The 144,179-nt window shown below is 45.2% G+C and overlaps 1 protein-coding gene across 2 annotated transcripts; it reads left to right on the forward strand.

Moving 5' to 3' along the window:
* The first annotated feature begins 501 nt into the window (after positions 1-501).
* fam133b (family with sequence similarity 133 member B) lies at positions 502-68,905 on the forward strand. Of its 2 annotated transcripts, none has more exons than XM_070880917.1 (11): positions 502-635; positions 14,980-15,077; positions 22,532-22,610; positions 37,336-37,407; positions 47,471-47,500; positions 47,640-47,708; positions 55,166-55,264; positions 55,350-55,403; positions 56,066-56,143; positions 63,681-63,728; positions 68,212-68,905. In XM_070880917.1, the coding sequence occupies exons 1-11, from the start codon at positions 612-614 to the stop codon at positions 68,293-68,295; spliced, it is 735 nt and encodes a 244-aa protein (XP_070737018.1). In that variant the 5' UTR covers positions 502-611; the 3' UTR covers positions 68,296-68,905. The 2 variants fall into 2 exon arrangements, with proteins under 2 accessions (XP_070737018.1, XP_070737019.1); XM_070880918.1 differs by having other exon boundaries at positions 68,215-68,904.
* Positions 68,906-144,179: the final 75,274 nt, after the last annotated feature.

Raw genomic sequence — 144,179 nt, forward strand, 5'->3', positions numbered from 1 at the left:
CTCGGTGCCCAGTCCCCTCTCCCCCTCTCTCACTCGGTGCTCAGTCCCCTCTTCCCCCCCCCCTCACTCGGTGCCCAGTCCCCTCTTCCCCCCCCCTCCCTCACTCCTTGCCCAGTTCCCTCTCCACTCCCTCCTCACTCAGTGCCCAGTCCCCTCTCCCCCCTTCACTCAGTGCCCAGTCCCCTCTCTTCCCCCTCACTCAGTGCCCAGTCCCCTCTCCCCTCTCCCCCCTCACTCGGTGCCTAGTCTCCTCTCCCCCCTCAGTGCCCAGTTCCCTCTCCCCCACCTCCTCAATCGGTGCCCATTCCCCTCTCCCCCCACTCCTCATTCGGTGCCGAGTTCCCTCTCCCCCTCACTCGGTGCCCAGTCCTCTCTCCCCCCCGGGTCTCACAACGCGCCGCGCCGCGCCGCGCCGCGCCACAGAGGGTTTTAGAATTACAGGTTCGTCATTGGACGGCCGGGGCGCAAGCGCGTATTGGGGGCGGGCACTGCGCAGGCGCGGATTGGGGCGGGTGGTTCCCCTTTAAGGAGATGCGGCCAGTACGCGCACGCGCGGGAGAGGAAGCAGAGCTGGTTGTAAACGGAAGGGATCAGTTTGTGGGGGAGAAACCATGGGGAAACGGGACAACAGAGTGGTGAGTATCGGCCCGGAATCCAGGGACTCAGTCTTCCGGTCTGGCCTTTTGGGGCCTAAACCCGAACCTCGGATCAACGAGCTGGAGCCGGCCTCCGCGCTGTATTCTCAAAGGCCGGTGAAGGGAGTGCTGACCGACGGATAGTGTGGGCCCGGGAGGAGCCGTTCCTGCTGGAACCCGCCAGAGTAGTCAAGGGTAATGTGAGCCCTTTAAAGATAGATGTAGTAATACTGCAAATGCAAATAAGGAAATTGCAGACTTGTTGAATAATTACTTTGTTTCAGTCTGCAGTGTCTGGATTGTCCAATTAAAAGAGATTGAGTAGATTGGGCCTATACTGTCTGGAGTTTAGAAGAATAAGAGGTGAATTCGTTGAAACATGTATGATTCTGAGGGGGATTGACAGGGTAGATGCTGAGAGGTTGTTTCCCCAGGCTGGAGAGTCGAGAACTAGGGGCATAGTGTCAGGATAAGAGGTTGGCCATTTAAGACTGAGGGTCGTGAATCTTTAGAATTCTCTGTCCCAGAAGGCTGTGGAGGCTCAGTCATTGAGTATATTCAAGACAGATAGATTTTTGGATACTAAGGGAACCAAGGTATATAGGAATAGTGCGGGAAGGTGGAGTTGAGGTAGAAGACTCAAAGGACTGAATGGCCTACTCCTATTACTTATGTTCTTGCATTCACATTGGAGGAAGAGAATAATATACCTGACATTACAGGGAAACTAATAATGAATCAAGGACTGGCACTCAATAAAGTTAACATAAGAAAGAAAACTGCATTAGAAAAAATAATGGTGTTAAAGATTGAATTATTTGAGGAACTAACTAAATAGTGGACTGGGAAATGTCTATGGATGTAATTTATATGGACTACTAGAAGGCATATGATAAAGTTCCACATAAGAGACTGTTAAAATTAAGCTCATGGAATTGAAGGCAAATTGTTGACCGGCTTAGGGGATAATGGGTATGCACTCCATTTGGAAGGAAGTGACGAGGAGTGTTCCACAAGGCTCTGTGCTGGGGCCTCAATTATTCACTACATTAATAACTTCTATAATGCAATAGAGATTCATATGTCCAACTGTGGCAGATGGTTTTCAATGCAGTTAAGTGTGAGATCATTCATTTTGAACCAAAAAATGCATCAATCTGAGTATTATTTAAATGGTGAAAAGCTAGGAATAGTGGAGGTCCAAAGAGATTTGGGGGTCCATGTACACATCATTAAAAGGTAGTGGTCAGGTACAAAAAAAGAGTCAAAAGGCGAATACTGTAGAATGTTAGCCTTTATAACTAGAGGGTTAGAAAATAAATGGGAGGAAGTTTGGGACAGCTATATAAAGATCACATCTGGAGTACTTTATACAGTTCTGGGCACGGCAGTTTAGAAAGGATACGTTGGCCTTGGAAGGAGTGCAGCGCAGATTCAACAGGGCTGCAAGGGTTAGATTATGAGGCGAGATTGCATAAACTAGATTTGTATTGCCTGGTAATTTTTAAGATTTTGGAAGGAATAGATGGGATAGATAGAGAGAAGCCTTTTCCGCAAGTGGGGGAGTCTAGGACAAGGGACCATAACCTTAAAATCAGAGACAGGCCATTCAGGAGAGAAGATAGGAAACACTTTTTCACGCAAGGGGTGATAGAAGTGTGGAGCTCTCCCATAAAAAGCAGTTGATGCTAGTTCAGTTAATCATTTAAAATCTGAGATTGATAGATTTTTGCCTAGTAGTAGACAAGGGTATGAATGTAAATAGGGCTAAGGCGGGTGGATGGAGTTAGGACACTGATCACCCATAATCTCATTGAATGGCAAAACAGGCTTGAGGGGCTGAATGGCCTACTCCTGTTCTTATGTGTCTGGGCTGAATGAGCCCAGCTGTGGTTTTTTTAAATTCTCAAAAAGCACAATACTGTGGATTCTATGAATCTGAAACACCTGAAAACGCTTGAGTGCTCAGCAGATCAGGCAGCTTGTGGCGCGAACTAAAGGATATCACAGGTGAAGAGCATTGAAAAAGGAATAGAACAGGAGAAGAGTCCCACTTTCCCCCCATTCAACTCCCGCCTCTCCCCGCCCCGCCACCACCCCCCAGTTCCGCCTGCTGTCCCCCATTCAGCCTCTTTTTAAAAATGTTGCTCATCGGTTATATCTTCCCATTCTGATGTAGTCTCCACACCTGAAATGCCAACCTTTGTTCTCTGGGAAGATGCTGCCTGACCTGCTGACAGTTTCGCGAGTTTTCTAGTTTTGTTGTGTTTTTATTACATGGGGTTCTCACTGGATATGGGTGACATGTTTCACGAGTCTGTCCATTCTAGTGAAAGCTTAAAATCAAGACCCCGGTGACACTGATGGGTTTAGAATTAGTTGAAGTTGCTCAGATCTTGGTATGTGACTGGAGCAAAGCCACTGGGCAGGCTACATATATTTTATAAAATAAGCACATTTCATTTTGAAGTTCCAGTCTAGATGAGTAATCAGTAACACCCTGTTTCTGAGCTTTAAATTGAAATCCGTGATGTGGACAGTTTGGTTTCTTTTTTTAATTTGTTCTCGGGATGTGGTCGATGCTGGCAAGCAATGTTTCTTCTCAGGTGCGCGACCGAGCAGCAATTTGTAAGGTCCCACTCACTGAAATACACAGGCCGCACACAACAATGAGCTGGAGCAGGGGTGAAGGTGGCAAGGAGGTGATTTAGGGAAGGGGGGTGGGCGCTGACTGATGTAGTTTGTGTGCGCAAGAGAAGATCTGGAGGAAGTTGCGGGAGGATGAGACAGCAGGGCAGGGAAAGAACAACATGGATCCAGGTATTGCACAGGCCCACATCGTCAGCTCAGCCTGACCGACACAGACAAGTCACTAATATCCACTATGGACACAGTTACCAGTTAATTTTTTGTGTTTTTTTTTCCCTCCTTCCCCCATCCCTTTTTAAAATACAGCATTAGGATCGGGTCAGTATGTTTGCAGTGAGGATTGTCACTGCTGATTACTAAATGTCCAGCCCCTTTAATGGTCTAGATGTTTGTTTTTCTAAATTCAGAGAAAATAAGGTTATCAGGGCCTCTATAAAAAAAAAATCTTTATTTTTTTTTATTAAAAAGGGAAAAAAAAATAAAGTAATTGGTAGAAGTAGACAGGAGTTAAAGAGAATTTTTTTCTCCCAGTGGGTGATGGGTGTCTGGAACACACTGCCTGAAAATGTGGTAGTCGTATTTAAAAAGTACTTGAAGAGCTGTAAACTACAAGGCTACGGACCAAGTACTGGTTGGTCGTTTTTGGCCAGCAGATGCGATGGACTCAATGGCCTCCTTCTGTGCTGTAAATTTAATTTACTTTTTTGGCACCAAAAAAGTGAGGGAGCTGAAAGAGATTTGCATAAAATCCAAAATTTAAATAAAACAACATTGTCCATTGTACATTTCAAAACCGCGTGCATGCCTGATTGAGAGTTACATTTCACTGGGAGATAAATGGATTTTTACAGTTGTTTATGATCTAAGCCCAGACTTTCAAGGGATGTGTATCCTCCCTGCTCTTTCGCATCTACTCTCTTGAAAGTGCGAGCTCTTGTGTTGAAAAAGAGGAGCTTAACAGTCGAGGTGTGGAGAGGTACCGGTGAGCGGAGAGGTGGAGAGGTAGAATGTGACCGGTTGAGGGGAGAGGTGGAATGGGACCGTTGAGGGGAGAGGTGGAATGGGACCGTTGAGGGGAGAGGTGGAATGGGACCGCTGAGGGGAGAGGTGGAATGGGACCGCTGAGCGGAGAGGTGGAATGGGACCGCTGAGCGGAGAGGTGGAATGGGACCGCTGAGCGGAGAGGTGGAATGGGACCGCTGAGCGGAGAGGTGGAATGGGACCGCTGAGCGGAGAGGTAGAATGGGACCGCTGAGCGGAGAGGAAGAATGGGACCGTTGAGCGGAGAGGAGAGGTAGTTCGGAACGTGCGAGACTGGAAGTATAATGTGACCTATTAGGAGAGGTGGATTGTCAACCTTGACAGAATTTTCCATCACTGGAAAACAGAAAGACAGACTGGAGATATTTCCAGCATGATGTAACTGTAATTAATGTTGAATAAGTGTCAACTTTATTTACTTTCATTGTTATATATATGGTTTAAGTTGTCGTAAAATTTGCCCATGGACAAAGAAGTTGTGCTCAGAGGAGTTCGTGGATCACTCTGTACAAATAAAAATTACAGGGGACATTGCTGGCAAGGCCACATTTTTTGCCTGTATCTATCTGTCCTGAGAACGTGGTGGTGGACCTCTTTAACCACGGCAATCCTTGTAGTACTGGTGTTCCCATTGTGTTAGGTAGGGAGTTTAAGGATTCTGACCCAGTGATGATTAGCGAATGATGACGTAAGCCAAAGTCAGAATGTATGACTTTGAGGTGATGGTGTTGCCAGGACATTGCTACTCTTGACCTCGATGGCAGGGATTGCACAGGAAGGATATGCTGTTGAAGATACCACATTAAAGTTCGGGCAGAGTACTGTCAATACACACACTGCTGCATATCATGGAGCTGTATAAGGTCTGAAAATAAATTCTCCCACAACCAAATTTAATCTTGAATCTCCAAAGTCCAGGCTGACTGACAGCATCAAAAGCTTTGGTCAAGTCAACAAATGAAATAAATAGGTCTTGATTTTGCTTCCTGCATTTCGCCTGAATTTGGCAAGCAATGAAGATCATGTCCGTGGTTGATCGATTAGCGTTTAAGCCACATTGTGATTCCAGAAGTCTCCTTCCACTATATTCAGGAGCAAATGATCAAGAAGAATCTTACTCCGAATCCATCTAACTATAGATAGAAGTGAGATGCCCCGATAGTTACCAAAGTCAGACTGCTCTCCTTTGTTCTTGTACATCTTGATGATGGTTGCCACCTATAGATCCTGTGGGACCTGCTCTCCAAATTATACAGACGCTTAATAAGGGCTAAAACATCCCATCTTATTAATCAATTCAGGAATGTCATTCTTCATAGACTTTGTGGCAGCCTCTATTTCCCTGATGATCGCTGGAGCATCTAAGATGGTAAGGCTGAATGCGGTCCAATGCTCCCTTAACAGTAAACGACTCTGTTCAGCAACTCCTCAAAGTGCTGTACCTATCGCTGGCATATTACCTCTCGATCCGTATCCGTGATCCACCATCTCTGCTCTTTACTGATGTAATGGCATGCCTCCACGCTGCTCCCTGGACCACATGCTGCTCCTTTTATGGCCCCGACCAGTAGAGACGTGTGGCCCAGGGAACAGGTGTGGAGGCATGCCACTACAAGGTCCAGCACGAGTTGGTGCAAGAGGGCGACGGCAGCAAAGAGTGATGTCAGCAAGGTCCAAGTCGGTGATGCAGCAGGAGCAGCGAGAGACTGTGGAGGGATGTGATCGGGGCCCAGGGGAGGCGTGAGTTCAGGGCCAGGGACCCAGGAGCAGCACGGGGCCAGCCCACACTGTGATATGTGTGTGCACTAGGTCCGTGTAGCAGAGCAAGTCTCCAGTTGTCTTGGGTAATCCTTGCAACTGGACCAAGACCTAGCTCTGTCAAGCCCGTGTGGTGGCTGGTGTGCAACGGCCACCACGCTTTTAAAAAAAATCCACGCACCGGCATCTTCCACCCTTGAGGATGTAGTTCGGGTTCTTCATTCAAAACACCTGTGAACTCATCCTTTTTTTGGGGCGTGGAAGCAAGTCATCCTCTTTTCGAGGGACTGCCTGATGATGATGATGATGATGATGATCTTTACTGATACCATCACATCATTAGACAGCCTTCAATTCTGCAAGAAACTGTTTTGAGTGATGCCTTTTGACATATTTCTGCAACTCTGCTGCCATAGCTTCCTGCTATTTGGCAGTGTGTGATCTGCATTTTGTGGCAGTGGTCTGTAGAAGTAGCCTTCTTGGTCAACAAATAGATTCTGAAGCACTCTCCTATTTCTATCAAACAGAGGTCCGATGGATTTGTCATTCTCATTAAACCAATTTTTGTGGCATTTAGATATGCTTGATCGCCTAATATACTAGATTCCAGAGATCAATTAATTCAATTTCTTTGGTGGTTTTCCCACTACCACTCGGCAACTTGGCACCAACTATCAGGACAACTTTGAGTATCATTTGATGATTGGTCCAGCAGTCATTTTCTTTCTTGGCAAAGGTTACATAGAAACATCGAAAATAGGTGCAGGAATAGGCCATTCGGCCCTTCGAGCCTGCACCACCATTCATAGAAACATAGAAAATAGGTGCCGAAGTAGGCCATTCAGTAAGATCATGGCTGATCGTTCACCTCAGTATCCCTTTCCTGCTTTCTCGCCATACCCCTTGATCCCTTTGGCCATAAGGGCCATATCTAACTCCCTCTTGAATATATCCAATGAACTGGCATCAACAACTCTCTGCGGTAGGGAATTCCACAGGTTAACAACTCTCTGAGTGAAGAAGTTTCTCCTATCTCATTCCTAAATGGCTTACCTCTTATCCTTAGACTGTGTCCCCTGGTTCTGGAACTCCCCAACATCGGGAACATTCTTCCTGCATCTAACCTGTCCAGTCCTGTCAATTTTATATGTTTCTATGAGATCCTCTCTCATCCTTCTAAACTCCAGTGAATACAGGCCCAGTTGATCCAGTCTCTCCTCATATGTCAGTCCTGCCATCCCGGGAATCAGTCTGGTGAACCTTCGCTGCACTTCCTCAATAGCAAGATTAGGAGACCAAAACTGAACACAATATTCCAGGTGAGGCCTCACCAAGGCCCTGTACAACTACAGTAAGACCTCCCTGCTCCTATACTCAAATCCCCTAGCTATGAAGGCCAACATACCATTTGCCGCCTTCACCGCCTGCTGTACCTGCATGCCAACTTTCAATGACTGATGTACCATGACACCCAGGTCTAGTTGCACATCCCATTTTCCTAATCTGCCGCCATTCAGATAATATTCTTTCCCCCTCCTAATTAAATCCTTAGTCCTCCTCTGCTGAATTCTAAATTTCTCCCAGTCCTCAGGTTTGCTGCTTTTTCTGGCCAATTTATATGTCTCTTCCTTGGATTTAACACTTTCCCTAATTTCCCTTGTTAGCCACGGTTGAGCCGCCCTCCCTTTTTTATTCTTACGCCACACAGAGATGTACAGTTGTTGTAGTTCATCTATGTGATATTTAAATGTCTGCCATTGCCTATCCACCGTCAACCCTTTAAGTATCATTCTCCAGTCTATCCTAGCCAATTCATGTCTCATGCTGTCGAAGTTTCCTTTCTTTAAGTTCAGGACCCTAGTTTCTGAATTAACTGAATCAAAAACCTGTAGTGATGGATGAGTGTTGAAGTGACAGGCTTGGTGAGACTGGCATTCGTAGTCATAGACCTGCATGCAGGTGGCCCAGAACACAAGTCATTCAGTGCCGGATTTGAAGACAGAAGTATTGTTTGTTGTTCCCTGGGTGATTGAGCAACCCTTCTTGCAACCACACTACTCAACCCAAATGTGGAGGAGACTAGAAAAGTTGTCCTAGATATTGCCTGCCTCCACTAACCAGGTCAGATTACCATGTCTGGTAGATTACTCATTATGTGATCCAAATCAGCAACTGAGCAAGATTTTGACTACTAATTGTGGACTGTTTGTACTTTGTTGGACAATTTGCAAGCAGCTGACATAAGCAGGGGAGGACAGCATTGGTCGCTAGAGAGCTGGTTCAATGTGGGGTAGATTGGTTGGTGGGAGGCAGCTGACTAAGGCCGGTATAGGTTTTACATTCTTCTGGCGAGGACACTCGGTGCAGAACATTGCCTTGCTGGTGTTAGGTTTGCAAATTCGTAATTACATGGTTGCCATACTGGAGAGTTTATCTATGGGCATAAACAACCAGCTAGTGTATGTGCAACTGCGTCTGTCTCATGAATGATATACTCCCGTCATAAGTATTTACACACCCACCATAAGCCCAGAGAAGGAAAAGGAAGTTCTACAATGAACTTCATCACTGCAATCCCTGTTTTCAATAAGATAATCATTAAGAGAAACTTCAATGCATGCATAGGACGGGATGCTGCGACACGTTTAACAACAACAACTTTCATTTATATAGAGCCTTTAATATAGTAAAACGTCCCAAGCCATTTCATTGGAGCATTAACAAACAAAATTTTACACTGAACCACTTAAAGGAGATGTTAGGACAAGTGACCAAAAACTTGGTCAAAGAGGTAAGTTTTCAGGAGCGTTTTCAAGAAGAGAGGTGGAGAGGTTTAGAGAGGGAATTCTGGAGCTTAGGGCCTACGCAGCTGAAGACTCATCAGCCAACGTGGGGGCAATGAAAATCTGGGATGCCCAAGAGGTCAGAATTGGAGGATCTCTGATATCTCAGGGGGTTATAGGGCTGGAGGAGGTTACAGAGATAGGGAGGGGCGAGACCATGGAGAGATTTGAAAACAGGGATGATAGGTGAACAGGACTTGCTGCAAGTTAGGATTTGGGAAACAGAGTTTTGGAGGAGCTCATCTTATGGAGGATGGAAAATAGGAGGCTGGCGAGGAGAGCATTGGAATAGTGAAGTCTCGAGGCAACAAAGGTAGGGTCGGAGACGGGCGTGTTACGGAGGTGGAAGTAGGCAGTTTTGGTGATGGAGTGACTATATGATTGGAAGCTCAGCGCAGGGTCAAATAGGACAGCAAGGCTGCGAACAGTCTGGTTTTAGGTAGCCATGGGATTGGTGGTGTAAATAGAAATAGTTCCCCACTCCTCAATTTGTAAGTTAGGAGCGAACTGGTTATCTCAAGCGCTGTGTTTTGACAGCCAGAAAAGTAATGGCATCATGGATTCACTCAAAGTCCTGACAATGGGACCAATAGGCTATATCATTGTGTGTCAGAGAGATCTTCGCGATATCAGAATAACTGGTTGGCAGACAGGAAGCAGAGAGTCGGGATAAACAGGTCCTTTTCAGAATGGCAGGCAGTGACTAGTGGGGTGCCGCTGGGACCCCAGCTATTTACAATATACATTAATGATTTAGACGAAGGAATTGAATGTAATATCTCCAAGTTTGCAGATGACACTAAGCTGGGTGGCGGTGTGAGCTGTGAGGAGGATGCTAGGAAGCTGCAGGGGGACATGGAGAGGTTACGTGAATGGGCAAATGCATGGCAGATGCAGTATAATGTGGATAATTGTGAGGTTATCCACTTTGGTGGCAAAAACAGGAAGGCAGATTATTATCTGAATGGCAACAGATTAGTAAAAAGGGAGGTGCAACGAGACCTGGTTGCCTTGGTACATCAGTCATTGAAGGTAGGCATGCAGGTACAGCAGGCTGTAAAGAAAGCAAATGGCATGCTGGCCTTCATAGCGAGGGGATTTGAGTATAGGAGCAGGGAGGTCTTACTGCAGTTGTACAGGGCCTTGGTGAGACCACACCTTGAGTATTGTGTGCAGTTTTGGTCTCCTAATCTGAGGAAGGACATTCTTATTATTGAGGGAGTGCAGCGAAGGTTCACCAGACTGATTCCCGCAGGACTGACATATGAAGAAAGACTGGATTGACTTGGCTTATATTAACTGGAATTTAGAAGAATGAGAGGGGATCTCATAGAAACATATAGAAATCTGATGGGATTGGACAGGTTAGATGCAGGAAGAATGTTCCCGATGTTGGGGAAGTCCAGAACCAGGGGTCACAGTCTAAGGATAAGGGGGTAAGCCATTTAGGACCAAGATGAGGAGAATCTTCTTCACTCAAAGAATTGTGAACCTGTGGAATTCTCTACCACAGAAAGTTGTTGAGGCCAGTTCGTTAGATATATTCAAAAGGGAGTTAGATGTGGCCCTTAAGGCTAAAGAGATCAAGGGGTATGGAGAGAAAGCAGGAATGGGGTACTGAAGGAAGGTGGCTCAACCGTGGCTATCAAGGGAAATCAAGGATGGTATTAAAGCCAAGGAAGTGGCATACAAATTGGCCAGAAATAGCAGCGAACCCAGGTGAGTGGGAGAAATTTAGAACTCAGCAGAGGAGGACAAAGGGTTTGATTAGGGCAGGGAAAATGGAGTACGAGAAGAAGCTAGCAGGGAACATTAAGACGGATTGCAAAAGTTTCTATAGATATGTAAAGAGAAAAAGGTTAGTAAAGACAAACGTAGGTCCCCTGCAGTCAGAATCAGGGGAAGTCATAACGGGGAACAAAGAAATGGCAGACCAATTGAACAAGTACTTTGGTTCGGTATTCACTAAGGAGGACACAAACAACCTTCCGGATATAAAAAGGGTCAGAGGGTCCAGTAAGGAGGAGGAACTGAGGGAAATCCTTATTAGTCGGGAAATTGTGTTGGGGAAATTGATGGGATTGAATGCCGATAAATCCCCAGGGCCTGATGGACTGCATCCCAGAGTACTTAAGGAGGTGGCCTTGGAAATAGCAGATGCATTGACAGTCATTTTCCAACATTCCATTGACTCTGGATCAGTTCCTATCAAGTGGAGGGTAGCCAATGTAACCCCACTTTTTAAAAAAGAGAGAAAACAGGGAATTATAGACCGGTCAGCCTGACCTCAGTAGTGGGTAAAATGATGGAATCAATTATTAAGGATGTCATAGCAGCGGATTTGGTAAAAGGTGACATGATAGGTCCAAGTCAGCATGGATTTGTGAAAGGGAAATCATGCTTGACAAATCTTCTGGAATTTTTTGAGGATGTTTCCAGTAGAGTGGACAAGGGAGAACCAGTTGATGTGGTATATTTGGACTTTCAGAAGGCTTTCGACAGGGTCCCACACAAGAGATTAATGTGCAAAGTTAAAGCACATGGGATTGGGGGTAGTGTGCTGACATGAATTGAGAACTGGTTGTCAGACAGGAAGCAAAGATTAGGAGTAAATGGGTACTTTTCAGAATGGCAGGCAGTGACTAGTGAGGTACTGCAAGGTTCTATGCTGGGGCCCCAGCTGTTTACACTGTACATTAATGATTTAGACGAGGGGATTAAATGTAGAATCTCCAAATTTGCGGATGACACTAAGTTGGGTGGCAGTGTGAGCTGCGAGGAGGATGCTATGAGGCTGCAGAGTGACTTGGATAGGTTAGGTGAGTGGGCAAATGCATGGCAGATGAAGTATAATGTGGATAAATGTGAGGTTATCCACTTTGGTGATAAAAACAGAGAGACAGACTATTATCTGAATGGTGACAGATTAGGAAAAGGGAAGGTGCAACGAGACCTGGGTGTCATGGTACATCAGTCATTGAAGGTTGGCATGCAGGTACAGCAGGTGGTTAAGAAAGCAAATGGCATGTTGGCCTTCTTAGCGAGGGGATTTGAGTACAGGGGCAGGGAGGTGTTGCTACAGTTGTACAGGGCCTTGGTGAGGCCACACCTGGAGTATTGTGTACAGTTTTGGTCTCCTAACTTGAGGAAGGACATTCTTGCTATTGAGGGAGTGCAGCGAAGGTTCACCAGACTGATTCCCGGGATGGCGGGACTGACCTATCAAGAAAGACTGAATCAACTGGGCTTGTATTCACTGGAGTTCAGAAGAATGAGAGGGGACCTCATTGAAACGTTTAAAATTCTGATGGGTTTAGACAGGTTAGATGCAGGAAGAATGTTCCCAATGTTGGGGAAGTCCAGAACCAGGGGTCACAGTCTAAGGATAAGGGGTAAGCCATTTAGGACCGAGATGAGGAGAAACTTCTTCACCCAGAGAGTGGTGAACCTGTGGAATTCTCTACCACAGAAAGTTGTTGAGGCCAATTCACTAAATATATTCAAAAAGGAGTTAGATGAAGTCCTTACTACTAGGGGGATCAAGGGGTATGGTGAGAAAGCGGGAATGGGGTACTGAAGTTGCATGTTCAGCCATGAACTCATTGAATAGCGGTGCAGGCTAGAAGGGCCGAATGGCCTACTCCTGCACCTATTTTCTATGTTTACCACAAAGAGGTCCTCTGCCATCTCAGGTTATGCGACATTGCTGCTGCTTATTTCTCCATGGCATCTTTACTCGTTTTGACGTTCTCGTCATTGGCTACATGTGACATTTTATAGAGACGGCTGCGCCATCAACTATCCCACCACCCCACGATAAGTAACGTCGCCAGTTGGTCTACATCTGATTTGTTTAGCAAACCTGCTTATATCGCAGCTACCCGGCATATCTACAGAGCGTTCTGCACCTGCCACCCAGCGGGCTTGGTTAATTGTCGCTCCTTGGCCACAGAGAGCAGGTATGGCCATTGGTTGACTGTCCAAGCATCGTTGCAATCAGGGCAGTATCGAGGTTACCACCAAGCTGAAGGTTTTTAAGGCAGTTGTCCTTGCCAATCTTCTGTATGGATGCGAAACATAGACATTGTATAGAAGGCACACTCAACAGCCGGAAAAGTTTCACCAAAAACACTTTCACAGCTTCCATCGTATTAGGTGGCAGAAAAGGATGACTAATAACCAAGTACTTGAACAACCATTATGTTGTATCTCAGAGTTTGGGAGCTGTTATTATCGTAATTTCTTGCATATCATGTCTAACTATGACATCGTGGCTATTGCATCTGCATGTGGAGGAAGGGATTGCTTTGCTGCTCACTGCCTCATTAATATTGCAGGGTAGATTTAACAACGAAAGATAACTGCATAGCTTACATATGTGCACTTTTTTTCTGAAGTTGCAAAAACAAATTAAAAGCAACTGGGTACTTGTGAATCTTGCCATTCCGGCTGCAGACGTCCCTCTGTGACCCTCATTACCACTGGTGACTGTTAGCCATCAAAGAGGAAGGGTGCAAAAGCAAAATACTGCGGATGCTGGAAATCTGAAATAAAAACAGAAAATGCTGTAAATTCTCAGCAGGTCAGTCAGCATTTGTGGAGAGAGAAACAGAGTTAATGTTTCAGGTCAATGACCCTTCATCCGAACTGGAAAAAGTTAGAGATGTAACAGGTTTTTAAGCAAGTGTAGGGGCAGGGAAAGAGGGGAGAGGAGTAAAGAACAAAAGGGAAGACCTTTGATAGGGTGGAAGGCAGAAGAGATTAAGAGACAAAAGGGATGATGGTGCAAGGCAAAAGGTGATGGTAATGGAACAAGTTAAGAAACAAAAGATGAGTCTAGAAATGGTGTAAATGGAAAAGTCATCAACAGCTGCCACAGGAAAGAGAAAAAAAACAGAAAAAAAGAAAAAAAAATTGGTGCAGGGGTTATGCTCTGAAATTGTTGAACTCGATGTTGAGTTCAGAAGGCTGTAAGATGAGGTGCTATTCCTCGAGCTTATGCTGAGCTTCATTGGAATAGTGTAAAAGGCCAAGGACAGAGATATCAGAGTGGGATTGGAGCGGAGAATTAAAGTGACAGGCGACTGGAAGCTCGGGGCCACGCTTACGGACTGAATGGAGGTGATTTGCAAAGCGGTCACCCAATCTGCATTTGGTCTCCAAAATGTAGAGGAGACCACATTGTGAGCAGTGAATCCAGTATACTAAATTGAAAGAAGTACAAGTAAATCGCTGTTTCACCTGGAAGGAATGTTTGGAACCATAGACAGCGGGAAGGGATGAGAAAAAAGGGCAGGTGTTGCAACTCCTGCACTTGCGCGAGAAGGTGCCATGGGATGGGGTGGGGGTGATTGAGGAATGGACCAGGTTGTCACGGAGAGAGCGGTCTCTTCGGAATGCTGAAAAGGAAGGAGAGAGGAGGATGAAGATGTATTTGGTGGTGGGATCACGCTGGAGGTGGTGGAAATGGCAGAGGATGATCCATTGAATGTGGAGGCTGGTGGGGTCAAAGGTGAGGACAAGGGGAACCTTATCGTGGTTCTGGGATTGAGGGGAAAGGGTGAGAGTTGAAGTGTGGGTAATAGAACGGTCACAGTCAAGGGCCTTGTCAGCCATGGTAGAGGAATCCTCTGTTGAGGAAAAATGAAGACATTCCGGAAGCACTAGTCTAGAAGGTGGTGTCGCCAGAACAGATGCAACGGAGACAGAGAAACTGGGAGAATGGAATGGAGTTCTTAGAGGATGGGTAAACTGCCTCCAAAAGAAAGTCTTTATGTTTCCAGTGGCGCTCATATTCATTTGTTAACTTTACTGGTCCCTTCAGTAATGCTTTTACTATTAGAGGCAACCCTGTGAAATAAGTGGGCTATAAAAATATATTTTATATGAGTAAGTCAGCAGCATTGATTAGATAAATGGACAGTGAATGTCTTCCCCCTACATTTGGATAAACGGATACCGAGGTAACATCTTTGTTTTACTATTTAATGTTTGCAAAGATTAATATTTATAAATCCTTGCTCCAATTGCCTAAATATTCCTTCCTTTTTTAGGCCTTTGTTAATCCAGTAGCTCTTGCAAGAGCTCGAGGCCCTGCTCCTTCTTCAGGACCTTCGATACAAGATTACTTGAGCAGACCAAGACCTACTTGGTAAGAAGAACAGAAAAATATTGTGCAATATTGATTGAATTTTGTTTTTTTTGCTCAGATTTCTATTATTTGTAGCAGGGAGTTTGTGGAGTACCTTGTGATATTCCAATGTCAAATAAATATATAAATGTGAATAATATGTACATTCAACCTATGGCACTTTATTTTGTAGCTATTTTTCCAGAAACTTGCAAAACTCTTATATAGAATGCATTTTTTTGTTACTGAAGCTGATTTTTATTGCTTTTAATTGTAAATGTATCCATTTATTTGCAATTGAGTCCTACAAGTATATATCTTAAATTGTTTCTGATTCACAAATCATTTAAATAAGAAAAAAACAACGTGACTTTTGCTTAACCTTTCTTGAGGTCATTCTGACTTTCTTCAACAAGGATATTTGATCATTAGTGCTGCGCTCATTGACTTTTCTCCAGTATCAATAAGTAATCTCATTTTGAATTCCACATCATATCACATGAGAACACTGCTTGTATATCTTGGGAGCTGTTCCTGGAATTATTTATCTGTTCCATTACAACTTGTGCTATTGAATGTGTAAACAGCTTGCTGTAATTTACATCACCCACTCGCTGTTTGAGTTTGTCACTCAAATTTATTTTTCAGTAAGCATCCTATATTTTAAAGATAGCTAGGCCTAGAAATTGGACGGTGTCATGGTCCAGCGCTATTTAGTTGCGCTGTGTCAAAGTGGTCCAGGAGTGCTTATTTACTTGATTATAGTGCTGATCTCCGCACTAAAACCGCTGCTCATTGGCTTACTGCTCAACAGGTGGGCCGATATTGGGTGCAGTCTACTTCCAAGTTCTGTTTGGCCTAGGCTTTCTCCACTACTTTAAAGCAAAGGTGCTTTGATGCAGCAGCACTTCATTGTCATTCCATCTGAAGCGCAATTTGGAAGCAGAACTAAACAGGAAGAGATGTCTGGGTGGCAGCATAGGGAGAGAGCAACACAGTTCTCAGATATAACTCTGGAGGCACTGGTGGTGGAAGCCATCGGTACATACATGTAGAAGGCTCTGGCAGGAGATATCTGCTTATGTGTCGGCGAACAATGTGATCCCCAGGTCCTAGATCCAATGCCACAAGAAGTTTAATACCACATATGGCAGGTCAAGATGAGTGAAGGCCTCAACAAATGCCATATCCCACCATCTGCATCACAAGCCTCACACACTGCTCAATGCACTGCACCCCCTTCACTCACCTGCCAACAATCTCTACCTTTCACCACTCATACCTCGTAATCATGGCTTCACTTCACCCTCACAACCTTACCACTGCTGCAGCTGCAGCAATCACACCTGCATCTCACACCTTGCACACACTGACAACTATTCGGCTATAGCAGGCACATCACCCAAACACATTGCTCCACAGTCATTGACGCACTTCCCTTTCTCTTACAGGCTAAAGTCACGCATAATCGCCGGCAACAGCGGCAGACAGGTGGAGATGGTGTCAGGGTGGAGTGGGGCAAGTCTCAATACAGACCTTGAGCCAACTGCAGTAGAATGTGCTCGACGTCACTGGAGTGGAAGTCGCCGAGGTCGTGGCAGCAGGTGAAGTTGAAGCCCTTGGGGACAACAACAGCATGCTCATTCCTAACCCTCCTCTCGCATTCCACTTCCCCTTCATCCCACAATCTCTCCTCACTTACAAGCTGCTGATGCTGTATGCATGCATATCTTGCTCTTTTCCCCCACCCCGCTTACCACAACCTGACCCTTGTGTCTTTCTGCTTTCAGATAACCAAGGTCAAGCAACTGCTGAGTCTGACCCCGAGGTGATGGAGGAGAGTAAGAGACAAGAACACACACCATCACTGCATCTGACACTTCCAGACACCAGCTCAGAAACTGGCACTGTGCATAATTTAGAGGGTAGTGTAGATGTAGGATCTGCACAGAGTGAGGCATCAGGCATGAGTGGACTGCAGCAAGGCCGGGCGAAAGGGTAGCTCGGGGCCAGCTCCCTGGAGGGAGAGTTCTGCTGCACACGACTCAGATGAGGACCTCGATTGGATGGCCTTCAGAAGAAGGGTGATGGGTATGCACACCGAATTGCTAGGTGCAATGGCAAGCCTGCCAGAGAGCCTCTTGGCAATGTCGAGGAGCATGGAGGAGCCTGCCTCCAACATTGGCCAAAGCTTTATGCAGAGCTTGGAGCCCACGATTTCCAGACTGGAAATGATGGAAAACTCCATGTCGTGTCGACCCAGTCATGATGCTGCGTGAGATGGGCGATGTCACGACTGACATTGCAGCACAGGCGGAAGCGACCCAAAGTCTTAGTGCTGCAGCAGAAGCACAGACCGCTGTTCTGCAGTCTCGGTTTGCTGCCATGCAAGATCACGCTGCTGTCATCATGGCTGGGTTTACCAGTGTCGACCGGGGCTTGCAGGGTGTCGAAGCAGGCCAGCAATCTGTCCTCCAACAGATTGCTAGGAATGCTGAGGCGCTGCCCTATGGGAATGGCATTGAGTCTGTGGAGCAGGAACCTGCTGTCCTCTCTCAGGATGACAGCATTTCTACTCCCGCCACTGCCACTCCGCCCTTGCCGCAGCCTGTCGGCCGGCCAGCCAGCCCGCCCTGACTCCTGCCGAATGACAGATAGTTAGGGATTGCACAAGGGTGATTAGTCGATTATAGTACTTGTGAATCAATTATTAGTTTTGTTTGGAGTCTTTGTTTTGTGGTGGCTCCCATTTCAGCTTTGTGCCCAGGAGAATGCTGTGAAATTCCATGACTCCCTCTTATCCAGGCCACAATCCAAGCAAAGTCACATGCGCGATCTTCTGCTTCTCTGCTTGGAGAGAAGAAAACGTAGTCCCTTCTCCTGGAGTAGAGAGCTTCTGTGACCTCCCGGATGCAGTGATGGATGGCAAACTGGTAGATGTCTCCTGCTGTAGACTAGAAAGATCCACTGGCAAAGAATTGAAGGCCACAGTGAGAGCCTGCTCTCAGGCTGTAGAAGGTGGCAAATTTCTGTGACCATATTCTTGGTGAAGCGGAGTCTCCTAATAATCTGCTCCTCACTTAAATGGATATAAGAGAAGTGCTCTCGGAAGAACCTAGAGGGGTTAAGACCTTCCTGTTTAGCTTCCTCATGGCTCTCCTCCTCCTCCTACTGTGCACATTTTCTCATCTTCACTGTCTCCACTTCCTCTCCCAAAGATACTAGAGTGCGAGAGGCATTATCAGTAGAGCTCCCATAACTGAGCACGTGTTGTGACCAGCAGCCTTTATATAAGAATGAAGGCCTACTCCACTTGCCCGATGCTCCCTATGACCTTCAAACCTTGAAGTTTATAAAACTGCTAGAGTTGCAGAAAGTTCCACAGAACCAGTCAAACTGAAGAAACATGTTGGCTGCAAGTTGTTGTTGATGATCCCTTTAAATATCTCTGCTGGAGCCTCCTTCCTGCTTGTCAACGCTTGCTTAGCTGGTTGCAATTAAGACAGGTTGGTAAGTGGAACGGCGCACTCCAAAATGGCAGATCGGGCATCAAGTGCACATTGCACACTCACAGACATCACGATCTGCATAATCTCTATAATGATAGCGAGCGCAGACATTGGTAGCACTGCCGCCCAGCCGAAAATGGCAGCTGCCACGGGACCAGCAGACGGAAGCTCAGCGGCCGCCTTTTTTTTCTCCAAATCAGGCCTTAACGGTTGGTGCTAAACCCCCGAATTTTTAGGCCCTATTATTTTTGAGATATTGTCATTTGCTAGGCTCTTGAGTGTGCCTGCTACAGTGAATATTGAAGAAAGAATTCGGGGCAGTGGGAGTTCATTTGAAATCAAGTCTGTGATATGTCTTTAAGACTGGTAGAGAGTGTCTATTTTGTAGCACTTTTGATGGAGATCCATGCATGCTCTCTGAAAAGAAGGCTTCTTTGGATTAAAGGAAGGGCCATATAAGGGCAACGTGTTATAAACTGGAATTCTATGAATAAGTGCCTATTAGTCATACCTAGCTGTAATTATATTCTTTTAAGAAATATTTTTTTCTACTTAAAGGTCCTGGGATGTTCATGATCTAGGGATAGAGGGGAATGTAATGCCAAAGGGAATGATTTCATTCAAAGTACTCCCCATTTTTATAGAAAAAAGAAACTAATACCAATAAATTGGGGGATTTTTAAAACGACACTCCTATCAATATCATAGATTCTGAGGTTCAACAGCTCTTAGCAGTTTGAAGGCTCATTTGTCTCCTTTGTTTGCAATGGAATTAGTCTGGGTTGAAGGGATTTGCATCACAACTGGCATCACTGAGTACCCTAGCAGAGAATGAATCCCTTCAGGGTCTCCATGCTGCCAAGAAAGTTGACTTTTTAAAAAAAGAGTTGAAGCACTATTTGGTGAGCATATCTTCTTCATTGATAAAAAGATGCAGTATTTTGTAGAAAATATAATACTCTAGTCTTTTCTTTCCTTTATCTAATAGAGATTTGTACTGATTTATTTTTGCCGTACAGATATATGATCCCTGTTTTCTGTTCTTTATTTACAAAAGTCATTGTTTTCAAAATCTTGTTCCATTTTTATGACTATTTTGACCACTTAAAATTGGTCTCCATGTACTTTACACAATTTCTGTATCTCCATGTGTATGCTAGATTTATGAGATCTTAATCTCTAGTTTTCTTTATGTAGCATATTTCCTTGCCAATTTTCCCCTCGAGCACTTTGCCCAAGTGACCATTATTCATGTTGGAGTCTCGACGGTGCATATTGACAGTCTGCAACAGATAGAACCCAATCCTGCCCGTGGCTGACATTCTTGTGTGCTCCTCCAACACTCCCTCCCTTTGCGCACTCAGGCCAATTATAGTGCACCCGCCTAATATCAGCTAACGCAACACCAGCTGGAATTTGCAGCAGAGACCTTCCTAGTCTATGTGGCTCAGCTATTCAATACATAAGCTTGTTTTATAATACAGTTAAGTAATAAAATATCGATTCAACTTGCTAAAAAAACTTATTTGCAACACTGGAAGAGTCACTATACTCTAGTAATTTGCAATTGCAAAAGACACTCTTTACTATGTTGGGATTCTAACTAATTGATGAGCTTTTGTTTGAAAAATCATTTTGCCATCTCACCTCCTTTCAAAATGTAACATAGTTTGTAGCAAAGTGTACATATCCCAAGGTTGCTTTTCCAAAGGAAACGAATGAAAATTCTAATCTTGAGCTATTTGCAGACCAACTTCATCAAAAATGCTGTTAATTGTGAAGAGCCCTAGTTCGACAGCTGAGCAAATCTAGGCAGTGTTTAGTATTTGATCTTATTAGCAATCACTTGCTAGTAACTCATCATCATAGGCGGTCCCTCGAAACGAGGATGATTTGCTTCCACGCCAAAAAAGGATAAGTTCACAGGTGTTCCAATGAAGGACCTGAAATTCCTGCTCCTGAACCTACATCCTGAAGGGTGGAAGATGCCTGTGCGTGGATTTTTCTTAATGTGTGGTGACCGTTACACACCAGCCACCACACGGGCTTGACAGAGCTAGGTCTTGGTCCAGTGGCAAGGCTTACCCAAGATAACTGGAGCCCTGCTCTGCTGCACGGATCTAGTGCGCACACATATCGCAGTGTGGGTTGGCCTCCGTGCTGCGCCTGGACCCCTGGCTCCAATCTCGCGCCTCTCCTGGGCTCCAATCACATCCCTCCACAGTCTCTCGCTGCTCCTTCGCCCTGATCTCGCCGCTCCTGCTGTATCTGCCCACACTCCAATCACTGAACTGGACCTTGCTGACGTCACCCCTTGCTGTCTTCGCAGCTCGTGCTGCTCCCTGAAGTAGTATGCTTCCATGCTGTTCCCAGGGCCTCCGCTCGCAGCTCCTTTTATGGCCCCGACCTGCCACTGGTGTTCTCCCGCAGGTAACTAGGCAATAAACCAAATCTAAATTAAATCCGAAAACTATCCTGGTACAAAATGAGGGGGAAAAAGTATTAAAATAAGGTGTAATCCACTATCTTAAATGTTTTCATGTGCAGGGTAATTTTAATTTTTTTTTGCTAGGCTTCAGTAACCTTTGGTATATGTGTGGAAAAATATCTAAGCTTTAGTTGACACGGATCCATCAGAGTTCATAAGTGTTTGTTGGCTGTTAAGGAATTGTATTACCAGAGCAGAATTGGATTAAGCATATTGCACGTCTGGCATTTTTTGATATTGCATCCAAAGTATGGGCCCAAATTTCCCCAACCCTTTTTTCCCGGCGCACTCTCCCGGGATGCGCCGACTTTGTGCGCTCAAAACGGCGGCAAAAAACTTAGTAAGGATTCTGGCTGCTCTGCTGTGTGTCCCGGGTCCTGGCGCGGCGTTTCTCGTGGAGTGGGGGGGGTGGAGCTACAGCCCTGCGCTGAAAACAGTGCCAGCAGCTGTCCGCATGTGTGGTGGAGTCTGCGCGCATGTGCAGTAGCTCCTCTCCCTCCCAGCGTGTCCTGCAGGCTGTGAGCGGGACCCGAAGCTCGTCGCCCCTATTTCTGGCTGAGTGGCCTGCCGCACAGGCCGGCCACTGCCTTCCCGCGCTGAGGGCTACAAGAAATGGGTTGGTGGGGGGAAGGGAGGGTGGAGGGAGGGAGGGAAGAGTTTTGAATGGGGGGGGGGGAAGGAGGAGAGTTTCTTTAAATGATTTAGAAAAAGAACAAGCTGCTCGAATTAGAAAAGTTGTCCCTAATTGATTCATAAATGGTTTTATGAAACCCTTTGTCTTATACAAATGATATTTAAAAAGTGCATATTTTATGAAGCTTTATATTGTGGAATGTGTAAATTATGCAAAAGATTTAGTACAAGATCTGTATTAGTTGTTGTGAAGGTGTTTAGTGCTTCACTTGCTCCCCCATATCTCTGGCTACCTGCACTGATTTCTTAACTCTCTGCAAGGGTTTTCTTTGCGGCCACATACGCTGGCCTAAATTAGTTTGGAGCAACTATTAGCTGTCCAAACTGGCTTAAATGGCCAAAACAGACGTAGGTGGCTAGTAACGCCCCCTTTTGATTTAAAAAAAAACTAAGCTAAAAAAAATCCGAACTAACTCACTTACACTGGCGCAAATTAAATGTGCAGAATGAGGATTTTTAAGATACTCCAAAAAAAAAACGGAGCAACTCCTGGGCAAATTTGGGCCCAATATATATATAAAAACACCCAACATTTTCCCTGGGGTTGCAGTAATGAGTTCATGTGCTCCAGTTAAAATGTTTGTTGTTTCTGCTACTCCAATTGTTGTATGTAACCACTGTATAATTTAACCAGGCCTCAAAGGAGAAGCCAAATCTGCACTTTGCTTTTCCTTTAATATATACTCTAAATAATCTTTTTGACATTGCTTTTGAGAACACTTGTCAAATCATGATCTGTAAATGACCAGCGAAAAAGATTAGTACCTTGTTTTGTACTCCTCCAGGGAAGAATTAAAAGAGCAGCTTGAGAAGAAGAAGAAAGGTTCAAAAACCCTTGCAGATTTTGAGGAGAAAATGAATGAGGTTTGTTAATACTTTATAGAGTGACTCGACACCTTATAAAAGATATAAATTTCAGTATCTTACTCACAATTGAGCACTTTTTTGAGCAAAACTACAAGTTCATTCACTTTGTCTAATTTTAGATGATGTGCTTTGTTTGCAATTTCTCGAACGGGTTAATGTTGCAGAGGATTTATTTGTCTGTGTACGTAAGCTATTGTATGTTAAATTCAGTACATGAGGTGCGTGTTTCATTGAAAGCTCATTATAAATACATGCAATTCCTATTGCACTTGGCAGTGCAAATGGTATTTACAGTGTTAAAAGTGTCACTGCTGCCTGTGTGACACAGAATAGCTGGCATTATATACTGATAAATGTTTTTTTTTAAATCTTGTCTAGTCTGCAATTGCAGGCTCTGGCTATTGGATGGTTTGAACAGTTTCAGTGTCAAATTTTCAAAATTTGCTCTGCTACCTTGTTTTTCTGTTCAAGTAAGTTTTACTTTTAAATTATCCTTTATTAGTCTTTTCACCTTAATTTTATTTACCCCACCCCATTTTTTTAATTATTATAGCTTCCTGCTTTCCCTCTAAAAATCAGTTTCTTGATGCTGCCTCCCACTGCGAGGGCCTCTAGGTACTAGAATGACTTTGGAATGGCTGCATTTTTAATTTTGAACTTCCAAAAATAATCTTATTTTTCGTAAAATTGTATTCAACTATTAGTGTCTCCCTGTCTGTGTGATCTCTGAATTGGCCCGGTACCTCCTTGGCGTACTTCACTGCCTCCTCCCAGTGTTACTTCTGGGTATTATAGAAGTGTCCGTTAGTTTGATAAAAAGCCAGTTGCTTTCTGAAATAAAACTGAAAATGCTGGAAATACTCAGCAGGTCAGGCAACATCTGTGGAGAGAGAAACAGAGTTAACGTTTCAGGTCGATGACCTTTTGTCAGAACTGGAAAAAGTGAATAACAGGTTTTAAGCAGGCAGGGAAAGCAGGTGGAGGGGAGGGGGGGGATGGTGGGGACGGGGGGATGGTGGGTGGGTGGGGGGGGGGCGGCAGGGGAGGAAAGAGTGAAAAGAAAGCTCTGTGATAGGGTGGAGGGCATGAGAGATTAAGGTATGGTTCAAGACAAAGGGAGATGGTAATGGGACAAGTAAAGAAACAAAAGATGGGTCTAGTAGAGGTGTAAATGGGAATATCAGGATCATCAAAAGCTGCTGTTTGATAAAATGGGGGCAGAGGTTATGATCTGAAATTGTTAAACTCGATATTGAGTCCAGAAGGCTGTAAAGTGCATAATTGAAAGATGAGGTGCTGTTCCACGAGCTTACATTGAGCTTCATTGGAACGGTGTTGGAGGCCGAGGACCTAGAGGTCAGAGTGGGAATGGAGCGAAGAATTAAAGTGACAGGCGACTGGAAACTCGGGGTTGACATTTGCGGACCGAGTGGAGGTGTTCCGCAAAGCAACCACCCAGTTCCCATTTGGTCTGCCCAATCTAGAGGAGACCACATTGTGAGTAGCGAATACAGTATACTAAATTAAAAGTACAAATAAATCATTGTTTCAGCTGGAAGGAGCGTTTAGGGCACTGGACGGTGGGAAGGGAGGAGGTAAAAGGGCAAATGTTGCACCTCTGTGTTTGCACGGAGGTGCCATGGGAAGGGGAGTGGGTGTTGCAGAAGGAATGGTCCCTTTTGAAATGCTGAACGGGGAGGGGAATATGTGTTTAGTGATGGGATCACGCTGGAGCTAGCGGAAATGGTGGAGGATCCATTGAATGTGGAGGCTGGTGGGGTGTAAGGGGAGGTAAAGGGTGGTTCTGGGGGGAGGGGAAGTGGTGAGAGCAGAAGTGCGGGAAATGGAACGGGCAAGTTCGAGGGACATATCAACAACGATAGAGGGGAATCCTCGGTTGAGGAAAAGGAAGACATATTGGAAGCACTAGTGTGGAAGGTGGCATCTTTAGAACAAATGCGATGGAGATGGAGAAACTGGGAGAATGGAATAGAGTCTTTACAGGTAGCAGGGTGGGAGGCACTGTAGTCCAGGTAGCTGTGGGAGTCAGTGGGCTTATAGTGAATGTTGGTCGATAGCCTAGACCCAGAAATGGAGACAGAGAAGTCGAAGAAGAGGAAGGAAGAGTCGGAGATGGACCATATGAAGGTGAAGAAAGAGTGGAAATCGAAAGCGAAGGGAATGAAATTTTCTAGTTCAGGGCAAGAACAGGAAACAGCACCGATTAATGTACCAGAAAAAGAGATGAGGGAGGAAACCTGAGTCGCGACTGGAACAAAGAATGTTCCACATATCCCACAAAAAGGCAGGCATAGCTAGGATCCAAGCGGGTTCCCATGCCTTTTACTTGGAAGTGTGTGGAATCAAAGGAGAAGTTGTTGGACTTCTGTTCAAGGAAGAAGCTGAGTGCTCTCAGGCCATCCTGGTGGGGAATGGAAGTGTAGAGGGATTGGACATCCATAATGAAAAGGAGACGATTAATGCCAGGAAACTGGAAACTGTTAAAGTGGCGGAGGGCGTCGGAAGAGTCGCAGATGTAGGTTGGAACAGACTGGACAAGGGGAGAAAAATAGAGTTAAGACTGGAAGAAATCAGTTCCGTGGGGCAACGGCAAGCTGAAATGATGGGTTTACCAGGGCAGTCCTATTTGTGGATCTTGTGCAGGAGGTCGAAGCAGGCTGTGCGGGGTTGGGAGCCTATGACATTGGAGGCCGTGGAGATGAGGTCAGTGACAGTCTTGGAAATGATGGCTAGATGTTTGGTATTGTGGTCATGGTCCAAGGGGAGGTAGGAGGAGGAGTCAGAGTGTCGGCGTTCAGCCTCTGCAAGGTAGAGGTTGGTTCACCAAACAACTATAGCGCCACCCTTGTCAACAAGTTTGCTTTATTAACGTTGCTGCTAGGTTTGGATTACTGTTAAAATGGCGGAGTATATGGAGAAGGATTGCAACAAATCACAGGAGGACATTAATAAACTTGCAGAATGGGCATATAATTGGCAAATGAAGCTCAACACAGCTAAATGTGAGGTACTACATTTTGGTAAGAAGATTGGGGAGGTCATTTATTACGTGGAGGGTGCAAGTCGAGGTGGGGTAGAGGAACAAAGGGACTGCAGAGTACAAATAGAAACATTTTCCGGATTACGGACAACTCCGCCATGGATCGTCCCGGTATCTGGATTCCGGAACTCCGGATTCTCGATGCTGTACCTGTACTTGTGTCCTTCTCAATTAACATCTTAAAGCGTATTATATTATGGTCACTATTGCTTAGCTGTTCCCCTACTTTTGCTTCTCTTATCTGTCTGGTTCATTCCCCATTACTAGATCTAATAGCGAATCATCCTTTGTTGGGCTTTTTACATATTGGGTTAGAAAGGAGTTCTGTATTGTCGGAACTTAATTCCCTTATCCCCTTTACCTACCTCTTCTGACAAATTAATATCCGGGGTAGTTGAAATTCTCCATGATGATTATTCTATGTGCATATTTCATCCTCCATCTCCCTTCCACTATTTCGTGGTCTGTAGACAACACCTAATGGTGTGATTGATCCTTTATTACCTTTTATCTCTCTCCACATGGATTCTATTTTTATCTTGCTGATAGTTGCATCACTTTTTTCTACTGCCATTATGTTATCCCTAAGTACATCTACTCCATCTCTCCTTTTTCCCCCTCTCTTTTCTAAATATGTTATACCCTATAATGTTTAATTCCCAGTCCTGATTTTTCTGCAGCCATGTCTCAGTAATTCCTACTATGTTTGGTTCCTCGCAGCACTGTTTTATTATGGACTCTGTGTGCATTGCTGTATTTTTATTAGGATTTCCTCTCCCTTTATGTTCAACCATCTTTTTAGACTTCTGTCTATAACTCTCTTTATTCCCTTGCCATCAATGTCCTCCCTTACTTTATTCTTTCCTATGCTCTCTTTCCCTGTTTTGTTTGGATTTAGGCTGGTTATGCTTCTTGTAGATTCTTCCCCCACTCCCCTCCCCCGGTTTAGGTGGAGCCTGTCCTATGATGGTACATGATGATTTCACCCTGTTGGCATTGTAGGGGCAATCATCGGCCTAATCAGTGTCGTTTCAGGCAGTATATTTGTAGAGGCTGAGCGAAAATGGAGCACCTTCAGCGGATGTGTCCGCAGCTCAGCAAACGTGCTACGACACACCACGTATTTAAGGAAGTGGCCCTAGAAATAGTGGATGCATTGGTGATCATTTTCCAACAGTCTACCGACTCTGGATCAGTTTCTAAGGACTGGAGGGTAGCTAATGTAACACCACTTTTTAAGAAAGGAGGGAGAGAGAAAATGGGTAATTATAGACCGGTTAGCCTGACATCAGTAGTGGAGAAAATGTTGGAATCAATCATTAAGGATGAAATAGCAGCGCATTTGGAAAGCAGTGACGGGATCGGTCCAAGTCAGCATGGATTTATGAAAGGGAAATCATGCTTGATAAATCTTCTAGAATTTTTTGAGGATGTAACTACTAGAGTGGATAAGGGAGAACCAGTGGATTGGTGCATTTGGACTTTCAAAAGGCTTTTGACTAGGTCCCACATAAGAGATTAGTGTGAAAAATTAAGGCGCATGGGGGTATTGACGTGGATAGAGAACTGATTGGCAGACAGAAAGCAGAGAGTAGGGATAAATGGGTGCTTCTCAGAATGGCAGGCAGTGACTAATGGGGTGCCGCAGGGCTCAATGCTGGGACCCCAGCTATTTACAATATACATCAATGAGTTAGATGAAGGAATTGGATGTAATATCTCCAAATTTGCAGACGACACTAAGCTGGGTGGCAGTGTGAGCTGCGAGGAGGATGCTAAGAGGCTGCAGGGTGACTTGGACAGGTTAGGTGAGTGGGCAAATGCATGGCAGATGCAGTATAATGTGGATAAATGTAAGGTTATCCACTTTGGTGGCAAAAACATGAAGGCAGAATATTATCTGAATGGTGGCAGGTTAGGAAAAGGGGAGGTGCAATGAGACCTGGATGTCATGGTACATCAGTCATTGAAAGTTGGCATGCAGGTACAGCAGGCGGTGAAGGCAGCAAATGGTATGTTGGCCTTCATAGCTAGGTGATTTGAGTATAGGAGCAGGGAGGTCTTACTGCAGTTGTACAGGGCCTTGGTGAGGCGTCATCTGGAATAGTGTATTCAGTTTTGGTCTCCTAGTCTGAGAAAGGATGTTCTTGCTATTGAGGGAGTGCAGCGAAGGTTCACCAGATTGATTCCCGGGACTGACATATGAGGAGAGACTAGATCGACTGGGCCTGTATTCACTGCCGTTTAGAAGGATGCGAGGGGATCTCATAGAAACATATAAAATTCTGACGGGACTGGACAGGTTAGATTCAGGAAGAATGTTCCCGATGTTGGGGAAGTCCAGAACCAGGGGACCTAGTCTAAGGATAAGGGGTAAGCCGTTTAGGACTGAGATGAGGAGAAACTTCTTCACTCAGAGTTGTTAAACTGTGGAATTCCCTACCTCAGAGTTGTTGATGCTAGTTCATTGGATATATTCAAGAGCGAGTTAGATATGGTCCTTACGGTTAAAGGGATCAGGGGGTATGGAGAGAATGCAGGAAAGGGGTACTGAGGTGAACGATCAGCCGTGATCATATTGAATGATGGTGCAGGCTCGAAGGGCCGAATGGCCTACTCCTGCACCTATTTTCTATGTTTCTATGATGGTACAACTTCCTGTCCCAGAACTGGTGCTAGTGTTCCATGAAAAGGAATTACACCTTCCCACACCAGCCCTTTAGCCACGTAATAATTCTCCTGATCTGTCTGCTTCTATGTCAATTTGCACGTGGCTTGGGCAGTAATCCAGAGATTATTACCCTCAAGGTCCTGCTTTTTAATTTAGAGCCTCCTTCCTGTTCCTACCTATGTCGCTTGTTCCAACATGGATCACGACAACTGGATATACCCCCTCCCTTTCCAAGTTCCTCTCCAGCTGCTGTGAGATATCCCTTATCCTGGTAGGCAACGCACCCTTTGAGATTCTCATTCTTGGCTGCAGAGGATGCTGGTTATCCCCCTAATTATAGAATCCCCTATCACTACCACATTTCTATTCTGCTCTTCTTTCCCCCGCCCCCCCCCCCCCCCCCCCCCACCTTGCTTGGACAGCCTTCTGAGCCACGGTGCTTTCTGCTTTGAACATTGGGTCAGTATTATAAGTCTGAAAGCTTTTGAGGTGTGGAAAAGTAGAACTGAGTCATTAATGTGAAAGCTGAAAAATGTTTTTAAGGTTTGCTGATTCATAGGGGTCAAGTTTCGGCCTGAGTTGCTCCTATTTTTTTGTAGCAACTGGTTCAGAATGGAGTATCTTAGAAATTGCAATTCTCGGCATTTAGTTTGCTCCAGTTCTAGTCAGTGAGAACAGTTTCATTTTGGAACAGTTTTTTTTTCAAAAGGGGGCGTGTCCGGCCACTTACGCCTGTTTTGCAAATTTGGGCAGTAAAAACTTACTCCAAACTAACTTGGAATGGAGTAAGTGTAGATTTTTGTACGCTCAGAAAAACCTTGCCTACACTTTAGAAATCAGGCATAGGGAACGAGGGGGAGGGGGGAAAGGGAAGTAATTAAATTCTAGAAGCATTCAACAGTCTTACTTATACAAATAAAGAGCCATCCTGAATTAAAAAAATTATAAACAAAGCAAATAAAAAATATTGAATATTCCTACCTGTGTGAAGCAACAGCCTTCGAGCTGCGGTGCTTCAGGCCTTCCTTCCATGTAGGAGACAGGGGCGGCGTCAGTGGCTCGACGGCAGGCGAAGAAACAGCAAGCAGCCTTCGAGCTGAGAAGGAGGCTGAGGCCATTTAGCCAGGGGACAGGGTAGGCGTGCAAAGCACCAGGAGGGAGAGCCAGCCAGCTAGCCAGTTTAAAAGTTAAATTTGTAATTCCAGTATGGGTGCTGCATTGTCAACACCACAGACTATGCAGTGGTTCGCCAGCAATTCACTGCATAGGAGAGAATTGATTAGAGCTCACCGCACCAGGAACGTCATAACCCGTAGGCTGATGGGCAGGAGACCTTACCCACGTCAGCAATATCGAGCCAGGCGCTCGTTCCTGGACATGAGCGAGGCTGATTGTGTCAAAAGGCTGCGTTTCCGCAGAGAAGTTGTCGTTGAGATCTGTGATGTGCTGAGAGCAGATTTGCAGCCCAGAAGCAGAACGCCAACTGCCTTGTCTGTTGAAGCGAAGGTAACAGCTGCACTTGCCTTCTATGCCTCGGGATCATTTCAGGCTACAGCTGGAGATGTGTGCGCCATCTCTCAACCTGCAATACATGCCTGCGTTTACCAGGTCACGGCTGCACTGTATGCGTGGAGGAATGACTTCATCAGGTTCCCAATGACCGCACAAGCCATCCATGACAGGGCTGTGGGCTTCTTCAGGATTGCTGGCTTCCCAAAGGTACAGGGCTGCATTGATTGTACTCACATCGCCTTGCGAGCACCTGTGGAGGATTCCGAGCAGTACAGGAATAGAAAAGGTTTCCACTCCATCAATGTGCAGCTCATGTGTGACGACAAGCAGCGCATCATGTCAGTCGATGCGAGATACCCTGGCAGCACTCATGATGCGTTCATCCTACATGACAGCATTATATCTGACATGTTTGAGCAGCAGCCAGAAGGGCAGAGCTGGCTACTGGGAGACAAAGGATACGGCCTGGCCACCTGGCTCATGACGTCCCTACGCGTGACACGGACGGAAACTGACCGTCAATACAACATGGCGCACATTGCGATGCACAGCATCATTGAGAGGACCATTGGCACATTGAAACAGCGTTTCCGATGCCTGGACCATTCCAGAGGCCACTTGCAATACTCTCCTCAGATTATCGGTCACTTCACTGTTGTGTGCTGCATGCTGCATAACTTAGCCATCATGAGGCATCAGGAGCTGGTGGTGGAAACAGAAGACCCACATGAGGGGCTAGTGCCTGATGATAATTTGGAAGAGCAGGATGAGGCTGATGATGACGATCAGGAAAGAATGCAAGTGCCTGATGCCGGCGCGGGCTGGGATGGTGGGTGAATGGGTGTAAACTGCTCCATGATATCACCAGCACCACTGGAACCCGCATCATCAGAATCAAAACCATGGAAGGTGGAACCAGAACCTATGCAAGGGGTTGAAACTCTGATGCCCCTTAATGTTGGCTCATAAACATTAATTTGGAAGGTCTCCCCTGTAGACATTTCAATCATCGCCGCCAGCATCCAGTCTGGATCGTCCGCATCTGGTTGTACTGGTTTTTGTTCTGGATCTTCAGGATTGGCTTCATTAGCATCATCATCATGTTCTGCAAAATATATCAGAACAGTCAAATGTTTAACAGCAAAGGAGGGGGCAGGATGGGTGGCATGAATACTCTCACACATAGCCGGCCAGGCAGCAGGTTGATTTGAAGGGCCACGATGCATTTTCAGGACTTGCCCTCTTCCTCGTGTGTGGGCCCAGCTTGTGCTGTACTGATTGCTTTTCTCCATGTACGACTCATCATAGCAGCTACCCTCTGTCCCAAGGGTGTCAGTGGATGCAGATTGGGCATGCCTCCTTCTATTCGAGTTGCTTCCCTTTTGTTGTGGGCCAATTTCTTCTGCAAAGAGTAAAATATAACTTTTTACAGAGTGCGTCTTTCTGCAAGGTGGGACATACAGATAGTCACATTACAATTACGATTACATTAAAAAATGAAAATATTACTTACACTAACTACTTGACCAAGGTCGTGCCATTTCTTTTTACACTGGCTTCCAGATCTCCTGGTATGCACCACTGCACAATAATCTTCTGCAACTTGGTTCCAGCGTTTCTTCATTTCTTTAGGTGGCACTTTTATGCGACCTCTGTTGCTGGTATCCAGCTCCTGCCATCTCTGCTCAATGATGTTAACTAATATTTCATCAAGTGATTTCTTCAACAGTGCTGCTAAAAGCACTCCTTCAGGCACACAAAAATCATCACGATTCAATCCCAAGCTTTTCCAGAGGTCCACCAAACAAATGAGCACTTTTCTTCAAGTTCCTTTTAAAAATGGCCAAGTACCATTGTTTGTGAGCACGTACAGGGCTGCCGGCACGACGTCCTCGGTTAGTCCCGCCACCCCAGCACTTCCAGAATCAGCACGACGCTGTGGCTCCGCCCCCCGCTGATCTCTGCGCGCCGACCTCCGAGGGACCTGCAGGGAGGCTGAGAATTCCAAGGTAAATTTTGGGCGTGAAAAACGGGCATCGATGTCGGGGCTGAGCCGTTCTAGGCACGGCCCGAAACTTGACCCCATAAAGTGACATAATATCTATTGTGCATAGCAGGAATGATCCTTGATGATGTAATGCACTGTTCGAAGTAGCTTCAACATGCTACTTCAGTGTCCAGCTTTTGCACTGGAGCTTGCGGTGATTCGAAATCAATTTATGTGCAGTGTCCTCTACAGGAGTTCTGGAACCTGTGTGAAACATAGAAGCATAGAAAATAGGTGCAGGAGAAGGCCATTCGGCCCTTCGAGCCTGCACCACCATTCAATAAGATCATGGCTGATCATTCACCTCAGTACCCCTTTCCTGCTTTCTCTCCATACCCCTTGATCCCGTTAGCCGTAAGGGCCATATCTAACTCCCTCTTGAATATATCCAATGAACTGGCATCAACAACTCTCTGCGGTAGGGAATTCCACAGGTTAACAACTCTGAGTGAAGAAGTTTCTTCTCATCTCAGTCCTAAATGGCTTACCCCTTATCCTTAGACTGTTTCCCCTGGTTCTGGATTTCCCTAACATCAGGAACATTCTTCCTGCATCTAACCTGTCCAGTCCCGTCAAAATTTTATATGTTTCAATGAGATCCCCTCTCATCCTTCTAAACTCCAGTGAATACAGGCCCAGTCGATCCAGCCTCTCCTCATATGTCAGTCCTGCCATCCGGGGAATCAGTCTGGTGAACCCTCGCTGCACTCCCTCAATAGCAAGAACGTCTTTCCTCAGATTAGGAGACCAAAACTGAACACAGTATTCCAGGTGAGGCCGCACCAAGGCCCTGTACAACTGCAGTAAGACCTCCCTGCTCCTATACTCAAAAACCCCTAGCTATGAAGGTCAACATACCATTTGCTTTCTTCACCGCCTGCTGTACCTGCATGCCAACTATCAATGACTAATGTACCATGACACCCAGGTCTCGTTGCACCTCCCCTTTCCCTAATCTGCCGCCATTCAGCTGATCTGCCTTCGTGTTTTTGCCCCCAAAGTGGATAACCTCACATTTATCCACATTATACTGCATCTGCCATGCATTTGCCCACTCGCCTAGCCTGTCCAAGTCACCCTGCAGCCTCTTAGCATCCTCCTCACAGCTCACACCGCCACCCAGCTTAGTGTCATCTGCAAACTTGGAGATATTGCACTCAATTCCTTCATCCAAATCATTAATGTATATTGTAAATAGCTGGGGTCCCAGCACTGAGCCCTACGGCACCCCACTAATCACTGCCTGCCATTCTGAAAAGGACCCGTTTATCCCGACTCTCTGCTTCCTGCCTGCTAATCAGTTCTCTATCCACGTCCGTACAATACCCCTAATACCATGTGCTTTAATTTTGCACACCAATCTCTTGTGTGGGACCTTGTCAAAAGCCTTTTGAAAGTCCAAATACATCACATCCACTGCCTCTCCCTTGTCCACTCTAGTAATTACATCCTCAAAAAATTCCGAAGATTTGTCAAGCATGAATTCCCTTTCATAAATCCATGTTGACTTGGACCGATCCTGTCACTGCTTTCCAAATGTGCTGCTATTTCATTTTTAATAATTGATTCCAACATTTTCCCCACTACTGATGTCAAGCTAACCGGTCTATAATTACCCGTTTTCTTTCTCCCTCCTTTTTTAAAAAGTGATGTTACATTAGCAACCCTCCAGTCCATAGGAACTGATCCAGAATCGATAGATTGTTGGAAAATGATCACCAGTGCATCCACTCTTTCTAGGGCCATTTCCTTAAGTACTCTGGGATGCAGACTATCAGGCCCTGGGGATTTATCGACCTTCAATCCCATCAATTTCCCTAACACAATTTCCCGCCTAATAAGGATATCCTTCAGTTCCTCAAACTCACTAGACCCTCGGTCCCCTAGTACTTCCGGAAGATTATTTGTGTCTTCCTTCGTGAAGACAGAACCAAAGTATTTGTTCAACTGGTCTGCCATTTCTTTGTTCCCCATTATAAATTCATCTGAATCTGACTGCAAGGGATCTACGTTTGTCTTCACTAATCTTTTTCTCTTCACACATCTATAGAAGCTTTTGCAGTCAGTTTTTATGTTCCCAGCAAGCTTCCTCTCATACTCTGTTTCCCCTCTCCTAATTAAACCCTTTGTCCTCCTCTGCTGAATTCTAAATTTCTCCCAGTCCTCAGGTTTGCTGCTTTTTCTAGCCAATTTATATGCCTCTTCCTTGGATTTAACACTATCCTTAATTTCCCTTGTTAGCCACGGTTGAGCCACCTTGCTCATTTTATTTTTACTCCAGACAGGGATGTACAATTGTTGAAGTTCATCCATGTGATCTTTAAATGTTTGCCATTGCCTATCCACCGTCAACCCTTTAAGTATCATTTGCCAGTCTATTCTAGCCAATTCACGTCTCATACCATCGAAGTTACCATTGAACAGGGCAAGCAGCTGTGCATCTCCTTAACCATCAGATTAAAGACATGCAGGGTAAGATAAAGAAAAAAATGGAGGCTTATGACAGATTCCGAGAACTCAATACTGCAGAGACTCTAGAAGAGTATAAGAAGTGCAGGGGTGCAATTAAAAAAGTTATCCGGAAAGCCAAGAGAGAGCAGGAAAAATGTTGGCAAGTAAAATCAGGGAAAACCCAAAGATGTTTTATAAATGCATTAAGAGCAAGAGGATAACTAGAGAAAGAGAGGAGCCTATTGGAGAACACAAAGGAAATCTGTGTGTGGAGGCAGAAGATGTGGTATGATTCTTAATGAATACTTTGCATCTGTTTTTGCAAAAGAGAGGGGCGATGCAGACTTTGCAATGAAGGAGGAGTGTGAAATATTAGACGAGATAAACATAGTGAGAGAGGAAGCATTAAAGGGCTTAGCAGCTTTGAAAGTGGATAAATCCTCAGGCCCGGTTGAAATGAATCCCATGCTGTTAAGAGAAGCAAAAGAGGAAATAGCAGAGGCTCTGACCATCATTTTCCAGTCCTCTAGCTACAGGTGTGGTGCCAGAGGACTGGAGGACGACTACTGTTGTACCTTTGTTTAAAAAGGGAAAAAGGGATTTACCGAGTAATTTACAGGCCAATCAGCCTAACCTCAGTGGTGGGAAAATTATTGGAAAAAATCCTGAGGGACAGGATAAATCGTCATTTGGAAAGGCACGGATTAATCAAGGACAGTCAGCATGGATTTGTTATGGGAAGGTTGTGTCTGATGAACTTGATTGAATTTTTCGAGGAGGTAACCAGGAGGGTCGATGAGGACGGTGTGTATGATGTAGTGTATATGGATTTTAGCAAAGCTTTTGATAAGGCCCCACATGGCAGACTGGTCACGAAAGTAAAAGCCCATGGGATCCAGAGCAAAGTGGCAAGTTGGATATAAACTTGATTTAGAGGCAGGAAGCAAAGGGTAATGGTTGATGGGTGTTTTTGTGACTGAAGGCTGTAATCAGTGGGGTTCCGCAGGGCTCAGTGCTGGGTCCCTTGCTTTTTGTGGTATATATCAATGACTTGGGCTTGAATGTTGGGGGTATGATTAAGAAGTTTGCAGATGACACTAAAATAGGCTGTGCGGGTGATACTGAAGAAGAAAGCTGCGGATTGCAGGAAGATATCAATGTACTGGTCAGGTGGGTGGAACAGTGGTAAATGGAATTCAATCCGGATAAGTGTGAGGTAATGCATTTGTGGAGGTTTAACAAGGCAAGGGAATACACATTAAATGGTACGACACTGAAAAGTGTAGAGGAACAAAGGAACCTTGGAGTGCAGGTCCAAAGATCCCTGAAGGTAGCAGGCCAGATAGATAAGGTGGTTAAGAAGGCATATAATCTTAACAGGCATGGAATACAAGAGCAAGGAGATTATGCTTGAACTGTATAAAACACTGGATAGGCTGCAGCTGGAGTACTATGTGCAGTTCTAGTCATCACATTGCAGGAAAGATGTGCTTGCACTGGAAAGGGTGCAGAGGAGATTAACAAGAATGTTGCCTGGACTGGGGAATTTTGTCTATGAGGAAAGATTGGAGATGCTGGGTCTGTTTTCTTTGGAACAGAGGAGGCTGAGGGGCGACCTGATTGAGGTGTATAAAATTATGAGGGGCCTGGATAGAGTTAATAGGAAGGATCCCTTGGCAGAGGGTTCAACATCCAGGGGACATAGATTATAAAGTAATTGGGAGGAGGTTTAAAGGAGATATGAGGGGAAATTCCTTCTCCCAGAGGGTAGTGGTGGTCTGGAGCTCACTGCCTGAAAAGTGGTAGAGGTAGAAACCCTCACCACATTTTAAAAAAATACTTGGATGTGCACTTGAAGTGCCGTAACCTACAGGGCTACGGATCAAGAGCTGGAAAGTGGGATTAGGCTGGATAGCTCTTGGTCAGACGTCACGGATAAGGTGGGCCGAAATGGCCTCCTTCCGTGCTGTAAATTTCGATGATTCTAAGAATCCTTACTGAGGTACACAGAGTCTGAACCAAGAAGTGCAAGTTAGAATAGTTAATTCAATGCCAAATCATGTACAAAAAGTGAAAAAAAGATGGGATTAAGAGATAAAAGAGACAGAGAAAAAAGTTTTTAAATATTTCAATTTTTTTTAAAAGTTGAAATCTCCAACAATAATTAAAATCTGAAGGAATGAGACTTCACACTTGTAAAGTTAATTTTCTGTGCCAGACTGGTTGTTTGGCAGTAATTCCGACTTCTCTCACATTTTAAAAAAAAATTTACTTGTATTGAAATGGACAAGCTCCAACACTTTCTGGCGAGTTTAGTGGGTATCTATAATGTAAATACTACAGCTTCACACCCTTCCATGTGGTTCAGTGTTGAGACTCTCGATAAGATGCTGTTACAATGCAGCTTCTGGAGGAGCAACTTTGGCAACAACTTCCTGATTTCCAAGTTTAACTGTGTATGTGCGGTCGCCATAAGTTGCTGTCCGATTTACTCTAACAAGATTGAGCGCTGACAGCTTCACCATTATTTTATTGCAAAATCCTGACTGTTATTTTGAGGACATTAAGGTTTACAGTTGCTCTGTTAATATTTTGTTATAGTAAAAAGGAGAATTTGTACTTTGTGATATTCATTACAATGCATAGTGCTTCAATAAGGTAAGAATATGGAGCACAGATCTCACTGAACCACTGACACAGATAGAAAGTGTCTGTTGTCAAGAAATGCAATTGTGTCTGAATGATGCATACCACAAAAGTTTCCTGTACTATTTCAATAACGTTCTTTCACAAATATGAAATAAACCCATGAGCAATGATACCAGTGTGATTGACAGGTGAAGTAAATCTTCAGTGTCAGGGATTTACTAACATCATTAGCAATATAGAAGTCCTGAACAATGGTTTGTGCTTCAGTTAGTTAATAGTAATGTGACAATTGTCCTATTTTTGACTCCATGTTTTGCTTTACTACTTTCAGAAATGGAGAAGAGAACTGGAGAAGCACAGGGAGAAGATACTTGGAAGTGAAAGTTCATCCAAAAAGAGAGAGGTAAAATGTATCCATGCTTAAAGCTGTATAAACCCAAGGGCTGGATGGGCATAATGGGTTTGATTTCTGTTTGCATCCAAACCTGAAGGAACTTTCTGCAAGATCCTAATTGATTTGAGCAATCTCTATTAAATTCCTAGTTGACATATGTTCTCATGTCCACTGTCCACTATTAAGAACCGAGAGTCTGAAATGTATGGAAATAAGAGCTAGTGTTCAAAAATGAAATATCTTGTTAGAATGGTAATATAGGCCCCAAGTTTCGTCCCGCGGCGAAAACGGTGCACCTCCGAGCTGGGCGCCTGTTTTTCGCGACTGCGCCTAAAAAAAAAAGTCCGATATCTGTCTGCTTGGTGCGGCGCGCTCTTCACAGCAGGGGGCGGAGCCTAACACTCGCGCCGATTTTCTAAGTAGCAGGGGGTGGGTACAATTTAAATTAGCCTTCGTGGTGCCGGCAACCCTGCGTGTGCGCGTTGGAGCGTGCGCGCACGCGCAGTCTCACACAAACATTGGCACTCAGCCATTTTTAAAAATACTGCAGAAAAAGTGAAGATTTGTTTCTTGGACCCCTGCAAAGGCTTATAATTTAATTTTTTTTGATATTTCTGTGTGTGAGGGAGTGCTTTTAGCAGCACTGCTGAATAAATCACCTGCTGAAATCAGTGAGTTCAGCTTTTCACTGCTAAACTTGCAGAACCGGTGCTGCATTGGTGCATGCAAATTAAGGACTGTGTGTTTGGAGAAATAAGAGTGCCAATTCAACTTTGCAATGGATCAACGTCCACCAAGAACAAAGATGGCAAACCATTGCATAATACGTGGTGTTGACAATGCAGCACCCATTCTGCAAATTTAAATATAAAACTGTCGATGTGGCTGCCTCTCCCTGTCCATTTGGCCTCAGCCCCCCTCACAGCTCGAAGGCTGCTGCTGTATCTTCGGCTGCCGTCGAGCCACTGACGCCGCCCCTAAAGCGTGGCCGAATGGCCTCAAGCACCATAAAGAGCTGCGTGTGTCAGGTGTTGATTCTTCAGCTGCCGGCCAGCCACTGATGCCGCTGATATCTCATGGCCGAATGGCCTCGGGTCCGTCCGGTGCTGCTGCTTCGCGGCCAGCCACGAAGAGAATGAAGGCCTGCCTCAAGCACTGCAACTCGGCTCGAAGCTTGCTGCCGCTGCCGTCGAGACACTGACGCCACACCCCTGCCTGTCTCCAACATGAAAGGCCTGCCTGAAGCACAGCAGCTCGAAGGCTGATGCTATTTCACACAGGTAGGAACATGGTTTATTTAATCTTTTTTTTGCTTATAAATTTTTATTCAGGTTGGATTTATTTGTATAATATTTGTATAAGTATAACTAAGGATTGATTGTAGAATTTAATGACTTCCCTTCCCCCCCCCCCCCACCTCCCCCCCCACCTCGTTCCCTACGCCTAATTTGTAACCTACGCCTGATTTTCTAAAGTGTAGACAAGGTTTTTTCGAGCGTACAAAAATCTTCACTTACTCCATTCTAAGTTAGTTTGGAGTAAGTTTTCACTCACGAAACTTTGAAATCAGGCGTAAGTGGCCGGACACACCCCCTTTTGAAAAAAAAATTCTGTTCCAAAGTGAAACTGTTCTAACTAACTAGAACTGGAACAAACTAAATGATGAGAATTCTGAATTCTAAGATATTCCGTTCTACACCATTTGCTCCTAAAAATCAGGAGCAAATCATGTGGAAACGTGGGGCCATAGTGGGGGCCCCTTCTGAGGCTGAGCTTAGGTGCACTGTTGGCACAGTTTAAAACTTTACTTTGACATTTATCACTTTCTGTACCTAACCTGAAAATATTAGGCTGTTGCTGTGTGCAGTGTAGTTAACTTTTCAATGTCCTAAAGCTGCTGAACACAGTTTGCATTAAAGATTTCCCGCATCTGCAATATTTTTATTTTGGAATGTTTTACTCTCGCCCCCCACCCCCCAAAAAAGTATTTATTTTATTTTTGTTATTTTTCGGTCTATCAGGTACATAATGTATGCAGAAACCCATCAATATGTTTAAGTCGTTGAACCAAGTTACTGAGAAATCTGCATATGTAAACTTTCTGATTGTCAGAGTGTACACACTCTTTGCCTGAAGGGCACACCCCACTTAACCTGTTCCTGAGCTCCTTGGATTCTGTTAAATGGTAGAGGTTGCGGGTTTGGGAGGTGCTATCGAAGAAGCCTTGGCGAGTTGCTGCACAGCATCTTGTACATACTGCAACCACGGTGAGCTGGTGGTGGACGGAGTTAATGTTTAAGGTGGTGCATGGAGTGCCAATCAAGGAAGCTGCTTTGTCCTGGAAGATGTTGAGCTTCTTGAGTGTTGTTGGAGCTGTATTCATCCAGGCAAGTGGAGAGTTTCGATCAAACTCCTGACTTGTGCCTTGTAGGTAATGAAAAGGCTTTGGGGAGTCAAGGAGGTGATTCACTTGCCGCCAAATACCAAGCCTCTGATCTGCTCTTGTAGCCACAGTAATAATGTGGCTGGTCCAGTTAAATTTCTGACCAATGGTGACCCCGAGGATATTGATGATGGCAGATTTGATGATGGTAATACTATTGAATGTCAAAGGGAGGTAGTTAGACTCCCTTGTTGGAGATGGTCATTGTCTGGCACTTGCATGGCATGAATGTTATTTGCTGCTTATCAGCCCAAGCATGGATGTTGTCCCGGTTTTGCTGAATGTGGGCAAGGACTGCTTCATTATCTGCGGAATTGCAAATGGAACTGAACACTGCAATCATCAGCGAACATCCCCACTTCTGACCTTATGATGTAGGAAAGTTCATTGATGAAGCAGAGACATGGGAAATTATATTGGGGAATAAGGAAATGGCAGAGACGTTAAACAAATACTTTGTATTTTTCTTCACGTAAGACACAAAAAACATTCCGGAAATAGTGGTGAACAAAGTGTCTAGTGAGAATGAGGAATTCAAAGAAATTAGTATTGGTAAAGAAGTAGTACTGGAGAAATTAATGGGATTAAAATCAAATAAATCCCTTGGACCCGATGGCCGACATCCTTTTAAAAGAAGTGGCTACTGAGATAGTGGGTACATTGGTTTTTATCTTCCAGAATTCTTTAGATTCTACAACAGACCCCATGGATTGGACGGTAGCGAATGTAACCCTGCTATGCAAGAAAGGAGGAAGAGAGAAAACTGGAACTGTTAAGTCAGTTAGCCTGACATCTGTAGTCGGGAAGATGCTAGAATGTATTATTAGAGATGTGATGACGGCATTTAGAAAATCATAATATAATTGGGCAGAGTCAACACGGATTTATGAAAGGGAAATCGTGTTTGATAAGTCTGAGTTTTTTTGAAGTAACTAGCAAAATAGATAAGGGGGAACCAGTCGATCTGGTGTATTTTGGATTTTCAAGAAGCATTTGATAAGATTCCACACAAGATTATGGCTAGTGGATTGGGGGTAATATAGCATGGATTGAAGATTGGTTAACGGACAGAAAACAGAGTCAGGATAAACATGTCATTTTCGAGTTGGCAGGCTGTAACTAGTGGGGTAACGTAAGGATCAGTGCTTGGGCCTCAGCTATTTACAATCTATATCAATGATTTGATGAGGAGACCGAGTGTAATGTGTCCATGTTTGCTGACGATACAAAGCTAGGTGGGAAAGTAAGCTGTGAGGAGGATGCAACGAGGCTGCAAAGGGATATAGACTAGTTAAGAAAGTGGGTAAGAAGATGGCAGGTTGACTATAATGTGGGGAAATGTGAAGTTATCTGCTTGGGTAGGAAAAGTAGAAAAGCAGAATAATTTTTAAAAGGTGAGAGATTGGGAAATGTTGGACCTGGGTGTTCTTGTTCATGAATCACAAAGTTAACATGCAGGTACAGTAAGCAATTTGTAAAGGAAATTTGTATGTGAGCCTTTATTGCAAAAGGATTGAAGTACAAAAGTAAGGAAGCCTTACTGAAATTATATAGGGCCTTGGCGAGCCAACACATGGGGTACTATGTACAGTTTTGGTCTCCTTACCTAAGAATATACTTGCCTTAGAGGGAGTGAAACCAAGGTTCACGAGACTGATTCCTGGAATGAGAGGATTGTCCTATGAGGAGAGATTGAGTAGACTAGGCCTATATTTCCTCAAGTTTAGAAGAATGAGAGGTGGTCTCATTCAACTGTATACACCCCTTACAGGGCTTGACCGTGTAGCTACTGGGAGGATGTTTCCCCTAGCTTGGGGAGTTTAGAACCAGGGGTCACAGTCTTTAGAGTAAGGGGTTGACCATTTAGGACTGGGATGAGGAGGAATTTCTTCACTCAAAGTTGTGAATCTTTGGAATTCTCAGTTTTGGGCGATAGCCCAGCGATCTCAAATGGAAAGTCTAGCCCTCAGTATATTCATGACCAAGATCAGTAGATTTTTGGATACTAAGGGAGCCAAGGCATATGGGGATAGTGTGGGAAGGTGAGGTTGCGGTAGAAGATTAACCATGATCTTACTGAATGGAGTAGTGGGCTTCAATGGCCTACTCCAACTATTTATTATGTTCTTATGTAAGCAACTGAAGATGGTTGGGTTTAGGACAATGTCCTGAGGAACTTCTGCAGAAATATCCTGTGGTGAAACAGAGAAACCTGGAAAACAGGTGCAGGAGCAGGCCATTCGGCCCTTCGAGCCTGCACCACCATTCAATATGATCATGGCTGATCATTTAACCTCAGTACCCCACCTCAGCCTTCTCTCCATTACCCCCTGATCCCTTTAGCCGTAAGAGCCACATCTAACTACCTTTTGAATATGTCCAATGAACTGGACTCAACAACTTTCTGTGGCAGAGAATTCCACAGGTTCACAACTCTCTAGGTGAACAAGTTTCTCCTCATCTCGACCCTATATGGCTTGGCCCTATCCCTTATCCTTAGACTGTGTCCCCTGGTCCTGGACTTCCCCAACATTGGGAACATTCTTCCTGCTTCTAACCTGTCCAGTCCTGTCAGAATTTTATATGTTTCTATGAGATCCCCTCTCATTCTTCTAAATTCCAGTGAGTATAAGCCTAGTCAATCCAGTCTTTTCTCAGATGTCAGTCCTGCCATCCCGGGAATCAGTCTGGTGAACCTTTGCTGCACTCCCTCAATAGCAAGCACGTCCTTCCTCAGATTAGGAGACCAAAACTGCACACAATACTCGAGGTGTGGTCTGCAGCAAGGCCTCCCTGCTCCGAGACTCAAATCCCCTCACTATGAAGGCCAGCATGCCATTTGCTTTCTTTACTGCCTGCTGTACCTGCATGCCTACCTTCAATGACTGATGTACCATGACACCCAGGTCTCGTTGCACCTCCCCTTTGTCTAATCTGTCACCATTCAGATAATAATCTGCCTTCCTGTTTTTGCCACCAAAGTGGATAACCTCACATTTATCCACATTATTACTGCATCTGCCATGCATTTGCCCATTCACCTAACCTGTCCAAGTCCCCCTGCAGTCTTTTGGCATCCTCCTCGCAGCTCACACTGCCACCCAGCTTAATGTCATCTGCAAACTTGGAGATATTACATTCAAATCCTTCGTCTAAATCATTAATGTATATTATAAATAGCTGCGGTCCCAGTACTGAACCCTGCGGTATCCCACTAGTCACTGCCTGCCATTCTGGAAAGGACCCATTTATTCCCACTCTGCTTCCTGTCTGCCAACCATTTCTCTATTCATATCAATACATTACCCCCAATACCATGTGCCTCAATTTTGCACACTAATCTCTTGTGTGGGACGTTGTCAAAAGCCTTTTGAAAGCCCAAATACACCACATCTACTGGTTCTCCCTTATCCACTCTACTAGTTACATCCTCAAAAAATTCTAGAAGATTTGTCAAGCATGATTTCCTTTTCATAAATCCATGCTGACTTGGACCGATCCTGTCATTACTTTCCAAATGCGCTGCCATTACATCTTTAATAATTGACTCCAGTATTTTACCCACTACCGATGTCAGGCTAACCGGTCTATAATTCCCTGTTTTCTCTCTTCCCTCCTTTTTTTAAAAGTGGGGTTACATTAGCTACCCTCCAATCAATAGGAACTGATCCAGAGTCCATGAAATGTTGGAAAATGACCACCAATGCATCCACTATTTCTAGGGCCACTTCCTTAAGTACTCTTGGATGCAGACTTTCAGGCCCTGGGGATTTATTGGCCTTCAATCCCTTCAATTTCCCTAACACCATTTCCTGACTAATAAGGATTTCCCTCAGTTCCCCCTTCTCGCTAGTCCCTTGGTCCCCTAGTATTTTTGGGAGGTTATTCGTGTCTTCCTTAGTGGAGACAGAACCAAAGTATTTGTTCAATTGGTCTGCCATTTCCTTGTTCCCCGTCATGAATTCACCTGATTCTGACTGCAAGGGACCTATATTAGTCTTCACTAATCTTTTTCCCTTCACGTATCTAGAAGCTTTTGTAGTCAGTTTTTATGTTCCCTGCAAGCTTACTCTCATACTCCTATTTTCCCCCTCCTAATTAAACCCTTTGTCCTCCTCTGCTAAATTCTAAATTTCTCCCAGTCCTCAGGTTTGCTACTTTTTCTGGCCAATTTATATGCCTCTTCCTTGGATTTAACACTTTCCCTAATTTCCCTTGTTAGCCACGGTTGAGCCACCTTCCCTTTTTTATTTTTACGCCAGATAGGGATGTACAATTGTTGTAGTTCATCCATGTGACCTTTAAATGTCTGCCATTGCCATATCCACCGTCAACCCTTTAAGTATCAATCGCCAGTCTATCCTGGCCAATTCACGTCTGATACTGTCGAAGTTTCCTTTCTTTAAGTTCAGGACCCTAGTTTCTGAATTACCTGTGTCGCTCTCCATCTTAATGAAGAATTCTGCCATATTATGGTCACTCTTCCCCAAGGGGTCTCGCACGACCAGATTGCTATTTAATCCTCTCTCGTTGCACAAGACCCAGTCTAGGATGGCCTGCTCTCTAGTTGGTTCCTTGACATATTGGTCTAGAAAACCATCCCTTATACACTCCGAGTTTCTCCTCCACAGTATTACTACCAGTTTGGTTAGCCCAATCAATATGTAGATTAAAGTCACCCATGATAACTGCTGTACCTTTATTGCACGCATCCCTAATTTCCTGTTTGATGCCATCCCCAACCTCACTACTACTGTTTGGTGGTCTGTACACAACTCCCACTAAAGTTTTCTGCCCTTTGGTGTTTCACAGCTCTATCCATATAGATTCCACATCATCCACGCTAATGTCCTTCCTTACTATTGCGTTAATCTCCTCTTTAACCAGCAACGCTACCCCACCTCCTTTTCCTTTCTGTCTATCCCCCTGAATATTGAATACCCCTGGATGTTGAGTTCCCAGCCTTGGTTACCCTGGAGCCATGGCCCTGTAATCCCAATTACATTATATCCATTAACAGCTGTCTGCGCAGTTAATTCATCCACCTTATTACGAATGCTCCTCGCATTGAGACACAGAGCCTTCGGGCTTGTTTTTTAAAATTATGTTGTAATGTGGCCCTTTTTGATTTTTGCCCTTGATTTCTCTGCTCTCCACTCTTGTTTTTCTCCTTCCTACCTTTTGCTTCTCCCCCATTTTACTTCCCTCTGCCTCCCTGCATTGATTCCCATCCCCCTGCCATTTTAGTTTAAACCCTCACCAACAGCACTAGCAAACACTCCGCCTAGGACATCGGTTCCGGTCCTGCCCAGGTGCAGACTGTCCAGTTTATATTGGTCCCACCTCCCCCAGAACCAGTTCCAATGTCCCAGGAATTTGAATCCCTCCCCCTTGCACCATTCCTCAAGCCACGTATTCATCTGAGCTACCCTGTGATTTCTGCTCTAACTAGCGCGTTGCACTGATAGCAATCCTGAGATTATAGCCCATAGGGCATGCGTCGATACTGATACAGACCATCGTTCATTGTGAATGCCGTGAGCGGTTTGCTGTCCTCTGCAAAGGGTATTTGCATGTAATTGCGGTGCATGTTGAGTTTCGTGAAAACTATTGAGCCATGGAATTCTGAAGACAGTTCGTTGATGGTAAGAAGAGGGTACTTGTCGGGGATGATGGCCTTGTTGACCTCTTTCAGGTCAATGCATAGGCGGATCTCCCTATTTTTATGCCAAGCAATGACTAAGTTCGAGATTCAGGGTGAGGAGTCGATGCTTCCAATGATTCCCTGAGATTCGAGTCGCGTTAATTCTGCAGATACTTGATTGCGAACCGCGAATGGGAGCCAGCGAAGTCGCTGCGTAACGGAAGAGTCAATGCGGGGACGATGGCAGAATTTTGTTGTCACTCCAAACTCTGAAGATTGAGGGATACAGCTTGTCAAAGTCCACCGTGTACACAGGTGTGCCGGTTGGGTTGTAAATTTTGAACCCAAGCCTATCAAAAAGGTCAACAGCCATGAGGCTTCGTCCCTTCGTGACATGAAAGGAAAACTTCTCCAATGTTATGTCCTTGTAGTATATCCAGGCACATATGACCCCAAGTCCCTCAATTTTGGAGTCGGGAATACGCATATAGAGTGGAAGTTGCGGGCTGCAGTTGACAGTGCATGAAGTGGGTTTTGTACACCGCCTCACTCAATATGGAGACTTTGGCTCCAAGGTCACTGAGGCGACAGATGGGCGTGCCGTCAATGTTTACATCACAGTCCTTGAATTTGCCCGAACCGATGTGCGAAATGTCACCAACAGTATAAACCATACAGGGTTCATTAATATCGGGGTAGTCCACATGTCGCATATGCTGTGATGAGCAACAGACACTAGCAAAATGGTTCATTTTACCACATGCAGAGCATTTCTTCCCACGTGCAAGGCAGTTAGGACTCTTTGCTGAGTGTGATTTGTCCCCACAGTTAAAGCAGTGGAAGAAGCCAGCGATCCGTAGTGGGTGGCTTATTACTAGCCCTGGGTCTCTGCTGTGATATCCACTTTGGACGAATGCCTTGCACATGGGCTGTAGCTGCAGTCTGCTACATAGGGGGAGCAGGGAATCTGATCGTTTTTGAGTCAGAAAGCACTGATTTGATTTGGATGGTCAAATTAGTTGTTTTGTCTGATGTCAATGTATCATCCTCCATTAGCAAGCATTCATGAATGCAGGCGATCGTAGTTTTCTCAATAATTTGATCCCTGATCATTTCCTCTGTGAGTGCTCCAAAGTTAAATGTAGCGGCCAGTTCAGTTAATTAAATTATGTACTGTTTGATTGGTTCACCATTCCCTTGCCCTCTTTTTACAAAATTGGTATCTTTCCATCACGATACTTTTCTTTGGCCCGAAATAGTTCTCTAGGACTCCGTGTCTTCGATTTGGCCTTCGGTGCCGAGGCAGTGGATAAGTATTGGACAGCGGCGAGCTGGTGTTACGTTGTCACCGTCTAACCCACTTGCCGTGATGTAGGTAGAAAAACTTTTTATCCATCTCGGCCACGGAATTGGAGGATCCCCGGGTGTGGAGAGGAAAGGTGGGGTTAGGGGGCTTAATTTGAATCATCCTCGTCGCCAAATTATGTTGTGTACACATAAATAACTGACAAACTGAGCCAGAAAAAATGTAACTTAACTGTGCTTTTATATAACCCAAAATGGAGTCCCCAAACCGGCATGAACCAGCATGCGTACAACTGTGAATAGTTCCCGCAGGGTTCTAATGCCCATCCTGTGAGGTGCAACAAATAAATAGAGTATGAACACAACAGAATGCCAATGGTATGCCATCCTTAGGTTGCAAAACTGCTTCCAATTCTTGCAGCTGCTGTAAAATTGTGAAGTTTTGCTAAGCTTATATTTAATTTGTAGAAGTTCAAATATTTTTTCTGTTTGAACTTAAAAATGCTATTTTTTTCACATTCGGTATTTCCTTAATGGCAGTTTTTAAAATACACTCCACCTGAAAAAGTAAATAGTAAAAACCTTAATATCAACTGCATAAGGTGTGTTCTGCTTTCAAGAATTATTTCATTGTGCATGCCTTGTGCATTCAGTAATTCTTTGCTGCTCTTCCTACCTAGAAAAAACGAAAGGAAAAGAAGAAAAGTAGGGTGAGCAAATTTTCAAAGAAACAGTTTTTTCAAATTCTTCATTTGCTTTTGCCTATTCCTGTTTGCTTTTTACTGTTTCTAATTTATATCAAATGAATGATAAATCTCACAAGCTGTACTTTTATTGTGTTTGGTCAAGCTGTCTTCATCTTCCTCATCATCATCAAGCTCTGATTCTTCCAGCAGCTCTTCAGACACTGACAATAAGGTGAGTATGTCAGAACCACTTTGAATCTACCACAAAATGTTCATTAAATTGAAGCCCTAAGGAAGAATGAAATGTGAGTACTTTTTATTCAAAACACTCCAATATTTTATTTTAAGAAAAGGATTTAATGAAAATCTGATTTTATTAAACTGTCAGTTTTCTTACTGGCACGTACCAGGGCAGTTTCGATGAGGGCTGTAATAGGAATTGCACTTGTGCATTCTGGAGCAATAACACCGGAAATAGGGTCCCTGATCATACCAACCTGACATTGCTTAAGAGCGGTGGGACTATATTGGCTGTGGTGTGGTTTTCATGGATCCTATGACTCCCATGCTGATCTGAATATACGGAGCTTCTGCTGTTTACTCTGGAGCCACTATCTGAAACATGGTGATGCTCACTGCTTTTAGATGTCACTGCAGAGGCCTTGTGCAGAGGCCATGTGGCAGAACCGATCTTAAGTGAGAGAGCTGATTCTTGTTTAAAGGACATCAAACTCAATTTTCATAGCATTTTTTTTTTTAAATGATATAAAATGGAATATTTTAAATAAAAGTACCTCATCCTCGACTGCCTTTGCTCTTTAAACCTCCAAGGACTACAATGTCATTTATGCACTTCATTAACAACTCTTCTGGGATTAAGATTTTATAATAAAATCTTAGTCTTTGGAGGATTGAACGTTAAATTAATTTGCTAGGAATATTAAGAAATTTGAACTTTATTCCCATTGTATTGTTTCCAGGAATAATTACCTTTTATGATTTTGTTCTGTGACATTGCAGCGACACCAACCTTTCTCATTCAAACTTTAGATGTTTTCTGTGCAACAAAATTTACTTTTACGGAATGAACTCACCATAGGAAATTATTTTCAATTTTTATTTAGAGTGGAAACCAGCATATCTTGAACTCTAAATTTATTTAATAGTGCATTCATAATTTGCTTGAAGCATTTTGGCTTTGCACCAATTATGCAATTATATTGTAACTGCAGCCTGAATCCAGATTCAGGTTCGGATATCTGAGACTGGAGCAAAGCGGAATGAAACTCCCTGGAAAAATTAATCTTACTCTTGTTTTGCTTCAGAGTCAGTTTGGATCTTGACATTACTTTGCAATGACGCTAAACTTGTAAAAGTTGCACAATGCCCGGGGCTCCGCGTTGTCATTAATTGGTGAACTGCAGCTTTGCAATTGTAATTCCATCTATAGTGAGTTCTCGTGCTCTGTTCCGTGTAGAAGTGGCATGCTTTTTAGAAACATAGAAATTAGATGCAGGAGCAGGCCATTCGGCCCTTCGAGCCTGCACCGCCATTCAATAAGATCATGGCTGATCATTCAACCTCAGTATCCCTTTCCTGCTTTCTCTCCATATCCCTTGATCCCTTTGGCCATAAGGGCCATATCTGACTCCCTTTTGAATATATCTAACAAACAGGCCTCAACAACTTTCTGCGGTAGAGAATTCCACAGGTTAACCACTCTCTGATTGAAGAGGTTTCTCCTCATCTCGGTCCTAAATGGCTTACCCCTTATTCTTAGACTGTGACCCCTGGTTCTGGAGCTCCCCAGCAACAGGAACATTCTTCTTGCCTCTAACCTGTCCAATCCCGTCAGAATTTTATATGTTTCTGAGATCCCCTCTCATTCTTCTAAACTCCAGTGGATACAAACCCAGTTGATCCAGTCTCTCCTCATATGTCAGTCCTGCCATCCCAGGAATCAATCTGGTGAACCTTCGCTGTACTCCCTCAATAGCAAGAACGTCCTTCCTCAGATTAGAGGACCAAAACTGAACACAATATTCCAGGTGAGGCCTCACCAAGGCCCTGTACAACTGCAGTAAGACCTCTCTGCTCCTATACTCAAATCCTCTAGCTATGAAGCCATTTGCTCCCTTCGCCGCCTGCTGTACCTGCATGCCAAACTTCAATGATTGATGTACCATGACACCCAGGTCTCGTTGTACCTCCACTTTTCCTAATCGGTCACCATTCAGATAATCTGTCTTCCTGTTTTTGCCACCAAAGTGGATAACCTCACATTTATCCTCATTACACTGCATCTGCCATGCATTTGCCCACTCAGCTAACCTGTCCAAGTCACCCTGCAGTCTCTTAGCATCCTCCTCACAGCTCATAATGCCACCCAGTTTAGTGTCATCTGCAAACTTGGAGATATTACATTCAATTCCTTCATCTAAATCATTGATGTATATTGTAAATAGCTGGGGACCCTGCACTTAACCCTGCGGCACCCCATTGGTCACTGCCTGCCATTCTGAAAAGGACCCATTTATTCCGACTCTCTACTTCCTGTCTGCCAACCAGTTCTCTATCCAGTCAATACATTACCCCCAATACCATGTGCTTTAATTTTGTACACTAATCTCGTGTGTGGGACCTTGTCAAAAGCCTTCTGAAAGTTCAAATACACCACATCCACTGGTTCTCCCTGGTCCACTCTACTAGTTACATCCCCCCCCAAAAAATTCCAGAAGATTTGTCAAGCATGATTTCCCTTTCTTAAATCCATGCTGACTTGGACCGATCCTGTCACCGCTATCCAAATGTGCTGCTATTTCATCTTTAATAATTGATTCCAACATTTTCCCCACTACCAATGTCAGGCTAACCGGTCTATAATTCCCCGTTTTCTCTCTCCCTCCTTCTTTTAAAAAGTGGTGTTACATTAGCTACCCTCAAGTCCATAGGAACTGATCCAGAGTCGATATTGTTGGAAAATGATCACCAATGCATCCACTATTTCTAGGGCCACTTCCTTAAGTACTCTGGGATGCAGCCTATCAGGCCCTGGGGATTTATCGACCTTCAATCCCATCAATTTCCCTAACACAATTTCCTGACTAATAAGGATTTCCTTCAGTTCCTTCTTTTCGCTAGACCCTCGAACCCCTCGTATTTCCGGAAGGTTAGTTGTGTTTTCCTTAGTGAAGACAGATCCAAAGTATTTGTTCAATTGGTCTGCCATTTCTTTGTTCCCCATTATAAATTCACCTGATTCTGTCTGCAAGGGACCTACATTTGTCTTCACTAATCTTTTTCTCTTCACATATCTGTGGAAGCTTTTGCAGTCAGTTTTTATGTTCCCTGCAAGCTTCCTCTCATACTTTATTTTCCCCCTCCTAATTAGACCCTTTGTCCTCCTCTGCTGAATTCTAAATTTCCCCCAGTCCTCAGGTTTGCTCACCAATTTATATGCCTCTTCCTTGGATTTAACACTGTCCCTAATTTCCCTCGTTAGCCACGGTTGAGCCACCTTCCCCTTTTTATTTTTACTCCAGACAGGGATGTACAATTGTTGAAGTTTACCCATGTAATCAATAAATGTCTGCCATTGCCTATCCACTGTCAACCCTTTAAGTATCATCTGCCAGTCTATCCTAGCAAATTCACGTCTCATACCATCGAAGTTACCTTTCATTAAGTTCAGGACCCTAGTATCTGAATTAACACTGTCACTCTCTATCTTAATAAAGAATTCTATCTTATTATGGTCACTCTTCCCCAGGGGGCCTCGCGCAACAAGATTGCTAATTAGTCCTCTCTCATTACACAACACCCAGTCTAGGATGGCCAGCTCTCTAGTTGGTTCCTCGACATATTGGTCCAGAAAGCCATCCCTAGTACACTTCAGGAAATCCTCCTCCACTGCATTGCTACCAACTTGGTTAACCCAATCTACATGTAGATTAAAGTCGCCCATGATTACTGCTGTACCTTTATTGCACACATCCCTAATTTCTTGTTTGATGCCATCCCCAACCTCACTGCTATTGTTTGGTGGTCTGTATACAACTCTCACTAGCGTTTTCTGCCCTTTGGTATTCCGCAGCTCTACCCATCCAGATTATATCATACTCATTAATAGCTGCCTGCGCAGTTAATTCATCCATCTTATTTCGAATACTCCTCGCATTGAGGCACAGAGCCTTCAGGCTTGTCTTTTTAACACTCTTTATCCCTTTAGAATTTTGCTGTACTGTGACCCTTTTTGATTTTTGCCTTGGGTTTCTCTGCCCTCCATTTTTACTATTCTCTATTCTATCTTTTGCTTCCTCCCCCATTTTATTTCCCTCTGTCTCCCTGCATAGGTTCCCATCCCCCTGCCATATTAGTTTAACCCCTCCCCAACAGCACTCGCAAACACTCCCCCTAGGACATTGGTTCCGGTCCTGCCCAGGTGCAGACTGTCCGGTTTGTACTGGTCCCACCTCCCCCAAAACCGGTTCCAATGTCCCAGGAATTTGAATCCCTCCCTCGTGCACCACTTCTCAAGCCACATTCATCTGAGCTATCCTGCGCTTCCTAATCTGACTAGCACGTGGCACTGGTAACAATCCTGAGATTACTACCTTTTGAGGTCCTATTTTTTAATTTAACTCCTAGCTCCCTAAATTCAGCTTGTAGGACCTCATCCCGCTTTTTACCTACATCGTTGGTACCTATATGCACCATGACAACTGGCTGTTCACCCTCTCCCTTCAGAATGCCCTGCAGCCGCTCCGAGACATCATTGACCCTTGCACCAGGGAGGCAACCTACCATCCTGGAATCTCGGTTGTGACCGCAGAAACGCCCATCTATCCCCCTTACTATAGAATCCCCTATCACTATAGCTCTTCCACTCTTTTTCCTGCCCGCCTGTGCAGCAGAGCCACCCACGATGCCATGAACTTGGCTGCTGCTGCCTTCCCCTGGTGAGCCATCTCCCCCAACAATATCCAAAGCGGTATATCTGTTTTGGAGGGAGATGACCGCAGTGGGCTCTGCACTACCTTCCTACTCCTGCTCTGCCTGATGGTCACCATCCCCTATCTGCCTTTGTACCCTTTACCTGCGGTGTGACCAACTCACTGAACGTGCTATCCACGACATCCTCAGCATCGCGCATGCTCCAGAGTGAGTCCATCCGCAACTCCAGTGCCGTCATGCGGTCTAACAGGAGCTGCAGCTGGATACACCTCCTGCACACATAGTCGTCGGGGACACTGGAAGCGTCCCTGATTTCCCACATGGCACAGGAGGAGCATGACACTGGTCCGGGCTCTCCTGCCATGACTTAACCCTTAAAGTAACCTAATTTGGCAAGATAAGGAAAAAAGAAAAATTACTCACCATTCAACCAGCCAATCACTTACCCTCTTGCTGTGACGTCACACTTCGTTTTCTTTTCCTCCCAGGTCGGGGAGTCAGCACTGGTGGGGAAAACAAGTCAAAGCAACACCACCTGCTCCCACTTGCCCGAACTCTCCCACTTACCAAACTCTTACCTTTGCACTCTGACCTGCCGCTGCACTCCTTTTGTACAAGGAGGGAGAAAATGGTCATGAGATGTTCATGTGCATTTCTTAGTGACTTGAATGGGATTGGCAGAGCTCGAGGAACAAGCAATGTGCCTTCCCACTTGGTTAGCATATGTTATTAGGGGAAGAAAGTGTAGATTTCACTTTGGCAGTGCTTATTTTTCCTCCCATCTTTAAAAACATATCCATTTTCTACTGAAATACATTACTTTCATCAATTAAAAATACAAAAATAAAAACTCAGACATGGAGAGAAACAATCACAGAATAACTGGGAAAGAATTGAAAGCTTGATTTGAGAGATTATGGTGTGATAAGCAATGAGAGCTAAGTTCTAGCAATTTCTAAACATTTCACTCTGAGCCTTGAACTTGCTCCCTGATATTTTATATGGTGAATATCTGCTTGTGTTTTTTTTTTTAATTAACATTTTTGTTGCAAGAAACTCACCATTGCATCTGACAGTTAAGAGGGCATTGAGCACCTTTGATTCCATAAATGTTCTGGGGAAGAATTTGGAGTCAATTATACAGATTATATATTTTTTTAAATAGAATAGATCATGATCAGGAATTTCTCTGACTTAATTTGCAAACTGTCTTTGGAGTAATTTTTTGGGAGTTTTTTGATGAGGTAACAAAGAGAATTGATGAGGGCAATGCGATTGACGTAATGTACATGGACTTCCAAAAGGCGTTTGATAAAGTGCCACATAATAGGCTTGCCAGCAAAGTTGAAGCCCATGGAATAAAAGGGACAATGGCAGCATGAATACGAAATTAGCTAAGTGACAGGAAAAAGAATAGTGGTGAACAGTTGTTTTTCGGACTGGAGGAAGATACACAGTGGTGTTCCCCAGAGGTCGGCACTAGGGCCACTGCTTTTCTTGATATATATATTAATGACTTAGACTTGGGTGTACAGGGCACAATTGCAAAATTTGCAGATGACCCAAAACTTGAAAGTATAGTGAGCAGTGAGGAGGATAGTGATAAACGTCAAGAGGACATAGACAGGCTGGTGGAATGGGCGGACATGTGGCAGATAAAATTTAACGCAGAAAAGTGTAAAGTGATGCATTTTGGTCGGAAGAACGGGGAGAGGCAATAAAACGAAAGTGTTCAATTCTAAAGTGAGTGCAGGAAGAGAGAGACCTGGGGGTATATGCACAAATCATTGAAGGTAGCAGGGCAGGTTGAGAAAGCGGTTAAAAAAGAATACGGGATCCTGGATTTTAATAAATATCGGCATAAGAGTACAAAAGCAAGGAAGTTATGATGAACCTTTTATAAAACACTGGTTCAGCCGCAACTGTGCTGTGTCCAATTCTGGGCACCGCACTTTAGGAAGGATGTGAAGGCCTTAGAGAAGATTTACAAGAATGGTTCCAGGGATGAGGGACTTCAGTTACGTGGATAGAGTGGTGAGGTTGGGGTTGTTCTCAGAGGAGAAATGGTTGAGAAGAGATTTGATAGAGGTGTTCAAAATCATGAAGGGTCGAGACAGAGTCGATGGAGAGAAACTGTTCCCATTGGCAGAAGGGTCGAGAACCAGAGGACATAGATTTAAGGTGATTGGCAGAAGAGCCAAAGGCGACGACATGAGGAAAAACTTTTTTACGCAGCGAGTGATTAGGATCTGTAATTCACTGCCTGAAAGAGAGGTGGAGACAGATTCAATTGTGGCTTTCAAAAAGGAATTGGATGAGTACCAGAAGGAAAGATTTAGCAAGGCTACGGGGAAAGGGTGGGGAAGTGGGACTAGCTGAAGTGCTCTTGCAGAGAGGCGGCACAGGTTTGACTGCCCGAATGGCTTCCTTCTGTGTTGTAACCAATTTATGATTTTACGAAATAATACAGGGAATGTTACTAAGTTTGGGTTGAAACGTTACTGTAAGTTTTTATTATACAAGTTCAATTGTTCTATTTCAAAATGAAAATACGTCAACATGAAAAGCTTTTGTGAAATTTAGCTAAGCTTTGGTGAATTATGCTAACTAAGCTTTTGGACTGGCCATAAACTACTAATGTAGATGGTTGACATAGTGTAACTATCAGCACAAGTAGAATGCATTAAAGTAAATTGATCTAGTATTGAAGTACAGAATTTGTTATGTCTATTACAGGATGAAAAGAAACACGTTAAAAAGAAACGCAAGAGAAAGCATAGCACTGTGAGAAAATCCTCAGATGACTATCGAACCGATTGTGACATGGATAGTAAGGTAGAACTGCTACCATATGCTTTGTTTTACTAGGCTGAGAGTTTATTAAAGTTGATTTAAAAATTATTTGTATGTTTGTCTTAAGGAAACCACAAAGAAGAAAAAGAGAAAGATCAAGGAGGAAACTGAAAAAGAACGAGTGAGTAAAAGGTTCATTTATACTACAGTATTCTGTTCAGTTTAACTTCTTGAATATGCAATACAAAGTGTAATCTATACCAGAAAATAATTTTGGTGACTTTGAGACAACTTATCAGAGTAGACACACCCCAGTTTGTATGACCTTGAGGGCCTTAGCTGGAATATTCCTTCAAATGGGGAGGGGACAAAATCACCCACCAGCTTTTAGATTTTTATTTTCTTTAGTTTTAATATTCCGACTTACACTGGGATGGCTAGGAACTGGAGTCAGGCCAATATCTTCATGCTGTTCCAGATACGGGTGCTGAAAATAACATTTCATTACTCAACCTTGTCTCCTAGTACACCAGTGACTTATTTCATTGGAGCAATGAAGATGGTGTTGGAAGCCAATGTTGGGTAACTAAATATCCTCCTTCAGTAGCCAGAACTTATCAACAGCAAGAAAATCAGCCATGATCTTATTGAGTGGCAGAGCAGGCTCAAGGGGCCAAATGGCCTACTCCTGCTCCTATTTCTTATGTTCTTCTGCTCTTATAAAATGGCAGCCCTGAAAGCTAACTTTTCTTGAAGGCATTTGTGCCAAACTCGTTTTAAGTATTGTTTGATGTTGGTCGTCAAGTTGCTGAATAAACAGCTTTAAATTCTCTGTTCAATTAGGATAAAAAGAAGAAGAAACGTGATCAAGTACAGAGAAGATCTTCAGAGGAGGTGTCAGACTCCGCTGAAGAGAATGAGGTCAGTAAATTGGCATTTTATTAACTTGGTTAATGATTATTTGCCTCAAATGTAATGTAGTTTCATTAGTAATGTTTTTATCTACTTGTGAGAAGAGCTTTTAAATTTTCTGGTTGGAAAAAGCACCTTACTAACAATGTTGGATCTTTCAGCTTGATGAGAGAATCTGGGTGCTGTATCTTTTTGTATGGCTGCTGTTTTGTTGAACAGCAATTTGGGATGATTCTTTATCAGAGATACTGATTTCCTAGTGCTTCAACATAACTGTCAAAATTTAGTTCAGACCTGTTGTATTTTTTAAAAATTCCATCTGGGTGTCAGAATTGGCTCATGGTAGCAAATCTCACCTCTGAGTATGAAGGTTGGTATGTTCCAGCCCCAGATCAGGACTTGAGCACATAATCTCAACTGACACTCCAGTGCAGTGATGATGACTGAGGGAGCACTCCACTGTCAGGGGTGCAACATATTCAACTGGTCTAATGTATAGGGTGTAAATTGTTCTGATTTCCGCATGTAGTGGGTTCTTGATGTCAGATTTTCTGTTTAGGGAAAGCATTTCCATGAAGGCTCAGGGTCTTTAAACAAAAGCACCTCACCATCTTAAACCTGGCTGGTGCAGAAGGACAGTCAGGGGTATGTTTAATTACAGTTCTTTTTAAAAAAAAAAAACTAGATCATCAATTGGAAAGGAATGGGATTAATGGTCACGACAGTTAGTAAAAATAGAACGAATCAAACACTGCAAAATAGTTCCTAAATTGCTGGCCCAGTGGAAATGTCACATCAAGGATGTAGTGAGGTTTCTCAACCAGCATAGGGAACATCCAACAGAGTTCACACACTGGCTTACTCCTGTTCCTCTGGACTCATGAAACCATCTTCATTCACCATTTTTGTTATCCAATCCCATGCTTTTTCTCCATATTCATTAATACACTTTTCCAAGTACCTTTCTCTTCAAATATTTTTGTTGTGATTTAAATCTTTTTTTTCCTTTCCTTTGCCTATGTTGAGTTCTTTTTATTTAATTTCTTGTGTTAGTAATGTGCTCTTTGTTTATAAACGTACAACCTTTTCATTCTATTTCACATTGGGCCAACAGAAAATCTTCAGTTTGGTTTTATAAATGTCATTAACTTTCTGCAGTACCTAGTTTATGCCCCTATGTGGCAGCATGACTTATGTTGGCGTGTCTTGCAGCAGGCTGTTCCAGCACCAAGTATTGTACAATGAGTAGAGAAATTACATCTCTTCAATGGCAAGAACCAGTTATTGTATTAAAGAAACATTTCAGGGTAAAGGCCTCCAGTGACTTTATCCTGCAGTTTTTCTGGAGATAAGTAATGTTACTTTGCCTTAGCTATCCAAGCTCTACTGCTCATTACATTCAGTGGAGTAGTTGGCAGAGCGGGCAACTACATTAAAGTAAGGAGTGTGTCTCGTTTTAATGCTCTGGTTTTGAAAAATATTGCACAGTTGGCTGCCCAATTAAGATGCCAGCCCTAGTGTGGTATGTTTCATTATTTTTTTTTAGAGTTAGATCTGGTTGGAGTAAAGAGTATTTTTTCCATACATACTCTTAAAGACATTTTAGCTTGGTTATCCTGCCAAGCTTCAGAAGGGAAGTTTCTCAAAACAGGTGAGGTTCTCTATCCTCGTCCCCGCCCCCGCCCCCCACATCTTTTTATTCTGCTAAAGATACCCTCAGAAAGATGGTTGTCAGAAAGCATTTATAGGTGTTGCATGTATAATAATACATTTATTGGGTGGACAATCTCAGCAGTGGTAGATTTTGTATCTATGCATGGACACAATCTGCAGGGGGAGCTCTGTGTATGTGATTGGTAGGGACAATAATAGTTTTACGTAAGTATGGGAGGCCATCTTTATTCAAAAGTGCATTAATATGAACAGTAATTATAGTACAGATGTACCGAATGTTAAAAATCTTCTGTCTATACTTTAATTATAAATTATTATGCCCATATTTGTACTAGGGTATGGTAGCATAATAGTTATGGTACTGGACTAGCAACCCTCCACCTCTCCCCCCATGACAAGTTATGTAATTGAATTCAATAGATCTGTTCATTTGCAGGCTAGCACGCAATATTGATCATGCTGCCGGAATGTCGTTTTTTTTTTAAAGCTCTTCAATAATGTCCTTCAGTGAAGAAAATCTGCCGGCCTACATGTGACTCCAATCCCACAGTATATGATTGACTCTTGATACCTTCTGAACGTCCCCCCACCATCTTCTCAGTGCAGGTAGAGATGGATAATAAATGCAGCCTTGCCATTGTCACCCAAATTCCAAGAACAAGTGAAGAGAAAAAAGCTTTCCATTTTGTAATTAAAACCTCCCCCCAACTCCTCCAGGCCCCACAAGAGTAATGTGGGCTTTTCCATGATCTCCATCATCTCCCAGACCTCCTGTTGTCCGTAGCCGCTCCCTTGCCTTCATTATCCAGCACAAAAACTTAGAGATACATATAACTGAAATCGAAAAGTTTAAGGCCAGATGTGGAATTGAAACATTAACTTCTCTTGTTGAAGCCTCCTCAGATCCTCCTTTCTTTTCTCAAACAATAATCATGCAAATGTGACGAGAAGGAAGGAACAAGACCTAGACCGAAACAGTGGGAACAGAGATTGGGCAGATCAGTAGACGGGGAATTATCATATGAAGTCAAGTACATCTGGACCAACAACATAACAAAGATGGCAAAAACGCAATGTGGGCAAAGATATCAGACCTAAAAGACACAACCAATAAAGAGAATACAGCAATAACACAAATTCACATATAAGGCTGATATATCAGGAACATAGAAACAAAAGAATACAGAGCACAACATAACATCATCCTGCACCAGATTAGATAAAGCAAAGAAAACCATATCAAGCATTACAGCACACACTGTCATCCACACCTAGCTTTTTTAAAAAAAGAATACCACCATCCATCATTCACTAAGCACGTCCCATCAAGCACTTCCCAACGAAGATAAAACAAAAAGAAAACCTGGAAAGCAAAAGAGAAAACAGATACAAACCATGACACACAAAGGTATTGGATACATCAAATCCTCTGGTCTACAGTGGACAACTAGTCATATATTGAAGTTCTTGAATTTAGCGTTTGTTGTACCAACTTCCTGTTGTCACACTTTCACTGTTGCACTTTGTGGATTAGCTCAAAGTACAGCAGCAGCAAATCAGAACTGAAGAAACGGACACTAAATGCTGCTGATGCAAAGATAGTCTGAACTGTGTCTTCCAGTTCTGTTCCCCATAACTCAGGATAATACTTCTCTGATCTATTTAGGTTGCTTTTTAAAACATTTTAACAAACTTTTCTATTCTTGCTTTCCCCCCCCCCAATGTTCACAGCTGTCTTTGCTTCCCACCACCTCATTCTGAGTCTACTACCTACTTTTAGCCATCCCTAGGTTGCCCAGATCACCAACGCAGCCTGCCACATGTGGTACTCGCTATATGTTGCTCTTTATTGCTTTACCAGTTGTCTATTTTTTTTTTAAGTGCTCATAGCTCTTATAAGTCATTAAATACATTATAATGGAATTGATTAGGGGTAAAGATTTATTCTTCAGATGTGCCAACATTTAATGCCCATCTTCAGTTGCTGTAAGAAGATGGTGGCAGGTTGCCTTGAACCACTGCAATCTCTATGGCAATGATGCTTCCACAATGATGTTGGATACGGAATTCCAGGATTTTGACTCGATAACTCTTGAGTACCTTAACCTCACGGACAGCAGCAGTTCAAGTATGCGGCTCACCGCTACTTTCTTGAGGGCAATTGGGATGGGTAACAAATGCTGGCCTTGCCAGTGATGCACACATCCCATGACTGAATTTAAAAAATGAAAGAACGCTGATTGTATGTCCAAATCAGAATGGTGCGTGACTTGGAGAAGGTGACGTTCCCATGACATTGCTGATCTTGTCTGTATTGGTCGATGTCGTAGGGCTGAGTAAGCTTGGTACAATGAGCAAAATTACAATTATTAGAAATAATAGGGGGGACCCTGGGTGTAGCAGACGTGTATGGTGTGTGTGGCCCCAGAGTCTGGGACCATTGAGGTGAGGTACCAGAGTCTGTCTGTCTACTGATATTGGTTAGAGATATTCTGGGAAGAGGAGCATTGAAGGAGCTCCAAGGATGTGTCAAAACTAGGGGCAAGGTGTTTGAGTTTGGGGACGCAGTGTTATGGCTGTGTCAGGGTTTGGTAGCATTGGGAATGATGTGCTCGTGTATTGTAACACTGTGTATGTGTGGGATGGGGGTATACATTGGAAGTCCCAGGGTCATGGAGCATTGGATGGAGTTACCAGTGTCCATCAGCATTGGTGCACAGTCTGCTGGGTCTGATACCACTAGGGAGGAAGTCTCAGATTGGACTAGGTCTGGGAACACTGATGAAGGAGAGTACCTGGCTCCTGAAGATCTGAGAAGCGAGCTTGTGAGGTCTGGTAGTACTGGATAGGAAGCGCGTTTGTCCCAGCATCTAGGAGCCCTAGATGTCCCAGTGTCAGGAAAGACTGAAAAGGAGGTTTTAGTGTCTGGGAGGGGTGCTTGGGGCATTGAAGGGGATGAAGGTTTGGCACTATTGGTGGAGAGGCAGGACCTGGCAGCATTAAGGGAGAGGAGGTCCCAGGATAACGTAAGCAGATCCACCCTAGACTCTTTTGGGCCATCAGAGCATCTTTCACTGGTCCCAGACTGTTAATCCAGTTCAAAGCCTAAAGCCAGTTTTGTGAGCAAAAGCACTTCAATACTGCAGTTTGTGATCATTTACTTCTATAACACAGTTATAAGTGACCGGAATGTTTAGAATTAGATAACGCAGGTGATTATCTTCTCAGGGACAAAAAAAGGTGATGGAATTAAAGGCGAAAGAAACAACAAACAGACTAGTTTGCATTTATGTCCTCCGGTGTGCTTAACAGCTAATTCATTATTTTTTAAATGTAGCCACTCGTTATGTAGGCAACTGTAGAAGCCAAACAGCAAATGAAATAAATGATCTGCTTAGCTGGTTTGGTGGTATATTTAAACTTAAATCTGGGTTCCTGCTCACAATGGAAATCTGCTTTTAGGTAACACAGGGCAAGATTCCCAATAGGTCTGCAAGAATCCACATTTTATTTAAACTAAATTGTATGATTTGAATAAACTATGGCATTCAGCATAGTATGGAAAAGCCCTTCCAATTTTTAAAATCATTTTGGGGATTCTCCTTCAACACACTCTTATTCACCTGAGTGCCTGTGCCTATTTTACATGGTACAGTATTTCCTTTTATTGCCCTGCAAACCTATGTCTTCCCTAGTTGAAATTGCATAAAGAAAGGAAACTTGCATTTATGTAGCATTTTTCACATCTTTGTTACATCCTAAAGTATTTCACAGGTAGTGGATTATTTTTGGAGTGCAGTCACTGTTGTAACGTGGTCAATTTGTGCATAGCAAAGTGCCACAAACAGTAATGAGATATATGATCAGATAATTTCTTTTAGCGGTGTTGGTTGAAAGATAAATGTTAGCCACGACACTTTCTGTCTAAGGCCCAACCCCATCTCCCAAAATGGAATTAACCTCATGGTTTTCCTTGGCCTTTTCTTCCTGACAACTCTTGCAATCATGGGCTGGATTTTCGAGGGGTTTGCGACCGGGTTTTCGCCACGTTTTGACCCTCCACGGCGAAAACCCGGTTGCAACGCCCGGGCGAGATCCTTGGCTCCTTGTTTGCGGCGGCGATGTGACGTACCACCAGGGAGAGCGGGGCCGGATGTGTAACGACGCGGATTGCATTACTGTCCGCATTTCAGCAGTCTCCCGACCCATACACCGCGCCCAGAACAGCAACAGGTAAAATCTGTCTGTGCAGCCCTGCCAGCAGCGGTAAGTTAGAAAACCTGCAAAAAAGGCAAGTTAAAGTTTTTATTTTTTGATCTTTTTTTTTTTGCAGCGATTTGTTAGTTAAGGGTTGTGGTAATGTTTTTGGAATGTTTTTTTGAATATTTTTTTTCCCCCTCCCAAGGCCTCCCAAGCGCAAACGACCCAGCAATAAAGTTGCAGAAACTCACGTTTTGCGCCACGAATAATCGTGGAACGCCTTCCTTACCGGGCACAGACCTCAAAGGCCGAAGTTCGGCCTAAAATCGGTAGTGCAGAGAAAACAGTCATTTTCACGTATCGCTACCGTTTTCGCCTAAAAACCCCAAAAGCTGAAAATCCAGCCCCAGTATCTTTTGTCTAGTTACTGTTGATCTGCTTAAACTTGCCTTTGGTGTCTGACTTATAAACTTAGTTTATTGTTATAATATCCTGCTGTATAACATGTGCTATTAACATTTTTCTCTTTCTGATTGTGCTTTTTTTAAAAATCCTTGCATGATGTAGATACTGTGCTGTATTGCAAAAATTACAAAACTAAAAAGGTTTTAATTAAAAAAAAATTGGAAACCCATCTTGTACCTCCATTTTGGGGTGGAAACAATTTCCAATAAATTGGGCGTTCATAAGTTTTTTTTAAAAAGCTACAAAGGCATTATCTTTCCCAAAGACTGTAGGTTGAGAGCAATAGGTCATAGTTAAAACCAAATCAATCCATGACCCAGAAGCTGATGGTACACAGGTAAGTATACTAATCTATGGCACAGTAAGGATTAAAATTTAAATCTTTAAAGGTGTGCTGGTTTGGGCGGTGTAGTATTGTGATTGAAAACAAGATTATATTTCTTACAGAATTCAATAGTTTATTCTGGTTACTTGTTTGTTGAGCATGTTTAGCAGATGGGCGAGTATTGTGAATTGTGCAAGAAGCAAAAGATAGGCTTGCATTTTATATAGCTCGGCCTTACATCTCAGAAATGTCCCAAAATGCTTCATACAATTAATTACTTTTTAAGAGTGAAGTTACTGATACCCTTAAGCAAATATGTCAGCCATTGTGTGCACAGCTGGATCACACATAGCAAAAAGATGAATGATCAGTTCATTTAATTTTGGTGGTGATGGTTGAGGGAGGAATATTGGCCCAGACAATGGAAAACTCTCAAATCAAGTACCATGGGATTTTCCTTTTTTTTTAAAAAAAAACATCTACCTGAATAACTGAAAAAGGTAGACAAGTCCTTGGTTTCAAGTCTCATCTGAAGGGAAGTATCTGAGATTGCGGTGGAGTATCAAACTAGATGTTTTTATGCTTAGAGAGTGACTTGAAAGCACAACCTTCGAATAATATCACCTAAGCAAAACTGAGTTTCACCCCCCCTCCCCCACCTTGTGTTTATTTTATGAAAAGGTATTTAAAACATGCCTGCAGTAAATGTGAAGTTTAACAATTGTAATGACTTAAAGAATAAAAATAATTTTAAAAATAGGAGCTAAATAACATTGCTGTGCTACAGTTTCAAGGGACATTTCTCTGTATTTGTGTTGCACAGATTTCCAATGTATTTCTTTTAGGTAGTCAACTGTATTAATGAGTACATTTATTTTTAAGGCACAATCAAGGAAAAAGAAAAATAGTGAAGAGAGAGATAAAACTGCAGTAAGTATTAAAACCCTCCGATAAACCATAATGTAATAAAATTGGCAGTACACTGATTCCTCATTACATTACACGTTACTAATAACCAAGTTTTCCTTTTTCTTCCCTCTCCCCACCACACACACGTGTTCAAGTTACTGAAAACAGAAATGACACTGTTGCTATTTAACTTCCTCAAAATAGCAACATGGTTATACTTCTTATGGAATACAACTGTTGATTCTGGTTACTTCTCTGCATTCTCCCTATAGTGCTTGGGGGAAGGAGTGGAAATTAATGATGTGTACAATAATGGGCTAGAAATTGAGGTTGGAGGCGTACTTCCGGAGTAAATTACGAAACTACCTGGTGGCGGCGAGGCTGCAAAAACTTGCAGTCTCAGGCAGAGGGCAGCGTAATGGCCCACGGATCCCAGGGATGCAGGCGGTGCAGAAGCATACCTGGGATCACATGAGTCTGGTCCTCCAATCATAAAAACATAACATAAGAAATAGGAGCAGGAGTAGGTCATTTGGCCCCTTGAGCTTGCTCCGCCATTCAATGAGATCATGGCTGATCTTCTACCTCAACTTCACTTACCTGCACTATCCCCATATCCCTTGATTCCCGTAATATCCAAACATCTAGCAATCTCTGTCTTGAATATACTCAATGACTGAGCTTCCACAGCCATCTGGGGTAGAGAATTCCAAAGATTCACCACCCTCTGAGTGAAGAAATTTCTCCTCATCTCAGTCTTAAATGGCCGACCCCTTATTCTGAGACTGTGACCGCTGGTTCTAGACTCACCAGCCAGGGGAAACATCCTCCCTGCATCTACCCTGTCGAGCCCTGTAAGAATTTTGTATGTTTCAATGGGATCACCTCTCATTCTTGTAAACTCTAGAGAATATAGGCCTAGTCTACCCAATCTCTCCTCATGGGACAATCCCCTCACCCCCATCCCAGGAATCAGTCTGGTGAACCTTTGTTGCACTCCCTCTATGGCAAGTATATCCCTCCTTGGGTAAGGAGACCAAAACTGTATACAATACTCCAGTTGTGGTCTCACCAGGGCCCTATATAATTGCAGTAAGATGTCTTTATTCTTAACTCAAATCCTCTTGTAATAAAGGCCATCATTCCATTGCTTTCTTAATTGCTTGCTGTACCTGCATGTTAACTTTCAGTGATTCGTGTACAAGGACACCCAGGTCCCTCTGAGCACCAACATTTACCAATCTCTCTCCATTTAAAAAATAGCCTGCTTTTCTATTTTTTCCTACCAAAGTGGATAACTTCACATTTCTCCACATTATATTCCATTTGGCATGTTCTTGCCTACTCACTTAGCCTGTCCATATCCCCTTGAAGCCTCTTTGCATCCTCCTCATAATTTACATTCCCATCTAGCTTTGTATCATCAGCAAACTTGGATATATTACTTTTGGTCGTCTCATCCAAATCATTGATGTATATTATGAATAGCCGAGGCCTAAGCACCAACCCTTGCAGTACACTAGTTACTACCTGCCAACCCGAAAATGACCTGTTTATTCCTATTCTCTGTTTTCTGTCCGTTAACCAATTTTCAATCCATGGTAGTATATTGCCCCCAATCCGATGAGCCTGAATTATGTTTAATAACCTCTTGTGTGGCACCTTATCTAATACCTTCTGAAAATCCAAATACACCACATCCACTGGTTCCCCCTTATCTATTCTGCTAGTTACAACCTCAAAAAAACTCTTAACAGATTTGTCAAACATGATTTCCCTTTCATAAATCCGTGTTGACTCTGCCCAATCTTATTATTCTTTTCGAAGTGCCCTTTTAAGTACCACATCCTTAATAATGGATTCTAGCATTTTCCCTACTACTAATGTCAGGCTAACTGATCTGTAGTTCCTTTTTTTTCTCCCCCTCCTTTCTTAAATAGTGGGGTTATATTTGCTACCTTCCAATCCACTGGAACCGTTCTAGAATCTATGCAATTTTGGAAGATGACAACTGTTATGTATGTTAACTTGTATATACCTTGTACAGACAACAGAGGGCTCATCCTCTGGAGTCCCAAGGGATTCCACAATCCCTTGGGAGCACAGATACTTGAGGAGGCCTCAAAGGCTGGAGAGGCACTCTGGAAACCTGCAATAAAAGACTACGGTCACACTTTACTTTGAGCTCACAGTATCCAGTAAGACTCTTTATTCATATATAGCAACAACCAATGCATTCACTATTTCTATAGCCACCTCTTTCTAAACCCTAGTATGTAGGCCATCAGATCCAGGGGATTTATAGGCTTTCAGTCCTATTAATTGGTTCAGTACCATTTTTTATTACTAATACAAATTTCTTTCTAATCTTTGTGATTATCTTTAAAAAAATTCCCCCTCATTACTGTTTTGTGGACCAGTTAAAATAATCTATGACTATTCACGTTATCTTAACCCTTTATAATCCTGAAGACCTCCATTATGGTCACCTGCTCGCCTTCTCAGCTCTAGTGAAAATTTCTTAACTTGTTAATTCTCTTCATAACTTATAACCCCTCATCCCTAGTAACATCCTGGTGAATCCACATTTTACATTTCCATTGCTTTTATATCCTTCCAAGAATGAGGTGCCCAAAACTCAGTGCAATCCTTCCAGCTGTGATCTAATTAAGATCTTCGACAAGTTAATTATTGCCTCATTGCTCTTGTATTCTATGCATCTGGATGCAAAACAAGGATTTTGTTGACCGTTTATGTCCTTATCTCCTTGCAGTCCCACCTTTAATCATGTGTGTATTTGCACATACGGTCCCCTTGCTGCTTTGCTCTTATTTCAAATCTTGCTATTTAAGATGTATTTCTTTTCCCTAATCTTCCAAAAGTTATTACTTAACATTTTTGTATGTTGAACTGCATCTGCCACCTATCTGCCCATTCTGCTATCCAATCTGTTGTCCCGCATTCTCTATGTTTTGTGTGAGAAAGATACAAAGAGGAGCAAAGGGTCACAAAACAGGTAGTAAGAGCTACAAAAAGGGAATATGAAAAGAAACTTGCAAGGGATATCAAAATCAACACATTTTTACATTTATATTAGGAAAAAGAGAGTACTCAGGAGCAATGTTGGCCCCTTAAAAACTGAAAGCGATGATATTGTCAATGATAAGGAAATGGCGGACATGTTGACTAATTACTTTGCATCAGTATTTACAGTAGAGGATAGTGTGCCGGAAATCCCAAGGAAACTAATATTGAATCAGGGACAGAGACTCAATAAAATTAATGTAAGTAATGGCACTAAAGAGTGACAAATCCCCAGGACCAGATGGTTTCCATCCCAGGGTTTTAAAGGAATTAGATGAGCACATTGCAGATACCCTAACTATAATCTTCCAAAATTCTCTCGGTTCAGGAACCATTCCTTTAGATTGAAAAATTGCACATGCTATTTAAGAATGGCGAGAGTCGGAAAACCGAGAATTATAGACCAGTTAACCTAACCTCTTTTGCCAGTAAACTGCTAGAGTCTATCATTAAGGATAGGGTGACTGAACACCAAGTTTTCAGTTGATCAGAGAGCCAGCATAGATTTGTGAAGGGTATGCCATGCCTGGCAAACTTGATTGAATTTTTTGAGGAGGTGACTAAATTAGTGGACTGGTTAGGAAATTGGCTGAGCAGCAGGAGACAGAATAGAGATAATGGGTAGGTACTCAAATTGCACAGTAACATCATTGAACGCTTGGACCTTAAAATTCAGTTCACGAATGAAAAGTAAAAATAGTTCATGACTTGTATTGTCCAGGTATTATCTCCCTTCCAAAGCCTCTCTGCAAAATTAAGTGTGTCTGAATATTGTGATGCATATATAAAGACATACATTTAGTTTGTGCACTGCAGTAGTTATTTGTTAACCTATTTTCATGATGCAAGCTACATCTCTGAAAGGGAGCAAGATTGTTTGAAAATATAATTTAAAAATTAGCTGAAACTAATGTTCTCTGATGACTAGGAAGCTTGTTGTATAAATCTGCTATCAAAACTCAGTCCAAATCTTTGCAAAAAACATAGATAATACTCAGTCCTCTAGATTCATCGGGGGTTCTTTGATCTGTATGATGCATATATTTGGAAGAGGGGTTTTAAGATGATCAGTACCGTATATTATCCAGAAAGATCTCAAGTAAAAATAATAGTTCACCCATCTGGATGGGAAGCTATCAACTAAGCAGCTATCCATTAAAAATCTGATTCAAGAGATGTGTGAATACTAATAGGAGTTTGGACAGTAGCTCAACATAAATGTTACCATGTACAGAACAAAATAAATAAGCTTATTCCATGCTAGTTACTTTGCCCAAAATTTACAGACAAATATGTTATCTCACTAGACAATTTCTATGACACTTAAAACAGTATTATAGAGGAAAGTATCAGTCTGGATTATGTGATCTCACAATACTGTCTTTTATACTAATAGCATTTTTTTTTACATTTTATTAAGCAGAAATTAAATAAGAAAAAGAAGCACAAGAAACATGGAAAAAAGAAAAAAAAAGTATTCAGTTCAGATTTAGATTCAGCATGAGATAAGAATGAATAAAATTATTTTAAAAAGTGGATCTTTAGGTTCTTCATTGAATTCTGCAAGCTGCATGGCGAAGACCTGAAAAGTTGAGGTGGAAAAGGACTTGAACACTACGTTATTGCATGATTTTCCAAACTCTGCTTGCATTTGCAAACATTTGTAACTTTACAAGTTGCTTTTATTTATCTAAGGCGATGAACAACAAATCAGCCTCTGTGATTTTTTTTGTAGGGTTCAAGTTTACCAACTGTGAACATTTTTGATAAGTAAAATAGTCCCTTGTTAACTTGTTTAAATGTGAAAAGATCCATCTGTATTTGCCGATAGTGTATGAACCTGAACTTAATTGATAATTTCCAATTTATTAGCAGTTCCATATTGCTGTTACTGGTTAACTCTACAGAAAGTGATGCTCGTTGGCCTGATGCTGTCTGACCTACACTAGGAAGTTATTTTTGTATAATTTCTTGATCCTTTTAGCTCAACAGACCTAAGTTTTCAGTTGCATTTTAGTTTAAAAAATTTTTCTGAATGGGAAGTAGTATCATTCCTAATAAAGTATTGAACTGAGAGTTTTATAACTTTGTAAAATATATAAAATAAACCTTAAAATATCTGCCTTATTTGTCTGCAGTTGTTTGTCATCAAATGGCATGTGTGTGTGTGAGGGGTTGGGGGTGGGGGGAAGATGGCGGACAAGAGTTTAAAATAGGTCAGTGACTATTGATACACTTGGTGATTTAAATAGTAAGCCATATTGCTAAAAGTAATAATTTGAAACATTCCATGCATTAATATTAACAAAAGGGTCATAGGACTGATTATAATTTCCATCTTCAAAATTGTTTAAATAAACCTGTTGACCCATTGAAATAGAATTTTTTGCTATTTTACAAGGTAGGTTAATGTAAGCTTATTTTTATACTAGCTTCAATAATTATTGCCTACAAATAGAATATTCTTGTCATTCCACCAGGGAAAATGTTTAGGAGCCCTTTTCATTTTAAAAAAAAAACTCCTGCTGAGTACTCTCCTGTACTATCTCATAGAAACATATAAAATTCTGACATGACTGGACAGGTTAGATGCAAGAAGAATGTTCCCGATGTTGGGGAAGTCCAGAACCAGGCGTCACAGTCTAAGGATAAGGGGTAAGCCATTTCAGACCGAAATGAGGAGAAACTTCTTCACTCAGTGGTTAACCTGTGGAATTCTCTTCCGCAGAGAGTTGTTGATGCCAGTTCGTTAGATATATTCAAGAGGGAGTTAGATATGGCCCTTACGGCTAAAGGGATCAAGGGGTATGGAGAGAAAGCAGGAAAGGGGTACTGAGATGAATGATCAGCCATGATCTTATTGAATGGTGGTGCAGGCTCGAAGGGACGAATGGCCTACTCTTGCACCTATTTTTTTTAATGTTTCTATATACTGGTACAAAGGCGTGACAGGAAACAAGTGTTATATCTACAGAAACTGTGCTATGCTCAAGAATAACTATTATAAAAACAAATAGATGTTCCATGGAACTGCTCATGGTGAGTCAAAGACTTTGTTGTTTGATAACAATGGGACTGTTTCTGCCATATAGAAGTCATCAGGGTCACTGATTTATAGTGACTAAATAAGTCTGAAAAGACACATCAATGCTTTTCATCTTAAGAACAGAGATTCAAACCGAGAACTTAATGTTTGGTGGTATGGGAGAAGAGTGGCACACAACTCTAAGCCAATATACCTTGGCGTAACATCAGCAACAAAGTTCATATCATTAAAGCAAAGGCAAAGGTAAGAGCCGGAAACACCATCTTGAGGATGTTGACCAACTCTTAAATTGGGAACTGACCCAATGACCTTATGAACTGCTGCCCTTGCCCTGTTATTCAGCAGCTGGAAATGCCTATCCAGTCTGGGAACGTTCCTCATGTGACAAGAAGATGGATCCAGTCCTCAACACAGCCTGCAAAGCTATTTCTCGCTGCCTGGAATCTATGAAGGTGGATGATCTTTACTTGCTTGCTGGTATTGCCCCACCATTCATAAGAAAGTGAGTTTCATCAAGAGTGGAAAGGTCAAAGCAGACTAGTAATCCCTGTCATCCACTTTTTCAACACGAGCCAGCAACTAAGGCTCAAGTCCAGGAGCAGTTTCTTGCATGCTGTCCAGCCCTTGTAGACTAGATGCTTGCAAGGGATCTGCAGACAAAGCCACACAAGCTATCTTTTGATCCAGAGGAATTTCTTCCCTCAGGAGCCAGTGAGACTTGGCCTCCTTGGCTGTGTCTCAATCGTCTCAGGACTGGTGTCGGCTGCTGCAGCGCACTCGTGCAAAAGTGGGGATACAGCCAAACTGATACTACCGACTGTGACAGCGGTGAGGTATCTCAAACAAAGGAGCATCTCCTAGAATGCCCTCTACTACCAGAGCCATGCAGATCCAAAGATCTGAGAGACTTCAACTCTCGAGCCAGAGCCTGCGTGGAACAGTGGTGAGGAAAGGTGTAGCGACACAACATGACTCATTCCACTTTTATTTAAATGATATTCTGGAATTTTACTGGTGCTTTGGGGATTGAATTTCACAACTCAATCCAATATTCTATAGAAACTAATTGAGTGGTCTTTATTTTCTATATTTTACCTAAAATATTTTGTTTCTCACCATTTTAAAGCTAAGCATGCACAGCAAAATGATATTCCGGATGCATCAATTGGAGGTAGATATCTGCAGATAAAACTTCAGCAGGGGTTCCCAGATGTCCCACTGTAACTTCAGCAGAAACCCTGGAGAAATGACCATTTTTTAGCTATTTACAGTATGTTCGGGGGTTCTGTTGAACTCTAGTAGAAATTCCAGATGTTGGTACTTAGCAATACCAGGGAGGGGGAATTGAATTTAGCTACAATTGGAAGAAGTTCTGAGATGTGCCTGCATTTTCTTCTGGATTTTCAGCAGCAAACTGGCAAATGGTTTGGGGAAGAAAAGCAGGGACTGCTTCTTTTCATAAGTGCCTGTAAATGAAAGTCATCTTGGTCCCATAATGTATAAATCATTAACAAGTCCTTGTGGAGTTACTAACAAATACAGACAAGTATAACAACAGTAGTTGGACTTTTTCCAAGTATTACGTTTTAACTTTTTTTGCTTTAATGCAGAGAGCTATTCACAGATGATTAGCTAGCAATTGCAGTTTCAGTTCCATGTAAAATTGCACAAACATTCATAATTTTGATGAAAAAGGGAAGCAGAACTTGACACCATAATAACGCTTCTGCATTATAAATGTTTCTATCTGCAGAATCTAAAAGGTCGAGTTTACCCATGTGAATTATTTGAATGTCCTCGTGTCTGAAACCTTGAATTGATGTACATGTGAAAACGGCATTGGTATCCTGTTACTTCATTCTTTTCACTTTCTCCCCTCACCCCCCCATCCCCCTTGTGTTTTGGGGCGGGCAAGAATTTTGGGTTCCAGAAATGCTTGGTGGAGAATCCCAAAGTATGGAGCTATGTGGGTGGTGTCCTGAGGTCTGGATACCCCTGGTCTGAAAACACTGAGAGAAGGATCCTGGAATCTGATGACTGCAAAAGATGATCCTAAAGTCTGGGAGCACTGGGAAATGGTATCCTGTAGAGTGGGAGCAGTGAAAGCAGATCTTGGCATCTGGAATGATTTCCCTGCCCCAGCAGTGCTTGGGTAGGAGACCCCAGGCATTATGTTCATGTTCAGAGTGGATTTGGCCTGAAACTGACCACATAACCAATGGGATACCAGAAACAGAATGGACACAAGGATGCATGTTCCTTTCCTTGATATACTATTGGGGATGAGATGGATATATATCAACCACAAATTGCAGACCACTGACCCTTGTTCAATAACTTATTAAAAAAAATTAATAAGCAGGCCAAGAAACTGCGTAGTTTGTGATAGAATATGAACTCTATGACATTTTAATAGTATGTTCAGCTGGCCCACTATTTTGTTTAAGGAGGCAACTATCCTTTCCAATAAAGAGGTAGAATCTAGGCCAGGACGGACTGGACTGCATAAGGAACAACAGCAACTTGCATTTATCTCGCGCCTATAACATAGTAAAACGTCTCAAGTTACTTCACAGGAATGTTATCAAACAAAATTTAACACTGAGCCACATAAGGAGATATTGGGGCATTAGAGAGAGTGCAGAAGAGAATTACTAAAATGGTACCAGGAATGAAATATTTCAATTACGTTGCAAGACTAGAGAAACTGGGGTTGTTCTCCTTAAGCAGAGAAGGTGCGAGGGAGATTTGATAGAGGTGTTCAAAATCATGTAAGGTTTTGAATAGAGTAGATAGCGAGAAACTGTTTCCCAGGATCGGTAACCAGAGGGCACAGATTTAAGGTAAGTGCAAAAGAATTAGAGCACAACATGAAGAAAAAGAATATTCCACAACAAGTTATGCCTGAAAGGGTGGTGGAAACAGATTCAATAATAAATTTCAAAAGGGAATTGGATAAATACTGGAAGCGTTGCGAGGAAAGAGCAAGAGTGTGTCTAATTGGATAGCTCTTTCAAAGAGTTGGCACAGGCATGTTGGGCCGAATGGCCTCCTGTGCTGTATCATTCTATGATTCTATGACGATTCCCCCCAGCAGTTCTATTTTCTTACACTGAGTACATTTTCTGAAGTGCATATATTAGGAAATTATAGATTTTCTGTCTATTCATGGCATCAATTTTAACAAAAGCCATAAAATGATTGTATTCCTAGCAATACAATATTCACCACCCACGCTTTCAATCAGCTCATGGTGTGTGAAGCATAGGACAGGAGTGATTAAAGAAACCTAAACAAAGAATATAATTGAGCAAACCAGTATATTCACATGTCAAATGACAAAATTTAATATCTTACAGCAGATTTAATAAAATATGGAAGTCCAAGTTACTGTCAGTTCATCTATTTTATGCTTATGTTATTGGCTGTATCCTGTCCACTTTTGGAATCTTGCAATTTATGTGGCAAAGTGGTGCAATATATTTCAATTAGGACAATTATAAAATAATTAAGTGACATGAAATGTAACTTGCCAATAATTAAATACCAAATGATCATGTTATTGCTATAAACTATTACATTCCTTTTGCCAGTCACTATCCAAATAAAATTGTACAATGTGACTGTGTTATTCACGTGCTATGTATATAGTTGATCTGAGGCAGCTCTGAGGTTCAGCATTGATTCATAAACGAAGCCTAATGTAATGAATATGACAATGGATGATAAGTGGTAACACGGATTGGCTGGCTTGAAAATGCTGGAATTTTAGATACAGTCAGCCTTAAGGTGGGAATGCACAGAGCCTATAGCCACCCAAAGTTATGCTCTTGGACAGATAAATGGATATGTTGAGGGAATGTCCAGCAGCAGTGCCATGCCTGGAGTCATTATGGATGTGGTGGCGGGCTATCAAGCTGAAGGCACATCCAGGCCGTCGAGCATCCCTAATTAACTGACAGTAGAGGTGCCAGAAAGCAGTCAAGCCCAGGCAGCCACTAAAGCATAAGGTGTGGCTGACGCAGATACACATGGCAAATATCCTAGCATAGCTGTAAGTGAAACCCTTACTCATTTCTGACACATCTACTGGGAGATAAATAAGGATTTCACGAACAGTCTGTTTGGAGCTCACGGCCCTAAACCTCTTTGTGGGGTGCATTGTGAGAGCTCAGCTTCTGCATCAGCCATGTCCCATGCTATGGTGGCTGCCTGGTCCTACCTCCTTTCTGGCAGTTAGAAGAAGCAGTAGGCAGGTGTTAGACATCGCATAGGATCCACCAGCACAAAAGGAAGCATCTTTGAAAAACAGGGCAATTTTTTTTGCCCTTGCTCCCCGAGAATGCCTAATAACCAGCTGCAAAAGTCAGGAAAATGGAACTGTGAATGGGTGGGGTCCATGTACTGGCTCTTTAATGTTAGCTTCTGGAATACGTGTGGTTCCAGGACTCGTCCGTTACTTCTGGAGAAGCAAGATGTGGGGCTTCTCCTCTGTGAGGCTATGCTGAGACGTGGGCAAGGCTCGTGTCCATCTCTTCTGCCAAGAATGCACAAAGGGGTCGAGTAAGAAGCAGGAGTCTGAGAACAGGCGGTAGGAAAAGGAGTTGCTTGACCTGGAGTCCCACCTCGGTCAAGTTGTCGAGGATACGGCCGTGCGGCAGGTGTACAAAGGAAAGAAGGGCACGGTGAAGGAACTATAACCCGTTAGGTTCTGAGGCATGTACATGAAGTCCCTTCAGGACCTGCACCGCAGCTCCCCCTTATATTTGCTGGGGCATCTGTAAGCATATCCTTGTGTTGCTGGCTGATGACGGATCCCTTGTCTCAGATCCGTAGGTGATCAGTGCCAGGACTCATGCCTATTACTGAGCTCTGTTTTCTCCAGATCCAATCCATCCAGCGAGGATGCTTGCAGAGTTTTGTTGGAGGACCTGCTGAAAGTCAGTCAACAGGGTGCCGAGCTGCTTGATACTCTACTAAGCCTGGCAGTGCCGACCAGTGACATCCGCCAAATCTTAAGGGTCAAAGCTGGATGGGCTGACCGTGGAGTTTCACAGGTTGTTCTGGGACTTCCTGTAGGGCGACTATGCACAGGTCCTGAGGGAAAGTCTGAAGACTGGGGAGATGTCCAGTTTTGGTGTGGGGCAGTTGTCGCCCTGCTGCCGAAGAAGGTGGATCTTGCCATTTAAAAAACTGGTGCCCTGTCTCCCTCCTTAGCACTGACTACAAAATCTTTGCCAGGGCAATGTCTCCTCGCCTTGGTACTGTGCTGGCCCACATGATCCACCCTGAGCAGTCCGACACGGTCCCAGATCAGACCATCCACTATAATATCCATCTGGTCTGGGACCTGATCCACCATTCACAGAGGGCTGATCTTTTGGGCACCTTTCTTTCCCTGGATCAGGAGAAAGTGTTTGACAGGGTGGATCATAAATACTTGTTCAGGTTCAGGATGCATTTCGTCGTCCAGATCAGACTTCTGCACACTGCCACATAGAGAAAGGAGCCTTTCCTGCAACACTTGCAGAAGAGGTTGTTGGAACTGGCTCTGCTTGAGCCCATCATAGAGGTTGTCGTTTGGGCTTACACCAATGACATGCTCCATGATCACGGATCCTGCTGATTTGCGGAGGGTATGGGAGTGCCAGTAAGTGTACTCGGCCACGTCCTCCGCAAGGATCAACTAGGATAAATGTTGTGGACTCCCAGTAGTTCTGTGACAGATGGACTCCCTACCGGGGGAGCTTTTGCCTGGAGCACCAACCACCTGCCGTATCTGGGAGTCTACCTTAGCCTTGCCAAGGAGGCCTGACCAGCAAACTGGCAAGAGTTGGAGACCAAAATCATTGCTTGCCCAGGGCACTGAGTGCTGTCTTACAGGTGTTGAGCACTGGTGGCTATTATGCTGGGTGGTCACTCTGATCAAAAAGAAGCATTGGGTCACTGCTGCAGTTCTGAGTCTCCCGATTAGGGAGGGTGATTTGGCACTTGTGTGCCTTCGCACCCAAGTTGCAACTTTCCACTTTCAGACCCTGCAGAAATACCTGTATGTTGAGGATCCTCCTCGATGGTGTGTACACTGGTGACGTATTTAATTTGCCAGTTGCCTGAATTACGACACGCAGCTCCTTAAATTGTTTAGCATCCTTGCGGGAGCTACCTATCTTTTACCGGGATCTAACCATGGCTTGGAATATGGTTGCCTCCAGCCAGAGCTCTCCCCCTCCATCCTACGGGAGCTGCTGCTTAACAACCCGCACCTCCATGTGGTCAGCTTCGGAGCCACGTGGCTGGCGAGAAATGGGCCATGGCTGCCAAGGTAACTAGAGTCAAGAACCTACTGAATAGAGGAAGAGCGGGCTGGATGTCGCCAGAGGCATTGGAGGCCCTGGTGTACTGGCGCTACCTCCAGCCTGTGGCTATCCAGGTGCTAAAAGTTGCACCGCAGGGACTGCAGTGTTTGGTCGACACAGATGATATTATTTAATTTGATAAGTTTCCATTGTTTTTTTATGATTTTGTTTTCTATTACTTGTGCCCCTCTAAAACAGGGGGCATTTTTTTAAAGGTTTTTTGTTTAATGGCACTGGGGTAACCCAGTGTATCCTTGTCGTTTTAATTAAAAGAGGCATACCAATACCTCACATTTATCCACATTATACTTCATCTGCCATGCATTTACCCACTCACCTAACCTATCCAAGTCACTCTGCAGCCTCATAGCATCCTCCTCGCAGCTCACACCGCCACCCAACTTAGTGTCATCTGCAAATTTGGAGATACTACATTTAATCCCCTCATCTAAATCATTAATGTACAATGTAAACAGCTGGGGCCCCAGCACAGAACCTTGCAGTACTGCACTAGTCACTGCCTGCCATTCTGAAAAGTACCCATTTACTCCTACTCTTTGCTTCCTGTCTGACAACCAGTTCTCAATCCATGTCAGCACACGACCCCCAATCCCATGTGCTTTAACTTTGCACATTAATCTCTTGTGTGGGACCTTGTTGAAAGCCTTCTGAAAGTCCAAATATACCACATCAACTGGTTCTCCCTTGTCCACTCTACTGGAAACATCCTCAAAAAATTCCAGAAGATTTGTCAAGCATGATTTCCCTTTCACAAATCCATGCTGACTTGGATCTATAATGTCACCTCTTTCCAAATGCGCTGCTATGACATCCTTAATAATTGATTTCATCATTTTACCCACTACCGATGTCAGGCTGACTGGTCTATAATTCCCTGTTTTCTCTCTCCCTCCTTTTTTAAAAAGTGGGGTTACATTGGCTACCCTCCACTCCATAGGAACTGATCCAGAGTCTATGGAATGTTGGAAAATGACTGTCAATGCATCCGCTATTTCCAAGGCCACCTCCTTAAGTACTCTGGGATGCAGTCCATCAGGCCCTGGGGATTTTTCGGCCTTCAATCCCATCAATTTCCCCAACAGAATTTCCCGACTAATAAGGATTTCCCTCAGTTCCTCCTTCTTACTAGACCCAATGACCCCTTTTATATCCGGAAGGTTGTTTGTGTCCTCCTGAGTGAATACCGAACCAAAGTACTTGTTCAATTGGTCTGCCATTTCTTTGTTCCCAGTTATGACTTCCCCTGATTCTGACTGCAGGAGATCTACGTTTGTCTTTACTAATCTTTTTCTCTTTACATATCTATAAGACGCTTTTGCAGTCCGTCTTAATGTTCCCTGTAAGCTTCCTCTCGTACTCCATTTTCCCTGCACTAATGAAACCCTTTGTCCTCCTCTGCTGAGTTCTAAATTTCTCCCAGTCCCCGTGTTCGCTGCTATTTCTGGCCAATTTATATGCTACTTCCTTGGCTTTAATACTATCCCTGATTTCCCTTGATAGCCACGGTTGAGCCACCTTCCCTTTTTTATTTTTACGCCAGACAGGGATGTACAATTGTTGTAGTTCATCCATGCGGTCTCTAAATGTCTGCCATTGCCCATCCACAGTCAACCCCTTAAGTATTATTCGGCAATCTATCCTCGCCAATTCACGCCTCATCCCTTCAGTTCTGGACCATGGTCTCTGAATTAACTGTTTCATTCTCCATCCTAATGCAGAATTCCACCATATTATGGTCACTCTTCCCCAAGAGGCCTCGCACAACGAGATTGCTAATTAATCCTCTCTCATTACACAACACCCAGTCTAAGATGGCCTCCCCCCTAGTTGGTTCCTCAACATATGGGTCTAGAAAATCATCCCTTATGCACTCCCGGAAATCCTCCTCCACCGTATTGTTTCCAATTTGGTTAGCCCAATCTATATGTATATTAAAGTCACCCATGATAACTGCTGCACCTTTATTGCATGCACCCCTAATTTCCTGTTTGATGTCCTCCCCAACATCACTACTACTGTTTGGAGGTCTGTACACAACTCCCACTAGCGTTTTCTGCCCTTTGGTATTCCGTAGCTCCACCCATACGATTCGACATCATCCAAGCTAATGTCTTTCCTTACAATTGCATTAATTTCCTCTTTAACCAGCAATGCCACCCCGCCTCCTTTTCCTTTCTGTTTATCCTTCCTAAATGTTGAATACCCTTGGATGTTGAGTTCCCAGCCTTGGTCACCCTGGAGCCATGTCTCCGTGATGCAAACCACATCGTATCCGTTAACTACTATCTGTACAGTTAATTCGTCCACCTCATTCCGAATAATCCTCGCATTGAGGCACAGAACCTTCAGGCTTGCCTTTTTAATACACTTTGACCATTTAGAATTTTGCTATAAAGTGGCCCTTTTTGTTTTTTGCCTTGGGTTTCTCTGCCCTCCACTTTTACTCTTCTCCTTTCTGTCTTTTGCTTCTGTCTCCATTTTGTTTCCCTCTGTCTCCCTGCATTGGTTCCCATCCCCCTGCCATATTAGTTTAACTCCTCCCCAACAGCACTAGCAAACACTCCCCCTCGGACATTGGTTCCGGTCCTGCCCAGGTGCAGACCGTCTGGTTTGTACTGGTCCCACCTCCCCCAGAACCGGTTCCAATGTCCCAGGAATTTGAATCCCTCCCTGCTGCACCTCTGCTCAAGCCACGTATTCATCTGAGCTATCCTGCGATTCCTACTCTGACTAGCACATGGCACTGGTAGCAATCCTGAGATTACTACTTTTGAGGTCCTACTTTAAATTCATCCCGTTTTTTACCTATGTCGTTGGTACCTATATGCACCATGACAACTGGCTGTTCACCCTCCCTTTTCAGAATGTCCTGCACCCTCTCCGAGACATTCTTGACCCTTGCACCAGGGAGGCAACATACCATCCTGGAGTCTCGGTTGCGGCCGCAGAAATGCCTATCTATTCCCCTTACAATTGAATCCCCTATCACTATTGCTCTCCCACTCTTTTTCCTGCCCTCCTGTGCAGCAGAGCCCGCCACGGTGCCATGAACCTGGCTGCTGCTGCTCTCCCCTGATGAGTCATTCCCCTCAACAGTACCCAAAGCGGTGTATCTGTTTTTCAGGGGGATGACCGCAGGGGACTCCTGCACTACCTTCCTTGCACTGCCCTTCCTGTTGGTCTTCCATTCCCTATCTGACTGTGTACCCTTTACCTGCGGTAAGACCAACTCACTAAATGTGCTATTCACATCATTCTCAGCATCATGCATGCTCCAGAGTGAATCCACCCGCAGCTCCAGTTCCGCAACGCGGTTCGTCAGGAGCTGGAGGTGGATACACTTCCCACACATGTAGTCGTCAGGGGAGGTGTCCCTGATTTCCCACATGATATAGGAGGAGCATAACACGTGTCCGAGCTCTCCTGCCATGACATATCCCCTAGATTAACTTAATTTGGCAACAACAATGCTAAATATTACTCACTGAAATAGAAAGGAAATAGAAAGGTTACTTACCAATCACCAGCCAATCACTTGCCCCTTTGGCTGTGATGTCACCTTTCGATTTCTTTCTACTTCTTTTTTGCCTTCTGTCCCTGCTGCAGCTGCTCAAGCTGGGCCTTTATAGGTCTCCCGACTCTCTGCCGCCGGAACTCCCGCCTCTCGCCTGCCGCCGGAACTCCCGCCTTTCGCCGACTCCCCGAGCTCTTGGTCGCACTGGCCTTTATAGGTCTCCCGACTCTCTGCCGCCGGAACTCCCGCCTCTCGCCGACTCCCCGAGCTCTTGGTCGCACTGGCCTTTATAGGCCTTCCGACTCTCTAAAGCCGGAACTCCCACCTCTCACCGACTATATATATATATATATATATATCCCACTCTAATTTTCACAGAATAACGGGCAAAGCTGTGGAATTCAATCCCTAAAATGCCAGTAAAGATCATAGAATACTATTTAATAAAAATAGAATTTGATTTGTTCTGTCACTGTAAATCAGTGGCCCTAATGCTATCCCTTACATGGCAGAAATACTCAGATTCTCCATTCTCTCAACTCAGACAGACTCCATTTGAGCACACCCATCAATAAAAACATTATTTTCTGAGGCTGCCATTGCATTTTTAAATACAAAGTTCCATTTTTTGCTTCTTTGGAGGGAGTGACTGTTTAAGGTGGTGGATGGGGTGCCAATCAAGCAGGCTGCATAGTCCTGGATGGTGTTGAGCTTCTTGAGTGTTGTTGGAGCTGTACTCATCCAGGCAAATGGACAGTATTGCATCACACTCCTTACTTGTGCCTTATAGATGGTGGAAAGGCTTAGGGAAGTCAGGAGGTGAATTATTCACTGAAGAATGCTTAGCCTCTGACCTCATAGAATCTTAGAAATTTACAGCACAGAAGAAGGTCATTCGGTCAATCGTGTCCATGCTGACCAACAAAGAGCTATCCAGCCTAATCCCACTTTCCAGTTCTTAGTCCATAGCCTCGTAGGTTATGGCACTTCAGGTGCACATCCAAGTACTTTTGAAATGCTATGAGGGTTTCTGCCTCGACCACCCTTTCAGGCAGTGAGGTCCAGACCCGCACCACCCTGTGGGTGAAATAATGTCTCCCCAAATCCCCTCTAAACCTCCTACCATTTACTTTAAATCTTTGCCCCCTGGTTACTAACCTCTCTGCTTAGAGGAATAGGTTCTTTCTATCCACTCTATCTAGGCCACTCATAATTTGAAACACCTCAATTAGGTCTCCCCTCAGCCTCCTCTGTTCCAAAGAAAACAACTCCAGCCTAGCCAATGTTTCCTCATAGCTGAAATTCTCCAGTCCAGGCAACATCCTCGTAAATCTCCTCTGTACCCTCTCTAGTAACATCACATCCTTCCTGTAATGTGGTGACCAGAACTGCACACAGTCACAAAAACATCCATCGACCATTACCCTTTGTTTCCTGCCTGAGCCAATTTTGGATCCAACTTACCACTTTGCCCTGGATCCCATGGGCTTTTACTTTCGTGACCAGTCTGCCATGCGGGACATTATCAAAAGCCTTGCTAAAATCCATGTGGACTATGTCAAACACACTACCCTCATCGACCCACCTTGTTACCTCCTCAAAAAATTCAATCAAGTTAGTCAGACACGACCTTCCCTTAACAAATCCATGCTGACTGTCCTTGATTAATCGTGTCTTTCTAAATGAAAAGTTATCTTATTCCTCAAATTGTTTTCAATAATTTTCCCACCACCGAGGTTAGGCTAGCTAGTCTATCCCTTTCTCCCTTTTTAAACAACGATACAATGTTAGCAGTCCTCCAGTCCTCCGGGACCACACCTGTAGCTAGAGAGAATTGGAAAATGATGGTCAGAGCCTCTGCTATTTCCTCTCTTGCTTCTCTTAACAGCCTGGGATACATTTCATCCGGCCCTGGGGATTTATCCACTTTCAAAGATGCTAAACCCATTAATACTCATTAATATATCTCTCACTATGTTTAGTTCATCTAATATTTCACACTCCTCCTTCCTGATTGCAATGTCTGCATTGTGAAAATAGCGCAAAGTATTCATTAAGAACCGTACCCATATCTGCCGCCTACCCACACAGGTTACCCAGGACCCTGTGAGAGGAAGAGGAAGAAAAGCTACCTTTATGCTTCCTAATAGGCCCTACTCTTTCTTTAGTTATTCTCTTGCTCTTAATTAATTTAGAAAACATTTTTGGGTTTTCCTTGATTTTACTTGCATATATTTTTTCATGCCCTCTCTTTGCTTTCCGAGTTTCCTTTTTAATCTCATCCCTGCACTCTCTATACTCCTCTAGGGTTTCTGCAGTATTAAGCCCTGTCATAAGCTTCCCTTTTTCTCTTTATCCTACCCTGTATGTCCCTTGACATCCAGACTTGGTAGTTCCACCCTTTTTCTTTAAGGGAACATACTTTACTCTGAACCCTCACTATCTCCTCCTTGAATGCCTCCTACTGATCTGACACTGATATACCTTCAAGTAGCTTTTTTCAGTCCACTTTGGCTAAATCACAACTCAGCTTAGTAAAATTTGCTTTTCACCAATTAAAAACTTTTATTCCTGGTCTATCTTTGTCCTTTTCCATAATTATCCTAAATCTAACTGAATTATGATCACTACCACCAAAATGCTCTCCCACTGATACCCCTTCCACCTGCCCAGCTTAATTCCCTAAAACTAAGTTAAGAACCGCCCACTCCCTTGCTGGGCTTGCTATGCACTGGCTAAAAAAGGTCTCCTGAATGCATTTTAATGCATTCACACTAATTCTATCCCAGTTAATAGTAAGATAGTTGAAATCCCCAACTATTACTACCCTATTGTTTTTGCACTTCTCAGAAATTTGCCTATATATTAGCACTTTTATCTCCCTCTGACTGTTTGGGGGTCTATAGTATAATCTCAGCATTGTGATAGCCCCTTTTTTGTTCTTCAGGTCAACACTTATTTGATGATCCTTCTAAATTACCATCCCTCCTCACAGCTGTAATTGTTTCTTTAATCGATAGTGCAATCTCCCCTCCTTTTTTTATCCCCTTCTCTATCTCGTTTGATAACCCTGTAAACTGGAATGTTGAACTGCCATTCCTGCCCTTCTTCCAGCCCTGTCTCGGTAATAGCTATATTATACTCCCACATGTCCATCTGTGCCCTCAGCTCATCTGTCTTATTCCCTAGACTCCTTGCATTGAAGTATATACCACTTAGCACTGCCAAACTCCTTTGTTTCCTCTGCTTTCCAAACTAGCTTTATAATTTTCTGCCTACCATTTCCAGCTTTTCTTCTTGCTCTTCTGAAGCTACTCTCAGGTTCCCATCTTCCTGCCAAGCTAATTTAAACCCTCACTAACACCCCCTAGCAACCCCGCCCCACCCCCCACCTCCGCGAGGATATTGGTCCCGACCCTGTTGAGATGCAACCCGTCCGGCTTTCACAGGTCCCACCTCCCCCAGAAACGGTCCCAATGCCTCAGGAATCGAAAGCTGTCCCTCCTGCACCATCTTTTCAGCCTTGCATTCATCTGCTCGATGGTATGAGACGTGAATTGGCTAGGATAGGCTGGCGAATGATACTTAAAGAGCTGACGGTGGATAGGCAATGGCAGACATTTAATGATTACATGGATGAACTACAACAATTGTACATCCCTATCTGGCGTAAAAATAAAAAGGGGAAGGTGGCTCAACCGTGGCTAACAAGGGAAATTAGGGATAGTGTTAAATCCAAGGAAGAGGCATATAAATTGGCCAGAAAAAGCAGCAAACTTGACGACTGGGAGACATTTAGAATCTAGCAGAGGAGGACTAAGGGTTTAATTCGGAGGGGGAAAATAGAGTACGAGAGTAAGCTTGCAGGGAACATAAAAACTGACTGCAAAAGCTTCTATAGATATGTGAAGAGAAAAAGATTAGTGAAGACAAATGTAGTTCCCTTGCAGTCAGAATCAGGTGAATTCATAATGGGGAACAAGGAAATGGCAGACCAATTGAACAAATTCTTTGGTTCTGTCTTCACTAAGGAAGACACGAATAACCTCCCGAAAATAATAGGGGACCGAGGGTCTAGCGAGAAGGAGCAACTGAAGGAAATCCTTATTAGTCAGGAAATTGTGTTGGGGAAATTGATGGGATTGAAGGCCAATAAATCCCCAGGGCCTGATAGTCTGCATCCCAGAGTACTTAAGGAAGTAGCCCTAGAAATAGTGGATGCATTGGTGGTCATTTTCCAACAGTCTATAGACTCTGGATCAGTTCCTATGGATTGGAGGGTAGCTAATGTAACCCCACTTTTTATAAAAGGAGGGAGAGAGAAAACAGAGAATTATAGACCAGTTAGCCTGACATCGGTAGTGAGGAAAATGTTGGAATCAATTATTAAAGATGTAATAGCAGCGCATTTGGAAAGCAGTGACAGGATCAGTCCAAGTCAGCATGGATTTATGAAAGGGAAATCATGCTTGACAAATCTTCTAGAATTTTTTTGAGGATGTAAAGTGAACAAAGGAGAATCAGTGGATGTGGTGTATTTGGACTTTCAAAAGGCTTTTGACAAGGTCCCACACAAGAGATTAGTGTGAAAAATTAAAGCACATGATATTGGGGGTAATGTATTGACATGGATAGAGAACTGGTTGGCAGACAGGAAGCAAAGAGTAGGAATAAACGGGTCCTTTTCAGAATGGCAGGCAGTGACTAGTGGGGTACTGCAAGGTTCCGTGCTGGGACCCCAACTATTTACAATATACATTAATGATTTAGACAAAGGAATTGAATGTAATATCTCCAAGTTTGCAGTTGACACTAAGCTGGATGGCCCTGTGAGTTGTGAGGAGGATGCTAAGAGGCTGCAGGGTGACTTGGACAGGTTAGGTGAGTGGGCAAGAGCATGGCAGATGCATTATAATGTAGATAAATGTGAGGTTATCCACTTTGGTGGCAAAAGCAGGAAGGCAGAATATTATCTGAATGGTGACAGATTAGACAAAGGGGAGGTGCAACGAGTCCTGGGTGTCATGGTACATCAGTCTTTGAAAGCTGGCATGCAGGTATAGCAGATAGTGAAGAAGACAAATGGCATGTTGGCCTTCATAGCGAGAGGATTTGAGTATAGGAGCAGGGAGGTCTTACTGCAATTGTACAGGGCCTTGGTGATGCCACACCTTGAATATTGTGTACTGTTTTGGTCTCCTAATCTGAGTAAGGACATTCTTGCTATTGAGGGAGTTCACTAGACTGATTCCTGGGATGGCAGGACTGACATATGAATAAAGACTGGATTGACTCGTCTTATATTCACTGGAATTTAGAAGAATGAGAGGGGATCTCATCGAAGCATATAACATTCTGACGGGATTGGACAGGTTAGATGCAGGAAGAATGTTCCCGATGTTGGGGAAATCCAAAACCAGGGGTCGCAGTCTAAGGATAAGGGGTAAGCCATTTAGGACCAAGATGAGGAGAAACGTCTTCAGTCAGAGAATTGTGAACCTATGGAATTTTCGACCACAGAAAGTTGTTTAGGCCAGCTAATTAGATATATTCAAAAGGGAGTTAGATATGACCCTTACGGCTAAAGGGATCAAGGGATATGGAGAGAAAGCAGGAATGGGGTACTGAAGTTGCATGATCAGCTATGATCATATTGAATGGTGGTGCAGGCTCGAAGGGCCGAATGGCCTAATCCCCTTGCACCTATTTTCTATGTTTCTATTGTTCTATCCTCCTATTTCTGTACTCACTAGCACATGGCACCCGGAGTAATCCAGAGATTACTACCTTTGAGGTCCTGCTTTTTAATCTCTTTCCTAGCTCCCTAACATCTGCCTGCAGGACCTCATCCCTCTTTCTACCTATGTCATTGGTGCTGATATGGACCATGACCTCTAGCAGTTCACCCTCCCCCTCAGAATGTCCTGCAGCCGCTCAGTGACACCTTGACCCTGGCACCAGGGAGGCAACATACCATCCTGGAGTCACGTCTGTGATCACAGGAGTGACTGTCTGTTCCCCTAACTATCGAATCCCATGTCTGAATGCAGCAAGATCTGGACAACATTCAGGCTTGGGCTGATAAGTTGCAAGTAATACACAAGTGCCAGGCAATGACCATCTCCAACAAGAGAAAGCCTAACCGCCTTCCTTTGACATTCAATGGCATTAACATCCACGAATCCCCCACTTTCAGCACCTTGGGAGTTACCATTAACCAGCAACCTAACTGGACCAACCACATAAATACTGTTGCTACAAGAGAAGGTTGTAATCAGCGAAAGGAAAACAACAACAATAAAAGCAACAACTGCAAAAGAGCTAAAGTGATGTCACAACCAGGGAAGGAGCTGATTGCGAGAGCAGCGGCGGCCCGAGAGCAGTGAGAGTGGGGAGAGAGCGCAAAAAATCAAATACAAAAAAAGATCAAGGAGGGGCGTCATAGGACAACAGGTAGGTGATTGGTTGGTGAGTATCACTGTTGTCTTCTCTCTAAGTTAGGGAGAGGAGTATACTAAAAACTTTAGTTAATAATCTAATAAATAGAAGCATGGCAGTCCCATGGAATGCACATCCTGTGCCATGTGGAAAGTCCTGGACACTTCTCGTGGCCTGGACAACCCCATGTGCGCGAAGTGTCACCAGCTAGAGCAGCTCAAGCTCCGGGGTTCGAAGCTTGAGTGGTGGCTGACGTCACTGCAGTGCATCCACAAGGCTGAGGACTTTGTGGATAGCATGTTTCAGGAGGTGGTCACCCCGCAGCTTAAGAGTGTGCAGGCAGAGAGGGAATGGGTGATCGCCAGACAGAAGAGGAGGACCAGGCAGGTAGGGCAGGAGTTCCCTGAGTGCATCTCACACGCTAACCGGTTTTCAGTTCTGGATATTCGTGATGCCGATGGTTCCTCTGGGGAGTGCAGTTCACGACAGCATGGATGGCTCAGCTCCACAGGGGAGGAAGAAGAGTGGAAGAGCCCTTTAGCCGTAAGGGCCACATCTAACTCCCTTTTGAATATATCTAACGAACTGGCCTCAACGACTTTGTGTGGTAGAGAATTCCATAGGTTCACAATTCTCTGAGTGAAGAAATTTCTCCTCATCTTGGTCCTAAATGGCTTACCCCTTATCCTTAGACTGTGACTCCTGGTTCTGGACTTCCCCAACTGAGATGATTGACCTCCAACAACAACAACCATCTTCATTTGTGCTAGGTATGACTTCAGCCAGTGGAGAGTTTCCCCCCTGATTCCCATTGATTTCAGTTTTACTAGGGCTCCTTGATGTCACACTCGGTCAAATGCTGGCTTGATGTCAATGGCAGTCACTCTCACCTCACCTCTGGAATTTAGCTCTTTTGTCCATGTTTGGACCAAGGCTGTAATAAAGTCTGGAGCTGAGTGGTCCTGGCAGAACCCAAAGTGAGTAGGTTATTGGTAAGTGTCGCTTGAAAGCACTGTTGACGACACCTTCAATCACTTTGCTGATAATTGAGAGTAGACTGATGGGGTGGTAATTGGTTGGATTGGATTTTTCCTGATTTTTATGGACAATACATACTTGGCCAATTTTTCACTTTGTTGGATAGATGCCAGTGTTGTAACTGTACTGGAACAGCTTGGCCAGAGGCGCGGCTAGTTCTGGAGCACAAGTCTTCAGCACAACAGCTGGGATGTTGTCAGGGCCCATAGCTTTTGTTGTATCCAGTGCGCTCAGCAGTATCTTGATATCACGTGGAATGAATCGAATTGGGTGAAGACTGACTTCTGCGATGGTGGAGACCTCAAGAGGAGACTGAGATGTATCATCCACTCGGTACTTCTGGCTGAAGAAGATTGTAAACGTTTCAGCCTTGTCTTTTGCACTCACATGCTGTGCTCTGCCAGCATTGAGGATGGGGATGTTCATAGAGCCTCCTCCTCCCGTTAGTTGTTTAGTTGTCCACCACCATTCCTGACTGGTTGTGACAGGACTGCAGAGCTTTGATCTGATCCGTTGGTTGTGGGATCGCTTAGCTCTGTCTATAGCCACCAATGATGTCTCCACATGATCCTACGAATCCCCTGGGAGGACAGATGCACCAACATTAGCGTCCTCGACCAGGCCAACATCCCCAGCATTGAAGCACTGACCACACTTGATCAGCTCCGCTGGGCAGGCCACACTGTCCGCATGCCAGACACGAGACTCCCAAAGCAAGCGTTATGCTCGGAACTCCTTCACGGCAAATGAGCCAAAGGTGGGCAGAGGAAACATTACAAGGGCATGCTCAAAGCCTCCCTGATAAAGTGCAACATCCCTACCGACACCTGGGAGTCCCTGGGTAAAGGCCGCCCCAAGTGGAGGAAGTGCATCCGGGAGGGCGCTGAGCACCTGGAGTCTCATCGGCGAGAGCATGCAGAAATCAAGCACAGGCAACGGAAAGAGCATGCAGCAAATTTGTCCCACCCTCCCTTACCCTCAATGACTATCTGTCCTACCTGTGACAGGGACTGTGGCTCTCGTATTGGACTGTTCAGCCACCTAAGGACTCATTTTAAGAGTGGAAGCAAGTCTTCCTCGATTCCGAGGGACTGCCTACGATGATGATGATTCTATAGCATGCTGCTTCTGCTGTTTAGCATGCAAGTAGTCCTGTGTTGTAGCTTCACCAGTTTGGCACCTCATTTTTAGGTATGTCTGAGATTTTTCCCTCGTGTTGGTTCTCTCACCACCTGCTGCAAGTCCAGTCTGGCAGCCAATTCCTCCAGGACTCGACCAGCTTGGTCAGTAGAGGTGCTACCGGGCTTCTCTTTGTGATGGACATTAAAGTCCCCCACCCAGAATACATTGTGTGATCTTGTTACTCTCACTACTTCTTTCAAGTGGTATTCAACATAGAGGAGTACTGATTCATTAGCTGAGGGAGGGCGGGAGGTTGTAATCAGCGGGAGGTTTCCTTGCCCATATTTGACCTGATGCCATGAGACTTCATGGGGTCCAGAGTCAATTTTGAGGATTCCCAGAGCCACTCCCTCCTGACTGTATATCACTGTACCACCACCTCTGGTGGGACAGGACAGACTCAGGGATGGTGAGGGAGGAGTCTGAGACATTGGCTGAAAGGGATCATTTTGTGAGTATGACTATATCAGGCTGTTGCTTGACTAGTATGTATAACAGCTCTCCCACTTTTGGCACAAGTCCCCAGATGTTAGTGAGGAGGACTTTGCAGGGTCGACAGGGTGTACCTTTTTTGTGTCCGAATCCGGTGCCAAGGTCGATGCCTGTTGGTCTGTCCGGTTTTATTATTATTATTGTTGTTCATAGCGTTTTGATAAAACTGAGTGGCTTGCTCGGCCATTTCAGAGGGCAGTTAAAAGTCAATCAGATTGCTGTGGATCTGGAGTCACATACGTGCCAGACCAGGTAAGTATTGTGTTCCGAACACAGATGAGGCTGCACACAGAGAGGTTAAAGTAACAGTGACCTCAGTTTTTAATAAGACACTCCAGAGTGAGGAACAGGCCTTAGGGGCCGGCTTATACACAGTGCTCCCAAGGGATGCTGAGATCCTTTGGGACTTCAGGGGATGAGCTCCCTGGTGGCGGAACATGGGAGTGCATGCTTTACAGATACACAACATCATTCTCCCCACAAAGTCAAAGTGAAAACTATTTACAAGGTGAGGCAGTCGGGAGCCTTTCTTTCCCTGGTGGACCACCTCGGTACAAATGTCTGTTCTGGTGTGTTGGCTGAGCCCTCGCTGGGCTGACGTGTTGTTGGCCCTGCAGGGGAGCTGGGTGAGCCTGGCCTTGCTGCGCTGTTGGGCGTGATGGGTTCGATTTCCTGCACTGGCGTGGTGTCGTTGATCTTTTGGGTGTGTGTTGTGGGCTCGAAAAAGGTGGTGTCTGCTGTGGGTTGTTAGAAACATAGAAACATAGAAAATAGGTGCAGGAGTAGGCCAATCAGCCCTTCGAGCCTGCACCGCCATTCAATGAGTTCATGGCTTAACATGCAACTTCAGTACCCCATTCCTGCTTTCTGGCCATACCCCTTGATCACCCTAGTAGTAAGGACTGCATCTAATTCCTTTTTGAATATATTTAGTGAATTGGCCTGAACAACTTTCTGTGGTAGAGAATTCCACAGGTTCACCACTCTCCGGGTGAAGAAGTTTCTCCTCATCTCGGTCCTAAATTGCTTACCCCTTATCCTTAGACTGTGACCCCTGGTTCTGGACTTCCCCAACAATGGGAACATTCTTCCTGCATCTAACGTGTCTAAACCCGTCAGAATTTTAAACGTTTCTATGAGATCCCCTCTCATTCTTCTAAACTCCAGTGAATACAAGCCCAGTTGATCCAGTCTTTCTTGATATGTCAGTCCCGCCACCACGGGAATCAGTCTGGTGAACCTTTACTGCACTCCCTCAATAGCAAGAATGTCCTTCCTCAAGTTAGGAGACCAAAACTGTACACAATACTCCAGGTGTGGCCTCACCAAGGCCCTGTACAACTATAGTAACACCTCCCTGCCCCTGTACTCAAATCTCCTCGCTATGAAGACCAATATGCCATTTGCTTTCTTAACCGCCTGCATGCCAACCTTCAATGACTGATGTACCATGACACCCAGGTCTCATTGCACCTCCCCTTTTCCTAATCTGTCACCATTCAGATAATAGTCTGTCTCTCTGTTTTTACCACCAAAGTGGATAACCTCACATTTATCCACATTGTACTTCATCTGCCATGCATTTTCCCACTCAACCTAACCTATCCAAGTCATTCTGCAGCCTCATAGCATTCTCCTCGCAGCTCACACCGCCACCCAACTTAGTGTCATCCGCAAATTTGGAGATACTACATTTAATTCCCTCGTCTAAATCATTAATGTACAGTGAAAACAGCTGGGGCCCCAGCACAGAACCTTGCGGTACCCCACTAGTCACTGCCTGCCATTCCGAAAAGTCCCCATTTACTCCTACTCTTTGCTTCCTGTCTGCCAACCAGTTATCAATCCACATCAGCACACTAATCCCAATCCCATGTGCTTTAACTTTGCACATTAATCTCTTGTGTGGGACCTTGTCGAAAGCCTTCTGAAAGTCCAAATACACCACATCAACTGGTTCTCCCTTGTCCAATCTACTGGAAACATCCTCAAAAAATTCCAGAAGATTTGTCAAGCATGATTTCCCTTTCACAAATCCATGCTGACTTGGATCTATCATGTCACCTCTTTCCAAATGCGCTGCTATGACATCCTTAATAATTGATTCCATCATTTTACCTACTACCGATGTCAGGCTGACCGGTCTATAATTCCCTGTTTTCTCTCTCCCTCCTTTTTTAAAAAGTAGGGTTACATTCGCTACCCTCCAATCCATAGGAACTGATCCAGAGTCTATGGAATGTTGGAAAATGACTGTCAATGTATCCGCTATTTCCTAGGACACCTCCTTAAGTACTCTGGGATGCAGTCCATCAGGCCCTGGGGATTTATCGGCCTTTCCCTCAATTCCTCCTTCTTGCAAGACCTTCTGACCCCTTTTATATCCGGAAGGTTGTTTGTGTCCTCCTTATGAATACCGAACCAAAGTACTTGTTCAATTGGTCTGCCATTTCTTTGTTCCCCGATATGACTTCCCCTGATTCTGACTGCAGGAGACCTACGTTTGTCTTTACTAACCTATTTCTCTTTACATATCTATAGAAGCTTTTGCAGTCCATCTTAATGTTCCCTGCAAGCTTCCTCTCGTATTCTATTTTATTTGCCCTAATCAAACCCTTTGTCCTCCTCTGCTGAGTTCTAAATTTCTCCCAGTCCCCGGGTTCGCTGCTATTTCTGGCCAATTTGTATGCCACTTCCTTGGCTTTAATACTATCCCTGATTTCCCTTGATAGCCACAGTTGAGCCACCTTCCCTTTTTAATTTTTACGCCAGACAGGGTTGTACAATTGTTGTAGTTCATCCATGCGGTCTCTAAATGTCTGCCATTGCCCATCCACAGTCAACCCCTTAAGCATCATTCGCCAATCTATCCTCGCCAATTCACGCCTCATACCTTCAAAGTTACCCTTCTTTAAGTTCTGGACCATGGTCTCTGAATTAACTGTTTCATTCTCCATCCTAATGCAGAATTCCACCATATTATGGTCACTCTTCCGCAAGGGGCCTTGCACAACGAGATTGCTAATTAATCCTCTCTCATTACACAACACCTAGTCTAAGATGGCCTCCCCCCTAGTTGGTTCCTCGACATATTGGTCTAGAAAACCATCCCTTATGCACTCCAGGAAAGCCTCCTCCACCGTATTGCTTCCAGTTTGGTTAGCCCAATCTGTATGCATATTAAAGTCACCCATGATAATTGTTGCACCTTTATTGCATGCACCCCTAATTTCCTGTTTGATGTCCTCCCCAACATCACTACGACTGTTTGGAGGTCTGTACACAACTCCCATTAACCTTCTTTGCCCTTTGGTGTTCTGCAGCTCCACCCATATAGATTCCACATCATCCAAGCTAATGTCCTTCCTAACTATTGCATTAATCTCCTCTTTAACCAGCAATGCTACCGCACCTCCTTTTCCTTTTATTCTATCCTTCCTGAATGTTAAATATCCTTGGATGTTGAGTTCCCAGCCCTGATCATCCTGGAGCCACATCTCTGTAATCCCAATCACATCATATCTGTTAACATCTATTTCCACAGTTAATTCATCCACTTTATTACAGATACTCCTTGCATTAAGACACAAAGCCTTCAGGCTTGTTTTTTTAACACCCTTTGTCCTTTTTAGAATTATGATGTAGTGTGGCCCTTTTTGTTCTTGCTTTTGTTTACTCGGCCTTCCACTATTGCTTTTTACCTTTTTACCATCTGTTTCTGACTCCATATTACTTCGCCCTGTCTCGCTGCATAGGTTCGCATCCCCCTGCCATATTGGTTTAAACACTCCCGAACTGCATTAGCAAATGTTACCCCTCGGACATCAGTTCCAGTCCTGCCCAAGTGCAGACCGTCCCTTTTGTACAGGTCCCACTTCCCCCAGAACTGGTTCCAATGTCCCAGGAATTTGAATCCCTCCCTCTTGCACCACTGCTCAAGCCACGTATTTATTCTAACTATCCTGTTCCTTCTACTCTGATTAGCACGTGGCACTAGTAGCAATCCAGAGATTACTACCTTTGAGGTCCTACTTTTTAATTTAACTTCTAGCTCCCTAAATTCAGCTTGTAGGACCTCTTCCTGCTTCTTACCTATATCGTTGGTACCTACATGTACCACGACAACTGGCTGTTCACCCTCCCTCTCCAGAATGCTCTGCAGCCGCTCTGAGACATCCTTGACCCTTGCACCATGGAGGCAACATACCATCCTGGAGTCTCGGTTTCGGCCGCAGAAACTCCTATCTATTCCCCTTACAATAGAGTCCCCTATCACTATAGCTCTCCCACTCTTTTTCCCGCCCTTCTGTGCAGCAGAGCCACCCATGGTGCCATGAACCTGGCTACTGGTGCCTTCCCCTGGTAAGTCATCTCCCCCAACAGTATCCAAAACGGTTTATCTGTTTTGGAGGGAGATGACTGCATGTGACTCCTGCACTACCTTCCTGCTCTTGCCTTGTCTCTTGGTCACCCATTCACTATCTGTCCTAACCCTTACCTGCGGTGTGACCAACTTACTAAATGTGCTATCCACAACATTCTCAGCATCGCGCATGCTCCAGAGTGAGTCCATCCGCAGCTCCAGTGCCGTCATGCGGTCTGTCAGGAGCTGCAGCTGGACACACTTCCCGCACACATGTGAGGGGCTTGTGATCGGTTTCCCGCTCAAATTTGAGGCCAAACAGGGACTGAAGCATTTTCTTTACCCTGAACACACACGCTAATGCCTCTTTCTCAATCATGCTGTAGGTTCTCTCAGCCTTAGATAAGCTCCTGGAAGCATAGGCGACAGGTTGCAACTTCCCCGCAACGTTAGTTTGTTGTAATATACACCCAACTCCGTACGACAACGCGTCACATGCTAGCACAAGTCTTTTACACGGGTTATACAATACAAGCAGCTTGTTGGAGCATAAAATGTTTCTGGCTTTCTCAAAAGCAATTACTTGTTTTTTACCCCATACCCAGTTCTCACCTTTGCACAATAATACATGTAGGGGCTCTAAAAGGGTGCTTAATCCCGGTAGGAAGTTACCAAAATAGTTGCGGAGTTCCAGAAATGACCGCAGCTCCGTGACGTTCTGTGGCCTGGGCGCATTCCTGATAACCTCTGTCTTGGCGTCTGTGGGCCGAATGCCATCCGCCGCGATCTTTCTCCCCAAAAACTCCACTTCTGTTTCCTATGAAGACGCATTTTGACCTCTTCAGCCGCAGCCCTACGCGATCCAGTCGCTGGAGGACCTCCTCCAAGTTTTGTAGGTGCTCGCCGGTGTCCCGACCCGTGACCAATATGTCATCCTGAAAGACCACCGTGTGTGGTACCGACTTGAGTAGGCTCTCCATGTTTCTCTGGAAGATCGCTGCAGCTGTCCGAATTCCAAATGAGCATCTGTTGTAGATGAACAGCCCCTTGTGCGTGTTGATGCAGGTGATGCCCTTTGAAGACTCCTCCAGCTCCTGCGTCATGCAGGTCGAAGTCAGGTCGAGCTTGGTGAGCGTCTTGCCTCCTGCCAGCGTCGCAAATAGGTCGTCTGCCTTAGGTAGCGGGAATTGGTCCTGTAGCGAGAAACGATTAATAGTTACTTTATAATCGCCGCAAATCCTGAACGTGCCATCACTTTTGAGTACTGGAACAATCGGACTGGCCCACTCGCTGAATTCCACTGGGGAGATGGTGCCCTCGCCATGCAGCCTGTCCAGCTTGATTTCCATTCTCTCCCTCATCATGTGAGGTACCGCTCACGCCTTGTGATGAATGGGTCATGCCTCTGGGACCAAGTGGATCTGCACCTTCACCCCGGAAAAATTTCCAATGCCTGGCTCAAAAAGGGATGAAAATTTGTTAAGAACCTGGGTACATGAGGCCTCATCAACATGTGTTAGCGCCCGGATGTCATCCCAGTTCCAGCGGATTTTTCCCAGCCAGCTCCTTCCAAGCAGTGTGGGACCATCGCCGGGGACAATCCAGAGTGGCAGTTCGTGCACCGTGCCATCATAGGTGGCCTTGACCATGGCGCTGCCCAGGACAGTGATAAGCTCTTTGGTGTACATTCTCAGTTTCGTGTGGATGGGGCTCAGGGCTGGTCTGAATGCCTTGTTGCACCACAGTCTCTCAAACATCTTTTTACTCATGATGGATTGGCTAGCGCCAGTGTCCAGTTCCATGGCTACGGGTAAGCAATTCAATTTTACGTTTAGCATTATAGGTGGACATTTCGTCGAAAATTAGTGCACCCTGTGTACTTCAGCATCTGCCTCCTCTCTCTGATGCTTGAAATTGCTTTGATCCACCATGGACCGATCTTCTTCTGCCATGTGGTGGTTAGCAGGTTTTGCAGAGCTTGCAGCTCGTCTGCAAGCTCGTTGGAGGTGTCCCATTGTTCCACAGCTCTTGCAAACATACCCTTTGAAGCGGCATGAATAGGCTGAATGGAAGCCTCCACAATGCCAACAAGATGTGAATTGCCTTGCATTTATCCTTTGTTGGGGACTCTGAGTTATCTGGGTCAGCTGAGGCCTGCTGGCAGTTGCAGACTCGTGGTTTTTGCCCTGTACATTTCTGCTTGCAAACACAGTTCCAGTTAATTTATGAACATTGCTAGCACTTGTGTGCTGAGAGATTTGTTTGGTGTTATCACTGGTGGACATAAACGCCTGTGCTATCTCAATGGCCTTACTGAGGGTTGGTGTATCTACAGTCAAAAGTTTTCGTAGGATGGTCTCATGGTCAATACCCAGTACAAAAAAGTCTCTGAGCATTTGCTCCAGGTAGCCATCAAACTCACATTGTCCTGCAAGTCGCCTTAGCTCAGCGACGTAGTTTGCCACTTCTTGACCTTCAGATCGCTGGCACGTGTAGAACTGATACCTCGCCATCAACACACTCTCCCTCGGGTTAAGATGCTCCCGAACCAGTGTACACAGCTCCTCATATGACTTATCTGTGGGTTTCACCAGAGCCAGAAGATACTTCATGAGGCTGTAGGTCGGTGCCCCGCAGACTGTGAGGAAGACCGCTCTCCTTTTTGCAGCGTTTCCTTCTCCGTCCAGCTCATTGGCTACAAAGTACTAGTCCAGTCATTCGACATAGGCTTCCCAGTCTTCACTCTCCGAGAACTTCTCCAGGATGCCCACAGTTTGCTGCATCTTTGCGTTGGATTTGTATACTCGTCGCCAGTTATTGTGTTCCTAACACAGGTGAGGCTGCACACAGGGAGGTTAAAGTAACAGTGACCTCAGTCTTTAGTAAGACACTCCAGAGTGAGGAACAGGCCTTAGGGGCCGGCTTATATACAGTGCTCCCAAGGGATGCTGGGATCCCTTGGGACTTCAGGGGATGAGCTCCCTGGTGGTGGAACATGGGAGTGCATGCTTTACAGATACACAATAGTAAGGATGGCAGATTTCCTTCCCTCAAGGACATTAGTGAACCAGATGGGTTTTTATGCCAATCGGGTACATGCTTACTATGACTGATACTCACTTTTTATTCCAAAATTATTTAATTTATTAACTGAATTTAAACTCCCCAGCTGCCGCGCTGTGATTTAAGCTCATGTCTTCAGTACATTAGTCCTGGCCTCTGAATCACTAGTCCAGTAACATAACCACTATGCTACCATAAAGAAGTTTCTCCTTAATTCCTTATTGGATTTATTAGTGACTATCTTATATTGATGCCCCCCTAGTTTTGCACTCCCCCACAACTGGAAACATTTGCTGAGCACAATTTCCTTGCTTTTGTACTCTGTGCCTCTATTAGTAAATATGCTCTTTTATCAGCCATCTCAATTTCTCACTCCCTTTAAAATTGTACCACTAAATTTATATTGCCAATCCTCATTCTTCCTACCAAAATGTATCATTTCCCACTGCTTTGCATTAAATTTTATTTGCTATATGTCCACCCATTTCACCAGTCTGTCTATGCCTCCTGAGCACTGGTAGATTATTAAGTTATTGCTGACATCCATTCTAACCATATCACAACTAATCTGAACAATTTACTGAGGAAACTGAATTAGCTTTTTCTGAAAAAAGGAAGTTGTAAAATGTGCCACAGCTAATCACTTAAATTTCATTTTGAATAGCGAGTCTTGGGATCAAACGTTTTAAAAACAAAGGATAATAAATAAAACAAAAAGTGCTGGAAATACTCAGCAGGTCAGGCAGCATCTTTGGAGAGAGAAACATGTTAATGTTTCAGGTTGATGACTTTTTGTCAGAACTGAGAGAACGACTCTTTGTCACGGCCCATCGCACGAGGATCTGAATTATTTTCAATGTCCATTTGAACAGGTAAATGAGACAGTTTAAATATCTCATTCAAAGGACAGCACCTCTGACAATGCAACACTCCCTCAATACTGCACTACAGGGATTGTATAGATCAGAGGTTCTCAAACCGGGGGTCATCTAGGGGTTTGCAAGAAGGTTCCAGGGGGTCCGCCAGTTCGTATGTTCCATCAAGATACAGGGAGACTCCTGATTATTATGGCAATAAAAAGGCAAAAGAACAAAAAGTTGTGAAAATAGTTGAGTATGACACGAGGGTGATGCATACAAAATGGAGGTGAAGCAAACAGGCGAGAAAATAAAGAAATTTACCTCGGACTCAGAGGTTTATATTCTTATTCATCGCCATGTGCTTCTCTGAAGGACAGATAGGCTTAGTCTGGGCTCTCGTGTCCTTTGAGGTACCGCCGGCTATTTGTGAAAGTGTTGGATGGAGGAAAGAGTGTGGTTGCCTTTGTCGCTAAAAGATTTATGGTGATGAGGTCGGATGGGTTAAAGTTGCTCAGGTACCCATTTTCTTCTCTATTTCTCTCATGTGCCATCCCCCTCTGCCATTACTGGTGCTGTTTATTCAAGTTGCTGGCTTTCGCCACCGTGATGGGGCTTGGTATCGAAATGAGGGAAGTTCAGTTTCTGAAATGAACCTGGAATTTTAGTCCTGTCTGACTGAGTGTTCAGAAAACATGCCTATAGTGAGCACTGCGCTTGTTCCTCCTGGTTCATTTCTTGTTAAGCAAATGATTGATGGGGTGGAACAGACCTTGGGCAGCAAATGGGTATGTAATGGAAATTTAGGATAAAAACAGAAAATTCTGGAAATACTCAGCAGGTCAGGCAGTATCTGTGGAAAGACAAAACAGAGTTAATGTTTCAGATTGATGACCTTTCATCAGACCTGAAATATTAACTCTGTTTCTCTCTCCTCAGAGATACTGCCTGACCTGCTGAGTATTTCTAGCATTTTATGTTTTTATTTCAGATTTCCAGCATCTGCAGTATTTTGTTTATGTAAATTTAAAGAAAGACATGGATTTATATAGAGCCTTTCACGAACACTGGATGTCTCAAAGCGCTTTACAGCCAATGAAGTACTTTTGGAGTGTAGTCACTGTTGTAATGCGGGAAACGTGGCAGCCAACTTGTACACAAGCAAGCTTCCACAAACAGCAATGTGATAATGACCAGATAATCTGTTTTTGTTATGTTGATTGAGAGATAAATATTGGCCATGACACCGGGGATAACTCCCCTGCTCTTCTTCAAAATAGTGCCATGAGATTCTTTACATCCATCTAAGAGAGCACACCAGGTCTTGATTTAACATCTCATCTGAAAGACAGCACTCCCTCAGAGTGTCAGCCAAGATTTATGTGCCGAAGATCCTGGAGTGGGACCTGAACCCACAACTTTCTGACGCCGAGTCACATGTGCTACCCAATGAGCCACAGCTGACACTATTTATGATGTAATACATTTTTTAAGTAAGGTGTAATAGAGCTATCGATAACTAATGTTTAGACAGAAAAAATTACTTGTGTTACAGAGAGGCTGCGGAATTTTTATAACATGGGAAAGGGGCCTCGGATGCAAACAGATTGAGAACCCCTTCCATAGATAATCACCGTGGATTTTCTGATTCCTTACATGTAATTAGGTACTTTGTGGCATGCATCGAAAGATCACAGGCGGATTACACATAATTTACCAATACATGGCCATATTTTGAGGCATCTTGCCACGTGCAAAAACTTAGTAAATCTACCCTCCTGTGGTCAAATGGGGCATGAACTACAAGTGGTTGCAGGAGGACAAGGGTCCAGCCTACAGGACCCTGTCACTGAGGAGAGGGAGTAAGCCTCATGGTGGGAGCATCTCTTTGATCTGAATTATGAAGTTAGTGATGAGTAAGCTTGGTGTTGACATTGTATTTCGACATCTGCAACATCAAGATGGCAGGCACATTACAAACTACCCTATGTAGGTTCTTCCACCATGCTGAAGGTACACATCCATCATATAGTTAATGAGAGAAGTCTGAGACTTGTGACAAGAGCTGCTGGAAGATATTATTTGGAGGCTTGGTAGGAGAACTACTATTTCTCACAAAGATTCACAGGACCCCAGCACTTCCTTAAGAATCTGTTAAATTTTGAACTTTTGCCAGTTCTGACGAAGGGTCTTCGACCTGAAACGTTACCTCTGTTTCTCTCTCCACAGATGTTGTCTGACCCGCTGAGATTTCCAGCATTTTCTGCGTCTATACCCTTGTTGCTCATAGTTGGTTCAAATTTTAGTGGGGTTACTTCATCATCCATGTCACTTGTTGCTGTCTAATGGTGTCTTATCTCAAGACTGTACCACTCCATTCTGCTGATCTCACAGCAACCCAAGCGCTGTCTTTGGTTAACAGCTGCCTTTGTCTGACAGGTAATGTCTGTTAATGTTCCTATATCTCAGCTTGCAGTTTAATGTGGTTTAGCCATCATTAAAGTTTTTCTTGTTGTTAGGGATGTTTAAGACAAATGTTCCTTCAGTCTGCACCTCCAAATGATGGAGCTCTCATTTAATGAGATATGGAGTGTGAGCAAGTTGTGATCAGATTGATGGAAGCAATGTATTAACACATTTCACAGTGAGCTATGCTGCTCACCAGGGCTGCTCGCAAGGAGGCTTGACACTTGCTTTCCACTTAACAAGGGTTCAAAAAATGTTTGTCAGATGTATAATGACAAACTCGCTCTTTGGGTGAAGGTTGCTCCAAGCTGACATGCCTGGTGATGAAAGATTGGAGCTGTGACAGACTCAATAAGTGGATACCTGAGCAGGAGGAGTCTGCAGTACACAAGGGCACTGTTGATAACCAGCTGACCTGGCTCATTGATGGAATGTGGAGGCATCGATCTTTAATTGGAAGTTGGAATTCATCCCACTCAGCTTCAGATAAACCTGCAACCAGTACCCTATTGGGGAGGGTGATCATGATTGGACAAGTAGCATGAAGTTTGTTGTGTAAGCTGTGGCTCAATGGTCAGCACCCTTGCCCCTGAGTTAGAAGGTTGTGGGTTCAAGTCCCATTCCAGAGACTTGAACACAAAAATCTTGGTTAATACTCCAGTGCAGTGCTGAGGAAATGCTGTCTTTCAAATGTGACATTAAACTGTGGCCCTGCCTGCTCTCTCAGGTGGACATAAAAGATCCTGTGGCACTATTTTGAAAAAGAGCAGGGGAGTTATCCTTGGTGCCCTGGCCAATATTTATCCCTCAATCAACATCACTAAAACAGATTATCTGGCCATTATCACATTGCTGTTTGTGGGAGATTGCTGTGTGCAAATTTGGCTGCCAAAGTACATCATTGGCTGTAAAGTGCTTTGAGATGTCTGGTGATCATGAACGGCACCATATAAATGAAAGTCTTTCTTTCTTTGTATTAGTGCTTGTTGGTGATAGCTGAGCTTACCTGGCTAAACAACAGCATTTGATCTACAGCCACTTGCAGGTCCCTATTCCTTGGTTTTGCCGCATGCAGCCAGAATCCCTGGATTTGGGAAGGGGGCTGTGCCCCTACAGGGGAAGGGTTTGCCCTCCATATTGGGCTAACAGAAATTCTACCTGGGTGAATTTCTGAGTAGATTATTTTGGACACTCTTAAACAGGGTGATGGGTTTCTGGTTTCTGTGCATGCCAGTTGGCTAGATGACCTTCTGTTTTTGATCTATTGCACCAGCTGTGTGTTGTGCCATATTTCCCATTCTGCAAGGGTTTCACTTTTGTTCATTTTCCTGCTTCTGCGGTTTCATCTCAGTCCTCTAGTCCATGATTATATTCTTCTTTCACAAGTAACAATAGCATGAAAATCATTCATTGTCTCACATGTTTCACATGATTTTCCTTTTGCTAGACATTCATGATCATGTGGGTATGATTCATCATTGAACTAAAACTCCTAGCCTTTAGCTTTAGAGTTGAAATGTGCTGTACAATATTAGTAACAAATATGTTAACCTGTTTATTTAAAAAAAATTTAAGTGTCCATAAGTGGTACATCATGAGAAAAATTGGGCCATCTCACCAGTATAAAGTCCTAAAACTTCCTAAATCCTGAAATTTATTTTGAATCACTGAGTTAAATGTATCTCAAAGCAATACAGCCCTTCATTTTTAATTGACAAGGAGTACACCAGAGAAAAACATGAAACAGATCATGAATCTTAAAATTCACTCAGCCACAAAGTGCAGCTTTCCCCTATCCCAGTAACCTTCATGGTACTTCCACAGGAAGGCTTATTCCAAACCATTAAGGAATTAACTTAATTTTGTTTGTTTTTAATTACTCCAGCTGATGCAGAGCCATTTCATGATTGAAGTGTCGTTGCTACCTCGTAAATTGATCCACCTTATTCTTAAAAGCCAGCAAAGAACAACTAAAAAAATGATTAAGAGAGGTAAGATAGATTATGAAAGTAAACTAACACAAAATATAAAAATAGATAATAAGAGTTTCTACAGCTACATAGGAAAAGAGTGGCTAAAGCAAATGTTAGTCCCCTGGAGGATTACTAATGGAGAACAGGGAAATGGCAGAGATGTTGAACAAATATTTTGTATCGGTCTTCACGGCAGAAGACACGAAAAACATCCCAATAGTGGATAATCAAGGGGCTATAGGTAGGGAGGAACTTAATACAATCACAATCACTAATGAAGTAGTACTAGGTAAAAGGTGGACAAGTCCCCTGGACCTGATGGCTTACATCCTAGGGTCTTAAGAGAAGTGGCTGCAGAGATAGTAGATGCATTGGTTGTGATTCTGGGGCGGTCCCAGCAGATTGGAAAACCGCAAATGTAACGTCCCTATTTAAAAAAGGAGGCAGACAAAAAGCAGGAAACTATAGACCAGTTAGCCTAATATCTGTCATTGCGAAAATGCTGGAGTCCATTATTGAGGAAGCAGTAGCGGGAGATTTGGAAAAGCATAATTCAGTCAAGCAGAGTTAGCATGGTTTTATGAAAGGGGAATCATGTTTGACAAATTTGCTGGAGTTCTTTGAGGATGTAATGAGCAGGGTGGATAAGGGGGAACCAGTGGACGTGGTGTATTTGGATTTCCAGAAGGCATTCGATAAGGTGCCGCAAAGGAGGTTACTGCACAAGATAAAAACTCACGGGATTGGGGTAATATATTAACATGGATAGAAGATTGGCTAACTAACAGAAAGGAGAGTCGGGATAAATGAGTCATTTTCTGGTTGGTAAAGTGACTAGTGGGGTGCCGCAGGGGTCGGGGCTGGGGCCTCAACTATTTACTTTCTATATTAATAACGGATGAAGAGACCAAGTGTAATGTAGCCAAGTTTGCTGATGATACAAAGATGGGTGGGAAAGTAAATTGTGAGGAGGACACAAAAAATCTTCAAAGGGATATAGACAGACTAAATGAGTGTGCAAAAATTTGGCAGATGGAGTATAATGTGGGAAAATGTGTGGTTATCCACTTTGGCAGAAATAATCGAAAAGCAAATTATAATTTGAATGGAGAAAAATTGCAAAGTGCTGCAGTACAGAGGGACCTGGGGGTCCTTGTGCATGAAACACAAAAAGTTAGTATGCAGGTACAACAAGTAATCAGGAAGGAAAATGGAACGTTGACCTTTATTGCAAGGGGGATAGAGTATAAAAGCAGAGAAATCCTGTTATAACTGTACAGGGTATTGGTGAGGCCACACCTGGAGTACTGCGTACAGTTTTGGTCTCCGTATTTAAGGAAAGATATACTTGCATTGGAGACTGTTCAGAGAAGGTTCACTAGGTTGATTCTGGAGATGAGGGGGTTGACTTATGAAGATAGATTGAGTAGGTTGGGCCTATACCTATTGGAGCTCAGAAGAATGAGAGGTGATCTTATTGAAACATAAGATAATGAAGGGGATCGACAAGGTGGATGCAGAGAGGATATTTCCACTCATAGAGGAAACTAAAACTAGGGGACAATGGCCCTGAAATCCCTGTTTCTTCTTCCCGCGGGCATTCGACTAAAAATAAGAGAAAAGATGAACACTTATCTTTTGGTCGAATGCTCGCCAGAGATCCCAGACTAAAGGCCTCCTCTTCTTGCGCAACAGAGCACGTTCACGTTGGGACATCCGTAGGAGTCATGTGGGCCTGGACACCCAATCACGGTGAAGTATTTTCTCATTCATACTTTTGTTAGTCCGAAACTCCTATTACTATGATTGAGAAACACCCCCAAACACTACATAAAACATTAAAAAAAACACCTCACATAAATACATTATAGAAATTAAAGTTGATGGAAATGTTTTTGAAAAAAAAATTTGCCAATTTAAACTTTTTTTAAATTATGGTTTAAAATAAAATTACCTGAGTGGGCAGGGTTTTAAATATAAATATGTATTTTTAAATCTTATTTAAATATTTTTTGATATGTTTTTAAACTCTTACGCTGGTAAAAGTATGCTATGTGCCTACTTTTACCATTTTTAAGGACATTCGCAGAGCAAGAGATGGGCAAATACCACAATCTCTGCTCTGGGAATGTCCTCGCTCCCGAGATGTGGCCATCTGTCAAGCCAGAAACTTGACAGATTGGATAAGCTGGTTTGCAGCGCATGAGCATTGCGTGAAACCGGCTTTTCCGATGCCTTCCTGGGTCCGTACACATTGCGTACAGACCCGGGGAGACCAGAATTTCAGGGCCATAATCTTAGAATAAGGGTCACCCATTTAAAACTGAGATGAGGAAAAATTACTTCTCTCGGAGGGTTGTAAATCTATGGAATTCTCTGCTCCAGAGAGCTGTGGAGGCTGGGTCATTGAATATATTTAAGGCGGAGATAGACAGATTTTTAGGTGATAAGGGAGTAAAGGGTTATGGGGAGTGGGAAGGGAAGTGGAGCTGAGTCCATGATCAGATCAGCCATGATCTTATTGAATGGCGCAGCAGGCTCGAGAGGCCAAATGGCACACTCCTGCTCTTATTTCTTATATTCCTACGTTCTTATTCAAGTCATGTAGCACTCTGGGAACAACCAGTGGAAAGCAATACTACAGCAGTATTTAGCAAGATTTCAGGAAAGTGTGCTTCAGCAAACTGAAAGCTTGAGCGAAAAGCAGAAACAGAGCTGATTCTGTGGTTGGATTCTTTAGGCCCAGAGTAGCACTCCCAGGGAGCGTTGGTCGGGATTTTGCAGGCCTGCAGTGCCTGATTTTCTGTCCATTTAAATTAATCTGTGATGTTGACATAAATGAACCTGCTGGTAATGTCACTTCAGAAACATTCACTCCATAGTCTGATTTGGAAAAATACAAAAATACTAGTTGAAAAGAAAAATATTTCAAAATCTTCAGAACAATAAAATTATTACATTCATACAATAAATATTGTGATCCAACATTCCTCAGCTCTTTGGTGCATGCCTGTCATAGCCCCAGCAGGAGTGGGGCAGATGGGCCAGGAAACAGGCTGGGACTTAGATACACTGCATTCTGGCCTTACCTCTGTAAGTGGTTTCTGTTAGGTGTTTTCGAAGCACTCCCACTTTACAATAATTCTAATGCTGGGAATTATTACTGTACAGAACAGATGAATGAGTCACGGAAAAATACCGCAGTCTCAACCGGCAATGCTTTATTGAAGTTAAAACACACACCTGCACCCACTAAAACCATACACAGTGTGGCCTGTCTAACGCGAAGTGCCCACGTCTAAAACACCTCTCCTGTAAACCCCTAAAGCTTGGTTGGGACACACGACATCCTTTCACACTATGCGGTGGTCTTAAAGATCCGTGGGCTGGGATAAATGCTCACCAATTACCCCTCTGGCTTACTCGCTGCTTCTCCCGATGAGCCATATCTTCTGGGTCTGTACCAAACTGTGGTATTCAAGTCCAGTCTCAAGATCAGCCTCCCAGTCGAAGTAGCAAGGCTGTCTTGGCTTGTAGATGGTGGTTTCTTCTCTCCATTCCAGATGGAGTGCTCGGTCCTTGTGCGTTGTAAGCAGGCGCAGAAGAGGGGAGAGAGAGAGATGGCTTCCAACGGCATTCTCTTATACCTGCAAGACTGCTTAAAATTCAACTGTCTTTCCTGCCTGAGGCTGTCCAACTGGAAGGCAAAAATCAAGTCTTTGCCTGCCCCTTTGTCAACTGGGCTGTCCCTCGATGGATGGCTCCGATGAGTCTGTGGTCAAAATAGCATTCCTTTGTCTTTCGATGGCCTGGAACCTCGGCCACTTTACTTAATGTCTCACTGATGGATTCCAATTCCATGACAAAAGGCGCTCATCAACCATGATGTTACTGCATTCAGCCATTTTCATTCCTGCCCTGTTGATGTTTATTCAACTTAAACATGTTTGCTCCAGATCAGCTTTTCTGCTGTACAGTGAATATGTTCCAGCAAAGTTCAAAACTTCTAAGTCCAAAAGTTCATGCCGATGTTTTTGCCGAATCTTACAGACGCCCCTGATATTTCAAGAGTACTTCTGGAATATCAAACGTCTGCTGGTGAAAACACGTTGTGGTCCAACCAACCCTATTTACTTTACTTTTACAACCCCAAATATACATCCCTGAAATACAACCGTGCATTACACTGTTACCATACAGATACAGAAAGTTACATTCAAGGTTCGTTAACTACGGCCTCCCATTGACTCTGGAGCGCCTGACTTCTCTTTTTACAAGAAATACACAACAGGTATATCAAATCAAAAACTGTACAATGACAATAGCATGTGAGCATATCCGGATCCACGGAGGAACCTCCACACTGATACCAAGGTCCCACCAGGGCAGAGAATTTATCCCTTTAATTCTTTCCCTGTGTCCCGGTTCGTCTGTTCCAGAGTGAAATAATGTTTTTGGGGTAGCTCGACGATCTTTAAAAACATTGTTAAGTGTTCCGGCAGAACAGGAATCTGATACCTGAACTGGGTAATGTACTGTTGCAGGTTCGGGATCGTGTCATTTACTGTAGTGTGTACCGTGGATGGTTCTAGGATCGGAATAATATGTTCCTGTGCCACTTGAACTTCGGTGTGGAGTTTGAAGCAGAAAGTGCTGTCGGTGACCGAACACCAAGTGTCCCGGTGCACTCGATACCGGTCCACACTCGTGGTTACACAGTATGTCCCATCGTCCACATATGCCACCTGAGGTGGAACGTGGCTCTGGGCCCTCACCTCCATGGTACAATTGATAGGTTCTCAACTCACGGATTCAAACCCGCACTCTGGCCGATCGAACGCGTTCAAATGCTGGAGACACAATATGACGTGTGCACCCCTGCTCTGGCACCTCTTGGGGTCAGTGCCAGTCATGGCGTGCTCCCACTTTATAACAAATGGTGGGACCACATGATACCGCACGTGCACCCCTTCCCGTAAGACCCCAATGTTCTCCACCCTGTATGCCGGCGCTGGTTGTGATGTCCCACCCATTACCGGCATACGCAACACTATCCCCATGATTGTGTGATTGGACCGACCACAATCCACCGGAACTGGGTAGGCTTCAGAGGCTAGACGGAGCTGACATGGGCTCATCGAATTACTATACGGGCTGAGCGTTGTGAGGTGCCGGTTGCTGATCCATGAAGGAACGCGACCTTGCTGGACATCCTCGAAATTACTGCGCCCCACGCTCAGCAACCAGGCATCGTACAATACGCACACTTCGTTTCTTGCTGCCTGCGCCGAGGCATTCCTGTCCCCCCGTATTAATGCATTTACAGTGTTTGTATGTATTGTGTTCCTAACACAGATGAGGCTGCAGACAGGGAGGTTAAAGTAACAGTGACCTCAGTCTTTAATAAGACACTCCAGAGTGAGGAACAGGCCTTAGGGGCCGGCTTATATTCAGTGCTCTCAAGGGATGCTGGGATCCCTTGGGATTTAAGGGGATGAGCTCCCTGGTGGCGGAACATGGGAGTGCATGCTTTACAGATTCACAACATCACTCTCCTCCCAAAGTCAAAGTGAAAACTATTTACAAGGTGAGGCGGTCAGGAGCCTTTCTTTCCCTGGTGGACCGCCTCGATACAAATGTCTGTTCTGGTGTGTTGGCTGTGCCCTCGCTGGGTCGGTATGTTGTTGGCCATGCAGGGCTACTAGGTGAGCCTGGCCTTGCTGGGCTGTTGGGCGTGATGGGTTCGATTTCCTGGTCCGGCGTGGTGTCGTTGATCCTTTGGGTGTGTGTTGTGGGCTCGAAAAAGGTGGTGTCTGCTGTGGGTTGTTCAGGGCAGTCTGTGAACCGCAGCCTCGTTTGGTCCAGGTGCTTTGTGCAAATTTGCCCATTGTCTAGTTTGACTATAAACACCCTATTCCCTTCTTTAGCTACCACCGTGCCCGCGATACACTTGGGACTATGTCCATAGTTTAGCACATACACAGGGTCATTCAGATCAATTTCCTGTGACACAGTGGCGCGACCATCGTTTACATTTTGTTGCTGCCGCCTGCTCTCTACCTGATCATGCAGGTTGGGGTGAACCAGCGAGAGTCTGGTTTTAAGTGTCCTTTTCATGAGTAGCTCAGCCGGGGGCACCCCTGTGAGCGAGTGGGGTCTCGTGCGGTAGCTGAGCAGTACTCGGGACAGGCGGGTTTGGAGTGAGCCTTCTGTGACTCGTTTAAGGCTCTGTTTGATGGTTTGTACTGCCCGCTCTGCCTGCCTATTGGAGGTTGGTTTAAACAGGACCGAGGTGACATGTTTGATCCCATTGTGGGTCATGAATTCTTTAAATTCGGCACTGGTGAAACATGGCCCGTTGTCACTGACCAGTATGTCAGGCAGGTCGTGGGTGGCAAACATGGCCCTCAGGCTTTTAATGGTGGCGGTGGCAGTGCTTCCCGACATTATTTCACATTCAATCCATTTTGAAAAAGCATCCACCACCACCAGGAACATTTTACCGAGAAACGGGCCCGCATAGTCGACATGAATCCTCGACCATGATCTGGAGGGCCAGGACCACAAACTTAGTGGTGCCTCTCTGGGCGCGTTGCTCAACTGAGCACATATGCTGCATTGCCATACACAGAACTTGAAATCAGAGTCGATACCGGGCCACCACACGTGGAATCTCGCTTTCATCATTACTATACCCGGATGTGTGCTGTGGAGATCCGAGATGAACGTCTCCCTGCCCTTTTTGGGGAGCACTACGCGGTTACCCCACAACAGGCAGTCTGCCTGAATGGACAGCTCGTCCTATCGCCGCTGGAACGGCTTGATTGGCTTTTGCATTTCAACTGGGATGCTGGCCCAGCTCCCATTCAGTACACAGTTTTTTATTAGGGACAGCAGAGGATCTTGGCTGGTCCAAGTCCTAATCTGGCGGGCCGTGACAGGTGATTTATCATCTTCAAACGCTTCCATGACCACCAACAAGTCTGCGGGCTGAGCCACCATCAACAAATTTGCAGGCTGCGCCATTTCCACCCCCGTGGTGGGCAATGGTAGCTGACTGAGAGCATCCGCACAGTTCTCGGTGCCTGGCCTGTGGCGGATGGTATAGTTATATGCTGATAGCGCGAGTGCCCACTTTTGTATGCGGGCTGAGGCATTAGTATTTATCCCCTTGTTTTCAGCGAACAGGGATGTGAGGGGCTTGTGATCGGTTTCCAGCTCAAATTTGAGGCCAAACAGGTACTGATGCATTTTCTTTACCCCGAACACACATGCTAATGCCTTTTTCTCTCGGTCTTAGACAAACTCCTGGAAGCTTAGGCGACAGGTTGCAACTTCCCCGCAGCGTTAGCTTGTTGTAATACACACCCGACTCCGTACGACGATGCGTCACATGCTAGCACAAGTCTTTTACACGGGTTATACAATATAAGCAGCTTGTTGGAGCATAAAATGTTTCTGGCTTTTTCAAAAGCAATTACTTGTTTTTTTTCCCTATACCCAGTTCTCACCTTTGCGCAATAACATATGTAGGGGCTCTAAAAGGTGCTTAACCCCGGTAGGAACTTACCAAAATAATTGACGAGTCCCAGGAACGACCGCAGCTCCGTGACGTTCTGTGGTCTGGGCGCGTTCCTGATAGCCTCTGTCTTGGCGTCTGTGGGCCGAATGCCATCCGCCGCGATCTTTCTCCCCAAAAATTCCACTTCTGTTGCCATGAAGACACATTTCGACCTGTTCAGCCATAGCCCTGTGCGATGCAGTCGCTGGAGGACCTCCTCCAGGTTTTTTAGGTGCTCGGCGATGTCCCGACCCGTGACCAATATGTCGTCCGGAAAGACCACCGTGTGTGGTATTCGACTTGAATAGGCTCTCCATGTTTCTCTGGAAGATCGCTGCAGCCGTCCAAATTCCAAACGGGCGGGCATCTGTTGTAGATGAACAGTCCCTTGTGCGTGTTGATGCAGGTGAGGCACTTCGAAGACTCCTCCAGCTCCTGCGTCATGTAGGCCGAAGTCAGGTCGAGCTTGATGAACGTCTTGCCTTCTGCCAGCATCGCAAATACGTCGTCTGCCTTAGGTAGCGGGAATTGGTCCTGTAGCGAGAAACAATTACTAGTTACTTTATAATCGCTGCAAATCCTGACTGTGCCATCACTTTTGAGTACTGGAACAATCGGGCTGGCCCACTCGCTGAATTCCACTGGGGAGATGATGCCCTCGCATTGCAGCCTGTCCAGCTCGATTTCCACTCTCTCCCTCATCATGTGAGGTACCGCTCACGCCTTGTGGTGAATGGGTTGTGCCTCTGGGACCAAGTGGATCCGCACCTTCGCCCTGGAAAAGTTTCCAATGCCTGGCTCAAAAAGGGAAGGAAATTTGTTCAGAACCTGGGTACATGAGGCCTCAGCGACATGTCATAGCGCTCGGATGTCATCCCAGATCCAGTGGATTTTGCCCAGCCAGCTCCTTCCAAGCAGTGTGGGGCCATCGCCCGGGACAATCCAGAGTGGCAGTTCATGCACCGTGCCCTCATAGATGGCCTTGACCAAGGTGCTGCCCAGGACAGTGATAAGCTCTTTGGTGTACATTCTCAGTTTCGTGTGGATGGGGATCAGGGCTGGTCTGAATGCCTTGTTGCACCACAGTCTCTCAAACATCTTTTTACTCATGATGGATTGGCTAATGCCAGTGTCCAGTTCCATGGCTACAGGTAAGCCACTCAATTTTACGTTTAGCATTATAGGTGGACATTTCGTTGAAAATTAGTGCACCCCGTGTACTTCAGCATCTGCCTCCTCTCTCTGAGGCTCGAAAGTGTTTTGATCCACCATGGACTGATCTTCCTCTGCCACGTGGTGGTTATCAGGTTTTGCAGAGCTTGCAGCTCATTTGCAAGCTCGTTGGAGCTGCCCTATTGTTCCACAGCTCTTGCAAACATACCCTTTGAAGCGGCATGAATAGGCTGAATGGAAGCCTCCACAATGCCAACAAGGTGTGAATTGCCTTGCATTCCTTTGTTGGGGACTCTGAGTTATCTGGGTCACCTGAGGCCTGCTGGCAGTTGAAGACTCATGGTTTTTGCCCTGTACATTTCTGCTTGCAAACACAGTTCCAGTTAATTTATGAACATTGCTAGCACTTGTGTGCTGAGAGATTTGTTTGGTGTTATCACTGATGGACATAAACGCCTGTGCTATCGCAATGGCCTTACTGAGGGTTGGTGTCTCTACAGTCAAAGGTTTTCGTAGGATGGTCTCGTGGCCAATGCCCAGTACAAAAAAGTCTCTGAGCAGTTGCTCCAGGTAGCCATCAAACTCACATTGTCCTGCAAGTCGCTTTATTCGGCGACGTAGCTCACCACTTCCTGACCTTCAGATCGCTGGCACGTGTAGAACCGATGCCTCGCCATCAGCACGCTCTCCCTCGGGTTAAGATGCTCCCGAACAAGTGTACACAGCTCCTCATACGACTTATCTGTGGGTTTCACAGGTCTCAGAAGATTCTTCATGAGGCTGTAGGTCGGTGCCCCGCAGACTGTGAGGAGGATCGCTCTCCTTTTTGCAGCGCTTCCTTCTACGTCCAGCTTATTGGCTACAAAGTACTGGTCTAGCCGTTCAACATAGGCTTCCCAGTCCTCACCCTCCGAGAACTTCTCCAGGATGCCCACAGTTTGCTGCATTTTTGCGTTGGATTTGTGTTCTCGTCGCCAGTTATTGTGTTCCTAATACAAATGAGGCTGCACAGAGGGAGGTTAAAGTAACAGTGACCTCAGTCTTTAATAAGACACACCAGAGGAACAGGCCTTAGGGTCCGGTTTATATACAGTGCTCCCAAGGGATGCTGGGATCCCTTGGGACGTAAGGGGATGAGCTCCCTGGTGGCGGAACATGTGAGTGCATGCTTTACAGATACACAACAGTGTGTGTCTCCAGCTCTGCGATAACCTCCTTTAAATGGACAGTCATTGCCTGGTCCTCCTCTAACTTCGACCCTACCACCGCGTTCCCTTACCCCAGGATTTTCTGCAGCTGGTCCTTTAAACCATTGATCTGCATTTGCAGCTGCATGTTGTCCATGCTGTTGACGAGAGATGTAGAAACATAGAAACATAGAAAATAGGTGCAGGAGTAGGCCATTCGGCCCTTCAAGCCTGCACTGCCATTCAATGAGTTCATGGCTGAACATGCAACTTCAGTACCCCATTCCTGCTTTCTTGCCATACCCCTTGATCCCCCTAGTAGTAAGGACTATATCTAACTCCTTTTTGAATATATTTAGTGAATTGGCCTCAACAACCTTCTGTGGTAGAGAATTCCACAGGTTCACCACTCTCTGGGTGAAGAAGTTTCTCCTCATCTCGGTCCTAAATGGCTTACCTCTTATCCTTAGACTGTGTCCCCTGGTTCTGGACTTCCCCAACATTGGGAACATTCTTCCTGCATCTAACCTGTCTAAACCCATCAGAATTTTAAATGTTTCTATGAGATCCCCTCTCATTCTTCTGAACTCCAGTGAATACAAGCCCAGTTGATCCAGTCTTTCTTGATATGTCAGTCCCGCCATCCCGGGAATCAGTCTGGTGAACCTTCGCTGCACTCCCTCAATACCAAGAATGTCCTTCCTCAAGTTAGGAGACCAAAACTGTACACAATACTCCAGGTGTGGCCTCAACAAGGCCCTATACAACTGTAGCAATACCTCCCTGCCCCTGTACTCAAATGCCCTAGCTATGAAGGCCAACATGCCATTTGCTTTCTTAACCGCCTGCTGTACCTGCATGCCAACCTTCAATGACTGATGTACCATGACACCCAGGTCTCGTTGCACTTCCCCTTTTCCTAATCTGTCACCATTCAGATAATAGTCTGTCTCTCTGTTTTTACCACCAAAGTGGATAGCCTCACATTTATCCACATTATACTTCATCTGCCATGCATTTGCCCACTCACCTAACCTATCCAAGTCACTCTGCAGCCTCATAGCATCCTCCTCGCAGCTCACACTGACACCGAACTTTGTGTCATCCGCAAATTTGGAGATACTACATTTAATCCCCTCATCCAAATCATTAATGTACAATGTAAACAGCTGGGGCCCCAGCACAGAACCTTGCGGTACCACACTAGTCACTGCCTGCCATTCTGAAAAGTACCCATTTACTCCTACTCTTTGCTTCCTGTCTGACAACCAGTTCTCAATCCATGTCAGCACACTACCCCCAATCCCATGTGCTTTAACTTTGCACATTAATCTCTTGTGTGGGACCTTGTCGAAAGCCTTCTGAAAGTCCAAATATACCACATCAACTGGTTCTCCCTTGTCCACTCTACTGGAAACATCCTCAAAAAATTCCAGAAGATTTGTCAAACATGATTTCCCTTTCACAAATCCATGCTGACTTGGCCCGATCATGTCACCTCTTTCCAAATGCGCTGCTATGACATCCTTAATAATTGATTCCATCATTTTACCCACTACTGATGTCAGGCTGACCGGTCTATAATTACCTGTTTTCTCTCTCCCTCCTTTTTTAAAAAGTGGGGTTACATTGGCTACCCTCCACTCGATAGGAACTGATCCAGAGTCTATGGAATGTTGGAAAATGACTGTCAATGCATCCGCTATTTCCAAGGCCACCTCCTTAAGTACTCTGGGATGCAGTCCATCAGGCCCTGGGGATTTATCGGCCTTCAATCCCATCAATTTCCCCAACACAATTTCCCGCCTAATAAGGATTTCCCTCAGTTCCTCCTTCTTACTAGACCCTCTGACCCCTTTTATATCCGGAAGGTTGTTTGTGTCCTCCTTAGTGAATACCGAACCAAAGTACTTGTTCAATTGGTCTGCCATTTCTTTGTTCCCCGTTATGACTTCCCCTGATTCTGACTGCAGGGGACCTACGTTTGTCTTTACTAACCTATTTCTCTTTACATATCTATAGAAACTTTTGCAGTCCGTCTTAATGTTCCCTGCAAGCTTCCTCTCGTACTCCATTTTCCCTGCCCTAATCAAACCCTTTGTCCTCCTCTGCTGAGTTCTAAATTTCTCCCAGTCCCCAGGTTCAATGCTATTTCTGGCCAATTTGTATGCCACTTCCTTGGCTTTAATACTTTCCATGATTTCCCTTGATAGCCACGGTTGAGCCATCTTCCCTTTTTTTATTTTTACGCCAGACAGGGATGTACAATTGCTGTAGTTCATCCATGCGGTCTCTAAATGTCTGCCATTGCCCATCCACAGTCAACCCCTTAAGTATCATTCGCCAATCTATCCTCGCCAATTCACGCCTCATACCTTCAAAGTTACCCTTCTTTAAGTTTTGGACTATGGTCTCTGAATTAACTGTTTCATTCTCCATCCTAATGTAGAATTCCACCATATTATGGTCACTCTGCCCCAAGGGGCCTCGCACAACGAGATTACTAATTAATCCTCTCTCATTAAACAGCACCCAGTCTAAGATGGCCTCCCCTCTAGTTGGTTCCTCGACATATTGGTCTCGAAAACCATCCCTTATGCACTCCAGGAAATCCTCCTCTACCCGTATTGCTTCCAGTTTGGTTAGCCCAATCTATATGCATATTAAAGTCACCCATTATAACTGCTGCACCTTTATGGCATGCACCCCTAATTTCCTGTTTGATGCCCTCCCCAACATCACTACTACTGTTTGGAGGTCTGTACACAACTCCCACTAACGTTTTTTGCCCTTTGGTGTTCTGCAGCTCTACCCATATAGATTCCACATCATCCAAGCTAATGTCCTTCCTAATTATTGCATTAATCTCCTCTTTAACCAGCAATGCTACCCCACCTCCTTTTCCTTTTATTCTATGTACCCGCACTAAACGTCGTAGCGACATCATTGAGCACCCCTCGCCTTTGCCTCCCCGGCCCAAAGTTATTGTCATGTATCTTACATTATTATATATCCTAACATGCTATACATGACTGTAATAAGATACGACCTATAACCACCAGCAGACCTTACCACCAGGGGTGCACTTGCAAGAGACAGGTATATAAGGGCAGGTCTCAGGCAAGTGCAGCATTCCAGAGCTGTGAAATAAAGGTGCAGGTCCAGAGTGACCTTGACTTCACTACATGCCTTTTTTGAATCTGTACTGAGGGGACAGGACTTTACAGTTATCGTACACTCCCATATCATACAATCTTTCCCAACTACCATCCCCGTAACTGAGTTCAAAGAACTGGCGGAACATTTCTTTAATGAGCACCACATAAAGTTTTGTTTTGGACACCACTCGGGCAGATGCACCCCCTGGAATAAAACCTTTCCAGTCGGGACTAAAACTAAACCATTTCCTGGGCCTCCTTCCACCACTTGTCCCAGCACACTTTCCCTCTCCCCTTTGACCCCGTGATCTGTCGATGCGTATCATTCCCTAGTCTCTCCCGGTCCGCTGTCAGGTTCCCCGTGTCCTGACTGAATTTCCTGAGCCACCATCACCGTCCCAGGGGAATGCGTCCCTTGCACTTCACGCATACGTGCTTGCCCTCGGTCACCCAAACCCGTGTGGCTGTGACCTTCAGCCTGGGACACGGTATGGAAGCCCCCCCGTATGTGAACCCGGCGTGGCTGGAGTACTACGTCGTATTCGACCCCAGCCACCCTGGCCACCTTCCCTCGTGGAGGTAGGTTGCCATCCCGTCCGTGTCCCCTGTCCTACCCCCCTGTGTCATGGTGGGTCCGTTCTCCCAGTACATCCGTAGAGGAAGGACAACTCGGCGTCCCCCCTCCTGCTGTACCCTGTTCCGACCAAGCTCCAAAGAATGATTACTAGGGCTGTCTCCATATTTCACTCGGCTCCCTGTGAAGATACAAAGGGCCCAAGTTTCGAGCCGCGCCTAGAATGGAGCAGTCCCCACCTGGACGCCCATTTTTCGTGCCACAAAGTGCGCCTAAAAAAACCCTCCGTATTCTCCACCTCCCTGCAGGTCCTCTGGCCCTCGGCGCAGTGCAGCAGGAGCTGTAGGGGGCGGAGCCAGGTCCCTGCGCCGAAAACAGTGTCGGGACCTCTGCACAAACGCGCTACAGTGGAAGCGCAAGTGCACAGTAGCTCCAGGAGCCCAAAACTGTGTGGGAGGGGCCCGAAGCACGCAGCCCCTAGCCCTGGCCGAATGGCCTCACTGGGGCTGCGTGCCACGGCCAGCTCCTGCTTCCTCCCTACCCGACTCGACTCCCGCTTCCCGCCTCCCGACCGGACCCGACACCCGCTCCCCCGCCCCCCCCTGGACCGGACCCGACACCCGCTCCCCCGCCCCCCCCTGGACCGGACCCGACACCCGCTCCCCCGCCCCCCCACCGGACCGGACCCGAAACCCGCTCCCCCACCCCCCCCTGGACCGGACCCGACACCCGCTCCCCCGCCCCCCCCTGGACCGGACCCGACACCCGCTCCCCCGCCTCCCCACCGGACCGGACCCGAAACCCGCTCCCCCACCCCCACCTGGACCGGACCCGACACCCGCTCCCCCGCCCCCCCCGGACCGGACCCGACACCCGCTCCCCCGCCCCCCCACCGGACCCGACACCCGCTCCCCCGCCCCCCCCTGGACCGGACCCGACACCCGCTCCCCCGCCCCCCCACCGGACCGGACCCGAAACCCGCTCCCCCGCCCCCACCTGGACCGGACCCGACACCCGCTCCCCCGCCCCCCCCTGGACCGGACCCGACACCCGCTCCCCCACCCCCACCTGGACCGGACCCGACACCCGCTCCCCCGCCCCCCCCGGACCGGACCCGACACCCGCTCCCCCACCCCCACCTGGACCGGACCCGACACCCGCTCCCCCGCCCCCCCCGGACCGGACCCGACACCCGCTCCCCCGCCCCCCCCGGACCGGACCCGACACCCGCTCCCCCGCCCCCCCCTGGACCGGACCCGACACCCGCTCCCCCGCCCCCCCACCGGACCGGACCCGAAACCCGCTCCCCCACCCCCACCTGGACCGGACCCGACACCCGCTCCCCCGCCCCCCCCTGGACCGGACCCGACACCCGCTCCCCCGCCCCCCCCTGGACCGGACCCGACACCCGCTCCCCCGCCCCCCCCTGGACCGGACCCGACACCCGCTCCCCCGCCCCCCCCCTGGACCGGACCCGACACCCGCTCCCCCGCCCCCCCCTGGACCGGACCCGACACCCGCTCCCCCGCCCCCCCACCGGACCGGACCCGAAACCCGCTCCCCCGCCCCCACCTGGACCGGACCCGACACCCGCTCCCCCGCCCCCCCCGGACCGGACCCGACACCCGCTCCCCCACCCCCACCTGGACCGGACCCGACACCCGCTCCCCCGCCCCCCCCGGACCGGACCCGACACCCGCTCCCCCGCCCCCCCAGGACCGGACCCGACACCCGCTCCCCCGCCCCCCCCTGGACCGGACCCGACACCCGCTCCCCCGCCCCCCCACCGGACCGGACCCGAAACCCGCTCCCCCACCCCCACCTGGACCGGACCCGACACCCGCTCCCCCGCCCCCCCCTGGACCGGACCCGACACCCGCTCCCCCGCCCCCCCCTGGACCGGACCCGACACCCGCTCCCCCGCCCCCCCCCTGGACCGGACCCGACACCCGCTCCCCCGCCCCCCCACCGGACCGGACTCGACACCCGCCCCCCCCAACCTAAAAATCAGGAGCAAATCATGTCGAAACTTGGGGCCATTGAAACAACAACCTTTCTGTGAAAGGGTATACCTCCACAGGTCTGGCCTCATCAAAACACACTGTAAAAACACAAAACTGAGAAGTAAACTATATACACTGCCACCCGTCTCTAGGTGGCCCCGCAATGTCTCTACGAGCCTGGGCCTTTTACGGGTTCCTCGGCGGTGTGTAAGGTGACGACCATGGCGCTCTCGGCCGTGGGATCCTGCTACTCCTCCTAACCACCACCACCGTGGGCTCCTCACTGTCCCAAACTATGGGAGGAAGACCCGTGTCCACCATGCTGTTTACAGTGCCTTGGTGCATCTTTCTGTTTCTCGCTCTTTCCCCCAGGTTAAACAACTTGCACGGGTTAACATGGAACCACTTTGTGCGCTTTGGAAGCTTAGCCACATACACCATGGGACTGGCCTTATCTATGATGTTGTAGGGTCCCATGTACAAAGGCTCAAATGTGCCCACCCGAGCGTAATTGCGGACCATGACCTGATCCCCTACCTTCCACTCGTGGGTTCTCCGGGGCTCGAGCAGCAACTGATTGCTCCGGTGTTGCTTCTCCATGTTGCTGGCATCTTACCAATGAATCTGTTTCAAGTGTTCGAACAGATTCTTGACAAACTCGTCCCGGTTTACCTCTCTCACCTGCCCCGCTGTGAGAACCGGCGGCAGAACATGGGTGGGTGTGTGCATGACCCCACCAGTCATGAGCTCATGCGGGGAATACCCTGTGCTTCTGGAGAGGCTGGCTCGGACCCTCATCAGGACAAACGGCAAGACCTCAACCCACTTTTTCGGGGGCTGTCCTATTTCCTTCTGCAGCCTTTCTTTGATGGTCCGATTCAGTCGCTTCACAAACCCCAATGACTGTGGGTTGTGAGCCACATGCCATTTCCCTTCTATCCCTAGCACTTTCAAGGTAGCCTGCATGACCAGCTCTGTGAAGTGGCTCCCCTGATCGGACTCCACAATCTGTGGCAATCCCCATCTAGAGAACACTTCCCTCACCAAAATCCTTGCCGTCGCCAACGCTGTGGCTGATCGGCAAGGGAAGGCTTCAACCCCCACTTTAAAACGTCTACCAGGACCAAACAGTACTTGTAACCCCCCCTTTGCGGTGGGCAATGGCCCAATGTAATTGACCTGTACCGACTGCCATGGTCCCACTACCCTTCTCGTGTGTCCCATGGGAACCTTTCTTTTCTGGCGATCGGGGTTGTTTGCTGCGCACACCAGACAGTCTGCACAAAAATCGTGGACATCCTCCCTCAGTTGTGGCCACCACCCTGCCTGTTCTACCCTCTGCCAGGTAGTCTCCGGCCCTGGGTGTCCCACTCCTGGACCCCCGTGGGCTATCTGGAGGAATTCCCTCTGGTGCTGTTTTGGAACCACCCACTGATCTCTCCTGAAAAACATTCCGTCCTTTAAAGTAATGCCCGCTACCCCGAACGAGCCTTCTACCTTTTCTCCCCTAGCCAGCTGTTCGAGGACAACCTCGGGGCCAATGCTACCCCTACACTCCCTTGTGTTTCCCTTTTGTCCCGGATCGCTGCTACTGGGCTGGACCCGTATGGGTCCCAAAACTCTCCTGTTTTGGCTCCCTCCTTGGCTAACTCATCAGCCTTTTGGTTGCCTTCCCCTCTGGGCTCTGTCTTGGAATGGGCCTTTACTTTATGAATGTAATGGCTTCACTGGGTTCCCATGGCCTCTAAGATCCTTTACAACAGTGATAAGGGCTTCCCGTCTGCGGAAGTAAAACCACGACGAGGCCAGATGGCCAAGTATTCAGTGCACAAATTGCATGTGAACATGGAATCCGAGCAGATGGTATCTGGGGTCGGGAACTCGTCGGCCTGGGTAACGACATACACCACCGCCGACAGTTCGACGTGCTGAGTGCTCAGGGTGCTCGGGAGTTTAATGGCCTTTGCAATGCCTGCCGTCGGGTCACACCCTGCTACCCTGCTACCACCGAACTGGATCCGTCGACATATATTTTGCGGCCCGTGGGGTGTAACCCGGCCCGAAATCCTATGTCTACGTCCCATACTCCCTCTACTGAACACTTATGGGCCGTCCCTGCATAGATTATGTTAGCTGCCAGCTTGGGCTTACACAGGCCTTGCACTCTCAGATTCATCTGTGAGAGCAATAAAGCTCCAGCGAGCAATGCGAGCAATGCTCACTGTGCTGTCCTTTATCCTGCTATCTAATAACATCTGAGTGGAGGTATGGTGCGTTAGTAGAATGATCTGGGATGACCCCATGAAGCGCTGGGAGCGCTTCACAGCCCAATGCGTGGCAAGGAGTTGGCTCTCGCAATTGGAGTACCCCGTTCTACATCTGTGAGTACTCTTGAGGAGTAAGCCAGGGGTCTCAGCTTGCCGTGCCGCTCCTGGAGCAGCACCACACTCAAACTGTCCCCACTGGCTGCTACTTGTAAAACGAAGTCCTCCCCACCATTAATTGCCCCTAGTGTGGGTGCCGTCTGCAGGTCTCCCTTGAGACGATTGAAAGCGGCCATGCAATCCTCATCCCACTCCCATCCGACTCCCTTGCGGAGGAGCCGAAGCAGAGGGGCTGCCGTGGTGGCGTGGTCCTCAATAAAATCCCTGCAGTACCCCGTGAGCCCCAGGAAGGATCTTACCCCCATCATGGTCGTGAGTGTTGGTAACTCCTGTACCACCTTCCATTTGGCTCATCTATAGCCCTTTCCCCAGGCTTTATGGTCAGTCTGAGGAATTTGACCTCCCTCTGACCGATCTGAGCTTTCTTGGGATTGACCTTGAACCTGGTGTCCTTCAACAGCTCCAGCAGCTCGGCCAGCAGCGGGCCATGCTCCTCCCCCTCGTCGGAGAACAAAAGCAAATTGTCCACAAACTGCACCAACTACTGGGGTCTGCTGAAACCATTTAAACTGTTGGCCATACACTGGTGAAAGATGGAGGGGCTGTTGTGGAAACCCTTGGGAAGGCACGTCCCTTTAAATGTGAATGCGAACTTGTACTGGTCCTCTCTTTTGAGGGGAATTGACCAGAACCCGTTCGATATATCCAGCACCGTGAATGTGGTCGTGGATGCTGGAATGCTCCCTATCAGGTCGGCTACGGCCACGACAGTGGGCGCGCAAGCTGGGATGTTCTTGTTGAGCACCCGATAGTCCACGGTGGCCCTCCACGACTGGTTCGGTTTCTGAACTGGCTAAAGTGGAGAGTTCACGTGTGTGGCTATGGGCCTCAACATCTCCTGGGCTACCAGAGATCCCAGTGCCATCTCTAAGTCGGCCTCTGCCTCCCTGGGGAAATTATACTGTTTCTGCGGTCAGGACATAAGGTCTCCTTGTACCCTGACTTCTACCCCCGCCACCTTACCGCAGTTGTGTTTGTGTGTGGCGAACGATGCGAGATTGTCCCACACGTAAGCCTGGTACTCAGCCGGGGTAGTATTAACCAATTGCTCTAGGGTCGTAACTACCCGTCGCCTTCATCGTAAACACTGTGCCTTTTCCTTCCCCTTTCACTATAAGTTCATCCTCCCCAAAGGCAGTGATTCCTCAAATCCACTATGATTCTGTGGGCTAACATAAAGTCGGTCCCTGGACTCCTGACCCCGGCTGCTCCCTTATCAGCAGGATGCACTTCCATTTTGTGTGGAGTGATCCTAAATCGATGGCTCACGGCCTGGAGATCGACCCTGGCTGCTCATTCCCTGTGAACCCCACCAGACTGTGTGGAACCTTGCTAGACAAAGGTGAGCTAGTCGGATTATTTGCGTGAATCACCATGCTGGAAGCCCCGGTGTCCAAAAAATATTTCCCCCACTACCTTCTCCACCCCCATCTTCATGCATGGTCTACTCCATTCATCGTACGTGAGCGAACACAGATACTCAGGCTGGGTGCATGCTAGTCAGGATGGTGGGATTACCGGAGCGGTCGGGATTTCCCTGCTCACATCAACATCTACGCTTCCCTGCTCTGACACAAAAGCTGTCCGAAGGGTGGCCACCAGAACATCAAATTGTTCTGCGGTCGGTCCCTTCGCCTCGACAGGTTTTGTCTTAGGCACTGGAGGATCCCCTTTGCCTTGCCCCCCTCCTTGGGGCTGGGCAGTCTCTCCTCCAGTGTCCTGTCTTCCCACACCTGAAACACGTCCTAGCCCTCTCTGAGCTACCCCCTTACTGGCGCCATTCTCCTTTATTACACTCACTGGCCTTTAACTCGTGAACCTTCCCTTTAACTGGTTTGACCTCCGCTTCCACTCCGGCCTTAAATTCCCTCGGCGATCTGGACGGGCTTCCGTTGAGGCCAAACTTACATCCTGCCGATTTTCTCAGCAGTGCACGTCGGCGGTTTAGTCCCGGCAGGCATTTTCAGATTTTGCCGATACCATTGAAAAACAAAAGGGGAAACTTTTGCCGGTCGAAAAAACAGCTGTACCGCTGAGAAAATGGCCGAGAATCCACCTAAAATGAAAGGAAGGTTTAGCCCCAAGTGATTGCTACAGCAGCAAGGTGCCAAGTGGAAGTTCCAAGGACATTGGTGGCTTCTGGACTGGGAGCTATCCCTGCCCCCATACATGTTTTCAGAGGGACTGCCTATGATGATGACAAAATGCCAGACTCATGACGGAGCACATCGGCTCCCGTTGTCTGAAGATTCTTAGGATCAAACCAGTTCTCGGACTTTACCCTAATCCGGGGCAAACTCTTTGATGCTAGGGTCCTGAGTCAATGGTTCCTTGGCTCCTCCTGCAACTGCGCTTGGTCCAGCAATCCATTACAGGCTTTATTATAGATCGGCCATAGCCGGTCCGCAAAAGCCTGAGGTGCTTCTCCAGCCAGTTGCAGCGTCTTTTCCACCCTGGAGAATGGACTACCTTGGGTGTAACCTATGGCTCTTAGGATTTCCTTCTTTAAGCCCTCTATGGTTCCCTGCCCCCTCTTGCTTTCGGCAGATAGGGCCTGATACATCTTCCCTCCAGGAAAAATAATAGCAGCTTGTGAATCTCCACTTCGTTACACCCATTAATCCCTCCCACCTCCGTGAAGTGGACCGATGGGTCTCCTTCGTTGGTAAGCTTGGGCAGCCCTGAAATCATATTTTGCAGCTGTGGGGTTGTGAATGGGACCACAAAATCACTTTGCAGCGCCCCCTGACCTTGGCTATCTCCGGGCGCTCCGTATTTCCGCTGCCTTATGGGATGCATGGGTCCCGGCGCCTCTGGCGAAGGTCGTGCATCCCTGTCCGGCTCCCAATCCTCACTGTCTTCTCCTTCCTCTTCCCACACCTGAGCTTCCCCCGGGGCCATCAAGCAAACCATGCCTTTGGCTTTGGCCAGAGTTTGAGTCAAGCTTTGGATTTTTTCTTTGCAGGGCCCATGATTCCCATGAAACCCCCCTACTGCTAGCTACCCTGTAAGCTGTCTTATTATACTTCAGTTGCTCCTCCAACCTATTTACTTTACCTGCTAGATGAGCGGTCTCCTCCTGTGCGACCTGCTCATTGAGCTTGGCCTCTGTTACCTGACACTGCAGGTACTCCCTTTTGTTGTGGGAGGTTTCCTCCTGAGTGTGCTTCTCCTGCTTTTCTTCGCTCAACTCATCTAAAAGCCTCATTCCTACCACGGCCCTTGCGGATGACTGCTCCTCGGACTCTTTGAGCTCTGCCTGAAGCCTACCAACCTGCTCCGTAAGCAATTGGACTTGCTTCTGCAGACATTGGAGGCAGATGGCCTTTGCTTTTGCCTTTCTATGCTCCTTACTACCCATCCACTCAGCAGCTTTGTCCTCTGGACTCTCAGCCCACAAAAGGTCTAGTACCCACTGTTGTGTTACAGTAACTTTCCCAAAGATATATGAGGAAATCCTAGCCCCCTCTCTTGGTCTTAATATCCTCCATTACTCTCTGTTCAGTACACCCAGCGTTTAGCCTGCGGTCACCAAATTCTGCAAGTGGTTTCTGTTAGGTGTATTCGAAGCACCCCCACTTTACAATAGTTCTAACGCTGGGAATTATTACTGTACAGAACAGATAAATGAGTCACGGCCAAATACCTCGGTCTCAACCGGCAATGCTTTATTGAAGTAAAAACACACAACTGTACCCAGTAAAACCACACACACCCTGGTGTGTAAAACAAACAAATGCAGTACAATACACAGTGTGGCCTGTCTAAACAGGTCCCTAACGCGAAGTACCCACGTCTAAAACACCTCCCCTGTAAACCCCTAATGCTTGATTGGGACACACGACATCCTTTCACACTATGCGGTGGTCTTAATGATCCGTCGGCTGGGATAAATGCTCACCAATTACCCCTCTGGCTTACTCACTGCTTCTCCCGATGAGGCACATTTTCTGGGTCCGTACCAAACTGTGGTATTCAAGTCCAGTCTCAAGTTCAGCCTCCCAGTCGAAGTAACAAGGCTCTCTTGGCTCGTAGATGGTGGTTTCTTCTCTCCGCTCCAGATGGAGTGCTCAGTCCTTGTGTATTGCAAGCAGGCGTAGAAGAGGGGAGAGAGAGCGATGGCTTCCAACTGCATTCTCTTATACCTGCAAGACTGCTAAAAGTCCAACTGTCCTTCCCGCCTGAGGCTGTCCAACTGAAAGGCAAAAATCAAGTCTTTGCCTGCCCCTTTGTCAACTGGGCTGTCCCTCGATGGGTGGCTCAGATGAGTCTGTGGTCAATGTAGCTTTCCTTTGTCTTTCGATGGCCTGAAACCTCGGCCACTTTACTTAATGTCTCACTGATGGGTTCCCATTCAATGACAAAAGGCGCTCATCAACCATGATGTTACTGCATTCAGCCATTCTCATTCCCGCCCAGTTGCTGTGTATTCAACTTAAACATGTTTGCTCCAGGTTGGCTTTTCTGATGTACAGTGAATATGTCCCAGCAAAGTTCAAAATTTATAAGTTCAAAAGTTCATGCCGATGTTTTCGCTGAATCTTACATCTCGGAGTCCCCATTTGGCCTTGTAAGGAGTGGAGCCTCCGCATATCCCTTAAAGTGCCAATGACATGGAGGGGGGCACAGAGTATGTTGGGAATCCCTGCAAACTCAGCCTTCCAGGTCAGGGCATCTTTGGTGGCCGGTACCCCCAGAGAGAAGAGGTATACTGGCCTCTTCGTTGGCAGGTGTGCAGATAACTTTGGGACCGAGGCCAGGGAATTGACCTGGGATTATGAAGATCAACTTTTTTTTGATGAATGTAATGTGGCCCCCTTACAAAATGGGCCTCTGGTGGCTGAATTGGAATGTTTTGGGGGGACAGGAGAGCTGACTGAGCAGCAAGACCACACGGTGAGACTCCTAGGGACCCTAATGATGCAGACAAAATTTTAATAGGGTGACCTCCCACTGGCCTTTGCATACTTTGGTGCAGTCAGTGGCAAAAGTCACTGAGATTGCATCTCCAAAGATTTCTAGGCCCATTATTTGGAAATTGGAAAATAATACAATGAATGTTAGCTGAGGAAAAATACATTAAGACATTAAATATTAAGTAAGATTATTTCCGTCTGTCCCTTTTAAATTTGAACTTTAAACAGCTTGTTTTTGAAGTTTGGTTTACATGAGTTTGAAGCACCGCAGGTTGGGCGTTTCGCATGAACAGTGGAAACATAAAGTAGGACCTCGATAGCATGCTGGACGCATGATTAATTAGATTTCTGATCTAACTGAGTGGGAGTGAAGTAGATGGACATGCAGACGGTCATGTATCCTACATGGTTACTGCTTGTACTATTACAAGGTGTGCCACCAGAGGGCATTGCAGTGGGAGACCTGTAGGTTACCTGTACAGGTATGCCAGGCCTAGTATAAAAGGCAGGCCACCACGTGTGATCCTCACTCTGGAGTTACATTAAATGGACTAAGGTCACTAGAGTTCAAGCACAACACATTGTCTCGTGGAGTCATTATTAGAGCATCTGAAGACATAACACAGAACATGTAGAAAACCAGACCATGTCCAGTTTCAGTAGGGATCAAGCAGAAGCACTGGTGGTAGAGATCCACCAGTCAGAAAATCAATCTTTGTGTTACCAGTGACAAACGGGAGAAACTATTACAGCTTACTGACAAACATAAGAATTTTTATAGTCCACAATTAATAGATTCTTAATCTAAAAAATGAAAAACTAAGTGACATTTGGATTTTCAACAGATCAACCAAACAATCTCTTCCCCGAAAGTTATCTCAACAGTCACAGTTCCAAATCTAATTCCTCCTCCCCAGTTTACAGAGTCTCCCTATTTATAGTAATATTGTAACCCATTCAATGCCCCACTCTTTCACAGGGGCACTTGCTTCTCCTCCAACCCACTCAGTTCATACTGGCACCCTTCTTTAATCCCACCCTCTGTTCAAGCCAGCACCCTCCCCACCCTCCATCCTTGCACATCATCATCAGAGGCAGTTCCTCGAACGAGGATGATTTGCTTCCACATGAGTTCACAGATGTTTCAATGAAGGACCCGATATTCCAGTCCTGAACTCCAATGAAGGGTGAAAGATGCCTGTGCATGGATTTTTTTAATGTGTGGTGACTGTTGCACATCAGCCATCACACGGGCTTAACAGAGCTAGGCCTTTATCCAGTGGCAAGGGTTAACCAGGGTGACTGGAGACCTGCTCTGCTGAGCCCATTCAAGCTGGCACTCCACTCTCTCCAACCTGCTCAGTTCAAACTGACATGTCCCCTCCCCTCCCCCTTCGATTTATGCTGGTACTTGCCCCATTAATGCTGCACTCTCTCACCCCACTCCTCTCAATCAATGTTGGTATTCTTCTTCTTTTGTCACCCCCCAAAGCATTGATCCCAGCCTCTACCACTTCCCTCTCACCATTGCCATAATTTCTGACCCTTATTGACATCTATTCCCCCACTTCACTGCTGTCCATTCCCCCTTCATCGCTGTACATTCACCTATCATTGGCATCCATTATCCCTTTCATTACCTACAATTGCTCTCCTTCATCGCCATTCCTTTTCCCCTGTTACCATCCATGCCCTCTCTACCTGACTCCTGCTGATAATGGGCCAGGCAGGATCCCCCTCTCAAGAAAGAAAAGAAGGAAAGACTTGGATTTATACAGTGGCTTTCACAACCACCTGACATCTCAAAGTGCTTTACAGCCAATGAAGTACTTTTGGAGTGTAGTCACTGTTGTAATGTAGGAAACACAGCAGCCAATTTGCACACAGCAAGCTCCCACAAACAGCAATGCGATGATGACCAGATAATCTGTTTTTTTGTTATGTTGATTGGGAGATAAATATTGGCCAAGGCACCAGGGATAACTCCCCTGCTCTTCTTTGAAATAGTGCCATGGGATTTTTTACGTCCACTTGAGAGAGCAGACAGGACCTCGGTTTAACGTCTCATCCGAAAGACGGACTAAGCCAGCTATTTAAAAAATACACAGACAAGTGTAACACAAAACAGCACTGCTAATAGCAGTGATCTTGGTCACTGTATCCTATAGATAGGTACTCCTGGTCTCGTAAGAGTTCCCACCTACAGTATATAATAGCTGGGATCACTGTTTTTCAGAGGAAGGAGTTTGGTCTAATCCAGGGGTTCCCAAACTGTGGTGCGCGTACCCCTGGGGAACGCAAGATATCTGGGGGGAGGGGGGGAGGTACATGGGAGAAATTGTCTAATGGTGAATTTTATTATTTAATAATTTTATTTATTTATTTACTTGGATTTTTATAATAGGCTACTTCGACAAAGCTTTAAATTTATGTGAGAATTTGTTATATAAAGTAGTTAATTTACTTCAAGAATTACCAATGAGAACACAATTACACAGAGACAATGCTGTACAGAGCCCTTGGGGTGCAAATTGCCCCCCGCATGAAGCTGGGCACATGCATCTGATTTCGATGTTTTTTACCATAGCTGCCGTTCAGGTCGACTCTTTCGGGAAATTCCGCTCTTTGGTTTTTTTTTGTTTTCATCCAGAAGTCAGTCATAATGGGGGGGCGCGGGTGGTGACTATGCCTGAGGGACAAAAATGCGGCAGAAGTTGGGGGCGGTGCACATTCACCACCCCGGTGACGTCATTGCGGCGCAGTATCACCATGGCTCTCCTCTTCACTTAAAGGGCCAAGAGGGGATTCCAGGCTGCCTGTTGTCGACCCAGCCGAACCCGGGGGCATAATTGTTGGGCTGACCTGGCAGTTGGCCGACAACAAAAGAACATGGTGGCAGCAGCAGTGAGCCCTCCCCTTTAAGGGAAGCTGCATGGCCACTGTAAGAGGCCACAGACTCACTGGACCATCGGGAAAAAGGATATTTTGGCACCCCCAGGCGGGCCGAAGATTTTCCGAGGGAAATTTCGCCATCGGGGAGTTAGATTGGCGGTGCGCACGGTGATGACATGATTAAGATGGATTGGCAGCAGTGGAGAGGCGGAGGGGAGGATCGGGGCACCGTCGGGAAAACTCAGGAGGGCAATTGGGCTAGCAGCGGCCATTCCACCAAAAGTCGGCGACCACTCCACTCCGCAGCGTGGACGACGATTTGCGGTGGTAACAGGCCTTAAAGAAAGGGACAATTTCGGCCCCCTCATCTCCAACTGCCGTACATTACAGCCTGGTTTCAGTTGCCAAGCGTATGTCCAGTTTAACTGAGTTCAGAACTAAGTCGGGGCTTTTTTTGTTGTATACGTCGCACTATAACTAAATCTGCTGGGATGTAACAGTAAAGATTGGACAGATGGCTAAAGACAGGTAGGGAGAGAAATTCGGGAGCACCCCACTTGAGGCGTTAACTTTTAAAAGTTGAAATAATTAGCGGCAGGCGCTAATGTTTTTCAACTTTAAAAATTCGGTGTTTGCGCTCCAGGAAGGTTGCTTAGCACTAAATCAAGCGCTCCACTTCCTTCCTGGAGCGGTACAGGCAGCAGGCAGGGCAGTAGGTGTGCAGTGCTGCACAATGGGCCATGCAGCGCTGCTGCATTGGAAGGCTCTTTCCCTTCCTTAACTGGATGGGCCATTGCTGCAGGCTCTGCAAAAGAAAAACTTACCTGGTCCACGACGGCAGCTGCGATTCGGCCCGATCAGCCCGATGTACTGCAGCAGAGTGCCGGGTTGATCGATTGCAGGGGAAAAGCATTGAAAGAAATTCAAAGAGAGCATTTCATAATTTTTTTCACCTACCTTGGTCACCTCGCTTTTAAGCAACACCCCCAAAGCGCCCGGCCTCCTGATGAACATCTCCTGCAGCTGCCAGTGTTTTCAGGGGGCAGAACTGAATTTTGGGTCCGTGGTGCTACCGGGGCGATGCACAAGGTGATGATGTCATGATCTCCGGGCGAAGGAGATCAGGGCGCAATATCTTACCCCGCCGCAAACCTCTCACCGAAGTTAGTGGGAGTCGTTCATCTTGTCACACCCAGTCGGTAAGTCGTTAGTGTCCTGTTATTGCCTCCAGGAGGTGATAATGGGAGGCGATAAGGAGGCCAATTTCTAGGCCGTCGTGCTAAGTATCAAAGTATCAATGTATCAGTGATGGGAAGTGAAGTAATGACATTTGCCTTGCCAGTATCAGGGTGCTTGCTGAAATCGCTGGTGAGACAACGGTCCAGAAAATCCGGCCTCCCAGGTCTGTTAGGAGTGTGTACGGATCTGGGAAGGCATTACAAAAGCCGGTTTTCAGCGCACAATGCGCATGTGCTGAAAACTGGCTTTTCCGATCCGTCAAGCTGGAGCTTGACAGATCCTCTGCATCTCCACATCCAGGACATTCACAAGGGAAAGATGTATTTACCCATATCTTGCCCAGCGGATGTCCTGAAAACTCTTGCGCCTGCTAAAAGCAGGTACATAGTCTATTTTTACAGGCGTAAGAGTTTTAAAACACACTTAAAACATAAAAAATAAAATTTAAAAAAACACATTTTATTTTTAAAAACCCTGCCCACTACGTTAAATTTATTTTAAAGCATAATTAAAATTTTTTTTTTTTAAATCTGAAAAATATATATTTTTAATAATCCAACTTCCCATTATTATGAATGAGAATATACTTTACCTTGATTGGCTGCCCAGCCATGGAACTGCAGCTCCAGCCCTGCGCACGTCCTGACGTGCACGTGCTGCGACGCACAGTCAGTGGAGGCCTCAGGACCGGGAGCTCGCATGGGCGCAGCAGCTTCAAGTAAGTGCGCTTCTTTTTTTTAGAATCCAGTCGAACGCCCGCGGGAAGGAGAAAGCGGGATTTCTGGGACAAATAATTACTGACTCAACATGGGAATCTCAGCCTGTGAAGCGAAACGTTGACACCAGGCAGAAAACAGGATCTATATCAAAGGATGTAAATATGACCAAAAGAACTTTGAAATAGGACTTATTTAGACTGGAGCTGGTCCTCAGCTGCAGTGTGTGTTACACGATAAAGTCCAGTTGAATAACAGCCTAAAACCATCTCTTCTGCACTGGCACTTGGAAACAAAACATGAACACAAGGACAAACTGCCAAAAATTTTCAAGCGGATGTGGGCGCAACTAATGGTGAAAATACAATTTTGTGCTTGGCTGTTGCTGATGACAATAGTAAGCTCTTGAAGCCTCATAAGTTACAAAGTTGTAAAGTCAGAAAAGCCTCACACCATAGCAGAGGAACTAATACTACCTACAGATAAAGACATGATAAGTATTGTGCTTGGAGAGAAGGCCCAAAGATTAATTCAGTTAGTGCCTTTATCGAACAACAGTGTCAAGTTGAATTAATGATGTGGTTAATGATGTCTGAACTAAATTAGTGAACTGTGTCATTAATAGCCAGTACACTGCTCTGTAGCTGGACAAATCTACAGCTGTGACAGTCTTAGCTCACCTTCTAGTGTACGTGGGGTACGTTTAGGAATTTTGTTTTGCCAGTTGCTGTCTACAACAGCTGAGGAGATTTTCAGGTTGCTTGACAGCTTCATAAATCAACATATTGGCCCTGAAATTCCGTTTTGGCCTTCCCGCATGCATTTTAGAGAAAAAATGCGTACCTACCTAAGCTGCTGCCCACGTTCGACTTTCCGATGCTGAGGCCTCTCCTGACTGCCAGTCGCAGCGCGTGCACGTCGACGTGTGCGCAGGCCTACAGCTGGAGTCACATGGCTCTGGGCAGCCAATCAGGTAAAGTATCATAGTAATAGGAGTTCCGCAGGCTCCTAAACTCCTATCACTATGATTGTGATAGAGCCCGAAACACCCAAAACACATCCCCAAACATCCAAAAGACTAATAAAAAATAGAAAATAATTACACTACATTCATTTAAATTAAAGTTATTAATGTCTTAAAAAAAATAATTTCCCAATTTTTAAAAAAGTTTTTTAAAATAAACTTACCGTTGTGGGGAGGGTTTTTAATGATAAAATATGTTTTAATAACTTTATTTTTATATGTTATTGTGTTTTTTAAAACACTTGCATCCTAAAAGTAGGCTATGCGCCTGCTTTTTCAGGCGCAAGATTTTTGAGGACATTTGTAAGCGTAATTATCGGAAATTTGCACTTACAAATGTCCTCACTCCCGATCTGCGGATGATCTGTCAAGCCAGAAACTTGACAGATCGGAAATGCCGATTTCCAGCACATGAGCATTGCGCGGTGGAAACCGGCATTTCCGATGCCTTCCCGGGTCCGTAGGAACTCCGTACGGACCCGAGGAGGCCGGAATTGTTGGCCCATAATTGTCTGGTCATCTTGACCAATAAGCAAAGACATTGTTGGCAAATGACTGGTTGGCATAGTGGAGTACTGATGCATATCAGAGTAGTTACTCCGAATGTGATGTGGGTGCATTGCAGTATACATAGGGAAGCTCTTGCTGTCAAAAGCATGCCTGTCAACTTGAAGATGCTAGACAATGCTGTGAAGATGGCAAATTTTATAAAAGCTCGACTGTTAAATTCCAGAATATTCTCTATGTAATGAGATGGGAAGCTAGCATGTCAAATCTATTGCTCTACACAGAGGTTCAATGGCTGTCACATGGCAAGGTCTTGGCACATTTCTTTGAACTTCATTCTGAGGTCAAGATTTCTTTACAGATCACCCATTCCCACTCCCTCACTGTCTGCATGACATAGCAGGCTCTCACGACTGGGCTACTTATCAGATGTATTCTCTCGCCTGAATGAGCTAAAGCTAGGACTTCAAGGGCTGAGTGCAACCATCCTGAATGTTCAGGACAAAATTGAGTCAATCATAAAAAAGCTAGAATTTTGGGCTCGCTTTTTGGGGGAAAACAACACTGAAATTTTTCCAAACGTGAATGAATTCCTGACAACAAATGAACTACAGTTGTAGGGCAGTGTTAAAGGTGACATCTTATTGAACTGGCGAGGCAATTACATGAGTACTTTCCCTCAATGGGAAACACAAACAGCTTTCACAATTTTTTCTGCAATACTCATGCCGTAAGATTTGTTAGTAAAAGAACAAGAGAACCTCCTGGACATCTCAACTGACTCAAGACTCAAGATTGAGTTCCAACAAAAGTAGTTGACTGAGTTTTGGGTCCAAATGCAAGCAGATTTTCTCGAATTGTCAGACAGGGCTGTCAAGGTTTCGATATCATTTGCTACAACTTACCTGTGTGAAAGTGGGTTTTCATCACTCACTGGTATGAAATCAAAGTATCGTCAGTGCCTTCGTGTAGAAAACATCTTATGACTCAAACGATCCCTTATCACTCCAACATTATGCACCTATGCTCAAATTAACAACCTCATCTGTCACATTAATGGTGAGTAGTACTATTAAACCATTGTTTAAGTTGTATATGTGTATTATAATTTGTACATTTTGACAATGCTTGGGCATTAAAGGGTTAAAATATTAAACCTCTATGCTGGTAGGGGTACGTGGACAGCTGGTAGATCTGGAAGGCGGGTATGCAATAAGTAAAGTTTGGGAACCTCTGGTCTAATTCATTAGCAATTAGAATTGGAGAGGAACAGGGGAGAGCAGGAAAGAGGTGGGGTAGTGGCAATAAAAAGATGGGTTCCGAGTCATGGTAACCATTGTCAGTAAATGACCACTCGTTGACCGGATCGCAAAAGCCTAATTACATGTTACCTAGTTTGTCATTGTTTAGCTTTATCATTAGTTGTGTGAATATTGTCGTATTTTTACTGATAGTATTTGTACTACCAGTTGCTGCTTGCACCCACAATAGAACATCCACCTAACTAAACATACATTCCAGCCGTCAACAAATGGGAAAACTGCCTCAGCACTAACACAAATGTCTCAGCAAGCCAGGGAAGGGGCACTGAGGGTCTCACATGCAAGAGCGGCCCTCTACCCACAGGGGTCAGGAGACCCTCCAGAAAGAAAGATGTGGGAGGACATCACTAAGGCCGTCACTGTCAGCAGTGTCACCCCCATCACCTGGCTCCAGTACCCAAAGAAGCTTCATGACCTCAGACCACATGTCAAGGTCAGTGAATGCATCTTCAAAAGCCATCTAACTACCAACTGTACCACGAGCCTCACATACTGCTCAATGCACAACCCCCCAATCGCTCACCTACCAACAATCTGTACCAATCACGAGGCACACCTCGTATTCCTAGCCTCACCTCACTCCTTTGGAGGAGATGGCGCTATCCATTTTTGGCAGAGATATGGCTGAGCCCTTGGCCAGTGGTGAGGCTGAAAGGATACAAGATTCGGGTATCCTCATATGTTATCCTTCTTCTGGAATGCAGCTTTTGCTTTCCCGCCCTCCTGTCAGCACAACTCCATCCTTGTGCCTTATTCATTTCACACACCCAAGAAATACAGTCTGCCCAGCCATTGGATCAACAAGAGGCAGCCTGCCCAGTGGGACCGCAGGTAAATGATTCTATCCCTGACATCTCAGCCAAAAAGGGGCTGTCTGGGATGCATCCTTCTGTCTGATTCCGCCTCTTCGGCTTCCTCTTCCTCGTCTGCGTTTTCCTCTTTCCTCTGCAAGCAGATGCTGTAAATGTGAAATGACAGCATAAAATGCTGGAAATACTCAGTTGGTCAGACAGCATGTCGACCTGAGATGTGAACTCTATTTTTCTCTCCACGGATGTTGCGTGACCGGCTGAGTATTCGCAGCATGTTCTGTTTTCTCAAAGGGCTTCATTTACCACCCGAGCCCTTGCAAGTATCCAGCAGCACTCCCTACATGCTTAAAAAATGTTTCACGTCTATTGCAGCAAGCTACCACTTCAATAAAATAAAAAAACAGTTTAAACCCTCAAATTCAAACTTACCTGAATGGTGTGTGTGTCTCCTTAAGAGCTGCAGACATCGCCACTGTCAGCCTGCTTGTAAGCCAGGTTAACCTAGCGTGCTTAGGACCCAGCACTGGTTGAAGTTCGGGTTGGTGATGTTAAGTCGCCATTGCATGCTGACTGACGTCACCACATTGCCATTTTTTTTTCAGGGCACTGCCAGTTACCAGCAGCGCAAAGGGAAAGAGGAATATGGCAGTCGCCGTGGGACCCACCACCAGCTGGCGAAAGAGCGGCAGCCACCATTGTATCGCCATTTCATGGCATTACGGAGCGGCGGTGAGTACATCAATTTCTAGCCCTTGTTGTTTTTACGGTGCTAAAAACAGAAAATAAGCACAGAAAATACATGATTGGATGGATTTCTCTGCAGTTCCGGTGTTTGGTGTATATCCTAGAAGGTTTGGGTCATTCTCAGTATAGAAGGGCCAGGAAGGGCAACGATCTGCACAGGGACAGATGCGTATGCGAGTAGAAGGAACAAGGAATGGGTCAACGCCTTCTACCCAAAGGACAATAATGGGTACATTTTAACTGTTGCTCAAATACTGTGGAGGTGAGCGTGGCCATGAACTTCGAGCTCCTTCCAGGCTGGAGCACGCGATATTTCCAACATCTCCTGTTCACCATACACTGTTGCATAAGGGAGGTAATGGAGGCTCTGAATGCAAGGAGCGCAGAATACAGTTCATTCTTTCTAGTCAGAGAGAAGCAGATGGAGCGAGCATGTGGCTTTGCCAGGATAGCAGGCTTCTGCACGGTGCAGAATGCTATTGACTGCACAAATGTCACTTTGCAGGTGTCACATGTGAATTCAAAGAAGTACCGCAACCGGAAGGGATTCCACTCCCTCAATGTCTAGCTGGTGTGCGACCATACTCAATGCATCATGCAGGTTAATACTTGGTATCCTGGCAACAATGTCGCTCTAAGCTGCACGGCTGCGTGGCCCCGTGGCGCTCTGGGAGTTGACTTTTAAATTGAAAAAAAGGCTCATGCACGGAATTTTATATGGACCGCAGATCCCATTAAAGCGTCTGCGCAGCCCAAAATAGAATTACAGGGAACATTGTCTGGCAGCAGTCATGATGCCTCAATCTGTGGCAGTCTACTGTACCATCTGCATTTGAGCCATTACAACAAGAGGATGGCAACTGGGCGACAAAGGCTACCTGCTGACCACCTGGCTCATGACTCCGATGCAAAACCCAAGCACACGTGGGCAGCATGCATATAATGAAAGCCATGCTGCCACACAGAGTTGATAGAGCAGACCATTGGTGTTCTTAAATAATGCTTCTGCTGCCTGGACCGCTCTGGAGGAACTCTGCAGTACACGCCAGAGCATATTTCAAGCTTCGTCATGGTCTACTGCAAGCTCCACAGCCTCGCCATCATGAGAACACAGCCCTTGCCACCATGTATACGGCAAAGAGCTGAGGAGTAGGAGTAAGAGGAAGAGGAGGAGGAAGGAAGCAGACAAACATCACAGTCCCTTACTGACTGGGATGTCCATGGTTGACTCATTCGACTGCGCTACTAGTGAACACAACTCCAATTCCCCATTCACCAACAGTCCCACAATTTACCTTGTGCTGTTGCTGACCATCACAGCATCCTCTTGGCCACAATGCTACAATAAAAGCCACCACAAAAAAAATTCAAACCAAATTTATAAATCAAACCATCCAATATTACATTCCAAAGTCAACTAATCACATTTGTGCATTTGCTTAGTGTCTATCTCCTTGTGCCTTTTCCTGTCCTAGTGCTGCTACACAGTGCTACCCCAGTGGCTGCAGCATGGCTGGTGGAAGATTGCTGACTTTCAATGAGGGAGACCGCAGATGGATTTGGAGGATGACCTTGAGCACCTCTGGGCCTAGGAGGCCCGGCTTCGGACTGCACCATGGGCGGCAGCAGTCCAAGCTGGCTAGCTGACAAGGGCACTGGGAGGGGTGGGAAGACGAATGCTGTTATTCCGAGAGAGGACAGCAGGTTCATGCTCCACGCCTCCGGGTTGGCGCCCCAGCAGTCCTAGTAATCTGTTGGGAGGTCAGATTACTGGAATGCTGTAACACCCTGAAAGACCGTTTCAACACTGGTAACCACAGCCATGATGGCAACAATCTGTGCTTGTGTGGCAGTCTGTGATTGCATTGCAACAAGCTGAGCTTGCATGACTTCAGTCTGAGCTTCCACTACAGCACTCAGATGTTGGGTGGCTTCTGCTTGTGCTGCAATGGAAGCTGTGACATCAGCCATTAGACGCTGCATCATGGTTGGGTCCACAAATGTGCTAGTGGATTTCCCCACCACTTATATGCTGGAAAGAATGGGTTCCCAGCTTGGCGCAAAGCCTTGTGCAAGGTTGGTGCTAAACTTCTCTAAGCTCTTTAGCATTGCGTTCAGGCTTTCTGGCAGGCCTACCAATGTACCAAGCATTTCATTGTGCATACTCATTAGCATTCTTCTGTAGGCCACCCCATCAAAGTCCTCATCTGAGTCCTGTGCAGCAGAACTCGTGTGTGATCTCGCCCTCCAGTGAGTTGGCACTTGTGCTAATCTTTCTCCCCCTGCCCTGGCTGCAGCCCACTCATGCCCGGTGACTCACCACATGCAGATCTCACCTCTAAGCTACCTTCTAAATTACGCGGAGTCTCAGTATCTGAGCGGTTGCTGTGAGGGTGAAATTAAGATGGTGCTGTGTCTTCAACATCACTGCCTTCTTCCTCGTGCAGTTCCTGCTCCTCCACCATTGCCTGGCCAGGTTGGAGTTCTTGGCTATCTGAAAGGAGAAAGACACAAAGGTAGGGTTGTGGTGAGGGATGAGGGGAAAGCAAGAGGTGCATGCTTACACCATCTGCAGCTTGCAAGTCAGAAGATATTGTGAAATGAGGGGGAAGTGAAACGTGAGAAGCAGGATTAGGTATGAGGATACCGTCATCTTGCAGTTCATGGGATGTGGGCATCGCTGGCAAGGCCAGCATTTATTGCGCATCCCTAATTGCCCTTGAGAAGGCCTTCTTGAATCGTTGCAGTCTGTGTGGTGAAGGTACTCCCATAGTACTGTTAGGGAGGGAGTTCCAGGATTTTGACCCAGCGATGATGAAGGAACAACGATATTCTTCCAAGTGAGGATGGTGTGTGACATGGAGGGGAACTTGGAGGTGGTGGTGTTCCCGTACACTTGCTGCTCTTGTCCTTCTAGGTGGTAGAGGTCATGGGTTTGGGAGGTGCTGCTGAAGAAGCCTTGGCAAGTTGCTGCAGTGCATCTTGTAGATGGTACACACTGCAGCCATGGTGCGCCGGTGGTGGAAGGAGTGAATGTTGAAGGTAGTGGAAGGGGTGCCAATCAAGCGACTGATTTGTCCTGGATAGTTTCGAGCTTCTTGAGTATTGTTGGAGCTGCACTTATCCAGACAACTGGGGAGGATTCCATCACATTCCAGACTTGTACCTTGTAGATGGTGGAAAGGCTTTGGGGAGTCAGGAGGTGAGACACTCGCCACCGAATACCCAGCCTCTGACCTGCTCTTGTTGCCACAGTATTTATGTGGCTGGTCCAGTTAAGTTTCTGGTCAATGGTGACCCCCAGGATGTTGATGGTGGAGATTCGGTGACGGTAATGCCGTTGAAAGTCAAGGGGCGATGGTTAGACTCTCGTTGTTGGAGATGGTCATTGCCCGGCACTTGTGTGCTGCGAATATTACGTGCTACTTATCAGCCCAAGCCGGAATGTCATCCAGGTCTTGCTGCATGTCGGCATGGGCTGCTTCATTATCTGAGAAGTTGAGAATGGGACTGAAAGCTGTGCAATCATCAGTGAACATCCCCACTTCTGACCTTAGGATGGAGGGAAAGTCATTGATGAAGCAACTGAAGATGGTTGGGCCTAGGACACTGCCCTGAGGAACTCCTGTAGCAATGTCCTGGGGCTGTGATGATTGACCTCCAACCACCACAACCATCTTCCTTTGTGCTAGGTATGACTCCAGTCAGTGGAGAGTTTTCCCCCTGATTCCCATTGATTTCAGTCTTAATAGGGCTCCTTGATGCCACACTCGGTCAAATGTTTCTTTGATGTCAAGGACAGTCACTCTCACCTCAGCTCTGGAATTCATCTCTTTTGTCCATGTTTGGATCAAGGCTGTATTGAGGTCTAGATCCGAGTGGTCTTGGCGAAACCCAAACTGGGCATTGGTGAGCAGGTTATTGATGAGTAAGTGCTACTTGATAGCATTGTCAAGGACACCTTCCATTATTTTGCTGATGATTGAGAGTAGACTGATGGGGCGGTAATTGGCCGGATTGGATTTGTCGTGCTTTTTGTGGAACTGGGCAGTTTTCCACATTGTCGATAGATGACAGTAGAAAGTGAATTTGGAAGACAGCGGAAACAAGGGCTGGAAAATAGACAAGGGAGTTTGGCACCACTAAATGGTATATACTTCAATGCAAGGAGTATAGGGAATAAGGCAGATGAGCTGAGAGCACAGATAGACACGTGGCAGTACGATATTATAACTATTACTGAGACATGGCTGAGAGAAGGATAGGTATGGCAGCTCAACATTTCTGGTTACAGGGTTTTCAGACGGGATAGAGAGGGGGTAAAAAAGGAGGGGGGGGGTTGCAGTATTAATTAAAGAAACAATTACAGCTGTGAGAAGGGATGATATGTTAGAGGGGTCATCAAATGAGGCCATATGGGTTGAATTGAAGTACAAAAAAGATGCGATCACATTATTGGGAGTGTACTACAGATCCTCAGTCAGAAGGAGATGTGGGCAAATTGCTGCGAAGTGCAAAAACTATAGAGCTGTTGGGGGATTTCAACTACCCGAATATTAACTGGGAAAAAAACAGTGTAAATGGCACAGAGGGTGCGGAATTCCTAAAATGCTTTCAGGAGAACTTCTTTAGCCAGTATGTAACAAGCCCAACAAGGGAGGGGGCGGTTCTGGACTTGGTTTTGGGGAATGAAGAGGGGCAGGTGGAAGGGGTATCAATGGTAGAGCATTTTGGTGCTAGTGATCATAATTCAGTAAGATGTAGGGTATTTATGGAAAAGGACAAAGGTGGACCAGGAAAAAAAGTTCTCAATTGGGGTAAAGCCAATTTTGCTGAGCTGAGATGGGATATGGGCAAAGTGGACTGGAAATGGTTGGTAAATCAGTGCCAGAGCAGTGGGAGGCATTCAAGGAGGAGATCCTGAGGGTACAGAGCAAGTATGTTCCCTTAAAAAAAAAGGGTTGGGCTAACACATCTAGAGTCCCCTGGATGTTAAGGGACATACAGGGTAATGTAAAGAAAAATACGGAAGCTTATAATAGATTCCGAGAGTCCGAGAGTTCAGGTGTTCGGGAGAGTCCAAGAGTTCGGGAGAGTCCGAGAGTTCGGGAGAGTCCGAGAGTTTGGGACATCGGGAGAGTTCGAGAGTCGGGAGTTCGGGAGAGTCCGAGAGTTCCGGAGAGTGTGCTAATGAGTGCAAGAATAGAAGGCTAGAGTGGATGAACGTGTGGCTGGAGAGTTGGTGTAGGAGGGAGGGCTTTAAATTCTTGAGGCATTGGGAGCGCTTCTGGGGGAGATGGGACCTGTACAAACTGGAAGAGTTGCACCTCAACAGCGCCGAGACTAATATCCTCGCGGGGAGTTTTGCAAGTGCTGTTGGGGAGTTTAAACTAGCTTGGCAGGGGGGTGGAAACCTGAGAACAAATTCAATAGGGAAGGAAGGAAAGCAGAAATTGGATAGCAAGAATGTAGAAAACAAATCTGTAAGACAGAGGAAACAAGGGTTAGTAAGTAGTAATCAAGGAGGTCTTCCTGTGCTAAATGGTATATACTTTAATGCAAGGAGTATAGTGAATAAGGCGGATGAGCTCAGAGCACAGGTAGACATTTGGGAGTATGACATTATAGCCATTACAGAGATATGGCTGAAAGAGGGGCAGGTTTGGCAGATCAATATTCCTGGTTACAGGATTTTTAGACAAGACAGAGAGGGGGGTAGAAAGGCGGGGGAAGGGTCACGGTATTGATTAAAGAAACTATTACAGCGGTGAGAAGGGATGATATGTTAGAGGGATCATCAAATGAAGCCTTACGGTTCGAATTGAAAAATAAAAAAGGGGTGAACCCACTGCTGAGTGTGTATTATAGACCCCCAAACACTGGGAGAGAGATAGAGGAGCAAATATGTAGGCAAATTGCTGTGAAGTCCAAAAACCATAGGGCAGTAATAGTAAGGGATTTTAACTATCCTAATATTGATTGGGACAAATATATGTGACACGTATAAAGGGCCCAAGTTTCCACATGATTTGCGCCTGATTTTTAGGAGCAACTGGTGGAGAACGGACTATCTTAGAAATCGCAATTCTCCACATTTTTTTCTGCAGTTCTAGTGAGGTAGAACAGTTCTACTTTAGAACAGAATTTTTTCTTCAAAAGGAGGTGTGTCCGGCCACTGATGCCTGATTTCAAAGTTTCCACAGTGAAAACGTACTCCAAACTAAAGTAGAATGGAGCAAGTGAAGATTTTTGTAGAACTGAAAAAACCTGTTCTATAACTATATTAAGAGCTAAAGGGTAACTAAAGAAAGGGTAGGGCCTATTAGAGACCATGAGGGTAATCTTTGTGTGGAGGCGGAAGATGTTGGTATGGTTCTTAATGAATACTTTGCATCTGTTTTCAAAAGGAAAGGAGCAATGCAGATACTGCTATCAAGGAGAAGTGTGAAATTCTGGATGAATTAAACATAGTGATAGAGGAGGTATTAAGGGGTTTAGCAGCTTTGAAAGTAGATAAGTCCCCAGGCCCGGATGAAATGCATCCCAGGCTGTTGAACGAAGTAAAAGAGGAAATAGCAGAGGCCTTGACCATCATTTTCCAGTCCTCTTTGGATTTGGGCCTGGTGCCGGAGGACTGGAGAACTGCTAATGTGGTACCATTGTTTAAGAAGGGAGAAAGGGATAGGCCGAGTAATTACAGGCCTGTCAGCCTAACCTCAGTGGTGGGGAAATTATTGGAAAAAATTCTGAAGGACTGGATAAATCTACATTTGAAAAGGCAAGGATTAATTAGGGACAATCAGCATGGATTTGTTAAGGGAAGATCGTGTTTGACCAACCTGATTGAATTTTTTGAGTAGGTAACCAAGAAGGTCGATGAGGATAGTGCATACGATGTAGTGTAAATGGACTTTAGCAAAGATTTTGATAAGGTCCAACATGGTAGACTGGTCACGAAGGTTAAAGCCCATGGGATTCAGGGCAAAGTGGCTAGTTGGATCCAAAATTGGCTTAGAGGTAGGAAGCAAAGTGTAATGGTTGATAGATGTTTTTGGACTGGAAGGATGTTTCCAGTGGGGTTAAGCAGGGCTCAGTATTAGGTCCCTTGCTTTTTATGGTATATATCAATGATCTAGATTTGAATATAGGAATATGATTAAGAAGTTTGCAGATGGCACTAAAATTAGCTGTGTGGTTGAGAATGAAGAGGAAAGTCATGGACTGCAGGAGGATATCAATCTACTGGTCAGGTGGGCAGAACAGTGGCAAATGGAATTTAATTCGGAGAAGTGTGAGGTAATGCACTTTGGGAGGGTTAACAAGGAAAGGGTATACACATTAAGCGGTCGGCCACTTAAAAGTGTAGATGAACAAAGGGACCTTGGGGTGCTTGTCCACAGATTCCTGAAAGTAGCAGGCCAGGTGGATAAGGTGGTTAAGAAGGCATACGGAATGCTTGCCTTTATTGACCGAGGCATACAAGAGCAGGGAGGTTATGCTTAAATTGTATAATACTCTGGTTAGGCCACAGCTGGACTACTGCATGCAGTTCTAGTCGCTGTATTATAGGAAGGATGTGATTACACTAGAGATGGTGCAGAGGAGATTTCCTTGGATGCTGCGTGGAATGGAGAATCTTAGCTATGAGGACAGATTGGACAGGCTGGGTTTGTTCTCATTGAAACAGAGGAGGTGAGAGGAGATCTCATTGAGGTGTACAAAATTTTGAGGGGCCTGGATATAGTGGATAGCAAGAGGTTATTTCCTTTGGTGGAAGGATCAATTACGAGGGGGCATAGTTTTAAGGTGGTTGGTGGAAGGTTCAGAGGGGATTTGAGGGGGGGCTTCTTCATGCAGGCGGTTGTGGGGGACTGGAACTCACTGCCTGGAAGGGTGTTGGATGCAGAAACCCTCACCCCATTTAAAAGCTTGGATGGGCACTTAAAGTGCCGTAACCTGCAGGGTTATGGACCTAGAGCTGGTAATTGGGATTAGACTGGATAACCTCTTGTTGGCTGGTGCAGATATGATGGTAAGTATTGCAGGGAATCGAAGACGGTTAAGGTGATCTGGACTAGTTTCAATTGCCTGGATGGGTTGGAGAGGAATTTTCCCAGGTTTTTTTCCACAATTAGCCTGGATTTTTATCTGGTTTTTGCCTCTCCCAGGAGATCACATGGAGTGGAGTTGAGGTGGAGTGTAGAATGTTTCAATGCAAGGGGTGTCACAGTTGTGTGGGGCGGACTGGTTGGGCTGGGTGCTCTTTACCTTTCCGCCATTGTTCATTATTCATAGATTTATAGAAGGAATTCATAGAATGCGTACGGGATTGTTTCTTAGAACAGTATGTTACAGAACCTACAAGGGAGCAAGCTATCTTAGATCTGGTCCTATGTAATGAGACAGGAATAATAAACGATCTCCTAGTAAAAGATCCTCTCGGAATGAGTGATCACAGTATGGTTGAATTTGTAATACAGATTGAGGGTGAGGAAGTAGTGTCTCAAACGAGCATACTATGTTTAAACAAAGGGGACTACAATGGGATGAGGGTAGAGTTGGCTAAAGTAGACTGGGAACACAGACTAAACGGTGGCACAATTGAGGAACAGTGGAGGGCTTTTAAGGAGCTCTTTCAAAGTGCTCAACAAAAATATTCCAGTGAAAAAGAAGGGCGGTAAGAGAAGGGATAACCAGCCGTGGATAACCAAGGAAATAAAGGAGACTATCAAATTAAAAACCAATGCGTATAAGGTGGCCAAGGTTAGTGGGAAACTAGAAGATTAGGAAAATTTTAAACGACAGCAAAGAATGACTAAGAAAGCAATAAAGAAAGGAAAGATAGATTACGAAAGTAAACTTGCGCAAAACATAAAAACAGATAGTAAAAGCTTTTACCGATATATAAAACGGAAAAGAGTGACTAAAGTAAATGTTGGTCCCTTAGAAGATGAGAAGGGGGATTTAATAATGGGAAATGTGGAAATGGCTGAGACCTTAAACAATTATTTTGCTTCGGTCTTCACAGTGGAAGACACAAAAACCATGTCAAAAATTGCTGGTCACAGGAATGTGGGAAGGGAGGACCTTGAGACAATCACTATCACTAGGGGGGTAGTGCTGGACAGGCTAATGGGACTCAAGGTAGACAAGTCCCCTGGTCCTGATGAAATGCATCCCAGGGTATTAAAAGAGATGGCGGAAGTTATAGCAGATGCATTCGTTATAACCTACCAAAATTCTCTGGACTCTGGGGAGGTATCAGCGGATTGGAAAGCAGCTAATGTAACGCCTCTGTTTAAAAAAGGGGGCAGACAAAAGGGAGGTAACTATAGGCCGGTTAGTTTAACATCTGTAGTGGGGAAAATGCTTGAAGCTATCATTAAGGAAGAAATAGCGGGACATCTAGATAGGAATGGTGCAATCAAGCAGACGCAACATGGATTCATGAAGGGGAAATCATGTTTAACTAATTTACTGGAATGATTTGAGGATATAACGAGCATGGTGGATAGAGGTGTACCGATGGATGTGGTGTATTTAGATTTCCAAAAGGCATTCGATAAGGTGCCACACAAAAGGTTACTGCAGAAGATAAAGGTACGCGGAGTCAGAGGAAATGTATTAGCATGGGTCGAGAATTAGCTGGCGAACAGAAAGCAGAGAGTCGGGATAAATGGGTCCTTTTCGGGTTGGAAATCGGTGGTTAGTGGTGTGCCACAGGGATCGGTGCTGGGACTACAACTGTTTACAATATACGTAGATGACCTGGAAGAGAGGACGGAGTGTAGTGTAACAAAATTTGCAGACGACACAAAGATTAGTGGGAAAGCGGGTTGTGTAGAGGACACAGAGAGGCTGCAAAGAGATTTAGATAGGTTAAGCGAATGGGCTAAGGTTTGGCAGATGGAATACAATGTCGGAAAATGTGAGGTCATCCACCCTTGGGAAAAAAAACAGTAAAAGGGAATATTATTTGAATGGGGAGAAATTACAACATGCTGCGGTGCAGAGGGACCTGGGGGTCCTTGTGCATGAATCCCAAAAAGTTAGTTTGCAGGTGCAGCAGGTAATCAGGAAGGCGAATGGAATGTTGGCCTTAATTGCGAGAGGGATGGAGTACAAAAGCAGGGAGGTCCTGCTGCAACTGTACAGGGTATTGGTGAGGCTGCACCTGGAGTACTGCGTGCAGTTTTGGTCACCTTACTTAAGGAATGATATACTAGCTTTGGAGGGGGTACAGAGACGATTCACTCGGCTGATTCCGGAGATGAGGGGGTTACCTTATGATGATAGATTGAGTAGAC

Source organism: Pristiophorus japonicus, chromosome 5 (genome assembly GCF_044704955.1).
Source record: "Pristiophorus japonicus isolate sPriJap1 chromosome 5, sPriJap1.hap1, whole genome shotgun sequence".
Lineage (NCBI taxonomy): Eukaryota > Metazoa > Chordata > Chondrichthyes > Pristiophoridae > Pristiophorus > Pristiophorus japonicus.

Bases quoted from the DNA above. Each gene is read 5' to 3' on its own strand.
- fam133b (XM_070880917.1), top strand. From the start codon at position 612: ATGGGGAAACGGGACAACAGAGTG. The intron at 55,265-55,349 runs GTAGAACTGCTA...GTTTGTCTTAAG, and splicing joins ATTGTGACATGGATAGTAAG to GAAACCACAAAGAAGAAAAA. The intron at 56,144-63,680 runs GTCAGTAAATTG...TTTATTTTTAAG, and splicing joins ACTCCGCTGAAGAGAATGAG to GCACAATCAAGGAAAAAGAA.